This window comes from Stegostoma tigrinum, chromosome 1 (assembly GCF_030684315.1).
Source record: "Stegostoma tigrinum isolate sSteTig4 chromosome 1, sSteTig4.hap1, whole genome shotgun sequence".
NCBI lineage: Eukaryota > Metazoa > Chordata > Chondrichthyes > Orectolobiformes > Stegostomatidae > Stegostoma > Stegostoma tigrinum.
Genome location: NC_081354.1, coordinates 157,898,376 through 158,028,948, shown reverse-complemented (window position 1 = coordinate 158,028,948; position 130,573 = coordinate 157,898,376). Strand labels below are relative to the sequence as shown.

Sequence of the window (130,573 nt, the reverse complement as noted above, 5' to 3'; positions counted from 1 at the left end):
AACTGATCCAGTATTCACTGCCATTTGTGGAAGAGTGTTCCAAACATGTACCACCCTTTGTGTGTAGAAGTGCTTCCTATCATTTTTCCTGAATGGTCTGTTGCTAATTCTCAGACTGCCTCCTACTTCTTAAATCTCCAACTACTGGGAATAGTTTATCTTTATCCACCTGGTCTTTTCCTGGTAATAGCTTGAAAACTTTGATAAGGTCACCCCTTAACCTTCTAAATTCTAAAGAAAACATTTGTATCATCCCTGAAGTCTAGGCATCATTCTTCTAAGCCACCGATGCACTCTCTCTGACCATATATCCCTCCAAAGGTGCCCACATTTGCTTGTGGTACTCCAAATGGTGTCGGACCAGAGTTTTGTATAACTGCAACGTAATTTCTCCATCCTTGTACTCCGGTCCTCTCTGTATAAAGGCCAGCATTCCATTAGCTTTCTTGATTATTTTCTGCACCTCTTTGTGACATTTTACAGATCTATGCACCTGAGCCCCCAAGTCTTTGGACATCCACTGTGTTTAATTCCATGCCATCTAGAAATATCCTGATCAGTCCTTTCTCAGTCCAAAATGGATAACCTCATTTAACTCCATTTGCCACAGTTGTGCCCATTCACTTAGTCTAGCAATATCCCTTTATACTAATATGCTATCACCTATGCTGTCAGCAATGCTGCCTAACTTTGTCTTCAGTAAATTTGGATATATGAGTTTATATGCCATTATTGTAGCCATTAATAAATCATGAAAATAATTGAGACCCTATCTCAGATTCTTGAGGGACACTACTGGTCAGATCCTTCCAAATTGAGTACCTATTTATTGTCTACCTTCTACCTGCCATCAACCAATTTGTCAGCCATGTCAGTATTTTGCCATCAATTCCATGGGCTTCTATCTTAATAGTCTCTTAGGTGGGAATATATCAAATGCCTTCTGGAAGCCCATATAAACAACATCTGTACACATTTTCACAGGAGCTTAAGTGGGGAGCGATGGCTACAATGTGCTCCCCTACTTGCTTCAACACTTTCTGATGGAAATCTTCAGGTCCTGGGCAATTGGCACATTTTAATTCCATTTATTTCCTCATTAATGTTTTATTTGTGTTAATTTTAGTCAGTTCCTGTTCCCAATGCGTTCTTAATTTCCTCAGGACTTCTAGAAAACTGTCCATTTGTACAGTAAATACCGATGCAAAGTATTTATTCATGTATGCTATTTTCCTCATAGTCATGAACAGTATCCGCACACAGTCTTTAATGGGTCACCATTAGTCCCCACCACGCTCTTTCCCTTTCTGTAACTATAAAATTTCTTACTGATTTGATGTCCATGGTGAGCTTACTTTCAGAATCTCTTCTGATAGCTTTTATAAACTGTGGTCATTTGATCTCTCTGTATCCCCTTTAGCAGATACTGTAGAACGTCACAGTGCAGTACAGGCCCTTGATGTTGCGCCAAACCGTGAAACCAAACTGAAGCCCATCTAATCTACACTATTCCATTATCGCCCATACGTTTATCCAGTGACCAGTTAAATGCCCTTAAAGTTGGCGAGTTTACTACTGTTGCAGGCAGGACGTTCCATGCCCTTACTACTCTGAGTAAAGAACCTACCTCTGACTTCTGTCCTATATCTATCACCCATCAATTTAAAACTGTCCCCTCATTCTAGCCATCACCATCCGAGGGAAAAGGCTCTCACTGTCCACCCTATCTAATCCTCTGATCATCTTGTATGTCTCTATTAAGTCACCTCTTAACTTTCTTCTCTGTAACGAAAACAGCCTCAAGTCCCTCAGCCTTTTCTCATTAAGACCTTCCCTCCATACCAAGCAACATCCTGGCAAATGTCCTCTGCACCCTTTCCAATGCTTCCACATCCTTCCTCATAATGCAGCGACCAGAACTGTATGCAATACTTGTACAGCTGCAACATGACCTCATGGCTCCGAAACTCAATCCCTCTACCAGTTAAACTCTCAGATACTGAGTTTTTTTTTTGGCATTTTTGTAAGCCCTTTAAGTTTTGTGCTGTCCCTTGTATCTGTTCATTGTCTCTGTCTGGGCAGCAAGGAAATTTGGTGCTGAATGTTGAAATTCTCTCCACAAGCTAAGATCTCTGAGACAAATTTACTATTTTTAAGATTTAGAGTAATGCATTCTTTTTTACAGATTCATTGCACAGAGCAGTGGTACCACCTCTGTAATTATTAAAACTTCAGAGGTTTCATGCATTTCTAAAACAGAAAATCAATTCAGCTTTGCTCTGCCAGATGTAGTTGCCTTCCTTTCTCTCTTTGCTTTCCGCAGAAGAACATGGGGAAAGCAATGTAAGTAATATTTTTCCAAAGGTTTACTTTGAGCATTGTGAAACTTTTAATCTGGGTTATTCTAGCGATTTGAAATTATGTATGTTGTTAAGATTGTTCAGAAAGTTTTTATTGAAATGCACAAATGTGATTAATTTAATCATTACTGAGCTTAGACTTTTACTTTTCCTAATTCTTCTCCCCATGAAACTTCTGTTAAATGAGTAGGTATAGGTCTGAGATTAAACTCACTTATTGAACTATATAATACATCAGTTGCTGTATTTAATTGTGGCCCATCAAGATACTTTGGTATTCTGCAAACGTTTAATGTGCTATTTTAAAATAAATACACAAAGCTGCATAGATCATGTTTACATTTTATGTCCAGATTTAGAAAATTTGGCTATAATGATAGAAATTGTGGGAACCATTACCAGTATTCCTTCCTTCTCCTGCCATGGTTTCTTAAATTCTGACTAAAGCTGTAGTTTTTAATTTTTCTTTACAGATTTCTACTTTGCTTTAACCTGTTTTTCTCGTAGAATTCCATCACATTAACTCCCTTCTATGTGAACCAAAGCTTTGAGTGGCAAAGAGTTATTGCATAAGACCATAAGCTGCTGGAGCAGAATTCGGTCATTCAGCTCAAGTCTGCTCTGCCATTCAAGAGATCTGATAGTCTTCCACTCCACTTTCCTTCTTTTTCCCCATAACTCTTGATTCCCTCATTGATTAAAAATCTACCCATCTCTGCCTTGACAGTCCTCCCCACTAAAAACTGCACGCATTCGCTGCCTCCATGTGAGAAGAAATTCCTCTGCATCTGTAACTTAAATATAGCCCCTTATTCTGAGATTTTGCCGTCGGGTCCTAGTTACTCCACAGAAGGAGAAACAATCTTCCCATGTCTGCCCTGCCAAGTTCACTAATAATCATGTGTGCCTGAGTAAAGTTGCCTCTCGTTCTTCCTAAAGCTGGTGCATACAGGCCCAACACACACAACCTCCTCATAAGACAGTCCTTCCATTCCTGGCAACAGCCTGATGAACCTTTTCTGGACTGCCTTCAATGCCAGTAGACCTTTCCCTGTGATCTTCAGGCAAGAGGGACCCCCAAAAGAAGGGGCAGGCAATGGACTAGTGGTATTATTGCTCGACTATAAATCCAGAGATCCAAGTAACGTCCTTGGTAGATGGTGGGAATTTGAATTCAGTTAAAAAAGAACTATAATTAAGAATCCCATTATATAATATTGATCATGAAACGATTACGAATGGTTGGGAAAACTCATCTGGTTCACTAATGTCCTTTAGGGAATGAAATCTGTCGCTCTTATCTGGTCATTATGCACACAGCAATGTGATTGACTGTCACCTGCCTTCTGGGCAATTAGGGATGGGCAATAAATACTAATCTGGCCAGTGCTGTCCACATCCTGCAAATGACTTTTTTTTAAAAAAGCCCACAGTATTCCAACAGTGGTCTGACTAGTGCCTTGTATAACTTTAGCAAAACTTCCCTATTTTTATACTCTATTCCCTTTCAAAATAAACACCAGCACTCCATTTGTCTTCCCTATTACCCACTGAACTTAGATTCTAGCTTTATGTGAATCATGGATGAGGCCTTCGAAATCCTTCTGTTTTGTAACATGTTGCAGTCTTCCAGCATTCAAATGTTCTGCCCCTCAAAATGTTAACTTTTCAAACAAAAGCTGCAACTTTTGAGTAACAAATCATCACTATCCATTTAAATTACATACTTGTACTATGGCATATATTTGAACTCCTTCGAAGGCTGGTTGGCTCAGTAGAATGGATGGCAAGAGTGGATCAGATTCATGCTAACAGCATGAGGTTCAGCTCCCTTCCCAGCTGCCAGTGGATTCAAACCTTGTCGTCTTCGCCTATCTGTAGTAGACATGGATGTGGGTCAGACCTATTTTTGGGCAAAGAGCTTGAGGAAAAGAATGGGACGTCCTTATTTATTAGAAAAATAAATATGTCTTTCGAAGAGTTAGCTTTTTAGAAACAATTACTCAGAGGCACCATGGACATTTGTCCAACCAAATTAGTTCATTTGCAAATGAACCACACAATGGTCCTCGATTCTTGTGCAGTTTCTCGCACCAAGGTGGTACGTGCCACCTGTTAGAGCGCCTGGGCCTGTTTAACACTGCAGTTTTTACCAGAATGTCAGCTATCAAGTTTAATTGCATTTCTTCTGTGTATTTAGATTGAAAATTGTGCAAATACAGAAGAGGAGAATCAATCATGTGAACATATTAACAATGAAACTTTTTAAGCAAATAAAACCTTGTTGTTTTGGACCTGAGTTTCAGCTTTGATAATGGGATTGAAAGAATACGAACTGCTTTTGCAATTTTTTTTGATAGTACAAGTGATAGTTAAAAGGTACAGCATTCAAAGATACATTTGATTTGATATTTTATTGTCATGATGCATTGAGAATCAGAGGTGGATTTGAGATCCTCTCTGCCACTACCAACTGTTCATGATTGATCTGGATTTGTCGCAAGTTTTGTTTGTTATTGATTTCTCACTTCTTTATTTTTAAATATAATTTCACTGCATTCCACTTTTTCCCAAATGTTGCCTTATTCACGTTTAATATTAGGGATCCAGTTGCCTAATCCAGCCAGGCAGGATGTTGCTGACAATGATATCTCTGAACACATCTTCATCGGTGTTGGAAGGGCTTGTGCTTCTCTCTTCCCCGCACCCCCCCCCCCCCCAACTCCCATGTGTAATAGACGTCCGGTCTAGGAAAGTATTGATTCAAAAGAGGATGAGTGTGATAGAAATAAGAAGCAGTTAGCACTGCTGCGTCACAGCACCAGGGCCCTGGGTTTGATTCCACCTTTGGGCGTCTGTCTGTGTGGAGGTTGCGCATTCTCCACGTGTCTGGGTGGGTTTCCTCCGGGTGCTCTGGTTTTCTCCCACAGTCCAAAGATGTGCAGGTTAGGTGTTGCATGGGAAATGCAGAGTTACAGGGTTTAGGGTAAGGGAGTGGGTCTGGGTGGAATGCTCTTCAGAGGACTAGTGTGGACCCGATGGGCCAAATGACCTGCTTCCACACCAGGGATTCTATGATTATTAATTTCCATAGTATTCAGTGACCAGCTGGTCATTCCTGGGATCAATGACTCCAGTGATGGAATCCTTCCCACTGAGAACTGCTGGCCAATCAAACCAGGACTGAGGGACAATCAGAGTCATGTGGGAGGGGTTTTTATGGGGTGATGTTTGAGGTGGACAGTACAAACCAGAGGTTGGCTCAGTGAGTCATACCTCTCTCATCAAATGCCTCTTAATGAAGCAGAGATTCCCCCAGCCCCCTGCAGGCTGGGAGACTGCAGGCTAGCTGTACAGTTTTACCTGTGCATGCTGTGTCAGTCGACCCTCCTGTAACTGATTAATTGCCCACTTGAGACCCTTGATTAGCAGTAGGGAGTGAGGGCCAACCCCAGGCCTTCTCATCAATGACTTAAGTCTGACAGAGGCAAAGTTTTTTTTTAATTAATCATGAAATGTGAGTGTCACTGGTTGGCCAGCTGTGGTTGCCCATTCTGAAATGCCTGGGGACAGTTGAGAGTCAATGACGTTGCTCTTGTCTGGAGTTACATGTAGGTCAGTAAAGGTAAGGATCACTTCCCTAAGGGACGTTACTAAACCAGGGGATGGGTTTTTCCTGACCATTGACAGTGGTTTCATGGCTGTCATTAGCTTGTAATTTCAGATCTTTGTTTAATTCAAATTTCACCATCTGTGATGATGGGATTCAAACTCAGGTACCCAGAACCTTACCTGGGTCCTCACATGAATAGTCTAATGATAATACCATAACCTCCCCACAAGTGCTGGGGTTCAAGCCTGTCCATCATACCTAATTAAATGTCCTTTGTACCTCCAACTCTGCTGAGTATTTCAGTAGTTTTTATATTAAGATTTACTGGTATGTTCTTTTCCCTTTTCCCTCACTTCCAGTCCAGGTGGACTTCAAATAGGCAGAACTCCTCATTCACTCAACCATTTACGGCAAGTCCTGAACAACATCCAGCTTGGCCTGATAAATGGAAAGTAACATTTGCACCACAATACCAGAAAATGACCATCTCTAACGCAAAAGAAGCTAATAGTTCATGTTTCAATGGCTTTACCATTGCTGAAAATCTGAAACTGAACTGGACTTGCCATATACATTCTATATGGCTACAAGACCAAGACAGAGGACCAGAATTCTGGAGCGAGTAGTTGATGACTTCCCAATGTCTGTCGACCATCTACAAGACACAGGCCTGAAATGTGATGGAATGCTCTCCAATTGCTTGGAAGGGTGCAGTTTCAACCTCATTCTAGAATCTTGGCACATTCAGGTCAAAACTTGCCCATTGACACCCCATCACCCAACTTAAACGTTCACTCCTTTCACCACTGATGCACAGTGGCAACAATGTGTGCCATTGACAATACGTTCTAAATCTCGTTGACCTCTACCATCTCGAAGTACTTGACCAAAGAAAGTGACAAGTCCTGTTCAAGGTAACAATAACAAAATTGAATTTCAAGGAACTTTTATTTTGTAACAGCAGCCATTTCCGCCATCATGCTTTCCTCCATTTCTTGCTTTCCTCCGTTTCTTTTGTCTAAACTAACCAAATTTAACCTGTACATTTTTCCTCACTTCCTTATCAATGTGCAGCCTTCGTGTGAGAATTGGGACCAAAGAATTTCTAAGCATTACTGAAAACATGCTGCAAAGGTGTTCTTTTAAAAACCAATCTTGGCTGTGAATAAGGCTGTCTCCAGACAGTAAACATGTTGTGACAGCCTCTGGATCCTGATCATATATGTTTAAGTTAACTTGCTACAATGCAGGGTGAGTCAATATATATTTAATTCTATAATGCTTCCAAATTTGCCATCAACTATATTTGGTGATCCTGGCTTTCTGAAGACTGATTTTCTTTTTCTTAGCTATGTTTTTCTATTTCTAAATTGCAGAAAATAGAAAGCTGTTCTCCCAGTGCTGGCTTAATGTATTTATCAATAATGCATGCACATGTTAACTCATCAAAACAATCCCTTGCAGGTATATTTTAAATATCTTTGCTCATCTACCATTTGGTACTTTTATTTACATTTGCATATTAAATTTAATGAATGCAAATCCCTGGACCCAAGTAGTAGCTGCTTCATTTGCTCTGTTTGAGATGACTTAGGCCACCACTTAATCTGTAGATGGGACATTGCTCAATAATGTGCTGTACTGTTTGTGCCTCTCCTCACCTGCTGAAAGGATTACTCTGGCAGCATGGAGGTTTACTGTGTAGGTGTCCTATTTTGTTCTAAACCCGTTTGACTAGGACCATTTATACTGCAGCGATTCAGGGTCTACAATTCAACAAATGGAGGTTGGTGGGAAATGGATATAACAATAAACTTGCTAGTGGTTTCTGATTCCTTCATCCAAAGGATGGTATTGAAAATAGGTACAACAGCTTGCATTCGTAAAGCAGAAGTACAAAGGGATCTGGGAGTGTTGGTCTAGGATTCTCTAGAGGTTAACTTGAAGGTAGAGTCTGTGATTAAGAAAGTGAATGTAATGTTGTTTATCTCAAGAAGGTTGGAATATAAAAGCAGCAATGTGCTTCTTAGACTTTATAAAGCTCTAGTTAGGCCCCATTTAGAATACTGTGTCCAATTTTGGGCCCCATTCGTCAGGAAGGACATACTGGCGCTGGAGCGTGTCCAGTGGAGATTCAAACGGATGATCCCTGGAATGGTAGGTTTAACGTATGATGAACGGCTAAGGATGCTGGGATTGTATTCGTTAGAGTTTAGAAGGTTGAGGGGAGATCTAATAGAAACTTACAAGATAATGTATGGCTTAGAAGGGGTGGACGCTGGGAAGTCGTTTCCCTTAGGCGGAGAGACTAGGACACATGGGCATAGCTTTAAAATCAGAGGGGGTAAATTTAAAATGGAAATGAGACAACATTTCTTCAGCCAGAGAGTGGTGGGCTTGTAGAATTCATTGCCACGGGGTGCAGTGGAGGCCGGGACATTAGATGCCTTCAAGGCAGAGATCGACACATTCTTGATTTCACAAGGAATCAAGGGCTACGGGGAGAGTGCAGGGAAGTGGAGTTGAAATGACCATCAGCCATGATTTAAATGGCAGAGTGGACTTGATGGGCCAAATGGCCTTACTTCCACTCTTTTATGTCTTATGGTCTTATTTACAGCACGTAGTAATTTTAACTTAGCAAAACACGTGAGGATCAGCAGTAAACAAAAATTGAAGGTAAGCCGCATGATATTAGGGGAAGCAATGGCCTAGTGGTATTATCGCTCGATTGTTAATCCAGAGGCCAGATAATGTTCACGGGACCCGAATTTGAATCCTGCCTACAGCAAATGATGGAATTTTAATTTACAAGGAAAGAAATCTGGAATTAAGAGTCTGTCATTGTTGATCGTCAGAAAAACCCATCTGGTTCACTAATGTCCCTTAGATAAGGAAACTGCTATCTTTTCCTGGTCTGGCCGATGTGCAATTCCATGCACACCACAATGTGTTTGACTCTTGACTGCCGTCTTGCCAAGTAGGAATGGGCAATAGATGCTGCCTGACCAGCAACACCCATATCCCATGAACGAATAAAAACAAAATTGGGTAAGTTGGCCTGAATGGCCTGTTTCTCTGCTGTGACTCTGACATATTAGGACAGATGGTCAAAGTTTAGTCCGGAAAGTTTCAATGGGCATCCCCACTTTTGAGGGAAGGTCATTTTTGAGGGAAGGTCATTGATGAAGCTGCTAAAGATGATTGTGCCTAGGACACTACCCTGAGGAACTCCTCAGACGACAACAGTTCTGTTTTAACTAATTTGGCAGGGATATGGGAGCCAAATGATTATATCAGAAAGGAATATCAAAATGTAGTATGTGAGGTAGATAGCATGAAAATAAAGAATATTATTTAATATGCAAGGTTAGTGTAAAGGAGGAAATAACTGAGTCTAAATTAGAATTAGTGTTTGTATGTGAATGTTCAGTATGTGGTAAATAAGACTATTACATTAGAGATGTAAGTTGTCACATTGAAATATGATGCTGTGGCTATAAGTGAGAGTTACGTCTAAGGAGGGCAAGACTGGGTGTTTAATATTCCTGGATACAGATATTCCCGTTTTTGGGATAGAGTTGATGATATTGATTGAGAGGGTATTTCAGTGCTGTAAACAGGATGCCCCTGAAATGATTGAGGGCAGAAACTGTTTGGTTTGAACGAGTGAACAAGGATCATGCAATTATATTTTGCTTTTCCTGATGAGCGGAGGCAACAGCCTGGTGATATTATCACTGGACTGTTAATCCAGCGACCCAGGTAATGTTCTGGGAACCTGGGTTCAAATGCTGCCACAGCAGATGGTGGAATTTGAATTCAATAAAATATCTGGACATAAAAATCTAATGATGACCATGAATCCATTGCCAATTGTCAGAAAAACCCGACTGGTTCACGAATGTCCTTCAGGGAAGGAAACTGCCATCCTTACCTGGTCTGGCTTGCATGTGACTCCAGACCCACAGCAATGTGGTTGATGCCCTTTGGGCAATTAGGGATGGGCAATAAATATTGGCCTAGCTATAGACTCCCTCATCCCATGAATAAAAAAAAAATTCATGTTTCAGACCTTGACACAATGGGCATGATTTCAAAGTTTACAGATTACCGACAACATGACAGCATTGTAAATTATGATGAGGATAGTGTAACATTTCAAAATAATATTGACAAGTTTGTGGAATGTGCGAAAAGGTCCCAAATGAAGTTTAATCGAGAGAATTATGAGGTGACACGTTTCGGTAGGAATAACAACATTTCAGAATATTTTTTAGTAAAGGATAAATATATCTGGACAGGTACATGGATGGGCAGGAAGCAAAGGGATGCAGACCCTTAGAAAATTGATGACAGGTTTAGACAGAGGATCTCAATCACCGCTGGCTTGGAGGGCAGAAGGGCCTGTTCCTGTGCTATGATTATCAGTCTGCAAAGAACAGGGTCCTGCGTATGAATATATGTAGCTTCATGTTGGTGCAAATGCACAACACTGCAAGCCTGACTGACAATCTTAAACTGGTTGTCAGTGTAATTCCTTGCGCACACACAACTGTTTGACAAAGGTTATCCACTTACAAAATGCATCTAATGTTGGACACTTGCAAGTTTGGTGGCTGGTGAAAGGATACTTTCTTTCATGGGATAATCTAAAGTTTGGGGTCATAGTTTTTAAAAAAAGGGCACTCATTTAAGACAGAGGAAGAAAGGTTTTTTTCTCAGAATTCTTTAGAATTCCCTTCCACAAAAGGCATTGAATGCAGCACCTTTAAATATTTTTAAGGCAGAGATAGATTCTTGATTGCTAAGGCCATGAAAGATTGTTGGGGATATGCAGAAATGTAGAGGAGATAATGGGAACTGCAGATGCTGGACAATCCAAGATAACAAAGTGTGGAGCTGGATGAATGCAGCAGGCCAAGCAGCGTCTCAGGAGCGCAAAAGCTGATGTTTCGGGCCTAGACCCTTCATCAGAGAGCTCTCTGAAGGGTCTAGGCCTGAAACGTCAGCTTTTGTGCTCCTGAGATGCTACTTGGCCTGCTGTGTTCATCCAGCTCCACACTTTGTTATCTTAGAAATGTAGAGTTGTGGTTAAATTCAGATTAGCTATGCTTATTGATTGGCAGAGAAGGCTCAAGTGGCTGAATGGCCTACTGTTTCTTTTTCATATGCTTTCTGTACAATAAAGACACCTAAAGCGTCAACAAATCCAATCTAAGTTCTTTCACTGGTTACTGTAAGCTGTGACTTTTAACCAACAAGTTACAGTTCATAATTTTATTTATTGTCATGTGTATTAAATGCACATACAGTGGAAAGTGTTTAAGTGTCGTGCCACTCCGCCATCCAAAAATTAGAGGGACAGATAGGTTTTTTGGGAACGAAAGAGACTCACGGTTGGTGTGTTGCCTCCCAGGTGCCAGGTTCTGTGATGTCTCGGATCGTGTCTTTGGGGTCCTGAAGGGAGAGGGTGACCAGCCCCAAGTCGTGGTCCACATAAGTACCAATGACATAGGTAGAAAGAGGGATAGGAATGTAGCGCAGGATTTCAGGAAGCTAGGGTGGAAGCTGAGAGCTAGAACAAACAGAGTGGTTATCTCTGGTTTGTTACCTCATGATAGCAAGGCAAAGAAAAGGGAGAGATATCAGCTGAACTCGTGGCTGCAGGGATGGTGCTGGAGGGACGGTTTCCGGCATATGGATAATGGGGCTCATTTCTGGGGAAGGTGGAACTCTACAAACAGGACGGTCTCCACTTGAACCAGAAGGGTACTAATATCCTGGGTGGGAAGTTTGCCAGTGCTATTTGGGTGGATTTAAACGAGCTCAGCAGGGAAACTGTGGTGTAGTTCCAGTACACAGGAGGATGAGAGTAGGGAGGACATGGACAGGACCTCACTGTCACGGGAATGTGCTGGCAGACAGCAAGCTGGGTTGAACTGTGTCCTCTTCAATGCCAGGAGTATCCAGAATAACGTAGGTGAGCTTGCAGCATGGATAGGTACCTCTGACTTCGATGCTGTGGCCATTTTGAAGACATGGATGGAGCAGGGTCAGGAATGGATGTTGCAGGTTTCAGGGTTTAGATCTTTCAGAAAGATCATGGAAGGTAGTAAAAGAGGGGGAGGTGTGGTTTTGTTAGTCAAGGACATAATAACGGTGGCTGAAAGAACTTTTGATGAGGACTCGTCTACTGAGGGGGTATGGGCTGAGGTCAGAAACAGGAGAGGAGAGGTAACACTGCTGGGAGTTTTTTTATAGCCCTCCGCAAAGTTCCAGAGATGTGGAGGAGAGGATTGGCAAAACTATTCGGGGCAGGAGTGAAAGGAACAGGGTGGTCATTATGGGAGACTTTAACTTCCCCAACATTTACTGGAAATGCTGTAACTCTAGTATGTCAGATGGATCAGTTTTTGTACAATGTGTGCAGGAGGGTTTTCTGGCACAGTATGTCGAAGGGCCGACAAGAGTGGAGGCCACATGAGATCTGGTACTTAGTAATGAACCAGGCCAGGTGTTTGATTTAGTGGTAGGCGAGCACTTTGGAGAGAGTGACCATAATTCGGTTATGTTTACTTTAGCATTGGAAACGGATAGGAACATGCCACAGGGTAAGAGTTATAGATGGGGGGAAGGGCAACTATAATGTGATTAGGCAAGACTTAGGAGGCATAAAATGGGTTAGCAAAATGCAGGGGATGGGGACAATCGAAATGTGGAGCTGGTTTAAGGATCAGATATTGTGTGTCCTTGATAGGTATGTCCCTGTCAGGCAGGGAGGAAGTGATAAGGTAAGGGAACTGTGGTTTACTAAAGAAATTGTCTCTCTTGTTAAGCAGAAGAGGGAGGCTTATGTGACAATGAGACAAGATGGTTCAGATGAGGCGATGGAGAGTTACAGATTAGCTCGGAAGGATTTAAAGAGAGTTAAGAACAGCAAAGAGGGGACATGAGCAGACATTAGCAGGTAGAATAAAGGAGAACCTTAAAGCTTTCTATAGGTATGTGAGGAATAAGAGGATCACTAGGGTAGGAATAGGGCCAGTCAAAGAAGAAGTGGGAAGTTGTGTCTGGACCTCGTCGAGTTTGGAGAGGTGCTAAACAAATATTTCTCATCTGTTTTCACTCAGGAAAGGAGAACATTGAGATGAGGAGATGACTGAGTTGCGGGCTACTAGAATTGAAAGGATTGAGGTTAGTGAGGAGGCAGTGTTATCAATTCTAGAAGGTGTGAAGGTAGATAAATCCCCTGGGCCAGATGGGATTTTTCCGAGGATTCTTTGGGAAGCTAGGGAGGAGATGGCAGAGCCTTTGGCCTTGATCTTTGAGTCCTCATTGTCTACAAGTTTAGTACCAGAGGACTGGAGGATTGCAAATGTTGTGCCCTTGTTTAACAAGAGCAGTAGAGTTGATCCAGGTAATTATAGACCAGTGAGCCTTACGTCTGTTGTAGGAAATGTTTTGGAAAGGATTATGAGAGAGAGGATTTATAATCATCTAGCAAGCAACAATTTGATTGGAGATAGTCAGCATGGATTCGTCAAGGGCAGGTCGTGTCTCTCAAACCTCATTGAGTTTTTTGAGAAGGTGACCAAGCATGTGGATGAGGGTAGGACAATTGATGTGGTGTACATTGACTTCACTAAAACCTTTGATAAGGTTCCACATGGTAGGCTACTGGGGAAAATACAGAGGCACAGGATTGAGGGAGATTTAGCAGTTTGGATTAGAAAGTGGCTTCCTGTAAAAAGGTGACGAGTGGTGGATGATGGAAAATATTCAGCCTGGAGTCAGGTCACTAGTGGTGTGCCTCAAGGATTTGTTTTGGGACCACTGCTATTTGTCATTTTTATAAATGACTTGGACGCAGGCATAGGTGGATGGGTTAGTCAGTTTGCAGTTGACACTAAAGTTGCTGGAGTGGTGGACAGTGTGGAAGAATGTTGCAGGTTGCAGGGAGACTTGGACAAACTGCAGAATTGGGCTGAAAGGTAGCAAATGGAGTTCAATGCAGATAAATGTGAGGTGATTCACTTTGGGAAGAATAATAGGAAGGCAGAATACTGGGTCACTGGAAAGATTCTTGGCAGTGTGGATGTGCAGAGGGATCTTGATGTCCCTGTATATAGATCCCTGAAAGCTGCCACCCAGATTGATAGTGCTGTTAAGAAGCCTGAAAGTGTGTTAGGTTTTATTGGTAGAGGGATTGAATTCTGGAGCCGGGATGTCATGCTGCAACTGTACAAAATGCTAGTGCGACCTCACTTGGAATATTGCGTGCAGTTCTGGTCGCCCCATTACAGGAAGCACTGGAAAAGCTGCAAAGGAGATTTACCAGGATGTGGCCTTAGGTCTGTTCTCATTGGAGAGAAGAAGGCTAAGAGGGGATTTAATAGAGACATACAAGATGATCAGAGGATTAGACTTTTCTGGCTTTATGTCCTGCTTTGGTTTAGAACATAGAACAACACAGTGCAGAACAGGTCCTTCGGCCCTCGATGTTGCACTGACCTGTGAACTAATTGAAGCCCATCTTCCTACACTATCCCATCATCATCCATATGCTTATCCAAGGACTGTTTAAATGCCCCTAATGTGGTTGAGTTAACTACATTGGCAGGCAGTGCATTCCACACCCATACCACTCTCCGAGTAAAGAACCTGCCTCTGACATCTGTCTGAAATCTATCACCCCTCAATTTGTGGCTATGCCCCCTCGTACAAACCAACGTCATTCACCTAGGGAAAAGACTTTCACTGTCCACCCTATCTAATCCTCTGAACATCTTGTATGTCTCTATTAAATCCCCTCTTAGGTCTGTTCTCATTGGAGAGAAGAAGGCTAAGTCCCTCAGCCTTTCTTCATAAGACCTTCACTCCAGACCAGGCAACATCCTGGTAAATCTCCTTTGCACCTTTTCCATGCTTCCACATCCTTCCTGTAATGGGGCAACCAGAACTGCACGCAATATTCCAAGTGAGGCCGCACTAGCGTTTTGTACAGTTGCAGCATGACATCCCAGCTCCAGAACACACTCCCTCTACCAATAAAACCTAACACACTTTCAGACTTCTTAACGGCACTATCAATCTGGGTGGCAGCTTTCAGGGATCTATATACAGGGACACCAAGATCCCTCTGCACATCCACACTGCCAAGAATCTGTCCAGTGACCCAGTATTCTGCCTTCCTATTATTTTTCCCAAAGTGAATCACCTCACATTTATCCCCATTGAACTCCATTGATGAACTATCTTGTAGTGTTATGTCAATAAAGTTAGGCTCTGTTTGTTTATTTGTGAACCAGTTATTCTGTGCCTTCTGCAAGCCAGTGAAACCAAATGGAGAGTAGGGTTTGGGAAGCAGCAAGTTCTGGCAAGCCAGAATGATCATCCCAGCAATCTTTGCGGATAGGGACCATTGAGCTTTGTTCCTTCTTTTTTTCTTTTCTCTGTCTACTTGTTTTTCCTGTTTGTGTCTGTGTACATGCATGTAGGGGGACTTTCATGGGTGGCATAGAATTTTAATAAGTACAATTTTATGTCAACAATTCATAGATTCTGGTTACAGATAAGCAACTATCTATCTAATAATTACAGCAGACTAGAGTAATAATAGAATTTGTAGTATATAGTACAGAAACTTTGTCTGTGCTATGTGAATCTGGGTGCTAAAGTGAGGTAAATTGGAAATTGTTTCATTTGTGGGATGTGGGTATCACTGGCTGGCCAACATTTTAATGCCTGTCGCTAGTTGTCCTTGAGAAGGTGATGAGCTGCTTTCTCGAACTGCTGCAGTACATGTGCCGTGGGTTGACCCACAATATCATTGAGAATGGAATTCCAGGGTTTTGACCCAACCACTGTGACAGAACAGTGATATTTTTGCAAGTCAGGACGGTGAGTGACTTGGAGGGGAACGTGCAGGTGGTAGTCTTCCCATGTATCTGTTGTCCATGTCCTTTGAGATGAAAATGGTAATCGGCTTGGAAGATGTTGTTGAAGGATATTTAGTGAATTTGTGCAGTGCCTCTAGTAGATAGTACACACTGCTGCTACTGAGCGTCAGTGGTGGAGGGAGTGAATGCTGGTAGATGTAGTGCCAGTCAAGCCTCTTGAGTGTTGTTGGGGCTGCAGTCATCCAGGCAAGTGGGGAGTATTCCATCATGCTCCTGACTTGTGGTTTGCAGATGGTGGATAGGCTTTGGGGAGTCAGATGGTGAGTTTCTCATTGCAGTATTCCTTGCCTCTGACTTACTGTTGTAACCATTATATATTGTGGTGGATCCAGTTGAGTCCTGAACAATGATTAAAAATTAAATCCTCACATGCAGGCACAGCAAGTAATTAGAAAGGCGAATGGGCATGTTGGCCTTTATGGAAAAGAATTGGAGTACAGTAGTATAAATGTTTTTACTTCCATGAGACTGCATCCGTAATACTGTGTGCAGAGTTGGATTCTGTACTTAAGGAACATTATATTTACGTTGGAGCCAGTACAGCAAAGATTCACTGGATGGTAGCTGCATGTGAGTTTGAGTAAATTGAGCCATTGCTGCCTGGAGTTTAGAAGAATGAGATTACCTCAATTAAACGTACAAACTTCTGAAGGCACTTGACAGGGTAGATGCGAACAAGTTATTTCTGCTGACTGGGTTTGTGAATCTTTACAATTGTTTACCCCACCAGGATTGTTGATGATGTACCACGTTGGCTATAAGTTGAGGCTGAGTAGAAAGATATTTGATGTCTTAAGGAATCAAGGGTGTGGGAAGTGACCTAGAAAGAGGATTTGAAGCCAAAGATCAGCCATGATTGCATTGATGCCAGAGGAGGTCCCCTTGGATCTATGTTCTATTCTTCCAGTGATAATGGGAACTGCAGATGCTGGAGAATCCAAGATAATAAAATGTGAGGCAGGATGAACACAGCAGGCCCAGCAGCATCTCAGGAGCACAAAAGCTGACATTTCGGGCCTAGACCCTTCATCAGAGAGGGGGATGGGGTGAGGGTTCTGGAATAAATAGGGAGAGAGGGGGAGACGGACCGAAGATGGAGAGAAAAGAAGATAGGTGGAGAGGAGAGTATAGGTGGGGAGGTAGGAAGGGGATAGGTCAGTCCAGGGAAGACGGACAGGTCAAGGAGGTGGGATGAGGTTAGTAGGTAGGAGATGGAGGTGCAGCTTGGGGTGGGAGGAAGGGATGGGTGAGAGGAAGAACAGGTTAGGGAAGCAGAGACAGGTTGGACTGGTTTTGGGATGCAGTGGGTGGAGGGGAAGAGCTGGGCTGGTTGTGTGGTGCAGTGGGGGGAGGGGACGAACTGGGCTGGTTTTGGGATGCGGTGGGGGAAGGGGAGATTTTGAAGCTGGTGAAGACCACGTTGATGCCATTGGGCTGCAGGGTTCCCAAGCAGAATAGGAGTTGCTGTTCCTGCAACCTTTGGGTGGCATCATTGTGGCACTGCAGGAGGTCCATGATGGACATGTCATCTAAAGAATTGGAGGGGGAGTGGAAATGGTTTGCGACTGGGAGGTGCAGTTGCTTATTGCGAACCGAGCGGAGGTGTTCTGCAAAGCAGTCCCCGAGCCTCTGCTTGGTTTCCCCAATGTAGAGGAAGCCACACCGGGTACAACGGATGCAGTATACCACATTGGCAGATGTGCAGGTGAACCTCTGCTTAATATGGAAAGTCATCTTGGGGCCTGGGATAGGGGTGAGGGAGGAGGTGTAGGGGCAAGTGTAGCATTTCCTGTGGTTGCAGGGGTAGGTGCCGGGTGTGATGGGGTTGGAGGGGAGTGTGGAGCGAACAAGGGAGTCACGGAGAGAGTGGTCTCTCCGGAAAGCAGACAGGGGTGGGGATGTAAAAATGTCTTGGGTGGTGGGGTTGGATTGTAGATGGCGGAAGTGTCGGAGGGTGTTCATCCAGCCTCACGTTTTGTTATCTTCTATTCTTGTTCCTGTTGCTTATGAGTTCTTGCGATGGTTGCTACTTCATCATTTACCTATTGACCAAAATACTGTGGATGCTGAAGTCTTAAAAAAACAGAAAATGCTGGAGAAGCTCAACAGGTCTGGCAGCATCTGTGGTGCTGGAAAATAATTCACATTTCAAGTCCAATATGACTTCTTCAGAATTGAACTCTTAAATTCCCTCATTAAACCTCTCCATCTTGGGGGGGAAAAAAGAGAGTTGTTATTGTGCAGAAGGAGGCCATTTGGCTCATCGTGTCTGCATTACTTTGCCTTTTCGCAATATTCCTTGTTTCTATTTAAGTAATCTTCCAACAAGCTCTTGAACACCTCAGTTGAACCTGTCTCCATTACTCTTTCAGGCAACGCATTTTATACACTAACTACTGTTCTTTTTTCCTCTCAGTTTGCGTTTGTTTCTTTTGTAAAACACTTTAAACCTGTGCCGTTTTGGTTCTGAATCAGTTTATGAATCGAAACAAATTCTCCCTAACTATTCTGTCTAGACCCCTCATGATTTTGAAAATGTCTATCAAATATCTTGTTAGCCTTCTCCTTCTCAGCTCTGGAAATATACACTAACTCTCCCTCAGCCAATTTTGTTTGCACATTGCTAACTTCATTTTTATTCCATGACCTAAACTTTTCCCATAAGTCTGATATAGAACATAGAACATAGAACATTACAGCACAGTACAGGCCCTTCGGCCTTCGATGTTGTGCCAACCTGTCATACCAACCTGAAGCCCATCTAACCTACACTATTCCATGTACGACCATATGCTTGTCCAATGACAACTTAAATGAACTTAAAGTTGGCGAATCTACTACCGTTGCAGGCGAAGCGTTCCATTCCCTTACTACTCTGAGTAAAGAAACTACCTCTGACATCTGTCCTATATCTTTCACCCCTCAATTTAAAGCTGTGCCCCCTCGTGCTCGCCATCATAAACTTCCACTTAAGTACATGCATAGAAGAAAAAATATACATAGGAGACAATACATAATACAGACTGAACTTACCCTGTGAATGATACCAGCTGAATGAATATACTTAAGTCCTCTGATATGTAGCACTGTCATTGAAAACCTTTTGGAAGTCTATGTACTCCACATTATCAGCATTCCCATCATCAAGTCTCTCTAATACCTCTTCAAAACACTCCAAATTAGTTGGACATAGCTTACCCTTAACAGGTCCATGCTGACTGTTGTATTTCAATTTGTATTTGTCCAGACAACTATTAATTCTGACCCAAATTAACATTAACTAGATTGTGTTTCCCAATGTTTTTGTTAGTTGTCTTCCTCTGTGAAGGTAAAATTGATTTTAATTGGATTTATTTAATTGTAAATTAAAACAAACAACAATGGACGCTGGAAATCTGAAACCTAAACAGAAATTGCTGGAGAAACTCAGCAAGTCTGGCAGCATCTCTGGCGAGAAAGCAGAGTTAATGTTCCAATTCCAGTAACACTTAAGATCGAATATAATCACAAAAAAATTAACATACATGTTCACTAGCAAATAAGGAAGGCCAATGGAATGTAATATAAAATGAGGGAAGTTTTGCTGAATTGTCAGAACTGGCTGGAGTTCTGTGAACAGTTTTAGGCCAGTTATCTGAAGAAAGATGTACAAGCAGAAGGTTCACTAGGCCATACAAAGTACAGAAATACTGTCTAGATAATGACTATGTATCAAGAAAATTAAAGAACTCAATAACCCTGGGGAAATGCCATCACAAGCTTTTCTGTATCATGAAAGTTTGAAATTAACTTTCTCCAGTCTGAAAGATAGCCAGTAAATTGGAGTTTATCCTTTAAGAAGCTCTTTGAAAACTTCTGTTTGATCATTTTGCTTTAATGCAACCTTATGTGAATCAGTGCTATTTTGTTTTAGAATGCTCCTTTGAGTTGCTTTTGTTGTTTTATTACATTAAAGAGGCTTTGGAAATGTTTAAAGTTTGCTCATGGTCTATTCTATTATTTTTATAATGTGAAACAAAAATAGATGTCAGAAAAGCACGGTGGCTCAGAGGTTAGCACGGCTGCCTCTCAGTTCCAGGGACCCAGGTTCAGTACCAGCCTCAGGCATCTATCTGGGTGGAGTCTGCATGATTCTCTCCTCCTCCTCCCCCCGCCCCCCCCCCCCCCCCCCCCCCCCCCCCCCACCACCATATCTGTGTGTAGGTTTCCACTGGGTGCCCCGGTTTCCTCCTACAGTCCAACGATGTGCAGGTTAGGTAGATTGGTCAAGCTAAATTGCGCATTATGTCCAGGGATGTGCTTGGTATTTGGGATTAGCCATGGGAAATGCAGGTCTACAGGAATAGGGTAAGGGGGTGATTGTGGGTGGAATGCTCTTCGGAGAGTCAGTGTGGACATGTTGGACCAAAAGGCCAGTTTCCACACTGTAGGAATTCTATGCAAAAGGTATACTGTACTCTGTGTTAGCGCTCTCTCTGGCGCGCTCTCTCTCGACAGATGCTGGCGGACCTGCTGAGTTTCTCCAGTGCTTGGTGGATGCTGAAAATCTGAAATAAAAGCAGTATTTTGGTTATGTTCAATAATGTACTTGGTTTGTTGACATTTTTACCAGGATGCCAGGATAGTTTGATACATCTCCAATGTTCAAAGCATCTTTATAATGACCAAATGTTTTCACAAATGGTCTCTTCCTTGACACAACTTGTTATCTCAATGCTATTTATAAGCTCTGTTCTTATCTACAGATCTTTTCTGAAAAATAGATGAAGGCATTGAATTCCATTACATTATATAATCACAAGAATAAGTTTGTGCTGTGCCAACGTCTCAATAGAGTAAATGTTTTGCCTTGCAAAATAATATTCAACTGGGGAAGGGGGTGAAATGAGTAATCAAGCAAAAGGAAAATTACCGTCTTTAGCCCAGAGAATGTCAAGGAAGATAAAGTGTGGAGCTGGATGAACACAGCAGGCCAAGCAGCATCAGAGGAGCAGATAGGCTGACGTTTCAGGCTTAGACCCTTCTTCAGAAAATCCATTTTCTGAAGAAGGGTCTAGGCCCCAAATGTCAGCCATCCAGCTCTACACCTTGTTGTCTCGGATTCTCCAGCATCTGCAGTTCCTACTATCTCATAAATAGCAGCGGCAGATTACATATCTGTGATTGCTTTGCTTATCTTGTGCTGTACACACGTGTAACAACTCACTTATTTATTCGGTCAGGTCCTAGTTTAAGACTTGTGCATGTTCTTGAATAGTTCACTGCAAAGAATTTCCTAGGTGGGCAATCATACCCATTAGTAATTGATTCCTGACGTTGACTACAAAAGATATAAATACTGTGGAGAACTTGAAAAAAGGATTAATTGGATATAGATTTTGCTAGCTAGGTCAGCGTTTAGTACCCATCCCTAATTGCTCTTGAGAAGGTGGTGGTGAACTGAAGTTTGTGTGCTGTAGGTATAGCACAATGTCATTAAGGAAGGAAGTCCAGGATTTTGACCCAGTGACACTGAAGGAACGGCAATATATTTCCAAGTCAGGATAGTGAGTTGCTTGAAGGGTGTGGTGTTCCCATTGTATCTGCTGCCTTTGTCCTTTTAGGTGGAAGTGGTTGTGGGTTTGACCGTGCTGCCTGAGGATCTTTGGTGAATTTCTGCAGTGAATCTTGTAGATAGTGTACACTGCTGCTGATGAGTTAGGGAGTGGATGCTTACGAATGTAGTGCCAATCAAGCAGATGGCATTATCATGGATGGTGTTGAGCTCCTTGAGTAGTGTTGGGGGTTCACTCATTCAGGCAGGTGGGCAGTATTCCATCAGACTCTTGACTTGTGCGTTGTAGATGGTGGACAGGCTTTGGGGAGTCAGGACGTGAGTTACTCGCTGCAGTATTCCTAACTTCTGACCTGTTCTTGTAGCCACTGTTGTTTATGTGGTGAGTCCAGTTGACTTTCTGGTCAATGTAACACCCAGAATGTTGATAGTCGGCGATTGTGATCATTGAATGCCAAGGGCCGATGGTTATATTGTCTCTTATTCATGATGGTCATTGCCTGACATTTGTGTGACATGACTGTTACTTGCAACTTGTCAACCCACGCCTGGATATTGTCCAGATCTTGTTCCATTTGGACATAGTGCTTCAGTACCCGAGGAGGTGCTGAACGTTGTGCAATCATCGGTGAACGTTCCCACTTCTGACCTTACGATGGCGAGAATGTCATTGATGAAGCAGCTGCAGATTGTTGGGCTGAGGACACTACCCTGAGGAACTCCTGCTGAGATGTCCCGGAGCTGAGATGAGTAACCTCCAACAACCACAACCATCATCTTCTGTGTCAGATATGACTCCAAACACCGGACGGTTTGTCCCCGAGACCCATTGATTCCAGTTAATGCAGCTGGATTATGATGTCAAGGGCAGTCACTCTCACCTCATCTGCGTTTTTGCCCATGTTTGAAGCAAGGCTGTAACGAGGTCAGTGGCCCAGGTGGAACCCAAACTGGGTGTCACTGAGCAGGTTCTGCTTGATAGCACTGTTTATGATGCCTTCCGTCACTTTACTGATGATTGAGAGTAGACTGATGGGGTGGTAATTGGCTGGGTTGGATTTGTCCTGCTTTTTGTCTACAGGACATGCTTGGGCAATTTTCCACATTGTCGGGTAGATGCCAGTGTTGTAACTGTACTGGAGCAGCAAGTTCTGGAGCACAAGTCTTCAGTACTATTGCCAGAATGTTGTCAAGGCCTGTAGCCTCTGCAGTACCCAGTCTATCCAACCATTTCTTGATATCACGTGGAGTGAATTGAATTGGCTGAAGACTGGTGTCTGTAATGCTGGGGACTGCTGAAGGAGGCAGAAATGGATCATCCACTTGGCACTTCCGACAGAAGATTGCTGCAAATGCTTCAGCCTTGTCTTTTGCAGTGATATGCCGGGCTCTTCCATCTTGAAGGGTGGGGATATTTTGTGGAGCCTCCTCTCCCGGTGAATTGTTTAATCAGTCATGACTGGATGTGGCAGGACTGCAGAGCTTACATCTGATCGGTTGGTTGTGGGATCATTTAACTGTGTCTGTCACTTGCTGTTTATGCTGTTTGGTGTGCAAGTAGAACATTTTGATGGCTTCACCAAGTTGATACCTCCTCTTCAGGTATGCCTAATGCTGCTCCTGGAATACCTTTCTACACTCTCCATTGAACCAGGGTTGATACCTTGACTTGGCAATAGTGATTGATTAGGATGTATGCCAGGCCATGAGGTTACAGATTGTGCTCAAGATCAGTTCTGCTGCTGTTGATGGCCCACGGTGCCTCCTGGATGCCCAGTCTTGAGTTGGTGAATCTGTGCAAAGTCTGTCCTATTTAGCACGGAGATAGTGCCAGACAACACAATGGAGGTTATTCTCAATGTGAAGGCAGAACTTCAACGCGCCATGGAGTATGTAGTGGTCACTCTTACCGATACTGTCATGGACAGATGTGACTGCAGCTGGCAGATTGATAAGGATGAGGTCTGATACATTGTTTTCTCACCACTGCTGCAGATCCAGTCTAGCAGCAATGTCCTTTCTGACCTTATCAACTGGATCAGTAATACATTGAAATCTCCCACCCAGAGTACATTTTGCGCCCTTGCCATCTTTAGGGCTTCCTCCAAGTGTTGTTCAACATGGAGTACTGATTCATTAGCTGAGGGAGGGTGGTATGTGGTAATCAACAGGAAATTTCCTTGCCCATGTTTAAACTTGAAGCCATGAGACTTCATGGGGTCTGGAGTCAATGTTGACTCCTAGAGCAACTCTCTCCTGACTGTATACCACTGTGCTGCCACCTCTGCTGGGTCTGTCCTGCTGGTGAGACAGGTGCTAGGTGGCAAGGCGGCACAGTGGTCAGTATTGCTGCCTCACAGTGCCAGGGACCCGAGTTCGAATCCAGCCTCGGGCATCTGCCTGTGTGGAGTTTGTACATTCTCCCTGTGTCTGCATGGGTTTCCTCCAGTTTCCTCCCACAGCCCAGAGATGTGCAGGTTAGGTGGATTGGCTATGCTAAATTGCCTGTAGTGTTCAGGGAGGTGTAGATTAGATGGGTTATGGGGGATGGGTCTGGGTGGGATGCTCTGAGGTTCATTGTGGACTTGTTGGGCCGAAGGGCCTGTTTCTGCACTTACAGGGATTCTCTGATTCTATGACACATCCAGGGATGGTGATGGTGGTGTCTGGGACATAGTCATACTCAAGGAATCATACCTTACAGACAATGTCAGGCTGTTGCTTAACTAATTGTCTTAATTTTGGCACTACGTCCTAGATGTTAGCAATGAGGACTTTGCAGGATCAACAGTGCTATTTCTGCCGTTGTCTTTTTCAGTGCCTATTTCGATGCCTGGTGATCCATCCAGTTTCATTTATTTGAGATTTTGTAGTGATTGGTACAAATGAATGGCTTGCTGGGCTATTTCAGAGGTTAGTTGAGAGTTATCCACATTGCTGATAGTCTGGAGTCAATGTACGACTGAGCTGAATATGGCAGATTTCTTTCTGTGAAGGATGTTATTGAACCAGATGGGTTTTTCCTGACAAGTGATAATGATTTCATGGTGATCAGTACATTGAATTCAATTTTTAAAAATCTGTAATTAACAAATTCCACCATCCTGGGCCTCCTGCATTGCCACGACGATGCCACCTGAAGGTTGCAGAAACAGCAACTCATATTGTACTTGGGAACCCTGCAGCCCAATGGTACCAATGTGGATTTCCCAAGCTTCAAAATCTCCCCTCCCCCCACTGCATCCCAAACTCAGCCCAGCTCATCCCTGCCTCCCTCACCTATCCCCTGCTCCCACCTCAAGCTGCATCCCCATTTCCTACCGACTAACCTCACCTTTGACCTGTCCATCCTCCCCAGACTGATCTATCCCCTCCCCACCTACACTCACCTCTACAGGCTCCATCCCTGCCCCTTTAACTTGTCCGTCTCCTCTCCGCCTATCTTCTCCTCTGTCCATCTTTGATCCACCTTCCCCTCTCTACCTATTTATTTCAGAACCCTCTCCCCATCCCCCTTTTCTGATGAAGGATCTAGACCTGAAACGTCAGCTTTTGTGCTTGTACTGCCGTGTTCATCCAGCTCCACACTTTGTTGTCTCGGATTCTCCAGCATCTGGAGTGCCCATTATCTCCACAATCTGCCATGGTGGGATTCAAACCTTGGTCCCCAGAACATTAGATCTGAGGAAAGGTCACTGGACATGAAAGGTTAACTCTGTTTTCTCCTTCAGATGCTGCCAGACCTGCTGACATTTCCAGCAACTTTGTTTTTGTCTCCAGAACGTTAGCTCAGTTTTTGAACTAATATGGGAGGTACTGTCTATGCAGTCTTGGTGAACATGCAGTGCATCCTCGATATATTCTGCTGCAACTGAGCATCCGGTGGGTAAAAAGAGCGATGTTTGTGGCTGTGGTGCCAGTCAAGTGGGCTGCTTTGTTCTGGTTGGTGTTAAGTTTCCAGTGTTGTTGGAGCTGAACTCAAGCGATTGCCGTTATGCAGTACTGTAGTTTCTTTCTTGCATGCACCTCTGAAAAGATTAAGGGCAGAATCCTATTTACTCTCACGGTTTGTATGAAGTTAATTACCACTGCTTAATTAGGATCAAGAGCTGAAGAAGTTTGGAAAAACAAGTTTGTATACAGTGACGGCGTAGGATTTGTAATTTACTGCTTTAAATACAGACTGAAACGCAGGCACCGAAGATTATTTGAAAGCAGAAGTAAAATCCTGCAGATGCCAGCGAAATGAAATCAAAACAAAACAAAACAAATGAAAACAGCGAGCGATGAAGGAACTGGCCAGGGTCCGGTGAAAACCCACTGCTGGACACCACGGACCGCTTGCTGCGCTGTAAATTTTCACAGATGCTGAGGCTGTGTTGTGGTTGTGTCATATTGTAACGAATCAGTCGGGTGGACAAAATACAAGTGTGAGAAACGAGTAGGGCGAATTGATACAAGTCGCTCGTGCGGACGAAAGCATTTGCAAAAAGGTTTTGGGTGCCTAGACGTGGGTTTGCCGGAGCGGCTCGGGCTCTGACCGGAGATTGCCGAATCCGTTCAGAACCGTCCGCCGAGTTTGGGGGGAGTGAGGATACAGGGCGCATGCGTCCTGGGAGCCGCCATGTTGTGTCCTTAAAAAAAAACGGGGATCTGGGTGACGGGGGAATCCGGGAGGGTGAACGATTGAAGCAGCACGGCCACGTCCGGCAGCTCAGATGCGGCTCGGAGAGTCCAGGGGTCTGGGGTGATCAGAGCAGCTGAGAGCCATCTCCCGGACTCTCTGAGAAAGATCGACGCCAAGCTGTGGTAAGTGAGGCCCGATCCGGGGGCCGGAAAACTTTCTCTCCGGCTCCGGGGCAGAGAAGGCGGGGATCCCGAGGCCCAGGATAGGCCTAGAGTCGCTGAACAACAGTGTTCGAGTTGGCAAGCTTTTCTTCCACAGTAATGTCTCTGTGCGACCATTAACTGAAGGACAGTTACTATGATGTTTTATAAGAAGCATTTTACTTAGACTCAACGTGTTATTGGCTGCTCTAAAGGAGCATCTGGGTATTGTAAACATGCAGGGGGTGGGGGCGGCGGAAGAGGATCCTGATTTACACAAACGCGCAATTTTTCTTTTATATAGGGTTTTGAAAATCTGTATTTCATTTTGTTTTAATTCTTCCCCCGATTGAAGTATTTAACTGTGGTGCCGGGGTGTACTAAGGGTTTGCGTGTTGAATTAAAGCTTTCCAGTTAGTTGCAGAGAAGTCTTGTGATCGAGTAGTTGGTCTGATTTTTATGTTTTGACAGAGTTTTGTTCTCTCCCATCCTCCTCGGCCGGCGTTGAGTAGATGCTGTTTAGAAATATTACTATTTCTTTCAAAAATCTTTGAACCTAAAATATTAACAGATTTTTAGGTTACACAATCTTATCTGCCATTAAAATGATCCACATGAATAAGATCAGTCTTCTCCAGCGTGAGTGGATTTTTTGAAAGGTGGAAGATTTTTTGTTTTGACGAATAGCCAATTAACTTTCTGGTTATGGAAATAGTAAAACAGGATAAAAGATTGTACTGCAAACTATTAGTATCAGTCTGATGCCTTGTAATGAAAGCTAGACTTGACTTAAATTTTGTCTTATATTGTTATAGTGCGGCCGCTTTTAGCACGTAAATGCAAAATGTATCACTCGAGAGAAACTGGACTTAGAACTTAAATTCTGTGAAAAGAGATAATTTTACGGCCATGCATGTTTCCTGAATTTAATACAAATTTTTGTGAATATTCTATTAAATACTTCACATAGTGTGATAAAACATGCATTTTGCTTGGAACTTCAAAACACTAACATCCAAGTAACTAGTGAAGGCATCCCTGCCCTGCAGTCTATCAGTTGTGATATTGCTGATATTGAGACTGGAGGTTGTTGAATCCATTTGGAGTTGGCCCTGGAATTGTGCTTATCAGTCGTCTTCATAAGCTGTAAAGCTTGGGCTTCTATGTTTTGAGTTAGTCTGTTTACTCTCCAACCATTCTCCAGTTTTGAGCAGGTTGATCACAATTGAACTGGCGTAGCAAAATCTCTTGTACTCTGGTCAGTGTTTTTTTTTGCTTCAGAATTTTTGGTATATTTTTAGCAGCATTATTCCATAGATAGTATTAAGTCAGTCATTCACAGTTCTTAAATGATTTTCCTGCTGCCAGTTTAGTTTGTTTTATGCTGGTATCAGTCCAGTACGCAGAACTTTATTTGCTTATCCAAGTGTAGACCTTATTTAAATTCCATTATATTTTCTGATTTCTAAATAATCCTTTACTGTCTATGTTCTCACAATTTCACTGCAAGCTAATTTTACAGACTTAGAGTTTTGATAGAACTTTGGATGCTGCAGAGCTAAAATAAAATCAAAATACTGGAAGTACTGAAGACTGTAGATTTCATGTTTGTTATTCATGTTCATTGTTTGTAATCTTGGTCCAATCCTCGTGAAGTACCACTTGATACTGTTTTAATAATGTGTGGAGCAGGAAATGCTGCTTTGCCTGCTGTGTTCCTCCAGCTCCACACCTTATCTCGGATTCTCCAGCATCTGCAGTTCCTATTATCACTGTTCTAATAATGTTGTGGAAGTTAACTGATTCCCATCATTTAAATCCAATCTTCTATGCAGTCACACACCCTGCTGTGGATTTCTGTGGCTTCTTCGATTGGAAATTTGTCAGACATCATGTCCAAATACATGAACAAGAGCAAAGTACTGCAGATAATGGAAATCTGAAATTAAAACGCAAGTATTCGATAGATCTTTATATAGAATGAAAAAGTTAATATGTAAGATTCTTTACCAACTCCCACAGCTAACTAGAATACACCACTTCTCACCCACCTTCCTGCGAAAAGGCTATCCCCTAATCTCAATTCCTTCGCCTCTGCTACATCTACTCCCGAGAAGAGGCATTCCACTTCCGGACATCCTAGATGTCCTCATTTTTCAAGGACCACAACTTCTCTGCAGAGAATGAAAAGGCCCTCGACTGTGTGTCTCGCATTTCCTGCAACTCATCTCTCTCACCCCATCCCTGCAATAACAACCAAAACAGAATCCCCCTCGCCCTCACGTACCACCCCACCAAACTCCGGATCCAATCCATCATCCTCCCACACTTCTGGCATCTGCAATCTGACCCCACAACCAAAGACGTTTTTCCATCACCATCCTTATCTGCTTTCTGGAGGGACCACTCTCCCCCAACTCCCTAGTCCGCTCCATACTCTCCACCGGCCCCACCACACCCGGCACTTTTCCCTGCAACCGCAGCAGTGCTACATCTGCCCCTATACCTCCTCCCTGACCCCCGTCCCAGACCCTAAGAAGACCTTCCACGTCAAACAGATGTTCACCTGCACATCTGCTAATGTGGTATACTGTATCTGCTGTTCCCGTTGTGGCCCCCTCTACATCAGGGAAACCAAGCGGAGGCTTGGGGACCGCTTTACAGAACATCTATGCTTGGTTTGTAACAAACAGCTATACCTCCCAGTTGTGAACCATTTCAAACCACCCCCCACCCCCAACTCCTCGGACAACATGTCCATCGTGGGCCTCCTGTGTTGCCACAATGATGCCACCCTAAGGTTGCCAGAGCAGCATCTCATATTTCGCTTGGGAGCCCTGCAGCCCAAGGGCATCAGTGTGGACTTCATAAGCTTCAAAACCTGCCCTCCCCTGACTGCATCCCCAAACCAGCCCAGCTTGCCCCGCCTCCGTAACTATTCCTCCTACCCACTAACCTCATCCTGCTTCCTGGACCTGTCCGTCCTCCCTGGACCGACCTATCCCCTCCCTAACTCCCCATCTACACTTCCCTTTACTGGCTCCAGCACCACCTCTTTGACCTGTCTGTCTCCTCTTCACCTATCTTCTTTATCCATCTTCTTTCCGCCCCCGCCTCCCCCTCTCTCCCCATTTATTTCAGAACCCTCTTCCCCTCCCCCATTTCTGAAGGAGGGTCTCCAGCCTAAAAGTCAGCGTTCCTGCTCCTCTGCTGCTTGGCCTCCTGTGTTCCTCCAGTTCTGTACCTTGTTATATCTGATATTTAAGGTTGATTACCTTTCATCTGAATTCAAGTCTGTGTCTTTTGAAGTTCAGTAAATCTTCTAAATCTGTGCAGATGTGGAATTTCTAGGCAAGCACGTTTTTGAATTTACCTCAAAGCTGCAGTAATTTTGTATCACTAATGTTGAAACTCGAGGTTAAACTTTCTAGGATTTGTTTTGATTGATCAAGGAAAACTATCACAGCACAGGAATTGAAGAGCTGGTGTTTTGTTCAAATTGAGGTTTTGGTAAGGTTTAACTATGGGTGCTATGATAAGGCTTTTTGAGCAGTCCAGTCTAAAGATGAAGTAAACATGGATACATACTTGGAAAGGAATGAAATAAGGTGTGGCTTTGTAAGTATAAATGTGGTTTCTAAATCCCCCATTCAACATCAAGTATCGTTATCCTGATGTGCTTTAGGCTAATCTTGAGGGAGTGATTGGGGAGGGGGTTGGAATTGAGTTTGAGTCTATCTTTCAATGGATTTCCAATGGTTTTGCTGATTTTTAATTTGAAGAATGCTTTGCTCACATGTTTAAATTTTGGACAGCACAACAAATGATAAATGGGGGTTAAAATCGATTCAGAGATAGTAGGAACTGCTGATGCTGGAGAATGAGGTAAAAAAGGTGTAGAGCTGGAGGCTTGGAGACCGCTTTGTGGAACACCTATGCTCGGTTCGTGACTAATGACTGCATCTCCCAGTGCTGAACCACGTCACCTTCCCCTCCCACTCCTTGGACGACATGTCCATCCAGGGCTGCCTCAAGTGCTGCAGCTATACCACCCAAAGGTTGCAGGAACAGCACCTCCTGTTTCGCTTTGGTACCATTGGGCTGCAGGGTTCCTATGTGGACTTCACAAGCTTCAAAATCTCCCCTCCCCCAACTGCATCACAAAACCAGCCCAGCTTGTCCCTGCCTCCCTAACTTGTCCGTCCCTTCTCCCACACCTATCCCCACCCGTACCTCCTCCCTACCAGCCTCATCTATGCCTCCTTGACCTGTCCATCTTCCCTCGATTGACCAACTCCCATCCTTACCCCTCACCTACACTCCGCTTTACTGGCTCCATCCCCACCTCCTTGACTTGTCCGTCTCCTGTCCACCTGTCTGCTCCTTTATCCATCTCTCATCCACCTGCCCCCATTCTCTGTTTATTTCAGAGCCCCAGCCCCCGCCCCCCCTCCCCCTCCCCCATTTCTGAAGAAGGTCCAGCCCTGAAATGACAGCTTTCCGGCTCCTCTGATGCCGCTTGGCCGTCTGTGTTCATCCAGCTCTTTACCTTGTTATCTCAGATGAAAAATGGGGTGTTGTTTCGAGCTGTGTGGGAAGTACATAGGTTTAAATACATTCTGAATACTTTGTGTTTGAAAGTCACTGGGATTAAGTTAGAAGATGCAGCATGTGTATACAACAGGCCATGAAAATTCAACACTTATGTTCCTCTGGTTTTCTTCGCTGACTACTAATTTTGATGCTGGCAAAAATCTGGATTTTGGCAGTACTTCAAAAAATCACATGGCAGAGAGGTCAAGCCATGTATTAGTCTCAAGCTGAGATCGAAACTGGTGGTTTTAGTAACCATATGCAGGACTGTCGCTGGAAACGTGGAAAGTAGCAGTGTGTTTCACCTACTTTTTAAGTACTACAACAATAACCTGCTCCTATTTTGCAATTTTTGTTGGTGTTTTTGGACCAAAGACTTCCACATGAAACTGAGGCCACACTTTCACCCTCCCTGTGGATGTTAAAAACAAGGCACTCTTGGTGCTCTTCAGATAAAAGTAGGTTGTTCTCCTAGCCTCGTAGCCAATTCTTTGTCCCAACTAACATTATTTATAAACCAAATGGCTGTATGATTTTTATTTGCCTTATCAGCTTCTCCTGCCACCTTTTAAGGATTTGAACACCCAGATGTTTTTGCTCATTAGATATAGTAGGGCTGCAGATGCTGGAGAATCTGAGATAACAAGATAAAATTTTTCTGAAGAATGGTCTAGGCCCGAAACGGCAGCCTTCCTGCACCTCTGATGCTGCTTGGCCTGCTGTGTTCATCCAGCTGTACACCTTGTTATCTTTGCTCATTCACGTGTTTCAATTTTTATACATTCTCCTATTTGTTCTCCCAAAATATACCACTTCATACTTGTCTGCTTTGGATTCCATCTGTCTTATTTCTGCTTGTTTCTCACCCTGATGCTTTACAACTTGTCCTGGGAGACAGACGGTAGAGTGGGGAAGTGATTAAATATTTCAAGGTAAAGTCAAAAGTTTTATTGTGGGATGAAGTATTCGCTGAATTTTTTTCCGTAACCCTATTAATTGCATTCAGCAAATACCAGAGCAAGACCGTTTTTTTCTGTTTGTTTTTGTTTAAGGAAGGAAGCATTGACTTGACCTAAGCATCCAAGACTTGCTGTCATAAGGTGGGAATATGCAAAATATCAGAATAAAAAATGTTAAATGGCAAAATGTCTGTTTAGCACTTGCATCCAATTAAGTACTTTTCAGTGTGGTCGCTACTCATGTAGGAAGTGCAAGCGCTAATTTTCAGACAGTAAGCTTGTACAAATGGCTGTGATAATAACCAGATAATATTTGTATTTTTTAACTTTGATTAATGCACAAGTATTGCTGAAGAAACCAATAATAATACTTCTGCCTTCTTTGAAATAGTGCCATGGAGTGTTTCAATTTCAGGAAAGACTTGGGTATGAAGTGCACTCAGAAGGCCTTGCCTCCATTAACATTCATGTTTTGAAAAGGCAGCCTAGATTCTGTGCACAAGTGAGGAGGTAGTGGGTCTTGAATCGATAAGCTTTCTGACTCATGGGAGTGTGCTACTGACTGAATAGCATAGATCCGAATGATGCCTGACTGCATGTGCATTAAGTGTAAGGTTCTTGGCTTACCCTGCATGCTTGTGATGGAATCTGGTTGTTAGAAAATATTTAGATGATGAGCCTTACAGTTTAGTGAATCAAGCCGAAGCAAGACTTGATTACAATGTTCTGAACAAAATGGTTTAGACTTGTTGAGAATTTCAGGATATGCAATTTTGGAAGGTAACTGCATACAAATCATTAATTTCATGGATATTCTTTATCTGTAGCTAGGAAACGTCACAAGTTTGACCTGAAATTAATTAACATTTGGGTGGGCTGTTTTTTTTCCAAATTGTTAAGTGTTCTACTTTAGTTCCTTGTCTAATAATATCTTGATTATAAAATTTTCACCTTTGTACTTGAATCCCTTTAACTCCCTGTCCTATCTCTAATGTGTTTAACTTTTCCACTTCTGGGCTCTTATGTGCCACCAACATTGATTGATTTATCCTTGCCATATGCATTTTCAACAGTTTAAACCATAAGCTCTCGAATTCCAGCCACTGGATAGCACGGGTGTACACTGGTTAGCATTGCTGCCTCACAGTGCTGGGGACCTGGGTTCAGTTCTATCCTGTGGTGACTGTCGCTGTGAAGTTTCCATGTTCTTCTTGTGTCTGTATGGGTTTTCTCCCAGAGTCTAGGGATGTGTAAATTTAGTTGGATTAGCCATAGGAAATGCTGGGTTAAGGAATAGTGTGGGTCTGGTTAGGATGTTCCTCAGTAGACTGTCAATTCCAGATTGTCATTGAATTTAAATTCCACCATCAAGTCCCCAGAACATTATTTGCTTCTCTGGATTAACAGCCCAGTGGTATTACCTCCCCATGTTAAGATAACAGTTGTGAATGAAGATTTCTGCTGCTGTGAGGATGAGATAGGTAGTTTTATTGAAGGACAAATGACGGCATCTGGGTTGTGTGCAACAACACTGCATTTTTATTCTTGACTGAGTAACCAGAGGGGGAATAGAATTGGGGGATTTCAGAAGGCACTGGCTGGAGATGATTAAGCCATTGGATGAAATGTAATGGCCATGTTGGAATAAGTAGAATCATGAAGGAAGGTGTGAAGCACATTGTGTTATGGAGGTTTGTTTGGTCAGTCATATGGAAAACTGGGATAACATTTCAACTGCAATGACGGTTGCACAAGATATTAATGCTTGCTGTTAATGGTGATAAGAGCATAGTTTAGTGAACGGTTTTGTTTCAATTACATAAATCTTGCAGAGAAGAATGAAGTTTAGTTTCATTCTAAACTGTTGGTGGGATAGGAAATTAGCAAAATTAATGCAAACAGTTATAACTATACTGACTAGTGGATAGGCTGCTAATTGAGGATTCAGAACTCTTTCTTTAACAGCATTGTTAGTGTACATATGCCACATAGACTGTTACGGTTCAAGAAAGCAGCTGTGCATGGCTTTCTCAAAGGCACTTAGAGATGGTAAAACGATGTTGGGCTGGCTAACTGTGCCACATCCCATCAGTGATTTTTATTTTGTTTGAAGCAGTACAGTAATGGAGAACAGAGACTTTATTCATTTATGGGATGAGGCAGTTGAATTGCTGGCTAGGCAGCATTTAGTGCCCATTCCTAATTGCCCAGAGGGAAGTTAAGACTCAACCACATTGCTGTGGGTCTGGACCAGGTAAGGATGGTAGTTTCCTTCCCTGTAGGATATAAGCAAACCAAATGGATTTTTCCTGACAATCTGCAGTGGATTCATGGTCATCATTGGATTCTTAATTCCAGATATTTATTGAATTCAAATGCCACCATCTGTCATGGGTCCCCAGAACATTATGTGGGTTTCTGGATTAACAGTCCAGTAATAATACCACTGGGCCATGGCCTCCCTGACATTGAAGAATAACAGGCTCCCAGACCCAGTTATTTTCCCTCTGACAGTTTTAGAACGAATAGTTGGAAACAGGGCATGAGCACTTAATCAGAATAAGATTTCAAAGTTCTCTTCATCCAAAGCCTACTTGCAAGATTATGCATGATGTTGTGATATTTAAGTAAGGGGACCAAGGAAAACCAGTAAGTCAAGGACCTATTTGCCTAAGCTTTGTTGTCAGGAAATTATTGAGCCTACAATTAGGATAAGGAGACACTGAAAATGTTTAGCTGACCAGAGAGCCAGCATGAATTTGTAAAAACAAGCGATGCCGAATGCACATCATTTTAATTTTTGTGGGAAGTGATCAAAGCTGAGAGTGGAAGGAAGCTTTACGAATGTTACTTAGTGGAATTCTAGAAGATCTTTGAAATCTATTTTGTTGGATTGTTAGTCCAAAGAATTGAAAGCTTATTATTGACCTGTTTAGGCATTCTGCTTAAGTGGAAGGAGAGGAAAGGTAGGGAAAATGGGCAGGTACTGTTATTGGCAAGTTTCACTGGATTTATCAATTTTTCAATATAAAACTGCATATTCAAATTTTTTGGTGACATAAAGGCGAAGTTTCCGCAGGAATAAATTTTGGAATTTCAAAGAGGCTCTGAGGTCTAGAAACATATTTCAAATGTTACAATTCACAGAAAAGTAATGAAAACAAGATTAGCAAATGTTGTCCCCTTGTTCAAGAAGGGTAATAGAGACAATCCTGGTAATTACAGACCAGTGAGCTTTATTTTGGTTGTGGGTAAAGTGTTGGAAAGAATTATAAGAAATAGGATTAATAATCATCCAGCAAGGAATAATTTGATTAGGGATAGTCAACACGGTTTTGTGAAGGGTAGGTTGTGCCTCTCAATCCTTCGAGTTCTTTGAGAAGGTTACCAAACAGGTGGATGAGGGTAAAGCGGTTGATGTGGTGGATATGGATTTCAGTAGAGCGTTTGATAAGGTTCCCCACGGTAGGCTATTGCAGAAAATACTGAGGCATGGGATTGAGGGTGATTTAGCAGTTTGGATCAGAAATTGGCTAGCTGTAAGAAGACGGGGGTGGTGGTTGATGGGAAATGCTCATCCTGGAGTTCATTTACTAGTGGTGGTTGGCAAGGATCTGTTTTGGGGCCACTGCTGTTTGTCATTTTTATAAATGACCTTGCCGAGGGCATGGAAGGATGGGTTAGTAAATTTGCGGATGACACTAAAGTCGGTGGAGTTGTGGATAGTGCGGAAGGATGTTGCAGGTTACACAGGGACATAGATAAGCTGCAGAGTTGGGCTGAGAGATGGCAAATGGAGTTTACTGTGGAAAAGTGTGAGGTGATTCACTTTGGAAGGAGTAACAGGAATACAGAGTACTGGGCTAATGGTAAGATTCTTGTTAGTGTGGATGAGCAGAGAGATCTTGGTGCCCATGTGCATAGATCCCTGAAAGTTGCCACCTAGGTTGATAGGGTTGTTAAAAAAAGGTGTACAATGTTTTGGGTTTTATTGGTAGAGGGATTGAGCTTTGGAGCCATGAGGTCATGTTGCAGCTGTACAAAACTCTGCTGCGGCCGCACTTGAAGTATTGTGTGCAATTCTGGTCGCTGCATTATAGGATGGATGTGGAAGCATTGGAAAGGGTGCGGAGGAGATTTACCAGGATGTTGCCTGGAATGGAGGGAAGGTCTGATGAGGAAAGGCTGAGGGACTTGAGGTTGTTTTCGTTAGAGAGGAGGTGGTTAAGAGGTGACCTAATAGAGACATACAAGATGATCAGAGGGTTAGATAGGGTAGGAAGTGAGAGTCTTTTTCCTTATATAACTTTAAATTGATGGGTGATAGATATAAGCCAGATGTCAGAGGTAGGTTCTCTACTCAGAGAGTAGTAAGGGCGTGGATAGCCCTGTTTGCAACAATAGTAGACTCACCAAGTTTAAGGACATTTAAATGGTCATTGGATAAACATGTGGATGATAATGGAATAGTGTAGATTAGATGGGCTTCAGTTTGGTTTCACAGGTCGGCACAGCATTGAGGGCCAAAGGGCCTGTACTGTGCTGTAGTGTTCTATGTTCTAACAACCTTGGCCTTCAGTTGGGTTCTTGGTCTTTGTAACAAGAGCCTACTTCAGCCGCAGAATCACAAAGACGTGTATGACATATTAAGTGTGATATCTGGGAGTTGGGAGGGGGCAGAAATGAGGACTAATCAAAAAATTGTAATACAAGTTGAAACCACTTCATGCAAGTGGTGGGTGGAGTTTGGAAATCTCTTTTTCAGCAGTTGGTGTTTGATCAGTTTTTTTGTTTCTTTTTGGTTGCCAAATGTGGTATTGATATCAAGCGGAAATCACTTACCCCTTCCCTCTGGAGCACAGCTCTTGTTCATGTTTGACACTGCTGTGTTGAGGCCAGGAACTCAGTGGCTCTTGCAGAACTCAACTGAACATCAGTTGATGACTGATTACCCCTTAGGTTACTTTGGTGGTTGCAAGCAAACTGATGGAGTGGTAATTGTCTGGGTTGGATTTGGCTGCTTTTTGTGTGCAGGATGTACCTGGGCAATTTTCCAATTTGTTGGATTGATGCCGGTTTTGTAGTTGTACTGGTACAACTTGGCTGGAGATGTGGAAAGTTGTGGACAGAGCCTTTTAGCTTTTGCAAAATCTGGTTCTTTTAGCCAGTTCTCTCCTGTTTAAAATTATCATTCCCTGATGCTTGTGGTACCAATGTAATGGCTCCTTACCAGATCGAGCTTGGATGTTAGCCAAGTCTGTTACGTATGAACACAAGCTGCTGCACAAAATGAGTTGCCACAAATAGTGCTGAATATTGTGCAAACATCTGTACTTCTAATACTATGATGAAGGGAAGATTATTGAAGCTGATGGTGATGCGTTGATGTTCTGTGATTTAAATGATTAATCTCCAATGTCCTTACCACCTTCCTTCGTGTTAGTTGCGCTTCCAACCACTTGAACTCTCCCCCTCATTCCCATTGATTTGCACTTTTGCCAGGGCTCCTCGATTTATCACACCATGTCAAGTGCAACTGTAATGTCAGGGACAGTCAATCTCCTCAAACCTCTGGAATTTGGCTCTGTTGATATTGTTTGAATGAGGGTTGTAATGAGGTCAGGAGCTGAATAGCCTTGATGGAACTGAAACTGAGTTCAGTGAGCAAGTAATTGCTGAGCAAACACTTTTTAATAGCACTCTTAATGATGTCTAACACGACTTTGCTGGTTATCAAGTATAGATCTGTGGTAATTGACCAGGTTGTATTTGTCTTGCTTTTTGTGGATAGGCCATACCTAGGCAATTTCTTAGATTGCTGAGTAATTTGATTTGATTTATTGTTGCTACATGTAGCTTGGTATAGTGAGAAGGTTTTTGTTTTGGCTTCAATAAGTGCCACGTAGTGACTACTGGAATAGCTTGGTAGGGACTTGGCTCTTTCTGGTGCATGCATATTCAGTACTGTCACAGGAATAGTCCATAGTCTTTGCAGTATCCAGTGTCTTCAGCCATTTTTTGATAACATGTGGAGTGAGTAGAGTTTATTAAAGACTGGCACCTGTGATCAGATGGGAGACCTCGGGAAGAGGCTGAGGTGGGTCATCCGTTTGGAACTTCTGGCTGAAGGTGGATGTAAATGCATAATCTTTAACACCGGTATGCTGAGCACTCCTACCATTGAAGATGAGGTTATTTTATGGGGTCTCTACTTTGTTATTCATTTGTTATTGACCATCGACTGTGTCTGTAATGCCGAACTTTGTTTAATGTGATTTTTTTTGTGGGATTGCTGAGCGCTGTTAATTTCATATTATTTTGGGTGTTTGACGTATATGTTATCCTGTGTAGGCTTGCCAGGTTGACGCCTTGTTTTTAGTTGTGCTTAGGATGTCCTCCTGCATCCTCCATTGATGCAATGTTGATCTCCTGGCTTGATGATAGTGGTGGAGTGGGGGTATGCCTGGGCCATGTTTTTATAGCTGTTGCTGAATATAATGCTGATGATGGCCCACAGTTGGGGGCAAGATGGATGATGGGATAATTGACTAGTAACCAACAACACACCATCCAGGACAAAACAGCCTGCTTGATTAGCATCACATCAACAAAAATTCACTGCTCAGTAATGAGGGACTCGGGGCTTCGGTATTCATTACTTTGAGGTAGATGATTTAGCCACATAAGTAGATGCAAACAACAATGATATAGTTGGGATTACAGAACTATGGCTGCAAAGTGACCAGAGTTGGCCACCTAAAAACCGAGGGGATATCAGTTTTTAGGTATGGCACATAGGAAAGAAGAGGGGATGGGATAGCATTGCTGATTTTAAAAGTAAATTACTATGATAATGAGAAGTTATTTTCTCTGGTGAAGTCAAATCTGTATGGCTAGAGATTAGAAACATCAAAGAGCAGAAAACAATGGTGGGGGACGTGTATAGACCCCCAAACTGTCGTGGTATGGTTGGGGAAGGCATTAAAGTGGAAATTAGCGATGCAAGCAGCAAAGGTACATTTGGAAATATGAGATTTTAATCTGCAGGTAGGTTGGACAAATCAAATCAGTAACAATAAGAGGAATTTGTGGAGTGTATACTGCATGGCTTTTCATATCAATATTTTGAGGGAATGACTGGAGAACAGCCCGTCCCAGACTGGATTTAGTTGAATGAGAAAGGAATAATTGGCAGTCTAGTAGTGAAACGTTTTTGGGAAGAGTAAATATACTATAATAGAATTCTTCATTAAGTTCGAGAGAGTCATTGTTAATTCTGAGAATAGTATCCTGAATCTAAAGAAAGGAAACTCTGATACAAGGTGAGAGCTCGCTAATGATAAATTGAGGAACGTTAATTGAGGGGGTGATGTTTGATAGCCATTGTCACTTGGTCGTTTGAAGAGTGCATGGAGGAACTGCAGCAATTTTTCATTCCTATTTAGCACAATGAAGTGGGAAAGGGGCCTGGCCATAGCGAACAAGGGAAATTAGGCAGAGTGTTAGATCCAAGGAAGGGCATACAAATTAACCAAAAATAGCAGCATGCTTGAGGATAGGGAGCAGTTTAGATTTCAGTAGAGGACAAAGCGATTGAGTGAGAAGGAGATAAAATAGAATAAGATTGCAGGAACGTACAAACTGATTGCAAAAGATTTTTTTTGTGTGTGAAGAGAAACTGACTGGTTAAGATAAATCTAGCTCCCTTATAGTCAGAAACAGGGGTTGTTAAAATGAGGAACAATGACATGTCAGACCAATGAAATAGATAATAGAAACGAATGGCTGGAGAAACTGAGCAGTTTGCCATCATCTGTCAGGAAGAAGGGTTACTGGACTGAGCATTAACTCTGCATTTTTTCACAGATGCTGAGTTTCTGTCGCGATTCCTGTTTGTTTCAGATTTCCAGTATCGTGGTTCTTTCCTTTTATTTTACAATAAATATATACTTTTGATTTTGCCTTCACAAAGGACATGAATGACAATGCAAAACTGTTGGGGGACACAGAATTATATAGCCCTTTGGCCCACAGTCTCTGTGCCGACTGTGTTACCATTCTAAACTAATCCCATCTGCCAGCAAATAGTCCATATTCCTCTGCTGGAATAGTCCTCTATTCCCTGCCTGTTCATGTATGTCTGAATTTCTCTTAAACATTGCTTTCGTATCAGCTTCTACCACCCTCCCTGGCAGTGTGTTCCAGACATTGAACACCCTCTGTTTTTAAAAACCCTTCAACCTATAGAATCATAGAATTCCTACAGCATGGAAGAAGGCTATTCAGCCTATCAGGGACACACCAATACCCCACGCCTGAAGAGCATCATACCTCCTGCCCTGTCCCTGTAACCCTGCATTTCCCATGGCTAACCCAACTAGTCTGCACATCCTGGACACTATGAGCAATTTAGCATAGACAATCCACCTAACCTGCACATCTTTGGACTGTGGGAGGAAACTGGAGGAAACCCATACAGACACGGGAAGAATGTGCACACTCCGCACTGTCACTCAAGGGTGGATTTGTGAGGCAGCACTGCTAACCACTGAGCTACCGTGCCCAAATTTTTGATATTTCAACACTGGAAAAAAGCCCTATCTCCACTATGCCTTTCAATTTGCCATATTCTATCAGGTCGCCCCTCAGCTTCCACTGCTCTAGCATAAACAATCCAAGTTTGTCCAAGATAACAAAGTGTGGGGCTGGATGAACAGAGCAGGCCAAGCAGCATCTTAGGAGCACAAAAGCTGATGTTTTGGGCCTAGACCCTTCATCAGAAAAGGGGGATGGGGAGTGGGTTCTGAAATAAGTAGGGAGAGAGGGGGAGGTGGACTGAAGATGGATAGAGGAGAAGATAGGTGGAGAGGAGACAGACAAGGCAGAGGCGGGGATGGAGCCTGTAGAGGTGAGTGTAGGTGGGGAGGTAGGGAAGGGATAGGTCAGTCCAGGGAGGACAGACAGGTCAAGGGGGCGGGATGAGTTTAGTAGGTAGGAAATTGAGGTGGGAGGAGGGGATAGGTGAGAGGAAGAACAGGTTAGGGAGGTGGGGACGAGCTGTGCTGGTTTTGGGATGCAGTGGGGGGAGGGGAGATTTTGAAGCTGGTGAAATCCACATTGATACCATTGGGTTGCAGGGTTCCCAAGTGGAAAATGAGTTGCTGTTCCTGCATTTGATAATGTTCCCCATGGCAGGCTGATGGAGAAAGTGAAGTTGCATGGGGTCCAGGATGTGCTAGCTTGATGGATAAAAAAAGACTGGCTAGGCAACAGGAGACAGAGTAGTAGTGGAAGCGGGTTTCTCAAATTGAAGATCTGTGACCAGTGGTGTTCCACAGGGATCTGTGCTAGGACCACTGTTGTTTGTGATATACGTAAATGATTTGGAGGAAGGTATAGGTGGTCTGATTAGCAAGTTTGCAAATGACACGAAGATTGGTGGAGTAGCAGATAGTGAAGGCGACTGTCAGAGAATGCAGCAGAATATAGATAGATTGGAGAGTTACATAGAACATAGAACATAGAACATAGAACAGTACAGCACAGAACAGGCCCTTCAGCCCACAATGTTGTGCCGACCATTGATCCTCATGGATGCACCCTCAAATTTCTGTGACCATATGCATGTCCAGCAGTCTCTTAAATGACCCCAATGACCTTGCTTCCACAACTGCTGCTGGCAACGCATTCCATGCTCTCACAACTCTCTGCGTAAAGAACCTGCCTCTGACATCCCCTCTATACTTTCCACCAACCAGCTTAAAACTATGACCCCTCGTGCTAGCCATTTCTGCCCTGGGAAATAGTCTCTGGCTATCGACTCTATCTATGCCTCTCATTATCTTGTATACCTCAATTAGGTCCCCTCTCCTCCTCCTTTTCTCCAATGAAAAGAGACCGAGCTCAGTCAACCTCTCTTCATAAGATAAGCCCTCCAGTCCAGGCAGCATCCTGGTAAACCTCCTCTGAACCCTCTCCAAAGCATCCACATCTTTCCTATAATAGGGCGCCCAGAACTGGACGCAGTTGGGCAGATAAATGGCAGATGGAGTTGAATCTGGGCAAATGCGAGGTGATGCATTTTGGAAGATCTAATTTAAGAGCAAGCAATACAGTAAATGGAAAAGTCCTAGGGAAAATTGATGTTGAGAGAGATCTGGGTGTTCAGGTCCGTTGCTCCCTGAAGGTGGCAACGTAGGTCAGTAGAGTGGTCAAAAAGGCATATGGCGTGCTTTCCTTCATTGGACGGGGTATTGAGTACAAGAGGTGGCAAGTCATATTACAGCTGTATAAGACTTTGGTTCGGCCACATTTAGAATACTGCGTACAGTTCTGGTTGCCACATTACCAAAAGCATGTGGATGCTTTGGAGAGGGTGCAGAGGAGTTTCACCAGAATGTTGCCTGATATGGAGGGCGCTGCTATGAAGAAAGGTTGAGTCGATTAGGATTATGTTCATTAGAAAGACGGGGACCTCGTTGAGGTCTACAAAATCATAAGTGGTATAGACAAGGTTGATAGCAAGAAGCCTTTTCCCAGGTTGGGGGACTCAGTTACTAGGGTCATGAGTTCAAAGTGAGAGGAGGAAAGTTTTAAGGGAGATATGCATGGAAAATTCTTTACGCAGATGGTGGTGGGTGCCTGGAACGCGTTGCCAGCGGAGGTGGTAGACAGACATGATGGTGCCTTTTAAGATGTATCTAGACAGGTACACGGATGAGAATGGTGCATAGGGATCAGACATTTAGAAATTAGATGACAGGTTTAGACAGAGAATCTTAATCGGCGCAGGATTGGAGAGCTGAAGTGCCTCTTACTGTGTTGTAATTTTCTTTGTTCTTTGTTCTAACCCATCCTTCTGCACCCTCATCCAGGTCATTTATAAAAATGACAAACAGCAGTGGCCCCAAAACAGATTCTTGCCCAACACCACTAGTAACTGAACTCCAGGATGAGCATTTCCCATCAACCACCACTCCCGTCATCTTATAGCTAGCCAATTTCTGATCCAAACTGCTAAATCACCCTCAATCCCATGCTTCCGTATTTTCTGCAATAGCCTACTGTGGGGAACCTTATCAAACGCTCTACTGAAATCCATATCCACCACATCAACCGCTTTACCCTCATCCACCTGTTTGGTCACCTTCTCAAAGAACTCGAAGGATTGAGAGGCACAACCTACCCTTCACAAAACCGTGTTGACTATCCCTAATCAAATTATTCCTTGCTGGATGATTATTAATCCTATTTCTTATAATTCTTTCCAACACTTTACCCACAACCGAAATAAGGCTCACTGGTCTATAATTACCAGGGTTGTCTTTACTCCCCTTCTTGAACAGGGGACAATATTTGCTATCCTCCAGTCTTCTGGCTCTATTTCTGTAGACAGTGATGACATAAAGATCAAAACCAAAGGCTCTGCATTTTCCTTGCTAGCGTCCCAGAAAATCCTTGGATAAATCCCATCTGGCCCAGTAGACTTATCTATTTTCACACTTTCCAGAATTGCTAACACCACCTCCTTATGAACCTCAATCCTGTCAAGTCTAATAGCCTGTACCTCAGTATTCTCCTCAACAACATTGTATTTTTCCTGTGTGAATACTGACAAAAAGTATCAATTTAGCGCCTCTCATCTCTTCGGACTCCATGCACAGCTTCCCACTACTGCCCTTGACTGGCCCTGATCATATTCTAGTCATTCTTTTTATTCTCACATACCTATAGAAAGCTTTAGGGATTCCCTTGATCCTACCTGCCAAAGACTTCCCATGTCCCCTCCTGGCTCTTGTTAGCTCTCTCTTTAGGTCCTTCCTGACTAACTTGTAACACTCAAGTGCCCTAACTGAGCCTTCACACCGCATCTTTATATAAGCCGCCTCCTTCCTTTCGACAAGAGATTCAACTCGCTTGACCACTTCCTCCCTGCCGGACAGGTACATATTTATCAAGGGCACACAGTAACTGCTCCTTGAACAAGCTCCACATTTCAATTGTGCCCAGCCCCTGCATTTTCGTTCCCCATCCTATGCATCCTAAATCTTGCCTAATCGCTCCATAATTGCCTTTCCCCCAGCTGTAACTCTTGCCCTGCGGTATATACCTATCCACTTCCATCGCTAAAGTAAACGTAATCGAATTGTGGTCACTATCACCAAAGTGCTCACCTCCCTCCAAATCCAACACCTGGCCTGGTTCATTACCCAGTACCAAATCCAGTGTGGCCTCGCCTCTTGTTGGCCTATCTACATACTGTGTAAGGAAACCCTCCTGCATACATTGGACAAAAACTGACCCATCTGAAATACTCGAACTATAGTGTTTCCAGTCAATATTTGGAAAGTTAAAGTCCCCCCATAACAACTACCCTGTGGTACCCTTTGGCTCCTATCCAGAATCATCTTTGCAATCCTTTCCTCAATATCTCTGCAACTTTTCAGAGGCCTATAGAAAATTCCCAACAGAGCGACCTCTCCTGTCCTGTTTCGACCCTCAGCCCATACTACCTCAGTAGACGAGTCCTCATCCAACATCCTTTTTGCCATCGTATTACTGTCCTTGACTAACAATGCCACACCTCCCCCTCTTTTACCACCTTCCCTGATCTTACTGAAACATCTAAACCCTGGAACCTGCAACGACCATTGCTGTTCCTGCTCTATCCATGTCTCACTCGGGCTGTGTCTCACTCCAGATGTGATCTCTCTTCCTGACAGTGTGAAACTTACTGAGATAGTGAAGTTATTTTGTGAGGAAAGATATGGCAGGCTGTCCCTGTAGTAATTGGAGTCTAGAAAAATGAGGGATGATCTGATTGAGATATAAGATCCTAAGGGGACTTGATAGAAAGAATGCTGAAAATATGTTTCCCCTTGTGTAAGACACTAGAACTAGGATACATCTTTTAAATAAGCACTATTTAAAGCACTATTCCTATTTGAGATAGAACTGGGCAGATTTTTTTTTCCTGAGGGCTGTAAGTCTTTGAACTTGCTTAGAAAATGGTGGAAGCACAGGATATTGAGCAGTTTTAAGGCAGAATTAGTTGCATTCTTCACTAACAAAGGTGCTACAAAGGTGCTGAAAAGGTGTTGGGTAGCAAGAAAGTAGTGTTGAGACCACAATGAGATCTATTATGACTTTATTGCATGATATTAGCAGGCTTAGTGGGCTGTATGAGTTAATCCTGCTCTGAATTCACATGTATAACTTAGTTTTAGTTAGGATATAAGTTGTATACTATACATTATGATCTAGACATTGCACTCATTTCTACTCACTCATCTCAATCCACATGGACAAAGAGAACCACAACTTCGACTGAGACAAGACCAAGATCCTGGCACAGGCTAGGCAGAAACAAGCATGAGAATTCCTGGAAGCATGGCAACTCCACAAAGCAGGCTATTAATAAACACATTGAAATCGACCCCATATACATTCCACTACGGAGGAAACCTGGAAGTGAGGTAATCCATCGCAACAGACCCCAGAGTTCAAATGCCCGGCGGGAAAACACACCAACGCTTCATAGGCTGCACTGAGGATGAAGCACGGTAACGAAATGTCTGCAGAACAAACCAGCTTGGCGAGCTAACCAACCTCAACACCCACAACCCAAGCTACAAATCTACTCCAAAACCTTATGATCGAGACAAATTAGGAAATCCTGTCCTAGTTTTTTTTTCCTAATTACTGCTCATTTCATTTACGTTGGTTGTTGAACTGTGAACCTTGGGTGATCACAGAATTAACCTTCACAGTGAAAATGTTATGAAGTTGTGTAATATGTGGTTCCTTTAAGAGTCAGTGATTTTATATTTAAAAAAAAATCTGCATGTAGCTGAAGATAAACAGCCAGTTCTAAAATTGAAGCATATATGAATTGGCTGTGTGATTGAGAAACCTTAGGCTTGGTTTGATGATTTGGCAACTGGCTGGAATTAATCAATTAATTTAAACCACACACTTAGTGATTGAAAGCCAATTACATTTAAATCTGATGCTTTTGACAAGCTTGGACCAGTGCTATTGTAAGAATATCGATATGTCATCCAAGGTACAAAAGGAGAGGATTTTTAAAAAATCGATGAGAGAACAAACTGCCATCTGGGAAATAAATACCTAGCTTTCACAAGAAATCATTAAACTCTCTAAGAAAGCACCATCTTATCCATAAAAGGTACTGCAGCATTTCTAGCTAAGAGTCCTTAGAGAAGAATTCATCGAGAAAACATCCCTGACAGCTAGATCAATGGAAGAAAGGTGTTAATGACTTGAGAACAACAGAAAAAAGTTGTGTAGATTTTGAGAGACTGTTTTAATTTATCTTCTTACTACTTGGGTTTATATAAGTGGGACTTGTGTTTATTGGAGCAGCATGTCAGTAGAATTTAGTTAAGGGGGAGTTGTTTGGTTTGTTAGTAATTTTATTAATTTGTTTGCTGTTGGGGTTAAATGAATAAACAGTTACTCATTTCTTATAAATGAATATCAAGGATTTTCTTTCATTTAACCTGCCCTCCTTCATAACAATATTCAGTAATGAAGTAGTCTCTCTACCCTTGTGGCCTACTTGACAAATGGCTACTTAGTTGATTTGCTGGGACGTAGTGGAACTGCATTTCATAGAATTCTATCTTCGGTATTAAAAAATGATTAAATTTTGAGAAGTCATTGTCAGAATGTTCTCTGAAGGACACTTTCAGGTATCAGAGAACTCATTAAATCAAAATAATTGTGCACAATTGCATATTTGTAATTTTTCTTTTAAGGTAAGCGCGAATAATTGTGTATTACATGTTCTGTCTGTACTTTGTTTTTAAGGTTCTCTGAGGAACTATTCAAAACCACTACTTTGTTTCTGCTGAAGTTCTGACTACAGTTAAGACATCAGGTGTGCCTTTTAGTACACGGGAACACATAATTCAAGCCTTGCTGATTTGGAAGGAGCCTTTTATTTACTCTGCAAGGACCTGAAAGATTGTATATTGGAAGGGGAGAAACTGATATAAGATCAGCATCATGTCCATCACCAACACCCCAACTAGTAATGATGCATGCCTGAGCATCGTGCATAGCTTGATGTGTCATCGACAAGGCGGAGAAAGTGAAACTTTTGCAAAAAGAGCTATTGAGAGTTTGGTGAAAAAATTGAAGGAGAAAAAAGATGAACTTGACTCATTGATCACGGCCATAACAACGAATGGAGCTCATCCCAGCAAGTGTGTTACAATACAAAGAACATTAGATGGCAGACTCCAGGTAAATGTCAAGTGGGAAATTGATTTTGTAATAACTTTCCATTTACAGCACCTTTTGTAGAATGGAAAACAGACTGAATAAAAACATGACAAATAATTACATTTTTAATGTTTTTAAGTGTCTGAGTTAGCAGAAAAGTAGGGTAAGTACAGTTGGTTCTGCTATAATGCGTGCTCCTTCAACACAAATTAGCTTTAACGTGATTGAAGAATTTATACAGCTATTTGTAGAACGGCAATTTTGCTTACCTCTGGCTGCAATGCGATTCTGACCCCATTCGTTTAAATGACGTGCAATTGCATGATTTTCTTATAATGTGAGATTGCACAAGAATGCGACTATTGCGTTATATCAGAACCGATTGCAAAAATAAATTTTGCATTTGTTGCTTCCCCACCACCGTCACCACATTAAATGGTTCTCCTGAAGTCTGTTCTTTTGGACCTGATCCTTACCATAAAAGCTTACCTGGTATGAAATGTTAGACTCGGCCAAAAGTAGCTCTTCAAAATTGATTGTGATCCTTTTCAGTACAGTTATGACTCTGAAGTCAATACATGCCAAGTAGAAGTTCTCTCTTAACGTCATAAGAGATATATAAATGGGACACCTCACTTTTTCCACATCACCAGTATCCCACAATCCATTTTTAACAGTATTTTCCATTCATGTAGTCTGCTTTAGTCTTTGTAACCTCCTGTTTTCTTTTCTGTACTCTTTATCCATCTGTTTCTTTATCCAAGTCATTCATGTATGTGGTTAAAAACTGAGGCTCTATGCACATCCCTGGGAAAGGCACTTCTGGAGAGCAACACTTTGTATCCCACCAGTCAGAATGTGTTCCTTTTACCCAACTCTGCCCTTTACCTTCTTAGATTCATGGAATCCCTATAGCATGAAAGCAGGCCATTCTGCACCGCCCAGACCCAACCCCCATCCCTGTCTCTAACCCCACGTTTCCCATGAATAGTCTATCTAGCCTGCATGCCCCTGAACAGTATGGGAAATTTAGCACAGCCAGTCCACCAAACGTGCACATCTTAGGGCCGTGGGAGGAAACCAGAGCACCCGGAATAAACACGTGCAGATGCGGGGAGAATGTACGAATTCCACACAGATCATGACCCAAGGGTGGAATCGAATCCTGGTCCCTGTGCTGTGGGGCACTGCTAACCAGTGAGCCACCATGCCGCTTCCTTCTTGCTGATTGTCAGTCCATGTTACATGTTGCCTCAATTCCATGTGCTTACATTTTTGTTTATAACTTCCTGTGCAAAATCTCACTGCCTCTGAAATTAAATATAACCAAACTATTAAGCATTTAAATAGATTAACTGGACCTTATTTATCCTTTGTAAATCGATACCCACTCATACCTTTTCCAAGTGCTTAGTCACTCTATCTCCAATGATAGATTCCAGCAACTTCTCTGGATGTCTTGGATCCAAGACACAAATTATAGTGACTCTTAGAAAAATATATAATTCTATTAGGGTTTAGACATTTTATGAGTCTACTTCTTGTGTGATGTGGTAACTTGGTATTTGTTGGCCAAAATACAGATTGCAGGTTCTGTTGAATGGTGGCCAGATGAAATAATTTAGCGTTTTTAAGGTGTTGCCAAGTTTTAAAAGGAAATGGGATAACTCATTTTAAACTTAAAATACTGTTTTATACTTTGTAACTGATAATTATCTTTGAGGCAGAAATATAATATTACATGTGAAAGATGAGGATCAGACAGCTTTTTGAAGTTTGGGATCTAAACAGAATCTATTTACTTTTTGCTAGTTCTGCCTTATTAAGGCCACCCATAAATTCAAGTGTTCAAATATGTTTGTTATTAATCAACCTATGCAGATATCTTACGACACATTGCCATGCCCAGCACATTCTGAGATGGGGCTTGAATCCAAACCTTTCACCCAGATGTAGGAACATTACCAATGCATCATAAAAGAAGTAGACGCAATAACAACAACTGGAAGAGTGGTCCGTAAAGAGTGGCCTACTTTGGTCAATCTTCATGATTATTTGTATAAATTAATTCATGGGTAATTTCCTGAAGTGTAACAGTGTACACAATTTAACGTTTGAGATTTTAGTTAAATAGAAAACTGTTGGTAAAGGATTGAGAGAAATAATTGGAATATTTACTATTTTAAAGACATACTTTGATTTGTTTTACCAGAAGTAGAATATCTGTTGATAAATGGAGTTTTAATATAATTATAAAAACCAAACCAACTGCGGATGCTGTAAATCAGGAGCAAAAACAAAGTTGCTGGAAAAGCTCAGCAGGTCTGGCAGCATCTGTGAAGGAGAAAACAGTTAATGCTTCGGGCCTGGTGACCCTTCCTCAGAACTGATATTGTCTGGGAAAACGTCAGTTTATAACGCAGAAAGTAGGGAGATGGGTGGGGTAGGGAGTAAACGATAGGATAGAGCCCAAAGAGAGAGAAGGACAGACAAAGGAGTTGCTAACAATTAGGCTGCGAGAGTGAATAGTTGTTAATGGGGATTGTTAGTGACTAACAACAAGAGGTGTTTGATAACAAGGCCTAGTGTGTGGCGTGGGGGCTGGGACATGGGAGAGTTTAGGCCCTAAAATTATTGAATTGGGTATTGACTCCAGATGGCTGTAGGGTTCCCAAGCGGAAAATGAGGTGTAGTTCTTTCAGCTTGTGTTCGGCTTCATTGGCACACTACAGCAAGCCAGAGACTGATGTTGGCCAGAGAACAGGGTGGTGCAATGAAATGGCAGGCTACAGGTAGTTCACTGTCTTTTTTGCAAGCAGAATGTAGGTGTTCTGCGAAGTGGCCGCCAAGTCTACATTCATTTCCCTAGAGGAGACTACATTGTGAGCAGCGAATGCAGTAGATTAGGTTCTGGGAAGTGTTGCTTCACCTGGGAGGTATGTTTGGGCCCTTGGATACTGGGGAGGGAGGAAGTAAATGGGCAGGTGTTACACCTTCACCAGTTACATGGGAAGGTGCCATAGGGCCTTGGGGAGTTGTTGCGGGTGAAGGAAGTGTGGACTGGGGTGCCCTGGAGGGAAGGGTCCCTGCGGAAGGCAAACAAGGGAAGGGAGGGGAATATGTTTCGGGTGGTGGTGTCTTGCTGGAGGTGGCAGAAATGGTGTCAGATAATCTTCTGGATGTGGATGTGGATGTGGATGCTGATGGGATGGTAGGTGAGGATAAGGGGAACCCTATCGCTTTTGCGGGAGGGAAGAGCAGGGGTGAAGGTGGAAGTGCAGGAGATAGGCTGGACCTGGTTGAGGGCTCTGTTGACAGTGGAGCTGGGAAATCCTCTGTTGAGAAAGGTGGACATTTTGGAGGCTCCCTTGTCGAAGTTGGCCTCATTCTGAACATGTGAACAATATAATTATGTTGTACGTAGCAAATTCACATTGAATTAAATGCTTTAAAAACGTTCATTTTTAAAATTAATAATAGAATAAAGTTTGTATTTTATTCTCAATTCCAATATTGCTTGGTAAGAAATGGACAACTAATTTATCTTCCTAGAAAATTATTTAAGTACATTTTAGATTTTTAAAATTAAATTTTGAATAATGACGGGTCAGCTATGTACCATTGTCAGTGAGTAGTTTCAAAAAGATCTGAGCGCTGACCTGAGAGAAATTAGCATTGTGTATGATGTCACACTTAACTTTGTGTAAAATGTGCATCAGCTTTTCTGGTACCATTAGCTCTAAATCTGGACAGCATATTGATTATATTAGATATTATTGGGTGTTGGTTGTTGGATATTAAACAGAATTCTGTAGGTAAACAATGTAGAATTGAAAACTCCATTTGAAGGCATGCTGGTCTGGAAAGGTCGAGATAAGGGTAAATTAAAGACTGAAGGTAAAAGTGAAGACTGTAAAGTAAGGCAACAATTTGGGTTAAACCAAGCAGAATGTGTCCAGAAGGGCTAGAGTTTAGTATTGGTAGTTGAGAATTAGCAATTGAGGCCATATCAAGGGTTAGCAGTAAGTTTTTTTTAAAATTGAGGACATTATATCTGAACGCACGATGCATTCTTAAGAAGTATGAATTCATGGCATAAATAGAGATAAGTAGATTTGATCTTTTGACCATAAATTGAGACAAGATTGCTGAATAACCAGGATTGACAATTAAATATTCAAGAGCACTTGACTTTCAGAAATCCATAGGGTTAATGGGAATGATGTACGTAGTTTTCAGAATAATAAAAAGGATAAATACAGTGGAAAGAAAGCACCATTTCTCAGAAAATCAACATGTAGTGTTCAGCATTAGTAGAGCTATGAAATAATAAAAAGTAGACCAAGTTATTAATACAAGTCAGTCAGTCTAACCTCAGTGGTCGGGAAACTGTTGGGAATAATTCTGAGGGACAAAATCATTCTGCACATGGAGAGTTGGGGATTAATCAAGAACAGTAAGCATGGTTTTGTTGAAGGGATGTTCTGTCTGATCAACTTGATTTGAATTTTTTGAAGGGGTAACCACATGTAGATGAGGGGCGGTGTGTTCTAGTTTACTTGGTTTTTACTAAGATCCTTCCTGCAAGACTGATAATGAAAGCAAGAGCCCATGGGCATCAAGGAAATTTGACAAATTGTATACAGAATTGGTCACGTTGTGGGAAACAGAATAACCACTCCACCCTTGTCTGACTTCTGTAGAGACCACACTCTCCATGACTCCCTTGTCCGCTCCACACTCCCCTCCAACCCCACCACACCCGGCACTTGCCCCTGCAACAGCAGGAAGTGCTACACCTGCCCCCACACCACCTCCCTCACCGCCATCCCAGGCCTCGGGATGACTTGCCACATCAAGCAGATGTTCACCTGCACAGCGGCCATTGTGGTATACTGCATCCGCTTTGCACGGTGTGGCTGCCTCTACATTGGGGAAACCAAGCGGAGGTTTGGGGACCGCTTTGCGGAACACCTACGCTTGGTTCGCTATAAACAACTGCACCTCCCAGTCGTGAACCATTTCAACATGCCCTCCCATTCCTTAGATGACATGTCCATCCTGGGCCTCCTGCAGTGCCATAATGATGCCACCTGTAGGTTGCAGGAACAGCAACTCATATCCCACTTGGGAACCCTGCAGCCCAATGGTATCAATGTGGATTTCACCAGCTTCAAAATCTCCCCTCCCCACACTGCATCCCAAAACCAGCGCAGCTCGTCCCTGCCTGCCTAACCTGTTCTTCCTCTCACCTATCCCGTCCTCCCACCTCAAGCCGCACCTCCATTTCCTACCTACTAAACTCATCCCGCCCCGTTGACTTGTCCGTCAACCTCAGACCGACCTATGCCCTCCCTGCCTCCCCACCCATACTCTCCTCTCCACCTATCTTCTCCTCTATCCATCTTCAGTTCGCCTCCCCCTCCCTCCCTATTTATTTCAGAATCCTCTCCCCATCCCCCTTTTCTGATGAACGGTCTAGGCCTGAAACGTCAGCTTTTGTGCTCCTGAAATGCTGTTTGGCCTGCTGTGTTCATTCAGCTCCACGCTTTGTTATCTTGGGTAACAGTCTTGACTGGAAGCTTATGTTCTTGTAGGTTCGACAGGGGCCCTCACTGTTTGTGGTGTATATAAATGATTTAGACTTGAATGTTGAAGGGTTCATCAAAAAATCTGTGCATCATATGACAATTGGTGCATGGTAAATAGTGAAGAGGATAGCTTTAGATTACAAGAGGATATAGATTCATCGGTCTGTTGGGCTAATCAGTGACAAAGAGAATTCAACCTGAGTAAGTGTAGTGGACAGTGAAGATGTTTATCTCAGAGTACCACAGGATCTTGATCAGATGGACTAATGGACCAAGAAATGGCAGATGGAGTTTAGGCCATTCAGCCCATTAGGTATGCTCTGCCATTTGATCATTTCTCAATCCCATCCTCCTGCTTTCTCTCCATAACCCTTGATCCCCTTAACGCTCGATCCCTATGACAATCAAGAACCTATCTATCGCTGTCTTATATGTACACATTGACCTGGCCTCCACAGCCTTCTGCAGCAGCGAATTCCATTGATCCACCACTCTCTGGCTGAAGAAGTTTCTCCTTATCGCCAGCCTAAAGGGCCTTCCCTTTACTCTTAGGCTGTGCCGTCAGGTCCTAGTCTCGCTCACTAATGGAAGCATCTTCCCAACACCCACTTTGTCCAGGCCAATCAGTATTCTGTAAGTTTCAATTAAATCCCCCTCATCCATCTAAACTCCAATGACTGCAGACCCAGAGTCCTCGAATGTTCCTCATATGTTAAGCTTTTTATTCCTGAGATCATTCTCATCCACCTCTTCTGAACCTGCTCCAGGGCCAATACTTCTTTCCACAAATATGGGGTCCAAAACTGCACACGATACACCAAAGTGGCCTGACCAAAGACTCTGAAGTACATCCCTGCTTTCATATTCAAGGCCTCTCAAAATAAATGCATTTGCCTTCCTAACTACTGGCTCAACCTGCAAGTTTACCTTCAGAGAATCCTGAACTAAACTCTCAAGTCTCTTTGCACTTCAGACTTTTAATTTTTTCCACATTTAGAAAATAGCCCATACCTCTTCTTGCCAAAGTGTATGACCTCACATTTTCCCCTTTGTACTCCATCTGCCACTCTCTTAACCTGTCCAAATCCTTCTGCAACATCCCCGCATCCTCATTGCTACTTGTCCCTTAACCTATCTTTGTGTGTTCTGCAAACTTAGCCAGAATTCTCTCAGTTCCTTCATCTAGTTCATTCATTTATAATGTGAAAAGTTGTGGTCCCAATACTGACCTTAGTGGAACACCACTTGTCACCGGCTGCCTTGCTGAGAAAGACCCTTTTAGACCCAGCCTCTGCTTTCTGCGAGACAGCCAATCTTCTATCAATGCTAGTACCTTGCCTGTAACACCATGGGCCCTTATCTTATTCTGCAGACGCTGTGTGGCACATTGTCAGGTGTCTTCTTGAAATCCACATGGATAACATCTATTAGCTCTCAGTGGTCTAATCTGCTTGTTACCTCCTCAAAAAATTCTTAACTGATTTGTCAAGCATGTCCTCCCCTTGATGAGCTGCGCTGACTTTGCCCTATTTTACCATGCGCTTCCAAGTATTCAAAAATCTCATCCTTCACACTGGACTCTAAAATCTTATCCACAACCAAGGTTAGGCTAATTGGCCTATAATTTTCAGTCTTTTGCCTTACTCCCTTTTTAAACAGGGGTGTTAACGTTTGTGATTTTCCAGTCCACTGGGATGATTCCTGAAAGATCATCACTAATGTCTCCACTATCTCTCCAGCTGTCTCCTGAAGAAGTCTGGTGTGCAGTCTGTCTGGTCCGGGGTTATTTATCCACCCTTGGGTCGCTCAGTTTTTCTAGCTTCTTCGCCTTGGTGATGGCCACTATACTCAGCTCTGCCCCCTGACTCTCTCAAACTACTGGGGTATTACTCAAGTCTTACACTGTGAACACTGATGCAAAGTAGTTATTCAGTTCCTCAGGCATTTCCTTGTTCCCCACTACTATCTCTCCAGCATCATTTTCCAGTGGCCCAACATCCACTTTTGCATCTCTCTTGGCCTTTATGTATCTAAAGAGACTTGAACAGTCTTCATTTATTTTACTGGCTAGCTTACCCTCATTTAATCTTCTCCTTCCTTGTTTGTTTTTGTGGCCCTCTGTTGGCCTTTGTAAACTTCCCAGTCCTCTGGTTTCTCATCGCTCTTCACCATATTATATGCTTTCTCTTTTGATTTTATGCTATCCCTGACCTCTCTAGTCAACCATGGTTGCCTCATCGTCCCTGTACCACGCTTCTTTATCCTAGGGATGAATTTTTGCTGTGTCTTCTGAATTACTTCTAGAAACTCCTGCCATGACTGTGTTCCACTGTCTTTCCTGCCAGGATCCTCTCCCAGTCAATTCTGCCCAGCTCCTCCATCATGCCTCTGTGTCTTTATTCAGCTGTAGTACCATTACCTCTGATTCTATCTTCTCCCCTCAAATTGCAGAGTAAATTTGATCATATTATGATCACTGCCTCCTAAGGATTCCTTCACCTTAAACCTCCTTATCAAATTTGCCTCAGTGCAAAACGCTAAATCCGGTGTTGCCTGGTGGGCTCTACCACAAGCTGCTCCAAAAAGCCATCTCGTTTCGACATTCTGCAGCTTCCTTTTCCTGCAAACCACTAATGACTTTCCCAGCCCACCTGCATATTGAAATCTCCCATGATCGCTGTAACTTTGCCTTTCTTACACCAGTTTAATTTAGATAAATGAGATGCTGCATTTTGGAAACTGAAATCAGGGCAGGACTTATACGCTTAATGGTAAGGCCCTGGGGAGTATTACTGAACAAAGAGACCTTGCAGTGCAAGTTCATATTTCCTTGAAAGTGGAGTCGCAGGTGGACAGGATAGTGAAGAAGGGGCGTGATATGCTTGCCTTATTGGTCAGTGCATTGAATTAGAGAATTGGAAGGTCATGTTGATGCTCTACAGGATGTTGGTTACGCCACTTCTGGAATACTGCGTGTTATTCTGGTCTCCGTGCCATAGGAAGGATGTTGTGAAACTTGAAAGGGTTCAGAAAAGATTTACAAGGAATTTACTAGGGCTGGAGGGTTTGAGCTATAGGGAGATTGAGCCACGGGGTTGGTGCTGGAACCTTTGTTGTTTACGTAAATAATATGGATGTGAATGTACAAGGCATGATTAGCAAGTTTGCGAATGATACAAAATTAGGAGGTATCGTTGATGGTGAGGAAGGTTATCAAAAATTAGAGGGACCTTGATCAGATGGAGAAGTGGCTGAGGATTGGCAGCCATGATTCAATACAGTTAAGTGTGAGGTGTTGTACAGTGCAAAGTCAGACTAAGATAGGACTAACACAGTGAATGGTAAGGTCTTGAGGAGTGTTGTGGACCTGAGGGACCAAGGAGTACAACTACATAGTTTGTTGAAAGCGGCATTGCAAGTAAATGGTGTTGAAGAAGGCATTTAGCATGCTGCCCTTCATCGGTCGAGGCATTGAGTGTAGGAGTTGGGGCATTGTTACAGTTGTATAAGTTGTTGGTGAGGCAGCAGTTGGAATATCATGTACAGTTTTGGTAATCCTGTTATACGAAAGACATAGTTAAACTGGAAAATGTGCAAAGATGATTTATGAGGATGTTGCCAGGACTAGTAGGCCTGAGTTATAGGGAGATGTTGGCTACGATTGAATTTTATTCCTTGCAACATGGAAGAATAAGGGGTGATCTTATTGAGATGTATACATTCATGAGGGGCATAGATAGGATGAGTGCATATAGTCTTTTTCTCAGGGATCGGGAATTGAAAACTTCAGGGGAAAGGCTTATGGTGAGAGGGGAAAGAATTAAGGAGGTCCTGGGGGGCAGCCTCCTCATGCAGAGAGTAGTGCTTGTATGGAATGGGCTGCCAGAGAAAGTGGTTGAGGCAGGTACAATAGCTACATTTAAAAAACATTTGGATAAGTACAGGGATGGGAAGGGTTTAGAGGGATATGGACCAAATGTGGGCAGTTGGAACTAGCTGAATGGGTACAGTGGTCACGTGGACCAGTTTGGGCGAAGGGCCTGTTTCCATGATGTATAACTCTATGACTGAGAGCCTGAATAGGGTAGGGCTACTTTCCCTGCGATAGAGTTGGGGTTAGTGCCGGAGGCGGGTTGGGGGTGACCTTATAGAAGTTTATAAAATCATGAGGGACATGGATAGGTTAAATATCCAAGGTATTTTCCCTGGCAAGGGGGAGTCCAAAATAGAGGTTTAAGATGAGAGGGGAAAGATTTAAGTGACCTAAGTGGCATTTTTTTTCATGCGGAGGGTTTTTTCAGAATGAGCTGCCTGAGAAAGTTGTGGAGGCTTGTACAATTGCAATATGTAAAAGACATCTGAATGGTTCTATGATTTGTAAGGGTTTAAAGAGATATGGGCCAATTGCTTTCAAATGGAACTAGAGTTATCTAGCATGTTTCGCCTGCATGGATGAGTTGGACCAAAGGGTCTGTTTCTGTGCTGGACATCTGTATGACTCTGATCCTAAGTGTGAGGTGATGCACTTGGGCAGGACAAACAAGGCAAGAGAACACATGATGAAGGTTGGCTCCTTGGAAGCACTGAGGGTCAGGGGAAGTGATGTGCATATCTACTGGTCCCTTAAAGTAACAGGACAGGAAGATAAAATGGTTAAGGCGGCACATGGAATACTGCCTTTATTAGCTGAGGCACAGAATTGGAATTGTATAAAACAAAGAAACCTACAGCACAGGAACAGGCCCTTCGGCCCTCCAAGCCTGTGCCGATCAAGATCCACTGTCTAATCTGTCATCTATTTTCTAACGGCCTGTGTCCATTTGCTCCCTGCCCATCCATGTACCCGTCCAAATATATCTTAAAAGACGCTAACGTGTTTGCGTCTACCACCTCTGCTGGCAGCGCATTCCAGGCACCCACCACCCTCTGTGTAAAGAACTTTCCACGCATATCTCCTTTAAACTTTCCTCCTCTCACTTTGAACCTGTGACCCCCTAGTAATTGAGTTCCCCACTCTGGGGGGGAAAAATGCTTTTTGCTATCCACTCTGTCTATACCCCTCATGATTTTGTAGACCTCAATCAGGTCCCCCCTCAATCTCTGTCTTTCTAATGAAAATAATCCTAATCTACTCAACCTCTCTTCATAGCTAGCATCCTTCATACCAGGCAACATCCTGGTGAACCTCCTCTGCACCCTCTCCAAAGCATCCACATCCTTTTGAGGGTCATTGAGAAACATTAGTTAAGCTAGAGTATTGTGTGCAGTTCTGGAATCTGCATTATAGAAGGGGTGTGGTTACAATGCTGAGGGTGCAGAGGAGATTTTCCAGAATGTTGTCTGGGTTGGAAATTTTTAGTTATGAAGTGAGAATGGATAAATTGGTGTTTTCTTTGGAGCACAGGAGACTGAGGCATGACATGAATGAGATATGTAAAATTATGATTGGCATAGAAAGGAATAAACTTTTACCCTTGATAAAGGGACAGCATAGCTTTAGAGATGTAGGAGCAGGATGTTTAGAGGGGATGTGAAGAATTTTCTTTTCACCCAGAGGCCGGTGGCAATCTGGAACTCGATGTCTGTTAAAAGTGGTAGAGGCAGAAACCTCCCAAAATATCCAAGTAGTATTTAAATGTACCCTTGTAATTCTAAGGCATACAAGGCTATGGGTCAAGTGCAGGAAAATGGGATTAGAACAGACAGGTTGTTGGGCTTTGCGACTGTGATAAAACTTAAGGAGAGCATGCTGTTGAACATAGTGCTGGTAGTTTGGTAAGTAAAAGCATAGAAACTAGGAGTAGGCCATTTGGCTCTTTGAGCCTGCTGTGTCATTCACTATGATCATTACTGATACTGTATCTCAATGTCATATTCCTGCTTCCCATCTCCTTTGCCATTAATTTCTGAAAAATGTATCAGCTTCTGTCTTTGATCTTACTCAGTGAAAGGGCCTTTCTAGCACGGTTGGTAAATTCACAAGCCTACTACCCTTTGAGTGAGGAATTTTTTTCTTCTCTCAGTACTAAATGGCCTACCTGTATCTTGAGACTGTGCACCCCTTCAAGACTTCCTAACCAAGAGAGTCATTCTCACTGGGTCTGTTTCTGTTCTGAATGACTCTTCGGTCTAACTTGCCCATGCCAGCCAAGTTTCCCCAACTAAACCAGTTCCACTTGCCTGTGTTTGGTCAGTATCTCTCTAAACCTTTCTTATTCTTGTACCTATCCAGATATCTTGTAGATGTTATAACTGTTTTCAAACATCTCTATTTATTTCCCTGAGTTCCCTAGCCTACATTTCATTCACTACAGTAAAATCTGACACAAAATATTTGTTTGATATCCCTCCTAACTCATGTGGCCCCATACATAGACAACCTTGTTGATCTTTAAGGGGCCCTATTCTCTTTACTTGTTGCCCACTTGCTCTTTAATGTACTTGTAGAATCTCTTTATCTTAGTTTTATCTGTTATCGCTCATCCTTGATTTTCCTCCTAAGAATGTCCCTACGCTTTAGGAGATTCACTTGATCTCAGTTGTCTGTACCCACTATGTGATTCCTTCTTATTCTTGACCAGAGCCGCAATAATTTTATGCGTCCATTGTTCCTTACTCCTGTCAGCCTTGCCCTTCACTCTAATAGGAGCACAATGCCTCTGAACTCTTTATCTCACTGTTGAAAACCTCCCAGTTGCCACTCATCTCTTGGAAACAGTCTACTCCGTTCAACTCCTTGAAAGTTCTTGTCTCATACCATCAAAATTTGCCCTACTGCAATTAAGAACTTTAACTTTTGTACCCCTATTCCATAACTATCTTAAGATTAATAGAATTATGATCACTGGTCCCAGAGTGCTCCCCCACTAATACTTCAGTCACTTGCCCTGCCTTATTTCCCAAGAGGAGGTTGATTTTTGCTCTCTCTGGTAGGTACATCTACCAGATAATTTAAATTTTCTTGAACATATTTAACAAATTTCTCACCATCCAAGCCCCTAATAATGCACCAGTCTCAATCAATGTTTAGAAAGTTTAAAACTCCCCTTGTTACGGAGGATAGGTAAACACCTCTTCGATAATTAAAACAGAAACACTCGGAGAAGCTTGCCTCACCGTGTAATCTATTAAAAGAGGTGTGAAAAGTGGTATTATCTTATTATCTGCCCCTCATCCCCAGTCTATCAAAAAGGAGTGATTAAATGAAAGAAATCCCTGATACACTCTTTATAAGCAACAAGTACGAATTTATTATCAAACTCTAACACTGAACAAATTAACAATTACTAACAATCCAAACAATTCCCCCGTTAACTAATAACTATTCCTGAATAAAACAAAATTCTAATGGTATGCTGTTCCAATAAGCCCCACTTGTGTAAAGCAAAATAATACGAAAAAAATAAATTAAATCTTTAGTGTCTCAAAATTACAGCCAGTGTAAATCTCCTGGAATATTCTTTGCCTTCCCTGCTGTTTTCCATTCAGGAACACCTTTCTCTATCAAATTCCTGTGTTAGGAATATTAGCTAAGAGTGCCATAGTTCCTGTATTTAGATTGCGTTAACAATATTAGCTTTCTTTTGCAATGTTTCAATTTCAAGAACACTTTGCATCTGGTACTGTCTGCAGACATTTTTTTCTCCAAGAAGGGACCTCACCCTGCCCCCATATCATTTTCCAAACAAATTCTATGCTGCCTTCCAATACACACATACTATACCCAACATTGCAACACCCTACTATTACAGCCCGGTTATTCTTAGATATATCTGAGAGATCTCTACATATTTGCTCCTCAATTTCCCTCTGTCAGGGGGAGGGGGAGCAATTGTACAGTCCCACCAAGGTAATCATCCCCTTCCTATTTCAGAGTTCCACCCAGAAAATTTCACTGGATGATCCCTCAGAAATAACCTCTTTCAGTATATTACGTTAATGTTTTCCTTGAACAAAAACACCACTCTGCCTCCTGTCTTGCTTCTCTTTCTACCCTTTCTATCATTCCTCTAGAATCTAAAACCCAGAACATTGAGCTGCCAGTCCTATTCCTCCCTCAGCAAAGCTTTTGTAATAGCTACAAAGTCCCGGTTCCATGTTGTCATACAGGCCTTGAGTTCAACAGCCTTAGTTGTAAGACCCTTTGCATTGAAATAAATGCAGTTTAATTCTTCAGATTTACTTTGTTCTCTGCCTGCCTTTTGTAATTAACTTGATTTATTGTAATTCAGAACCATCCTCATCTATCGACTTTCACTGCTACTTAGAATCCCTTGCCCCCCCCCCCCCCCAAATCCCTCCCCACTTCTAGTTTAAAGGCTCCTGAATAGCACTAGCAAATCTCTCTGCCAGGATGTTGCTTCCCTTCCAGTTCAAGTGAAACCTGTCCCTTTTCTGCTCCAGAAGAGATCCCAAAGATCCTTGCCCACTGCACCAACTCCTCAGCTATTGATTTATTCCTACGCTGTCTAGAAGTTGGCACCATGAATAATCCAGAGATTGTTTCTTGACCCTGGTGCCAGGGAGGCAACATTCCATCCTGAATTCATGCTCAAGGCTAGAGAATCACCTGTTGTATCCTGACAGGAGAGTTGGTTTATATTCTGGCTATGCATTGTAATATTTGATATATCGCATCTAATTCAGTGTGTTTGTTGATGGAATTCATGAATGAATGCCAAGCCTCCAAGAATTTCCTGGCTGTCCTCTGTTTGGCTTGCCCAACGATTATAGTGTTGTCCCAGTTGAAAGTTGGCTTTTTTTTTGTCTGTGTGTACTGAAACCAAGGACATCTAGTTGCTATCAGAGATAATGGGACTGCAGATGCTGGAGAATCCAAGATAACAAAGTGTGGAGCTGAATGAACACAGCAGGCCAAGCAGCATCTCAGGAGCACAAAAGCTGACGTTTCGGGCCTAGACCCTTCATCAGAGCTGATGAAGGGTCTCGGCCTGAAACGTCAGCTTTTGTGCTCCTAAGATTCTGCTTGGCCTGCTGTGTTCATCCAGCTCCACACTTTGACATCTAGTTGCTAGCTGGTGTTCTACAATGCGGTTGCTAGTTGTCTGCCTGTTTGTTCCACATAGTATTTTTTGCAGTCTCCGGAAGGTATTTTATAAACTACATTTGTCCTGTCTTTTGGGATCATTGTCCTTCTGGTAGTGTGACAACCAGAACTGCAAGCAATGATTCAAATGTGGCTGAACTTAAATTTTGTACAGCTGCCACGTAACATGCCAACTGTTATGTTTCAAGCTCCAGCTGATGAAGGCAAGCGTACTGTATACCTTCTTTAACACCTTAGCCACCTGCATTGCCACTTTCTGATATCTGTAGACCCAATCCCTCAGTATATCCTGTCTATTGGGTCTTTAACCCTGATCAGTTGCTGTCTGAGTGTGGCTGGCGGTTTATGTGCTGTCATGATTCTTGAGTAGTCTGGCTGTCAGTTGTCTGGGTTTTTTTTAATATATGGTGTGGTTATTGTTTCAAGTTTTGATGTGTCCTGGTTATGTCTGTTGCTAGGCAACTCTGGATGAAGCTGCAGAGGTATCCATTCCTGCAATTGTCCAACTTATTGGATGAGAGTGAGGATAAGAGGGCAGGGTGAATGAGCTAACTGACAAAGGTACCATGGCACAGGAAGCCAGTCAAGTCAGGGCAGCAAAAAGAAATGGACCGATAGAAAGACAGTGTAATGTCAGTAGTTACCACTGTTCTTTGCAGCCAAGAATGAGAGTACTGAAGGCTGTGGTGCCTACCTAGTGCCAGAATTTGGGATTTCTGTTCAAAGCTGGAGAGGAGCATAAGGTAGAACTGAAAAATCCAGTCGCCATGGTCTGTGACCAGCCAAGGGAAAGAAGCTTTATCTGGTTAGAATGAGGAGCTAGACATTAACAGACAGAATCTCAGAAGTAAGAGTATCTGGATTTCAGTATTGCTGAGAAAAGGTACATTTTTGTCGGGTTTTTTTGTCTTGCGCTTAAATGGAGATTTGACAAGAATAAAAATTCAAGGCAAAAAACATTTGTACTGTGTGAGAGGGGAGTACATTATGTACAACAATATAATATAATTCATTACAGTGCAGAAACAAGCCCTGTGGACCAACAAGCCAGTGCTGATTCTCGTCCTTATTTAGATCAGCTACTTACTGCCCATGCATAGTTTCTAACCATTTCTGTGCCTCCTGTTTGTGTGTCTGTCAAAATGCACCTTAAACATTGCTAACGTGCCTACTTCAACCATCTCCACAAGCATTGTATTCCAGGCACCCACCACCCTTTGTGTGAGAAGTGTTCTTTGCATGTTTCCTCTAAACTTTCCACCTCTCACCCTGTCCTCTTGTAGTTGACTTTTTCACCCTGGGAAAAGGCTTCTGACTGTTCACCCTCACTAAGTCTGTCATAATTTTGTAGACCTATCAGGTCACCCTTTCCAGTGAAAACCGTTCTCATACGTAAAAACCCTCCAGGTCAGGCAACATCCTGGCAAATCCTCTCCAAAGCATCCATGTCCTTCTGGTAGTGTGGCGACCAGAACTGCAAGCCATGTTTCAAATGTAGCTGAATTTAAATTTTGTACAGCTGTAACCTGACATGCCAACTGTTATGTTTCAAGCTCCAGCTGATGAAGGCAAGCGTACTGTATACCTTCTTCAACACCTTAACCACCTGCATTGCCACCTTCTGATATCTGTAGACCCAATCCCTCAGTATGCCAGTGCTGCTAAGGATTCTGTCATATATTGTATAATTTGCACCTAAATTTGATCTTCAAAAATGAATCACCTTGCATCTGTCTGGATTAAATGCCATCTGCTGCTTCTCTGCTCAAATCCACAATCTCTCCATATTCTGCTGTGTCCTTTGAGAATTCTGCTCACTTTTTAAAATTCCGCCAATTTTGGTGTAATCCACAAATTTAGCAATTAGACCACCTACATTTTCCTCCAGATCATTTTATGACGAATAACAAAAGTTCCAATGCTGATCCCTGTGGACTACCACTAACTCCTAATCTCCATTCCAAAAAGCACTCTCCCACTGCTAGCTACCCTTTGTCTTCTGTGACCAAACCAGTTTTGCACCCACCTAGCTAGCCCACTCCTGATCCCATGATCCCGTTTGTACCAGCCTGCCGTGAGGTACCTTATCACATGCCTTACTAATGCCATGTAGACAGCATCCGCTGTCCTTCCCTCATTCATCATTCTTATCTCCTCAAAAAGACTCAATCAAGTGGTGAGATATGACCTTCCCCACACAAGCCCATGCTGCCTATCACTAACCAGCCTATTTGCTCCCAAATGTGAATAAATTCTGTGCCTCATGTTCTTCAGTTTCCCCACTACTGTTGTCAGGATCATCGACCTGTAATTACCTACATTATGTCTGTTTCCTTTCTTAAACAAAGGAACAATATCGGCCATTCTCCTGCCCTCTGCAGCCTTGTCTGACACTAGGGACGTGTTTCAAGACACCTAACACTTTCCCCTTTATTACATTGACCTGCCTAAGAGTATTCATGCACTTTTCCCTAACCTCACATCCCTATCTTTGGTTTATACTGATGTAAAATATTCACTAAGGATCTCAGCCATTTCCTTTAGCTCCACCCATAACTTGCCTCCTATACCCTTGAGTGGGTCTCCTTTCCTTAGCAATGCGAGTGCTCCTAATATAAGTGTAAAATCCCTTGAGATTCTCCTTGACCCTGCTGGCCAGTGACATTTCATAATCCCTTTTAGCCCTCCTAACCTGCTGTTTGTGCTCCTTCCTACTTTGTCTATATTCTTCAAGGGCAATTTGCATCCTTAAAACCTTGGTATCTTCGAAAGAATATCTTCCTATTTTGTTTAAGCAAAATTAGGATATTTCTTTGTCCTACTGATTTACCTTTCCAGTGTTTTTGAAGGTTGTGTCCATTTTAGTATCTCTTCAATTTTTAATTCTATACCAATCTAGAAGGAGAAAATTAATTTAATGAGTTTTAACACTTCAATTATAATGTCATCAGCTTTAAAGTTAAAGAGCAGAAAGGAAAGATAGTTTGACAGTTAAGAATTGTAAATTTTGGGCAACAGTGAATTGGAATTGCAGACTATAAAGTCTTGGTGTTAACACCTTCAAGAAGTTTCTTCTTTAGTATATTGATATGTTTCTTTTATATGTACATTTTTGTAACACCTTTTTGCAAAATTCTCATGCTTACGTTTACATAGATTTTATAAGACCATTGTGCACATGAATGTTCTTAAAAAAATTCATTCTTCCCAGGTGGCTGGACGCAAAGGTTTTCCACATGTGATTTATGCTCGGCTCTGGAGATGGCCTGACCTTCACAAAAATGAACTCAAACACGTAAAATATTGTCAATATGCATTTGATCTGAAATGTGACAGCGTCTGTGTTAACCCTTATCACTATGAGCGTGTGGTTTCACCTGGCATTGGTAAGGGTTCTTTAACTGTTCTTGTTAAGACCACTCTCTGAAATTTTGCCTAATTGCCTATTTGTAGCTAGATGCTTCCAGTGGCACTTCATTTTAACTGATGAGAAATCGAGGTGAAGAACAAAGTTTTAGTACAAGATATTACCAACCTTTGACAAAATAGAAAAGATCAGATGTATTGAACCATTGTTAGTTGATGACAGCCTTTGGTTTTAAAACTTTGCAAACTGATGGATGAAGAGAGGAATTAAGGAATAAAGATGTCAAAAATTCTGAGGCTCTAAAATCGAAATTAGAGCAAAACCCAATTCTGAAGCTTGACTTCCAACACACTGAGAATATGTGCAAGAGAGAGATTAGGTAGCCAATGGCCAGCTGGGGCTTGAGATAAATCATTGGAAAACCCAGAGGGATGACTGAACTACTCGTAAAATGGAGAAAATCAAGAAGATTGAAGGTTATGGAGAAGGCTCATAGTTGAAAGAGGTAGAAAGGAATGCTGTTTAGTTATTTTGTTCTTTTTTTAAAATTTATGGAAGAAAGATTGCCAACAAAGAGAGTCAGGATAATGTTGATTGTCTTACTAAATTCAGCAATGCTCAACTGCTGCTGAATTTTGCAGTTGCACTATGTCATACTTTGGATTGTTTTTTCCACAATTTGTTGGTACAAGTTCAAAACAGTCTTGGATTGAGTTTGTGCCTGGTATACAACAGAGAATGAATACCAGAGTTTTGTGCTATGAGGATACAAACTGCTCATTGCTGAAATAGTTTTACGTTGCAAAATAGTACCATGAAAGAAAAAGACTGCTCCAGTGAAAGACATAGGAACATTTTCTAGCTACTTGAACATTCATATAGAACATAGCACAATACAGTGCAGAACAGGCCCTTCGGCCCTCGATGTTGCGCCAGCCTGTAAACTAATCTAAGCCCATCCGCCGACACTATCCCATCATCATCCATATGCTTATCCAAGGATTGTTTAAATGCCCCTAATGTGGCTGAGTTCGCTAAATTGGCAGGCAGGGCATTCCATGCCCTTACCACTCTCCGAGTAAAGAACCTGCCTCTGACATCTGTCTTAAATCTATCACCTCTCAATTTGTAGCTGTGCCCCCTCGTACAAGCTGACGTCATCATCCTTGGAAAAAGACTCTCACTGTCCACCCTATCTAATCCTCTGATCATCTTGAATGTCTCTATTAAGTCCCCTCTTAGCCGCCTTCTCTCTAATGACAACAGACCCAAGTCCCTCAGCCTTTCTTCATAAGGCCTTCGCTCCAGACCAGGCAATATCCTGGTAAATCTCCTCTGCACCTTTCCAGTGCTTCCACATCCTTCCTTTTAATGGGGCAACCAGAACTGCACACAATATTCCAAGTGAGGCCACACTAGCGTTTTGTACAATTGCATCATGACATCACGGCTCCGGAACACACTCCCTCTACCGATAAAACCTAACACACCGTATGCTTTTTTAACGGCACTATCAACCTGGGTGGCAGCTTTCAGGGATCTACGTACATGGACACCAAGATCCCTCTGCACATCCACACTACCAAGAATCTTTCCAGTGACCCAGTATTCTGCCTTCCTATTATTCTTCCCAAAGTGAATCACCTCACATTTATCCACATTGAACTCCATTTGCCACCTTTCAGCCCAATTCTGCACTGTATCCAAGTCTCCCTGCAACATTCTTCCACACTGTCCACCACTCCACCAACTTTAGTGTCATCTGCAAACTTACTAACCCATCCACCTATGCCTGTGTCCAAGTCATTTATAAAAATGACAAACAGCAGTGGTCCCAAAACAGATCCTTGAGGCACACCACTCGTAACCAGACTCCAGGCTGAATATTTTCCATCAGCCACCACTCGTTGCCTTACAGAAAGGCACTTTCTAATCCAAACTGCTAAATCTCCCTCAATCCCATGCCTCCGTATCTTCTCCAATAGCCTACCATGTGGAACCTCATCAATGGCTTTACTGAAGTCCATATATGTATACGACAGTGGGAAGATGCAAGTCCCTCTTTACTACTTAAGAAAAGTAGGACTTAAGTTTGATGCCAAAGGCAAAAGGTTCCCTTTCTAAATGTAAACAACTGTGCTGTGTGCATGTGCTTTTTTTGTAGTCAGATTATCTTAATGAGCCTAGAATGGAAAAATAACTCCATGTTAATGTTTTGCATATTGTATGCTCTGTATTTCCTGAATAAAACTTGCATTCAAAATTTAACAATTTGTGCATCACAACTTCTCAAAATTAGGTAATAAGCAAAGGGTTAAAACTTTGACCCTGATTGTATTATGTTATGCGTAAGGAAATATGAAAACAATAACCACATTTTCTGAAAGCTTGGTAGGAAAAAGGATTACTGCTTCAAGCAATTTAGTTCCATGTAATGAAATTATTAAAAAGACTACTGAAGAGGGCAGTAAAATGAACAGTAAAGCTTGTTGAGACTGATATTGTTTTTAAAAATAAGTAAAATTTATTGAAAACAGTGCAGGCCCCTTGACCCACCAAGATGGAGCTGACACAATGCCTTTCTGAACTAAAAAGCTTTTGCCTCTATACAGTCCATTTCTCTCCCTTGCCTGCCTGTCCGTATATCTGTCAAGATGCCTCTAAGACATTGCTTTTGTATCTCTCTTTACCACATATGGCAGCGTATTCCAGGTACGTACCACCTGTCGTGTTTTTTTTTTAAAAAAACAACTTGCTTCTCTCATCTCCTTTAAATTCCACCCCAACCCTCCCTTTCACCTTAAACCTATGTCCCCTAGTAATTGACGTTTCTACCCTTGGCAAAATATTTTCGACTATCCATTTTGTCCACGCCCCTCATTATTTTGTAAAAGTCTATCAGGCCATCCCTCATCCTTTGTTCGAGTGAAAACACACCAAGTTTATTTAATCTCCCCTTACAGCTAATACCCTCCAAACCAGCCTGCATCCTGATAAGTCTTTTCTGTACCCTCTGGGACATGTTTTTCCTGTACACAATATTCCAAGTATGGCCGAAGTAAAGTTCTATATGGCTGCAACATGACTTGCCAGCCTTCATACTGTGTGCTCTGACCAATGAATGCAAGCATGCAACATGCCTTTTTAATCATCTTATCCACTTGTATTGCCACTTACAGGGAACTGTGAACCTGTACACCTAAATTCCCTTCTATGTTGTTGATACTAAATGTTCTGCTACTTACTTTATGTTTCCGTCTTGCATCTTGTAACTTTTACTTGGATGAGGGATGACCTGATAGATTTTTACAGAATAATGAGAGGTATAGAAAAAATGGATAGTTGAAGCTGTTTTTCGAGGGTAGGAATGTAACTTACTAGGGGGCATAGATTTAAGGTAAAAAGGAGGGGTTGGGGTTGAGTTTAAAGGTGATGTGAGAAGCAAGTGTTTTTTTTTTAAAACCCAATAAGTGGTACGTACCTGAATCACCTTGCATTGGTCTGGATTAAACTCAGTCTGCCATTTCTCTGTCTAAACCCTGCGGTATCCTTTGGCAATCCTCCTCACTATTTGCAGCTTCTCAGTCTTTGTGTCATCCTCAAACTTTACTAACCAGGCACCTGCATTTACATGTGATTTGGAGGAGAATGTATCCTATACAACAGGGATCCCAGTGCTGACCTTTGCAGAACACTACTGGTTATGGATTTCCAGTCAGGAAAACACCCTTCCGCAGCTACTCTGTTTTCTATGACTAAACCCGTTCTGTATCCATCTTACCAACGAGCTTCTCATCACTGTTTACTTAAACAAATTGGAGAATATTATAATGCTGTGAATGTTACTCTCCCACTACTTGAAAGTACAGAGCTACAAACTACAATTGCTGTGGCAGTTGTTTAATGTAATACAGCAATGTTCAGCCTGCAACACTTGAGTAACATAGAATTAGCCCCTGAAGCCAAGCTAAATTGCTCCTGTTTGCACTTGTACTTTTAGCTTTTTGGCTCACCTGGGCTTGAGCTTATCTCTTTGGCAGCTATAACTGGATTCGGAATAGTAAGGTCTGTCAGCATCAATAATTTGAGGCGTCAAAGTATGTAGAGATAATAGGAACTGCAGATGCTGGAGAATCCAAGATAACAAAGTGTGGAGCTGGATGAACACAGCAGGCCAAACAGCATCTCAGGAGCACAAAAGCTGACGTTTCAGGCCTAGACCCTTCATCAGAGAGCTCTCTGATGAAGGGTCTAGGCCTGAAACATCAGCTTTTGTGTTCCTGAGATGCTGCTTGGCCTGCTGTGTTCATCCAGCTCCACACTTTTTAAACGTAGGTTACGTACTTTGACGATAACACTTTATGTGCAGTTCTCAAAACTCCATGGTCTACATCTAAGCCGTTGAAAATGACTAATGGTGAAAACTAGTTTGTCAACTAAATAATTCACAGTAAATAGATTTTTCACAATTTGAGTCAAAGTGCAATTGCATTGCAGTTGTATGTTTGTTATGGCATCACTGATCTCCACATCATTCTGGGTACCTGTCTCTTTATTTTGCCACAGACCCCATAGGGTGAGTGGATTTCAGTGCATTTTTGGTAACAGTCAGTATTGAGATTTGAATCACTTTGTGTCTGTTTTAATTTTATTTTGTTGTTTCCAGAAACATGTAATTGCAGTACTGAAACATTCAGACTTGGCATGTTAAATATTGCAAAATTTGGATAAAATATAACTAACAACTTACTTTTTATTTTAAAATAAAGATCTATCAGGATTGACCCTGCAAAGTTCAGGTAAGAAGTTTATCACCAATCTCCTTATTGGTTCATCTAGCTGTGTGTGCAATGACCACAATTTGCTGTGTCCTCTGGATTTTGTGACTTTGCTGGGTTTTTCTTTGATATTTCTTGACTGCGTGAATTCAAGTAGAGTTTAGACTATTGGGTTTTCAGTATAAATTGTTTCTGCTAGGACGTACTGACACGTTATACATGTAGTGTTGGATTTGTTTGCAGTGTACTGCTGAGTTCGCTCACAATTTTGAATCTGCATTAAAATGATATTTGTGCTGTTCTTAATGTTAATGTGTATGAATAAATGTATCACATTTTAAGCGTTGAACAGCTCATTTGGGATGAATTAAACTTTCTCCCTGAAGTGTGTTTTGTAGAAATTCCCCAAAAGATCAAAATGTAAATACATTTATGGACGTTGTTGAGAATCTGAGGTGATACTCTTGACCAAAAAGAGCCCATTAAATAAGTATTCCCAGTTAATTCCCCACCTACCTAGAAGCGCTTTAAAGGCATATGAGATCAGAACTTTTGGTTTCATGAATCACTATCAAATTGGAACATTTTAATTTTAGGTAGTTTATTGATAATACTGTAATAAGTTAGTGAAACACAAACGTGTTAAGACTACATTAGAACTTCCCAAATTGCAACTATTACCTTGGAGTGGAGAGCCATAGTTGCTGCTGTGAAGCTTCAACTGATTTCTGACAGCTGTGAGATGCCCTTTAAGTTCCCAGCTTCTTTTTGCCAGTGGAAGAGGCGTAATGGGCCAATGGCTGCTGCAAAATGCTTATGAATAGGTAGCTTTTCTTTTGTGTTCGCCTTGCCTTTTCATCAACTCTCTCCACAATAAAGAGGGATGAAGGATGAAAACATGAGGCATGCTGAATTCTTCCCATTCTCCTAACTCCAAATGTTTTTGCTGCAAGGTCACGTGAAATCTTGAGCCATTGTGCTGGGAAGCACTTATCTGCAGAGAGCAATCTGTAAGTGCAGAGCAGATATTGAGCATGGCAGGAGGAAACAACTGTATGCAAGAAAGCTAACCACATTTTTAATTAAGTTTTAAATCTGGTTAGAATGATTTTGGGGGAGAGCTGAAAGTAGGTTTATACGCCTGTGATAATGGGAACTGCAGATGCTGGAGAATCCAAGATAATAAAGTGTGAAGCCGGATGAACACAGCAGGCCAAGCAGCATCTCAGGAGCACAGAAGCTGACGTTTCGGGCCTAGACCCTTCATCAGAGTGGGGGATGGGGTGAGGGTTCTGGAATAAATAGAGAGAGAGGGGGAGGCGAACTGAAGATGGAGAGAAAAGAAGATAGGTGGAGAGGAGAGTATAGGTGGGGAGGTAGGGAGGGGATAGGTCAGTCCAGGGAAGACGGACAGGTCAAGGAGGTGGGATGAGGTTAGTAGGTAGGAAATGGAGGTGCGGCTTGGGGTGGGAGGAAGGGATGGGTGAGAGGAAGAACAGGTTAGGGAGGCAGAGACAGGCTGGGCTGGTTTTGGGATGCAGTGGGTGGAGGGGAAGAGCTGGGCTGGTTGTGTGGTGCAGTGGGGGGAGGGGACGAACTGGGCTGGTTTTGGGATGCGGTGGGGGAAGGGGAGATTTTGAAGCTGGTGAAGTCCACATTGATACCATTGGGCTGCCCCTGTCTGTTTTCTCACTGCTATATTACTGCGTAGTGAATGACATGAAAGATGTTTTTGAAAAATTGGGAATAGTTGAATGTACTGAACAGTCATCTTTCATTAATGCTGATTGACATGTTTTTCAAATTAGTTCCAGCTCCTTCAAACCTTCTAGTAAAAGATGAATTTGTGAATGAATATGGGCAAGTTGAAGGACAACAGTCTCTGTTGAACACCGAAGGGCATTCTTTACAGACAATCCAACATCCGCCTAGCACCAGGCAACCAGCTGAAACCTACAGTGGACCAGCATTGTTAACACCAGCAGAGCCCAGTACTCCCAGCACCACCAATTTTCCCAGCATTCCTGTTGCTACCACAAGTAAGTGGAATTATCATTTGGGGTTAATGAAAATATGGTTTACGTAAATTGTGAAAAAATGAAGTGTCTCTTGCATTAGTGGCTGCTACCATGTAAATTTTCTGTCATGAATTACGGCTGTGAATCCTATGTGAAATTTTAGTGCTGAGAAACTTGGGCAGAACTTGTTTAAATGGTGATTTATCTCTGAAACTGTCTAATTTGTGCAAGTCCAATGGCAGCTCTGATTCAAAAGCTTTCATTTTGTGGAAGTAGAATGGATCTGAACTCGTGTTGCTTTTATCAAGGGTATTGGAGCAAAACCTAGATTTTAAACAATTCGTACATGTTTAGTTCAGTTGTTGGCACGGTTTTGTATGAAATAATGCAAGGCATAATTGGTTTCATATCCACAAATTGACTACAAAATTGAGTTAATTCTGAAACTGCATTCTGGAGAAATATAAGCTATTGTTAATGCACTAATGTGAACGTTTTGCCCATAGCTTATTCAGCATGAGAGTACTTTATCTACACTGGTGTATGCAATAGTTTGTTACATTTGCTGAGATCACTGAAAAGGTAGGTGAAACTTCTGTTTAGCATTTCATCTAAAAGACAGAACTTACCCAGTGCAGTCAACCTACATTGGAACATTGTTCTGCATTATCTGCTCAACTGCTGAAATGAAGTATGATCATGATGACCCAAGGCAAGAGAACTTCTGGAAATCTAATTTAGACCGTTTTGGCTTATTTGACTAATTTATTGATTGGGTAAACTAACTGGCCCATTAAGGGGTAGTAGGAACTGCCGATGCTGGAAATATGAAACAACAACGTGTGGAGCTGGATGAACACAGCAGGCCAAGCAGCATCAGAGGAGCAGGAAAGCTGATGTTTCGGGCCTAGATCCTCCTCCAGAAATGGGGGAGGGGAAGGGGGTTCTGAAACAAATAGGGAGAGAGGAGGAGGCGGAAAGAAGCTGGATAGAGAAGAAGATAAGTGGAGAGCAGACAGACTGGCCAAAGAGGCGGGGATGGAGCCAGGAAAGGTGAGTGTAGGTAGGGAGGAGATAGGCCAGTCCAGGGAGGACGGACAGGTTAAGGAGGTGGGATGAGGTTAGTAGATAGGAGATGGGGGTGGGACTTGATGTCAGAGGGGGAGATAGTTGGGAAGAAGGACAGGTTAGGGAGGCAGGGTCAAGCTGGGCTGGTTTTGGGATGTAGCCGGGGTAGGGGAGATTTTGAAGCTTGTAAAGACCACATTGATACCATTGGGCTGCAGGGTTCCCAAGCGAAATATGGGGTGCTGTTCCCGCAAAATTGGGCGACATTGTGGAGGAGGCCCAGGATGGACATGTCATCTAAGGAATATGCAGGTGAATATCTGCTTGATGTGGAAAGTCGTCTTGGGGCCTGGGTGAGGTACAGGGGCAGGTGTAGTATTTGCTGCAGTTGCAGGGAAAAGTGCCAGGTATGGTGGGGCTGGAGGGGATTATGGAGCGGACAAGGGAGTCACGGAGAGAGTGCTCCCTCCGGAAAGCAGTTAAGGGTGGGAAGGGAAAAATGTATTTGGTGGTGGGGTTGGATCGCAGATGGTGGAAGTGTCGGAGGATCATGTGTTGAATCACAGGATGTTAGCATGCAGATTTAGCAAGTGATTAAGGCAGTGAGTTGAATGATTCTGTTCGTTGCAAGGAAAATAGGAATAGGGAATTAAAACATCATACTGGAGAAACTAGGTCTGTCAGCATCTGTGGAAAGCTAAACAGTTAATGTTTGAAGTTTAATATGAATTCTTCATGATTGAATGGAACTGAAAAAATACTTAGGAGGATGCTTTGATGAAAAGTAGGGAAGAGGAAATAGAATGGATGGTGAGGATACCCAGAGCAAAATATCAAGTGCGGGTGCTCGTGGTAATTGAGGAGTGATCAAGATTCAGAATGGGTGTTATCTGTGAGTTTAAATAGTAGAAAATTTGTCAGCTCTGTTGAAAGCAGGTGTATTTGGATACATGTCTTTTTATGCAGTTTTCAAGATGTTAGTAATGTGAATTATTGAGGCTATAACAGACATCTTTGTGGGGCACCACTGGTCACATTCTGCCAGTTTGACTACCCACCTATTATTACTAGTTTCTGTTGCCTGCCATTCAACCAGTTTTCTAGCCATGTTAGCAATTTACTTTCAATTCCATTTGCTTTTACCTAAGTTAAGTGTCTTATTGGTCCTGGGTGCTTTATGTCACTATAAAATATCTTGTTGATTTTCATGTCCCTGGCAAGTTTCCGTTTATCACCTTTTTTAGTAGCCCTAGTAAACTGCTTTGTGGCCCTTTACTGGTCTTTGTACTTGTCCCATGCGGCAGGATCTGTGCTGTGTTTTTGCATTTTAGTGAGCTCTTTCATTGCTGTCACATCTCTTTTATTATCTGTGGATTTTTCTTTCTGTGAAATGAAGCTTCTTGGGGCTGTAAACTAGTTTAGTAATGTGTTAACCCCTTCTTTAGACATCCCTCCACAGTTCCTCGGTTGTTTTACCCATTCGCGTATTTTCCCAGTTTTCTGTGAACAGTCTGTCTCATCCTGTGAAAAGTTGGCCTTAACTAAATGTAAAACTCTAGTTAGTAGCTGATTCAAGGTTTTCACTTCCAGATGTTACATTGAACTCATCATGTTATGATCTCTCATCAGGCAAGTGTTTCATGTAAAGTACAAAGATGGGGACTGTTGTGCTCAGAGGTAGGACTTGAAATTTCTGGTCAAGTGCACTATTTCATCACAGCAGAGAGTCTTTCTTAAACAAATAGATAATTGCAGATGCTGCAGATATGAAACAAAAACAAATTGTTGGAGAAACTCAGCGGGTGTGGCAGAATCTATAGAGAGAAAACAGTTATTGTTTGAAGTCTAGTGACGTCAATGTCGCCCTTGTCACGACAGGGCCCGGGTGTTAGAATGGGTAAAGGACATTAAACCAGGTGTTCAGGTTCTAAAATTATTAAGTTCAGTATTGAGTCCTGCACAGTGCAGGGTCCCCAGGCAGAAAATGAGATGCTGATCTTCAAACTTGCACTTGAGCCTCAGTGGAATGCTGCAGCAGGCCCAAGGCAGAAATGTTGGCCTGGAAACAGTGTGTTGAACCGGCTGGCAACTGGAAGCTCAAGGTCATCTTTAGGGACAAAAATGTCGGTGTTTTGCAAAGTGGTCCTCAGTTTGGGAGCCTTTCATCTTTTCTCACACTGTCCTCATATCTGGGTTCAAAAGCTATGGTGTGAGAGAGTTGCTTTGACGTGAATGGTTGTCCATGATCATGTTGGATGGTGGAATGGACTTAATGGGAAGAAGCACCTTCTCCTCCTCCTGTCTTCCTAATTGGAGAATATTCCTTCATATTTCTTCTTTATGCCCTGTACTAGATAGATAGGCTTTTGGGGAGACAGGAATTAAGTCACACCACAGGATATCCAAATGCCAGTTGTCACATCTCCAAAATTTATGGTTCAGTCCATTACTTTAATGGTAGATGATGACCTCCTATCCTTTTGGTGGTGGCATTTGGTGACTCATTGTCAAACAAGAATGGTTTCACTCTTGAGGTAGATATCATTGGTTGACAGTTGGAAGACACAAGCATTACTTGTTCTTTATCGATAGAAATCTGACCTTTCTTGAAATCATGCTGCATTTTGAAAAGAACTGTTTCAATATTTGAGAAATTATGAATGAAACTGACCTCTGCAATCCTTGGTAAGCATCGCCACTTCTGATGAATCAGTGACTTTCCCCTTACTGTGAAACATCCGAGTTGGTTGACCATGGGGCTTTGCCCTGAGGAACTCCTGCATTGATGTCCAATGAGCTTCCAATTACCCTATGGTCTGTATGTCTTTGCTTACTATAATCTGCTTATACTGCCTGCAAACAAACCTTTTTGCTGTACTTAGTTATATGTGACTACAATAAATCAAATCAAATCAAATCAACCGCAACTGTTATCCTGTGTGTTAGATCAGAGTGCAGCAAGTCGAGTGTTTTCCCCTGGCTTCCCAATGACTCTACTATTACAAGGATTCTTTGATATGATACTTGGTCAAATGGTGTTTTGACATCAGAGGAGGTCACTATTCTCGATCTGTAGGACTTCAGCTTTTTTTTATTCCTGTGCTTGGGAGAAATCTGCAGTGAGGCCTGGAGATGGGTGACTGACTGAACCCGAACAGAGCACGTTGTTATTTTTCTTAATTGTTTCATGTAGTATAAACAGCACTGGCAAGGCCAATGTTTGAGGCCCATTCCTAGTTGACATTGAAGATCTTGGTGAGCCTCCTGCTTGAACACTGAAGTACACTTGATGTATGTATACCTACAGTCTGCATGTTGTTCTATAATGCTTATTAATGCAGTGTGTAGGGATATGGGGAAAAGTCAGGAAATTAGCTCTAAATAAAGAATGGCCTCCTGTGTTGCAGCCATTCTTTCCTTGGTTTTAAGAGCTACGATGGGCTAACGCATTATGCATTTTGATGGTACACAGTTATTATGCTGTTAATGGATGTAGCAACTCATGGATGCTTTGTTTTGAAGTGTAGCATTGGTTGTGAATCACTTCCATTTAACTTGATGGTGCACACAAGATAGTGTGTTCTCATGGTTTCTGCAAGGATTGTTTAGTGATGTTTTTTAGAAACGCTATCTGACTGCAACAGATTGGTGAGGAACAGCCTATTCAGATTTTTTCTTTTATGTTCTCACCACGTCATACAGGCCTCGTCAGTAGCTATTTCCTTTAGAGCTTGGCCTGTATTTCTGTAATGGGATCATTCTTGATGATTGGCATTGAAGCACCCCGTTTTAAGCCATCGCTACTCTTGGTTTGTCCTATTTGTATTCAACGTGATCTGTTACTGATCCATCAATTGATGGAGCAGTTGGTGATAATACTTTTTTTGCCATCTTTGACTCCGGACCCAATTACAACATGGCATCAGATCACTGCTGGTGATTCCCAGGACCAGTCCCTCCTGACTATCGCTGCTATTTCTGGTATGTCTGATCTGCCAATGGGGTAGGCCATTTCCAGGGATTGTGATTTAGGAGACTGCGATGTTGGCCGAAATGCATAATTCCTTGCTTAGTTTAGCTGACAATTAGGGAGAAAATGATTTCCCTTGAGAAAGATGTGAAATTTTCCAAACACAAATCAATTTCAGTGATATATCCCTATACATCTCTTGATCTGATTTTCAGCAGGATAAAAAAAATCAGGCCTGAACAATTTGGATTATATAAGGGGGTCTGGGTGAGCCTTCAGGTTCAGTTGCATGGAATATGTCCTTTTATATTGCTTCAAATGTCTGCCTTGCATAGAATCATAGAATCTCTACTGTGTGGAAGCAACCCATTCAGCCCATCGAATCCACACTGAGCCTCAGAACAGCAGCTCACCCAGGCCCATTCCTCTACCCTATCTGTGTAACCCTGCATTTCCCATGGTTAATCCAACTAACCTGCACATCCCTGGACGGTGGACGCTATGGGCAATCCAATTAACCTGCACATCTTTGTCCCTGTGCAGGAGTTTCCTCCCGGTGCTCCGGTTCCTCCAGTCCACTGTGCAGACCCTATGCAGACAGTCATCTGAGGCTGGAATCAAATCGGATCCCTTGTGCTGTGAGGCAGCGGTGCTAACCACTGAGCCACTGTGCCATTTTTGTTTATTGTATGGGACAGAGTGCGTTCTGCATTGACATAGATCCCCTGACAACTGAGGTCACCAACCCCTTGGGGCTGACGGAAGGATTTTTTTAAAACTTGATGTAAGATTACAGCTGTGCATAATCTGCAAAATGTATATCATAAAGACGTGTAACTAGTGTTGCAATGGTCCGTCCTGGCTCTTAATTCTACCTTCGGCTTTTGTCTAGCAGTTAAGTGAGTCTGATGATAATACCTGTTGTCTGTGAGTCATGTAAATAATTGTGCGCAGAACTGGCAGGGTTTGGACGGAGAGAAACTATTGGAAAAATGGTAATTTGAGTTGTATCTGATCTGAAATAATCAATTAAGTAGATACAGGACTTGGGCTTCACCTGAAGTTGCATTGCTAATTTTTATCTGTTGTTCTCAGTCAGTGTTTCAGATTTGTTGAGCTAAATCCTTCAGAACGAATTTTGTCTTGCATTTTATTTTTCTCAGGTCAGCCAAGCAACATGTTGCTCGTGAATCACAGTGACGGATTAGTACAGATTGCATCTGGGCCTCAGCAAGCAACACAACAGAATGGCTTTCCAGCACAACCAGCAACCTACCACCACAGTAAGGAAATAGTGTTTAAGTTTTATTTGAGTATCATTATTCTGAGTGTTTATGTACCTCTATTAAGTTGTTGGTCATACATCCCACAATTTATAATTTACTTGATGCTGAATGTTTGTTTGACTGATCCAGTCCAAACTGTGCATATTAGGATGCATTCCACCACATAGGAATCATGTTGACCAGGTTGCAGACCACATGTATTACATGTGTCTGTGTGCATACACGTGCCCTGTTTATAATTTTAGGTTGTTGGTAGTTAACTAGACATTACCACAATTATCAGAGATAATGGGAACTGCAGATGCTGGAGAATTCCAAGATAATAAAATGTGAGGCTGGATGAACACAGCAGGCCAAGCAGCATCTCAGGAGCACAAAAGCTGACGTTTCGGGCCTAGACCCTTCATCAGACGTCAGCTTTTGTGCTCCTGAGATGCTGCTTGGCCTGCTGTGTTCATCCAGCCTCACATTTTATTACCACAATTATTTTCACTGTTGGACCTGTTTATTTATTTAGACTTAATTTCAAAATTTCTTGTTACAAAGATTCACGTATTATTTTAGATTCAAAGCGACTTATTTTAAAAGCAGTACACTTTGAATCCTATTTGTAAATTGAAATGTGTTCATAATTGGGTGCATTAGTGTACAATAGCCATTTGACAATCAGACATAGAATTTAGGAGTGATTTAACTAAATAGAGTGTAGTAAGCGTGTGGGCCTTGCTACCACATTGGATAGGTTGAAGCAGATAGTATTTGCTTGATTAAGAGGAGGCTTGATGTATGAATTAGGGAAAAGAAATACATGCAAGTGAGAAGTAATAAGAGGTGGAATAGAAACATGTCAGCTGAATAACCTGTTTCTATGCTTTTGATTCTGTGTAATAGCTCGTAGCTTGAATTTACCTTTCCAATATTAACAGCTAACCCTAGTACTGTTTAAGTTGCTTTATAACCAAGAAACTTGTATTGTTCTGAATCTTAATAGATAAGCATCAGACTTTTTTGTGTGAATTTCCAGTCATTTTGGTTTGGAACAAGAGAAGTACAGAGACGAAAGAATATTGTGATTTTTGTTAGTAATAAAATATTCAAAGTGTGGAATGGATGTAAAGGAGCGAGCAAAGCTGTTACAAACACTGAGTATATTTGGCTTTTTCTGTACAACAGAGAATGTGGCCCAATTCCATTCATTATGTTGCACCTCCCATTGCATTAAGTTGCAGTTGTGATTTGGGGCATTCTGGAATTTCTTTACACAAGTTGCACCAAATTTGTGATTTTCACAGGAAATGCGACTGGCTGATTCGAAATGCATGGTTACAATGCGCTGCTTCAGTTTGTTTACACTTTGCGACTGAGAAAATTGCACATATTTAACGGCACAGGAAACTTCCAGTAAATGCAGCAAAACAAAACTTCAGAGAAGACAAGTTGGGTGGCCTGATTGTAGAAGTGCAGCACCATGAGGAGGAGCTTTACGGGAAGGAGAAAACCAAATACTATCCCCTAGGTGGCAAATATCAAAATTATGGTGGTCAATTTTTGGAGAAAATGAATGCACTCTTCTCTTTACCCAAGATATATCTGAGAGGAAATAACGGTGGCTCAACCTGCATTCAATCTGTTGTTCTACAAGGATGTAGTTGGAGAAGGGATATGGAGGAAGCAGGGTTCATTCTCGAGATCCTGAGTCTCCTAAAGCTTTTAGCAAGAAGCACCGCTGATGTGTCTGCACATCATACCTGTGTCAGTCGTCCCGTTCAGATTGATTTAGCTTTTAAATCCATGAAAATCACTGTCTCTTTTGTTATTGGTGCTACTTCCACCTTCCTTTAAACTTTACAAATCAGGAATTGGGCCCATTTCCTTTAAGTTTACTTCAAGTTAATCAATATGTACTTGCAGACTGCAACCAGCTCTCACAACGAAAAGTCTCAGCTTTAAGGCACATTTAGCTTGTGGTTACTTTAGCTTTCAGCAACACCTGATTTTCTTCTACCAATTCTGTCAAAGCATTTCACCCAAAGCTCCATGATTTTAACATGATACCTCATTTTTTCCCATCCCCATCCCATCACATCTCACCCAGAACAGGTTTTGCCCCAGTATTAACAGGATGAGCTTCCTTTGCCTCTTCCATTTGGCCTGGAACCATCCTTGTTACACTTCTTACAATCCTTCAGTGTGAATGTACTTGTCCTCCTGGATAATCAATATATGCTGAGATTCCCCCTTCACCTGTTTTTCTCATAGATACCATGGCGGAGTCGAACCTTGTGACCATTGAAGATGATGATGAGGATGATGATTATGGGGAACCCCAGGAAATTATTCATCCAGGTTTTCCAGGGGATGATCCAGATAACGGGCCAAATAGATGGAGATCTTCAACTTGGGTCCCTGAAGAAACCTTGTTTAAAATCGAGGAATGTCACAATGCCATGTTGATCGATGGTTTCCAAAGGATTGAAGAGGGAATTCACGGACTTCGCCAAGACATGAATGAGCACATGGAGAACTTGTGTGGCTCCATTGACTCTCTCCGTACTCCCCTGCAACTGATAGGACAGACCCTTCAGGGCCTTCTCTTACATTTACGGGCTAACCAGATGGAGTCAGGAACTTCACAGGGTGAAGAGACTGTGGAGCCTGGTCCCTCCAACAAATCTTCAGAAATAGAACTTGACCACAGTGAGACAAAATCCTTCAAAAAACAAAAAATTAATTGAACAAAATGAAATGGTATGAGTCACCTAGAGACAATTTTTATCTTCCATCTGTAATAATTTTTTGTTGGAAGAAGGGTTCTTACATGCAGAATGTGACATCACATCTGCAGGGTGAGCTTACAGAAAAAAGGACAAAATGGTTCCCTTTCTTGATTTTTAACAAAAAGTTGTCTTTGTCTTTCTGTATGTTGCTGCACTTGCAAATCCCCTAATACATCCAAAAATTGTTAATTAATTAAAATGTCTGAACGCATTCCGTCATTGTTGCACTGCGAAAGCATCTATCCCACTTTAACTTGCCACAACTTGAAAGTTTGGCTCTGTTGTCTTGACAACAGGAAAATATTTTAAAAGACTCTTAAGTTCTGAAAGTGTATTAACAAGTGTCTATGCAAATAAAATTCATTATTGCAGGACACCGGATATACGTATGAGTAACTCATGTAGAGTAATTGGTTATGCTTGAATGTCTCTGAAAAATTGAAGAACTTTGCACTGCTGATTCAAGACCATGCATCTGGGAGGGGTGGGGGTGGGTGGGGGGAGAGGGGGAAGCAAAGGCAAAGAAAAGGTGGAGTTCAAGACGTGCTTGGATTGCCTGTGCTAGGGATTCCTGACTTCTACATATCAAAACTTTTGTGAGCCAGCATTTTATAATCTTGGATTAAACTAGCCTCATTGGAGGCAGAAGAACTGCTAGAGCTATAATTTGTACAGATCTTAGAAATATCTCCAGAGTATTCAACAAAGAAATTGCTAATTTTGCGCTTATTGTGTTAAAACTTGCATGGCTAATGAGCTGAGAGTATGTTTAGTTTTCTGCAGATTGTTGGGGTAATACACAGCTGCCATGTTCTCGGTAGCCTTTTGCTCCTGGAGCTTTGGATTGACAAGAGCACAGAACAACTGTACATTGCTGTGTTGTGCCTGATCTAAGAGAATGCTAATTGATTGACTGGCATCTTTGTTTAGGTGCTGTAATCTGGTTGCTAAGTATTGACATGGATGATTGATATTGAGATTATTTATTTGGAAAATGCTTAATCCAGACCTGGGACCTTGTTGCTGTGGTCACTTTGACTGCACAGCTAATGTGACTTGGCTGTAGGAATCTCCAGATCTTTACCACCCACACATTCTCCACACCCATTAATTGGAAAACACCCATTTGGGAAGGAAGAAGCACAAGCCGGTCTGTCTTCCACATAGTTTTATCCACAATACCCACAGCACCATAATGGCAGGGCACTTTTCCTACCCCCAGGTCATCCCCTCCTATGTGGAAAGGGGTTCTTAAATATATCCTAATCTTTCTCTAGTTAGTTTCAACTGTTTTTAATCATAACTAGAGCATGCACATACACTTATTCAGTTGATATGAGGGCTGTTATGGCACAGTGATTGCATCCCCAGCTTTGAGCTCGGAGGCCTGATTTCAAGTCCCAGCTGCCACAGAGTAGAAGACAGGTTAATTTAAAAGAATCTCAGTTGACATGGCATTTGCAATAATAGCAACACAGACTTGTATTTTACTAATTTGGAAATTCACCCATTCTCTCCATCTCTTGCCTGATAGGAAATTTTTCTTGCAAGTTCTAACGTTTACTTACGCTTGTACATTTTTGTAACCTGACTGGAGTGTTTTGAAGCAAGATTTGAGTGACACTGTGGCACAGTGGTTAGCACTGCTGCCTCAGCTCCAGGGACCTGGGCTTGATTCACCCTCTGACAAATGTCTGTGTGGAGTTTGCACATTCTCCCTGTGTCTGTGGGTTTCCTCCGGGTGCTCCAGTTTCTTCCCGTAGTCCAAAGATGTGCAGGCTAGGTGGATTGGCCATGCTAAATTGCCCAAAGTGTTCAGGGATGTGTAGATTAAGTGGGTTTGGGGAATGGGTCTGAATGGGATGCTCTGACGGTCATTGTGGACTCGTTGGGCTGAAGAGCCTGTTTCCACACTCTGCGGATTCTTTGAAAAGCTTTGCAGTGTAAACAGTGTATGCAAGTGAGGGAAAATGTAATGTTCAGTTTAATCATGACATCTTATGCTACTTATTACTCAAAGCCTTAGCCATTTGGGCAGATTCCATATGTGGAAATAATTAGTTACTATTTCTTTTTGCTTTTGAGATGTTCACCACTAAAATACTGTTATGGATACTTTTTGAAGAGTTGCAATTCCATCTCAAAATTGGGTCCACAAAATAAAACAATCAAAGTAATTCTTCACTCTATACCTCTTAAAATAGACCGTTACACTTTATAATAAACATTTTTTAAAATGTAAAGTTATTGCGGAGGATTCCATTTTATGAAACAGATTTTACTGCATCTGATGGCATGTTATTTTCTTCCTTTTCAATTTACACTTTTTGTTCTACAAGTTTTGAATGATACTTGTACAAGTATAAAAACAATTCATTAGAAATTTACAGTTTTAAAAGTGTGCGTTTGAAATAGTTGACCTTTAGCCTGATAATTTCCTATACAGTTTGTATACTGACTAAATGCAAAGTGCAGTTACACATCTTTTAGCTCTGGTATTTCTAATATTATTATTAAAATTAAAATAATTTTATTAGTTATATTTGAAAAACAGGTGACAGTAAAAGTTTCTGTTTTGATGGTTTGACATTTTCTGACCACTTATTGTACTGTTGCATTGATTTCAGTGTCCAATAAATTTAGCTAATAACAATCACCTTTTGGTATTTGAATCTTACTGCATGATAAACATTTGGTGTAACAATGTGAAACTGACGTCTTAAATAGACAGTGAAACAAGGTTGAGAAACTTGAATAGTGAGTTATTTCAGTAAATGTTGAAATTGGCCTTTGATAAGCTTTGTTTTAAATTGACTAACTGTATCTGTTGACTTTTAAAACAAAGTTCTCCTCTGACATCTTGTGCATCTGTGGATTCCATGGAGGAAGCTCTTTGAATAGAGGGTTGTCTGTTTGCGTTATTGCGTAACTGTTGATATTTTCGTCCTTAGGAATTTTGCTGAAGGATAACTAGTTTGAACCATTCGGACTAAATGGCCTGATGCTATGAAATGCCATAATAGTAAAAATAATGTCAGTTTGTGACCAGCTTCTGGTTGTCACTTCGGTGTTCTGTTGAAAATGTGCAAAAAGGTTTTTTGAGTTATTGATGTAGGCTTATCGTGATGTGACAGGAGGGGTTGGCAACTTTACATTTGAAAATGCTTATGTTTGTATTTGCTACGAACAGGTAAAGCTGTAATTCAGCTTTTTAGGTCTGTGTTTAGGATTCTTGGTATGTGATTTCAAAAATTGCAAGACATTGATCATTTAAAGTTAGGCTTCTTCAAGCATTTAACTGCTTAGGCATTGTGATAGTACGTTGCTTTTTTCCATTATTTGCAGTTTTGGAGATGAGATTAATTAATTATTTTTATTTGTTAAAGATATCTGATTTACTTGTTATAAAAATTGACATATACAACCATATGTTCCCAATTTGTAACCTAACAGATAGCACTACAACTTGGACTGGAAGCAGAACAGCAGCATTTACCCCTAACATGCCTCACCACCAGAATGGACATCTTCAGCACCACACCCCTATACATCATGCTGGCCACTACTGTAAGTCTTGATGCAGGACTTGTATCACCCAAGCAATTGTGCTTAGTTTTGCATCTCCCTGTAGATGTTACGTGATTGAGAGTTTTTAAAAGAAATTACACTATAATCTATTCAGAATATCATGTAATATCTGTCACCACAGCTTTGAATTTGAGTTCAATTTTATGAACAATGGCTATAAGGAATGATCTATACATAATGTTGGCTTTAATAATGCGCTGAATGCATCTCAATTCTTCATTTCAACTTCTCAAAAACTGTCTTGATCAAATATTTTGGGCTTTTATATCCATTTGTGTTAGTTGTAACATTTCTACTATTAACAAATTCTTTGAATTTGTTACACTTTCTTTTGTCTAAATTTTCAATTTTGCCTTAAACCACTTCATTGCAGTAAGTGTAAAGTTGTGAAAATAATTTAACAATTTCAGAAAGATAATCAATGAGCATAGAGTTGCTTTTGAAATGCCTTCTAGCCTTCACAGATGGTGTTTACGTACAGACGTGATCCAATGAGCACTCCAGATGCTGAAAAATTTCATGTACAAAGGGTGACAAAGTTTACCATTTTGATAGATGGTTATTTCTTTGAAGCTTTAAAGGGGACGGGTAACGTGCACAGCATGAGGCGTATAGATATATATGAGCTATATATATGTATAATCTCTTGCTTTATCCCATAGCCGCAATAAGAATGAGTGTCTTGTGTCAAAACAAGTTGCAGTTTTTTTTTGAGAATTTCCAAGTTTGTATTATGTGCGGGAAACTGACAGAAGGCTGTTCAAACAAATTCCACCTAGGACCAGGTTCACCCCAGATTTTGGAAAAAATCGTTCATAGGTTGTAGCCATCAATGGATAGGCCAATCATATATTACACCAAGGGTAGTTAAGAATCATTTACGTGTTAAGCAGATTCTTAAGAGTCAAATACATATAGGAGGAATTGTGAGTGGTGAGGAGGAAGAGGCTTCAAGGTGATTTAATCGGGTTGAATTAGTGATTAAATTCATGGCAGGTGCCGCAGCGTGTAGATAAAAAATGAAGCTGTCCACTTGAGCAGGTGAAATAGCTTGGCAGAGTGTTACTTAAATTTTGTTAGCTAGAAAATGTTGATGCACAAAGCGATCAGAGTGTCTTTGTACAATGATCATTGAAAGCAAGCAAGGAAAGGTTCAACAAACATTTGAGGAAAGCAAATGATATGCTGACCCTCATTGCAAAGGCATGAGAATACTGGAGCGAGGATGACTTGTTGCAGATATACAGAGCCTAGGTATAACCACACCTGAAGGAGTGTGTAGTATTCAATCGAAGAAAAGATGCACTTCCCATAGAAGATGTCCAGCTTTGGTTCACCGAATTGATGTCTGGGATGGTAGGTTTGTCGCGTGGAGTGTTGACACTACCCATATTCACCGACCTTCAGAAGATTAGGAGAGAACATATTGAAACCTGTATGATTATGACAGGTCTAGACCGATTTGATGTAAGAATGACATCCCTTCTGGCTTGGAAGGTGGGGCTTTGAGAACAAAGGCTTACAGATGCATGATACAAGGTAGACTTGACCAGACAGACAGGCTGAGACGAGAAGTCCACCACATACCAAATTCCTGAATTTATTTTAAAAAGAAATAGATTTCTAGAGGCTGAAGCTGTCATGGGATATTGAGAGAGCAAACAATATGGTGTTTGGGTGGAGATTTGGTGATAACCATCTTCAGTGGTGCAGCAGGCTCTGCAGCCTTCTGTTTTCAATAGCTTCTATCTTCTGTGTTTGTTTTTTACCCAAATGTGAGAAGTATAGTGTGCCACCCAATCTCCTAGGACGATTTATTTTGTTTAACTGATAGGTGGAGTTACACACCCATAATCACTCAAGTATAGACAAAAGCAAATCGGGAGAACAGTTAACAGTTCCTTTTGCACATGGTTTAAAGTTATGTGGCAGGATAAATGGCTGTGCATTCTTCTTTTGTAAGCGCTGCAATTTCAGTTACTGAAAAGTAGTAGTTCAGATTAGATTCACCACAAAATATTGTATAAGAATGTAGACTAGGACTACTTCAGGTCCACTCTCTTCACTGCTAGCTCAAATGTTTTCAAAATATGGCAGTAGGAAGAGGGATAACAATTGATTTTGTCGAGGCGGACCAGGGAATATCCCACTGATTCCAGCTGGTAATTAGCACTAGGCCAGTTTCAAGTGTCGATTGTGATTGCTTCTGACTTTCTCCGTTGTTGAATGATCAGTTGATGGTAACCCCTAATTGGGATTTGGAGGTGTATATTTGAGTGTCAGTACTGTCCCTTGCAATTTACTTATTTTGTTAGGAATGATCATCCATAATGGTGTAAGAAATGGGAGAGGCAGAGGCAATAATGTTTGTCAAATATTTGAGAATGCTCAGCGGGGGAAAAAATTGCACGAAAGATTATGACACTTGCATAGCATGCTCTATTCCTGCATTTGCTTATCGTCCTTTGTTAAATTTCATGCATGTCATATGTTCATGGTATATGCTGAAAAGTTGAGTAAAAGATCAATCAATTACAGCATATAAGAATTTAAATGTGATGGCATGATAGTATGTTTCACTTGCCTACTACTCTACTTTCTGGAATGGCAAAACGTGTTTATTTCAAAGGGAATGGAGTATAAATATAGTGAGGTTTTGTTTAAACTTTACAAGGCGCTAGTGAGGCCACAGCTGGAATATTGTAACCACTTTCAGGCCCCTTATACGAGGAACGATATACAGGCATTGGCTAAGACCAGGTGTGGCGGGACTGTTTGTGAAGAGAGATTGAGTGCGTAGGTTAGGCCTGTAGCCACTGTCATTCAGAAGAGTGAGAAATGATCATATTGAAACACACAAGATGCTTAGAAAACTTGACAGGATTGATGTGGAAGGATTGTTTCACCTTGTGGGTTAGTCTGGACCAGAGTGCATATCTCAGAATTAAGAGATTGCTCACCTAAAACAGAGATTAGGAGAAATTTCTTCTTAAAGTTGTGAGTCTATGGTATTCTTTACTGTTGAGAGCTATTGAGGCTGTGTCGCTAAGTATATTCAAAGATAAGGTAAACATTTTTAATCAGTAAGGGAAGCAAGGATTATAGGGAAAAGGCAGGAAAGTGGAGATGAAGGTTAACAGAATAGCATGGTTTTGTTCAATGTTGGAGCAGACCTGATGGGCTGAATGGTCTATTTCTGATCCTATGTCTTATGGTTTATATCTTGTACAGCTAGCGTGCAATAACTAAATAGAAAATGATTGCATTTCCCATTCTGTGGCAAAACTTGAAAGTTCACTTTTAAGACAAAATTTAAAGAAATTGTGATATTGAATTTGGGGGAAAAAACATCTTCAAATGTTGGAAGAAACAAAGCATGAGAGATATTGCAGCACTGTGCTTTAAGAGGAAACTGGAAAGAAGAATATTTCAGCATCAGCTGAGTGCTGAAGGGCTTGAATTATTTTCCTTATCTGTCTGACCATTCCAGCTTGCTGCTTCTAGTCATTATCATGTGAATTGTATCGCACCCAGTCAGGGTTGCTTTTAAAATGTTTAATTTATTGGTTGGAATTATTTTCATCTGTAGAAATTATGGGAACATCTACAAGTAATGCCAAATGAAGAAGACAACTTATTTAACAGACTTTAACTAGAAATGACTTCTGCTCACTAAGTAAGTTGTATATTTCTGAGGTATAAAATTATGTATAAACTTTTTTCCCTAGGGACAGTGCATAATGAACTTGCCTACCAGCCTCCTATATCCAATCATCCAGGTCAGTAAAAAAATGAAATGTATCAATTGCATAAACGCACTTGTTAATTTTGGGGACTTTACTATATGATTCCCAAGAAGGAGTCAGAAATAATCCTAAATTTATAACACCTTGCATTAAGGCAGTGTTTAAGTTATGTATTTAGCAGTAGTTTTCCATCTGGGGATCTATGCAGAGATGAGCAAGAAAACTTTGCTTTTACTTGATAGGGACAATAGCAATTTGAGCTTGATAATTACACATGTATCAGATTGAAACACTTAAGTTATGTCAGTTTATCCACTCTGAACTCGGTTGTACAAATTCTGAATTTACTCAATATTAATCTTAAAAACTACAATTCAGAGAAATTTAGATTTTTTTCAGATAATGTATTAGGTTGCTGACTAAATTTGTGACGCCATCAGTGGCCCTAATAAAAATAAGCTATTACCAGAAAGCTGTCTTGAGATTTATTGTGAATAAATAGTGTGAGGAAGTTGCATTACCAGGTTAAAACTAAACACAACTTTGATACAAATTAATGTAATGGGCTCCTTTTAATGATGAACAGTTCCCTTGCGCTGGAAAAACAAACCACTGCTTAATAAGAAGTTTTAGGTTTTTAATTTTGCTTTAAGTTAAGGATTTTTTCTATTGTCATGGAATGTAGACATCACTGGTGCTACAACTGACTGCATTGCTTAGGCCATACCAGAGGATATTTCAGAAATAGGCACCTTACAATGTGTCAAGAATAGCATGTATACCAGATTTGATTGGATGGCAGAATTCCTCCCTAAATCAGCTTTCTATTTCTTTTCCCTCCATGATGGATCACATAATCGCTGTTCTTTTTGGAGACAGAGTGATTGCAGTTGTTAATATTTTTAAATGTGTGTTGACTGTTCTTCTCTGTTTAGTTACATTTACTTATCAATATCAATATTAATAACAGTTTTATCTCAGACTCTTTGACTTGGTTTGCTATAAATGAGTACTTCTGAGAATCTGGATGATTGCACAAATGATTGCATGTATAATCTTAAAATGTAACAGAGGGAAAACTTGTCTTTTCAATTGCTTTTCCATAGTTCCATCATATGCATTACCAGATGCACTTAGATATTAAAGTTTAACAAGAGATATGCAGATAGTGCGACAAAAGATCAGATCAGCTATGATCTAGCTGAATAGTGGAGCAGGTTTAGGACAACAAATGGCCTATTCACACTCTGACTTCCTATGTTCCTCTTTCTCAGAATCATATTTGCTACAGGAGACTTACTTTTAGTGCAGAAACCTTTGAACTTGTATTCAATTTACTTGGATATAAGACAAAAACAAGTCAAATGGAAGCAAAAGTAAGCTGTTTGACCTTCTAGCTTAATAAAAACCCAAACAACGGCAGATGCTTTGAATCAGGAACAAAAACAAATTTGCTGGAAAAACCTGGCAGGCCTGTGAAGGACAAAACAGAGTTAACGTTTCGGGTCCGGTGACCCTACCTCAACCTCGGAGTTCTGAGGAAGGGTCACCGGACCGGAACGTTAATTCTGTTTTTTCCCTTCGTAGATGTTGCCAGGCCTGCTAAGCTTTTCCAGCAACTTTGTTTTTGTGACCTTCTAGCCCATCCGATTCTACAGTAAGATTGTGGTCGATCACCGTCCTCCTCTATAATTCTGGTACAATTCCTACATATCTTAGTATCCAAAATATTGTTTGATCTGAGTTTAATATATTCATTGATTGAAACTGTCTGCCCCAAAGAGCTATTGATATTCTAAGCTTCACAACCCTTTTTAATTTTTTGGGATGTGGGTGTTACTGACTAGGTCGTCATTTATCGCCCATCCATAATTGCCCAAAAGAGTTAAGAGACAACCCTATTGTTTTGGGTAAGGAGTCACAAGTAGACCAGACCATGTAAGGATGGAAGATTTCCTTCCCAAAAGGACTTTGGTAAGCCAGATGGAATCTTATAATGGTTGTTAGGCTCACTTTTTGTTCCAGGCTTTAATGCAATTCAGATTTTATAATTTGCTAGGGTGGAATTTGAACCTATGTCCCTGGAACATTAGCCTAGAGTTTTGGATTACAGGTCCATTGATGTTACTACTATCCCACCCACTGCTCCTCCATTTGAGAGAGGAAATCCCTGTTTTCCTCCACCAAAATAGAAAGATATAGATTAAACACTAGCTGGGTTATGGAACAGATCTGCTAAAAATCACAAAGAAATAGTATAGCCATTTATTGTAGCTCACAGCAAATATATATTCTGGCCCAAATTTATGGGCCCTAATCCTAAACTAAGATAGCTAACTTGAATCAGTTTTTCTCTGCACAGATGCTGCCTAACCTGATTATTTTCTGGCACTTTCTGTTTCTCTTCCAAATTTCAAATATTTGCAGTCAAAACTGCTTTGCTGTTGACATAATATATAGCAGACCCAAACGCATTAATATTGGATCAGCAATACATCTCTTAATTTTACGTTTGTTTGTTATTAGATGATGCATTTGGGGATGGCAGCCAAGGCCATGGAAGGCACAATAAATGTGAGTTTGCCAGGTAGTGTGGAGGGATCTTGAACTGCATATTCACAGATCATTCAAGTTAGTAGGAAAAGTGGATAAGGTGGCCAACAGGAAAAATTAGTTTTAATATCTGTCTATATTAGCCAAAACATTTTTTAAAAATTTATGCAAGAACAGTTTAAATGCTTTTTGGGTCCCAGCCAGAATTCCACACAAGGTTGTGGTCATCACATTACAGATAAGATGTGATCTCACTAGAAAAGGAACAGAGTAAATTTGCAAACATGTTGCCAGCAATGAAGAATTTTAACTTGGAGGAATGATTGTATCAGCTGGTTTGTTTATTTTATGGCTGAGGGAAGGTGTAGTTTGAGTCCATAAAATTATAAAAGACTGGTTAGCATAGGTATGAAGTATCAATTTCTTTTAGCAGAGAGGTGAGTAACCAGAGGCACTGATTTAAAATAAAGATTTATGGATGTTAAAGGATCAAAGATGAGTTAAGGAGAAGGGCCGTCTGGGCTAAGGACACTCTGAAAGATTGGTAAAGGTAAAAACCCTTCACAAATTTAAAAAATATATTCATATGCAATTAAAAGTGCCATAATCCTCTGGGATACAAACTGGGAGCTGAAAAGTAAACTGCATGGCGCTTTGTTGTCATGGGCATAATTTCATTCTATGGCATAAGTTTTCATGGTTTCCATAACCCCTCTTCAGGTGTCCAGCACCCACAAATTTTTACTCAAATTTGCTATTGCCAGATTACTACCAGTTAGAAAATCAACATAAAACAATGAGAGTTTTGAAAAAAAATGTATGACTGAGAGAGTGATTTGTGGGGTACTAGCACCAGCTCTTCGTAAATTGTGATCTGTACTGTTGGAATGGTCTGCATTGGAGCCATGTGGGGCAACTATTTTTGAAAAGTAGCATATTTCAGGAAGTAGAGAGGGCTTTAAACTTGAGACTGATGTTAGGGATTAAGCTTTGCTTAATGTAACAAATCAAGGTGCAGAAGCAAGAACAGAAAGTTGTTAAATGAAAAATGCTGGTCAGAGAATGGCAGGAAGGGACAAAGAATTGGAAAAACCATAAGAAATTGATGCAATCTTTAATTTTCCACTGATTTTATCACTGTTTTTTCATAGACCTTTCACTCTGTGTTTATTTATTAAATTTTCCTTTTACACATGACCAATCCATAATAGCTTGAGCCCTGGTTTGACCCACAATAAATTATTTTCGGGAACTACTGCAAATTTACACTTATTAATTCTTCCATGTGGCTACTGCCAATCCAAATGAAGATTAAAGTCACCGTGATTAATGACCTGCCTGTTTTTACATGCCCTCATGATCTCCTGATTTAGTCTCTGTCCAGTAATATAGCTGCTGTTGAGGGTGTACAGATTAGTCCTTCAAGTGTTGCCATCCCTGTATAATTTCCGACCTCCACCCCTATGGATTCTACATCTTCTGATGAAGGTGTAAGATTTTTTCTTGCTATCATATTTATCACATCCTGTATTAATAAAGCTATTCCACCAGCCTTTTCTAAAGAACAGGCAAGAAGTAAAAGCAGGTATTCTTGTTTACTTAGTTTCTTGCTTTGTTCTCATGACCATACACATTAACCTCTCTTTGATGTAAGTTCAGTTGTTTTGATCCAAATACCACATGCATTCAAGTAAAAAGTTACTAATTTCACCTTTCTAAGAAATAATACTCCCCCTTTTGACCCTATTTAGAACAAAGAATAATACAGCACAGGAACAGGACCTTCGACCCACCAAGCCTGTGCCGATCCCCAGCCCTTATTTAGATCTGCTACTTATTGCCCACTTGCAGTTTCTATTCCTCTGTTCATCTCCTGTTTATATGTCTATCAAGATTCGCCAACCTGATTTGCCGATGTGCCTGCATCCACCATTTCCTTTGGTAGTACTTCCCAGGCACCCAACATCCTCTGTGAGAAAACGTTTCCCCTAAATTCTCCTCCCCTCACCTTGAACCTGTGCTTTCTTGTAAATGACTTTTTACACCCTGGGTAAAAGCCTCTTGACTCTATCTGACATTGAATCATAGAATCCCTACAGTGTGGAAATAGGCCATTTGGCTCATCGAATCTACACAAACCCTCCGGGGAGCATCCCACCCAGACCACCACCACAAACACCCATCCCTGTAACACTGCATTTCCTGTGCACCTAACCTACACATCCTTAGACACTATGGCCAATTTATTATGTCCAGTCCTAACCTGCACATACTGTCATAGTTTTCTACACCTCTATCAGGTCTCCCCTCAGCTGCTGTTTTTCAGTGAAAACGATCGGAGTTTAACCAACGTGTCCTCATACCCAAAATCCTCTAGATCAGGTAACCTCCTGGTAAACCTTCTCTGCACCTTCTCCAAAGCATCCACATTCTTCGAATAGAGTGGCGACCAGAACTGCATGCACTATTCCGAATTTGGCCATCTAAAGTTTCATACGGCTGTAACATAACTTGCCAACTTTTATATTTGATGCCCCAGCCAATGAAAGCAATCATGCTTATATGCCATCTTGACTGCTTTATCCACCTGTGTTGCCACTTTCAGGGGCCTGTGGACCTGTATGCCCAGATCCCTTGATGTCAGTGTTCATAAAGATTCTGTGGTTTATTGTATAACTTGCACCTGAATTTGAACTTCCGAAATGCATCACCTTGCTTTGTCCTGTTTAAACTCCATCTGCCATTTCTCTGTCCAAATCTGCAGTTTGTTTCGATCCCACTGTACCCTTGGACAATCCTCCTCACTGTCTGCAACTCTGCCAATTTTCCTGTCATTTGATGTGTATAATTTTTGTTGGTTTATCTCCTGGTTGAAAAGGTGCCAGTTAAAACAAAGTATGCCATAGCTGTCCTGAAATGGTGCCATATCCTTTTGTTTTGTATATCCCCACCCTGTTAATGCCCACCCCCACCCAATAGTTTGAAGCCCTCGTTTATATGATTTCACCAAAAGACTGGCCCCAGCATGGTTCAGCTGAACTATGTGCAACCAGAGCAGCTCCTTTCTACCCCAATAATAGTGCCAGAATTCCATCAACTGATACCCATTACACTCTCAAACTTTTGAGACATACATTTAACTTCTTGAATTTATTTACCCAATGCTAGTTTGCAGCTCACTCTCCCCTTCCCTGAAGTGGCTCAATGTCTGCAACTCTGACTCCAGCTCTTCAACGCTGATCCAAAGTCCCTCAGGCTGCAGTACTTGCTACAAATGGACCACGTGCTGCAGCAACAACATGCAACCAATCCTATCATCACTACTGTGTTGAGCAATTTATAAGTTAAATACTCTAAATTGCTTGGTCTTTACACTTTATTGTAATAATAGTTAGTATAAAAGAAACTCACCAGTGTTAATCTTGTATTTGACCAGCCATTTTTAAGAGAGCAAAAAAGCACTGGAGGTTAAAGACATTCACTTTAAAGATTAAAAATGTTCACTAAAATAACTCCACAATCAGCTGCTTTACCTGCATTTGCATCACACTAAGGTTTGCATTTGACTGGTCTCATTGCAGGTAGATTTCATGAGCTACACCTTTTTTTATCCTCTCTTGTTTAGCTGTCGTACTGGGATGTTTCGTCTTTGGAGTGAACCTTTTCGTTCAAGCACCTTTGTCACCGTTAGCATCAAATCCCCACTGGAACCAAATTTCCAATTCATTTACTTGACCTTTGTTTCACTCAGCTGCAGTTGGCTTCGTGCTCAGTGCACCTTGCTAAAAAAAAAATCCAAAGTGCTTAGAGATGTGGAGAGGATGATCCAGTCAGCCTGCAGAGAGAAATTAACTGAGTAGACAAAAACTTAAGATATGGAACATGTGGGAAAATGAGATATCATGCACTTTGGCAGGAATAATGGGCAGTTCTGGTGATCTCATCTGAGGAAGTGTGTAAATGCTTTGGAGACAGTTCAGAGGGTGTTTACTTTATCGATACCTATAAGAAGTTGGTTATTTTATGAGAAAAAGTTGAACAGTCTGGAATTCAGTGGAGCCAGTAGTGGTATGATTGAGCTGTATAAAATCTTGAAAGTTTTCACAAGATGGATGTCATAAAGACATTCCCTCCTGTGAGGGAGCCCAAAACTGAGGGATATTGTCCTAAAAGGATCCTTAATTTTAAACCAGAGGTGAAAATTTTTTTCTGAAGGTTGTTAATTTGGAACACTCCCTCAGAAAGCAGTGAAAAGTGGTGCCTTTTAATATTTTTAAGGTGGAGAGAGGCAGAATCTTGTTAAGCGAGGGAATCAAAGACGATTGGGATAGTTTGGAATGTGGAAGTTGAAACACTCACAGTTCAGCCATGTTATTCAATGGCCAAGCAGACCACAGCCATTATTGCTATGTGTGTCCTGCTCAGTTTTATGTAATAAACAGTTTATCTTCATTCACTTGAATTGCCACTGGAATCCTGCCACTTTCTTCCTTGCCCTTGGTTCTTTTGCATATCATGTTCTTCAAGTGATTATGGTTCATCAAGCCAGATCATAAATAAAGATCTGGGTTGTCCAGTATTCTCAGAATCTGTGATCATAAAACTGTTGTAGGTAGCACTGACATGGTCTTATCTGGAGATAACAAAGATATAGATTACCGTGTCAGCAACATGTATAAGCTAAAATATGGTGGAGTCAGTCAGTGTGTGAGGTTGAAACAGTTGGTTTGACATGCATATCTAGGCTGAGGCTCCACTTCTAGTCAAATACAGTGTCAAGATTACGATTAGTCCAGTTCACCTTTTGTACCGTTGCCAGAGAAGAGATGGAGTAGTTGGCTAAGGATTAAAGTTGTGACTGGGCTAAGGAAATGGCTGTGCTCTTTGTAATATTTAGTTAGACTTTCTGTTGATCGGAATGTTAGACAAGCAGTGTGCTAGGTTGAAACAGTGATGTGTATGGGAGACTTGGTGTGCATGTAGATATTTACGAGTCTTCAGGTGATGTAAAAGCACATGGGATCCAGGGTAACTTGGCGAGTTTGATCAAAACTTGGCTCAGTGGTATAATACGTACTAATGATATAGATGAGAATGTAGAGAGTTTGGACAAGTCAGTTTGTAGATGACAACATAAGACCATAAAAGAAACAGGAAAAGGCCATTTGGGCCTTCAATCTTGCTTCACGATTCAATAAGATCATGGCTGATCTGACATTCCTCACCCCCAATTTCCTTCCTTAGCCCAGAAAACATTGACTCCCCTACTGATGAAGAACCTATCTCTGTCGCCTACAGCACTTTGTGGCATCAAGTTTCAAAGGCACTCAAACCTTTGAGAAGAAATTCCTCTTCATCTCAGTCCTAAATTGACCCCCTTTATTCTGAGGCGATGATCTCTGGTCCTAGACACACACATGAGAGGAAATATCCTCTCAGCAAACTCCCTTAAGATTCCTCAATGTTTCAATGAGATCCAGTCTCCTCCTTCTAAACTCGAGTGAGTAGAGCTCCAACCTGTTTAATCTTCATAAGATGATCCCTCCTATACCAAGGATCACTGTAGTGAATGTTTTCTGAATTGACTCATATGAGATGATCTCTTTCCCTAAATAAGGGAACCAAAGCTGCTGTCAGCACTCTGACCAGCAACTATGCAATTGCAGTCAGATGGCTCCACTCCCATACTCCATCCCCTTTGAAATATGGGCCAGCATTCCATTAGCCTTCCTGATTACCTGCTGCATCTTTGTGCGAGCTTTGTGTTTCACGCACAGATATCCCCAGGTCCCAGCTTTCTGCAGTTTTTCTTCATTTAAATAATAATCTTGTTTGTTCTCCCTTACGAAATGAACAGCTTTGTGTTTTCCCACATTATACTCCATTTGCCTATTTCTTGTACACTTAACCTATTAATAATTATCTGTAAACTGTTTGTATCCTTCTTGCAACCTGCCTTTCCAATTTTTTTTTGTGTCATTTGCAAATTTGGCAACAGTGCATTCACTTCCTTCCTCCAGCTTGTTAATACATATTGATTGCCAACCTGAAAAAGACCCCCTTAGCCCCCTCTTGCTGAAGAGAGGCTGGGCATGCTTGGTGCTTTCTTTAAAGCAGAGAAGGCAGAAGTGGGACCTAATTGAGCTGTACAAGATTGTGTGGAGTATGGACAGTGTGGGTAGAAAGCGGTTGTTCCCTTTGATGGGTCAGTAGCAAGTGGGCATAGTTTTATGGTGATAGGAAGAGGTTTAGAGGAGATTTGAGTATAACATTTTTTTTCTCCCTGAGGGTACTGGGAGTCTGGAATGCCCTGCTTGGAATGCTAGTTGAGATGGTAACCTCACAGCCTTTAAGAAGTATGTGAATTAGCACTTGAAATGTTATAACTTTCAAGGCTATGGGCCAAGTACAGAAGAGTATGATTAGTGTAGATTGCCAGCATGGACTCCCCAAAGGTCATCTTCAATATCACAGACTTTTGTAGACATAGGTGGAGGAAACCTCTCAACTTTTTAAAAAATGCTCGAATAGGGTCTTAAAGTATGGTAGATTCAAGGTTATGGGCTGCTGGAAAATACTAGAGTAGTTTTTGGCAGTGCAGGCTTGATGGCTGGACACTGGGCATGTATTTTCTGGACACGGCCAATTAAGAAGATACCTCTGTGATCGCCATCGAATTAGGTGAGCTGAGGAGACAGAAGAACCAATAAAATTAAGATGAGGCCTGCTTGCACCTTTCTTTCTGGCAGCAGTGGGTGAGTGCAGTTCTAGTTATGAGGACATAGGGTAAATGATGTTGACTGTTACAGAAGGCTTTTATTTGACCCGATCTCTCTCAGTAACAGCATTTCACTTGACACACCACCAATGCATAGCGTGATTGGGTGGTGAGAAGGGCACTGCTCATCCAAGCTTTCATGCATGCCTGAATTCTCTGCACCACCTAACACAGCCCTTGGGGTAACTGCAGTGATGAAGAGAGCATTGTGTTTTTCCATTTGGAATGTGCCTTTGCAGAGAAGTTCTAGGAAGAGAAGCAGTGGGTTTTGTTGTGATTTGTATCAAGCAGCTCTGACAGACCTCTCCACTGTACGGGCAGCTCCCAGGAATGCATGCTGAGACATCATCAGCTATACCTGGAGGGCATTGACTTTATGAACAATCCTGTTTGGTCAACCCGAAGCACATTGATCTTCCAGTGCAAAGAATTTTCTTGATTCGCACATTCCAAGATCCAGGACTTTGTGCTGAGGGATGCACCGTAGCATGGGACAAATTCCGCTGAGGTGCAGTGGAAGAAGACACGTATGCCCTGATATCTCCAGGGTCTGTTAACTTTCAGACACCTTGTGGCTTCTATTCACATATAAATGGTTTATGGTCATATTTAGCAAACTATTCCAATTTGACAAAGGAACCTAATAATTCAATGAGAAATGTGATTTTTTGTTTGTATTTTCAATAATCTCTGACTTGAACTATCTTGTAAATATTTGACTTAAACTGTTTTGTAATGTACTTATGCTGTATTCAGAAATTATTTATATTTGTGAGAAAATTCCTGTTTCAGACTACTGCATTATCAGCCACAAGCCTGAGAATTATCTTTATTTTCAACAATTAAGGTTAGATTAATGCAAATGTCACATGACAAGGACCTCCAACTATCCTCCCCACCTGTGAACTGCTAGTGCTGGTCAACTCTGAACAGATTAGAAAGTATGGGGAAACTATCTATTTATTTATTAATTACTTCCTTACTACCTTAATTGGATTCCTGCCATGGGAGTGGACTTGTCTTCACCATTTTGAAGTTGTATATAATAAATGTTTGAGGAGGAAGCACTGTTTCCTGGAGTAGTTTGTGTCTGTCTATCAAGTATTGGACAACTAATTTGGATAACCAGTATATGCGTTGCAATGGCTCATTTAGAAAATCAAGATATAAATTGCAAAAACCAATTATGATACGAACCCAAATGACTTTTGCAGTGAGTAGGTATTTAATATAAATTACAAAAGCAAAGTATGGTGGATGTCCAAGTTCTGAAACTAAAACAAAAAATGCTGGAACTGCAGCATGTGGTGTGAGAACGAGTTGATGATTGAAATTTAATATGATGACATGCATCTCACCCATCAATTGCAGTAATTAGAGGAATCCAGTGTCACTTGTCCTTCGGAGGCCTGTGCAGTTTCCAGAGAATCAGACACTTTGCATTGACTGCCCTTCAATCAAGCTCTGAGCAACCAATTAGAGACCATAGCTCTGTTAGTGACTCTGCCACTTCTATTGGGACCTGCTTTGAGGATATGCCTATGGACTCTCAGATAGAGGCGTGTGTAAATTAGCTGTAGGTCAAGCGAAGGGGGTCAGTGGCAGGAGTAGAGAGGAAGGGTATTAATAGAAGAATGGGAATTGTTAAGTTTCCTGTGAGGACTACCCTTCTGATGTCAGGTCCCTCATACGAGCAGAGTGTGTCTTTAACCAACGAAGATTCTTCCTGCCCCAAAGGCAGGCTTCAGGAAGGACCACTGAGTGGCCACTCCGTATGGCATGTTCTCTGTCCGCTATTGATAAATACTGTTGGCGGGATGAAGACCTTAAGTGGCTACTGAAGGGTCTCAATTTGCTTTCCAGGCGGAAATCTCTTGGGCAGCCCTGCAGTTCTGGACTTGATTGATGGGAGGGAAATGAGATCTCCATTCACCCCATCTCTCAAACCCCGCTGCTTCATCCCAACTGTCTTTGGAGTTGCTTTCAGAGTTCGATTATGGTTGAGTGTGTATTGTATTCTGCCCATAATTTCAAGTCTATAACATTTCCTCATAAGTGAATATTACTGGCATTTTCTGTTTACATTTACCATTTAAAATGCAGTTTTTCCTCAATCAAACATCCTGGCTCTGGTATGAATGATATGCTTTTGTCCCAGATTGGATTCTTTCTTTAAGCAAAGCTAATTTTAATCATAACAAAAAGATGGCATAAAATTTCTCTAAACAAAATCTTTCATTTCACTTCAGAACAGAAATAAACCTTTTGGGTCATGATCTACTCATTTAGGCATGGTGAATTTTAATTCTACTCCATTCATGTGCTGTTGTCCAATATCGTTTAATACCCTTGCCTAACCAAAATCAACAATATTAAAAGCACAAAGTTAGCTATATTAGCAGGTCAGGCAGCATTTATGGCAAGAGCAAACAGTTAATAGCCCAGATTTTCTGGTGGCTTGATTGCCTTTATTCAGGTATAATTCAGAATTGTGTGTGGGGTCCCTGCAAAATCCTATTGTCTGCCACAAGCTCTAAAAGAATTGTCCTGAAAATTGGAGGTTTGCTTAGTAATTCCCCTGTTCCTGAAACATTCTGAAAGTCTCCATTTAAACCTGAAGGTGCAGATAAAATTAAGTAAATAATTGCTCAGTTGAAGGTGCATCAGGGCCAGAGTAGGTGAAATTGTGGTGGGGCAAGTACGCTTGGGTTTGGAGTAGCGGAAGGGAGATGACGTCCGGCACAGCAGGAACTGAGGTGAGGTTTAGGCGAAGGTAGGTTATACGATTAAATGCCTGCTCAAACCCAGCTCTTCAACTGAAACTGCCATTTAGTTCACAGATCTGCACCTACATCTCCCATGGACCACAACCTCCCAGACTGTTACCTTCCTTCACACCCCGGATCCCAACCTTCTCATCATACCCATGGGAGCTGACGCCTGCTCTGTATCTGATCTGTCTCCACTGTCCCCCCACCCCGGTGGCACCCAACACTCACTGCCTCACCGGACCTGACACCCATCCTACCCTGTACCCCAACTGATCTGATTTCTGCAACCCACCCTGAATAGGCATTTACAATTACAATACCCACTTATTACCTTGCACTTTGGCACACTACCTTCCCAGTACTTTCACTTCTCAGTTACTTTATATATTTATCTTTTGACAGCAGTTGTCAAAGTGATTCTTTAAATTTCAGAACAGCTGACTACTGTGAAGAAGAGACTTGGTCTATGCTATATGACAACTGCCTGAATAGAAATATGGGTCCACAGTTCTCAAGGAAATCTGATTGGAATCTCCTTTTAGAAATGTAGAGCATTCTGTCATGAAAAGAAAGAGTGGAGCCACTTTGAAGAATAGGTGTCTTCATGTTTCAGATTGATGACCCTTCATTAGAGCTAGAGTTCTATAGAAATGTCATTGTCTTTGGTCAGAGATGATCAGAAGAAAAATGTCTGTGTTTTGGTGTAGGGCAGAAGTGAGTAAATGTCAATGGGCTGATGATGGAAAACACAGTAGATCAAGTAAAGTCTCGAGAGGAACTATAACTGGCAGTAGAAGAACCAATATCAGTGCCTATCTTAAAACAAAATAGTTGTTCTATTTGAAATTATTAAACCCAATGCTGACAGAATTTATAAGGTGCCTAACTGAGGACTTGCAGTCTCTTGAGATGAGCCATTTTTTTTATTTTTGTTTAAATATTCATTTACTGGTTGTGGGTGTCACTGTTGAGAGAAGCTTTTATTGCCTGATCTCTGGCTCAGTGAGACCGCCACATGCTATGGGTCTGGATTCATGTGTAGGCTACAGCAGGTAAGAAAGGCAAATTTCCTTCCCTAAAGAACATTAGACAATCAGAGATTTTTTTCATGGCAATTGACAGTGGTTATGAGGTTGCCATTTGGCTAGCTTTTTATTTCAGATTTTATTTTAATGAATCCAAATTTAACTGTCAGCATGGTGCAATTTGAACCCTTGTCCCCAGAACATTAACCTGGAGTTCTGAATTACTGGTCCAGTGACATTAACAATCTGCCATCTCCTCCCTGTGTTGAGCACTGGAGCAGTCTTGGGGGGGCTGAATAATCTACTTATGCTCCTATTTCGTATGTTTGAGATTCCAATGGGTTTTACAGGAAAAAGTGTGCATGTACGTATCTGCCCTTAAAATTCATGGGTTATAAACCCAAATTTCATAAACACAAAGTGGTTATAAATGAAATGAGCACCCTGCAAGCTGTAGGCTGTCTGGATTCTCCCCTTTTGTTGTTTGAGTTCCACCAGCAGGTGAAAGAATAGAGAATTAGTAATAACTTTTGCATTACTTAAGTGTGCCTTTTCTATCGTTTCTTTGCACATGATCAAGGAAGAAGTATTGACCATTCAGAACCTTGAACCTGCTCTGCCTTTTAATGATTTTTAACCACATTTTTGCACAACCAAAGTTCAGTGTTTCAAGTAGGTGATTGCGCTGTCGATCAATCAATCATAAGGTCCTTGGCCCTGTGATTTTTTTTTCTTATCATTTCAAATGTGTTCAGTCATAGGTTTTCTAATTGTCAGTTGGGATATGAAATAAATCAACTTTTTCTTGCTGAAACATTCATGTTTTCAATAGTATTAAATACAAGTATCTTGATTTGTAGACAGACTTTATGGTTTGATGTATAATCTATAATCCAATTTCTAGTTCCTGAATACTGGTGTTCAATTGCTTACTTCGAGATGGATGTCCAGGTTGGAGAAACATTCAAAGTGCCATCTAGCTGTCCTGTGGTTACTGTTGATGGATATGTGGATCCTTCTGGGGGTGACCGCTTTTGTCTTGGCCAACTTTCCAATGTTCACAGAACAGAAGCTATTGAAAGAGCCAGGTAAAATGAAATGTTTGGGGAAGCAATGGAAGAATGTCTTGAATGCGATTTATTGGACTTGAGTATTATATTTCAATAAAATATTGTGGTGTAATGCTGTTGAAACCTCGTGTCATAGTATAGAATCATAGAGCAGAGAAACAGACCCTTCACTGCCCCTCCACCCACCCTGTCCATGCCAAATGAAACAGTCTCAGTAGCTCGTAAATGGCCCATTTCCCTCTAAACCTTTCCTAACCATGTACCTGTCCAAATGTCTTGTAAATGTTGTAATTGTACTCCCCTCTACCACTTCATCGGACAGCTTCTTTATAAACTGTACGCTCTGTGCTAAGAAGTTCCCCCTCAGGTCCCTTTAAGTCCTTCCCTTCTCACCTTAAACCTATATCCTCTAGTTTTTGATTCCCTACCTTGACTGTTCATCTTAACTATGCTCCTCATAATTTTATAAACCTCGATAACGTCACCCCCTCAGCCTTCTAGGTCCATATTCTAATATCCTTTAATTTAGGAAAATTTCAGCAACACTAAAGGACATTTTGCTTGTTGTCCAGTATTATATATCTTAGATAAAAACCAAAAGAACTGCAGATGCTGTAAATCAGGAACAAAATCAAAGTTGCTGGAGAAGCTCAGCAGGTCTGGCAGCATCTGTGGAGGAGAAAATAGTTAATGTTTCGGGTCTGGTGACCCTTCCTCAGAACTACTGTGAGGAAGGGTTACCAGACCCGAAACATTAACTCTGTTTTCTCTTCTGCTGATACTGCCAGACCTGCTGAGCTTTTCCAGCAACTTTGATTTTGTTCATTATGTATCTTGGTTCCTGCTACTTTTAGTGGGAAGGAAGAGTGAAACTACAATATTGAAATGTCTCTAAACACACATGATTTGTAGCCTTATGAGAGGAATTCCTAGAAATTTGAATCACCAGCTGTGCAACTGATCTATGTTAATGAGGCCTCCAAATCTGGACTGATCAACTGCATGTAATTTTGACAGGTTTCTTTATTAAACAGCAACATGTTTGAATAACTTCATGACCTTGGCCTTCCCATTTTCTTTTGCCTTTAGTTCTACAATGTCATCTGCCTCCAATGCACTTCTTACTAAGATTTCTTTTGGACATTTCCCCATCCATTACCTACTAATAATAGCCTCATCCTCACATGCCTATAGCACTTGAATTTCTTGTCTTAAACCCTTCCACTTTACTCTCAACAAGATGGTCCTTAGAACAAAGAAAATTACAGCACAAGAAAGTTCCTTCGACCCTCCAAGCCTGCGCCGATCGAGATCCTCTGTCTAACCTGTCATCTATTTTCTAACGGTCTGTGTCCATTTGCTCCCTGCCCGTCCATGTACCTGTCCAGATATATCTTAAAAGACGCTAACGTGTCTACGTCGACCACCTCTGCTGGCAACGCGTTCCAGACACCCACTACTCTGTGTAAAGAACTTTCCACGCATATCTCCCTTAAACTTTCCTCCTCTCACTTTGAGCTCATGACCCCTAGTAATTGAGTCCCCCACTTGGTGGGGAGGGGGGGGAGAAAAACTTTTTGCTATCCACCCTGTCTATACCCCTCATGATGTTGTAGACCTCAATCAAGTCCCCCCTCAATCTCCGTCTTTCTAATGAAAATAATCCTAATCTACTCAACCTCTCTTCATAGTTAGCACCCTCCATACCAGGCAACATCCTGGTGAACCTCCTCTGCACCCTCTCCAAAGCGTCCACATCCTTTTGGTAATGTGGCGACCAGAACTGTACACAATACTCTAAATGTGGATCCATGTATTTGACTATTTTGCTCACACCAGATAATACAGCAGATATGTGAAACATCTACTTAGTCATTTGCATTACATAATTTTTCTGGGCACAAAACTTAAGTTGCGCGATTTTGTTTATTGTAAATGGATGTATTAGACTTCTGGTTAGTGTTCAATCAGATTATGAGCCCTGAAACAACGAAGTGTCCTAGAATTTAATGAGGCTGACACCAGTTGCCTGATTGAAGCAGTGAAACTAATGTGATTTAGCCAGATTGCATGTCCCAGTGGGATGTGCAAAATAAACCTGCTGGAAGTAGGATGTGCGTTCTCTGACTGTTGGCAGTACACTTGGTTTCTTCACTTCCAACCAGCATTGTTTTGACTATTTTTCTTAACTTGAGGTTTCCCATTTGTGGTTGGTTCACAGCCAGTACTTTTGTAATGTCATGGGAAACCAGTTCATTTTCAACTCATTTAACAAACTATATCACAGTTGTAAAGTTTCCATTTTTTTGACTGCATTATGTTTTTAATAAATAGGAAGATGTTTAAAGCTACACAGCAATGTAGAAAAGAATGGTTGATCAACAGTGCTGGATTTCTATTGTTTTTAAAATTTGTGCAAATGTTTAATTTTAGTGTCTGAGAAAGGTAGTTGTGCATGAAATGTATGGAAGTTGGTTGCGGATATTCTGAAATCTTTTAAGACTGATCATGTTTCAACGTGAGATTTTAATTCAATCTTTTCATTGCTGTTTTTCCTTTGCTGTCAGGTTGCATATTGGAAAAGGTGTGCAGCTAGAGTGCAAAGGGGAAGGTGACGTCTGGGTACGGTGTTTGAGTGATCATGCCGTCTTTGTGCAGAGCTACTATTTGGATCGAGAAGCTGGACGTGCTCCTGGCGACGCAGTTCACAAGATTTATCCAAGTGCATACATTAAGGTTTGTTAAATCATCTTTTGCATTCTCGTATGCTTGGATATATTTTAAAACTGCTTTTAAGTACTTAATACAGATACACTCTGCCTAAAACATTATTCATAGTTTTGTTCTTCCTTCTGTTTTTCTTGCCTGTGTAAAGACCACATCTTCTTATTGTTCTGCATTTTGGATTGTGGACTGAAATGGGGAAAGGACTACTCGAAATCAAGGACTGTGCAGGAACTGCTGTACTTCTGAAAATAAGTTACTGGAACGCATTGAATATTGTGTTTAAATTGCTGCTTTCCAGGCAATAGGGGATAAGATGCCACCTTGGTGTGTACACATTGAGATCCGGCCAGCATCTGGTAGTTGGTTAACTTTTGCTATTATGAACAGTTGTGAATGCTATAGACCATCAGCCTGAGAACAATTCTCTGTTTTGTCCTTGGGCAGCTGAACAGCTATGTGTGAATGATACACTGGGAGAAGGCTTTGGACTGTTAGAAGAGCAGGTTCTGTGTCTCTATGTAAAAGAATTTGAAGAAAATTACTCTCTCCCTGTCCCCACGTACACGCACACACACACAAAACAGTTGCTGTAGGCAGCAACTAAGAGACTTTGTACTGAGTGTACCAGTTGTCGTATGCTTCCTGCAAAAAGGTGTTTGAAGAAAACAGTCTTGGGAAGCAAAAGGAACATTTCATTGAACCCAGTGGACTGGTGCTATTGAAATGTATTTGCCGTCCATTTTTCTTCTTTACCTGTAATACCAGTATTTTTATCTGTTTGTCTGTGCCTGCCTGCCTGTATATGTGTGCAGGGGTTTAAAATAGCATTAGAGTTTTAACTAGTAAGGTTATATGCTGGTACTCCCTAGTTATGTATCTGTGCTTAGAATTTACTTGTTTGTAATAAATAGTTGAATGCAAAAACCTGGTCAGCATTTTCTGTTGACCTGAGTCCAGCAGGCAGGTAAATTATGGAACTTTGAATCTTTAATTTTGTGATGACTCTGGGATTGGTAGACTGGGGAATCAGTGCATTTTCCCAAGTAGTTGTAATATCTGCCTTCAACTTTGCCTTCCCTGTTTACAGAGTAACAATGTCTATCACATTATCATCTCTGTTTTCTGCCTGCTGCAGTGAAGATTAGCGCAAGCTGAACGCAAATAAACTCAAGGATCTGTCAGGAACTTCATAACCTTCTAGACTTAACTTTTTTTTAGATTAGATTCCCTACAGTGTGGAAACAGGCCCTTCGGCCCAACAAGTCCACACCGCCCCTTGAAGCATCCCACCCAGACCCATCCCCCTATAACACACACACCCCTGAACACTACGGGCAATTTAGCATGGCCGATCTATCTAGTCTGCACATCTTTAGACTGTGGGAGGAAACTGGAGCACCCGGAGGAAACCCACGCAGACACGGGGAGAATGTGCAAATTCCACACAGACAGTCGCCCAAGACAGGAATTGAACCCGGGTCTCTGGTGCTGTGAGGCTGCAGTGCTAACCACCGTGCTGCCATTGGGTTCAACAATTTCAGACCATTATCTATGACCCCTTTTTGTTTCTTTTTCTTTGTAATTTTTTGATTTAGTCCACTTCTGGGTGGAGCTGTTGGCTATTTTTTTTGTTCATAGTTCTTCTGGGCACACATTTTGTTTCTTGTTGCCTTAGCACTGTACCATCACTCTTTCTGTTCGCAGTCTCAACCTATCTCTCATGTTACATTTTTTTTGTTCTTTTTCCCCTCCCTCCCTCCCTTTCATTTGACTAAAATGTATTACATTTTTAGTTATACTTAGTTCCAGTGAAAATTAATCAAACTGAAAGTTTACCTCTGTTTGCCTCATCACAACTGCTGTATAACCTGCTGAATATCTCTAGCATTTTCTCATTTTACTTTGCATTTTGAGCACCTGCAATATTTTATGTCAGTTTTGTAGCTTAACTTTGCATACTTGTATGAGATTAGATGGCTCTTTCCAAGTCGGTAAGTTATGTCCCATCCATCCTTCCGTATAAATGGCACTGGGAAGTAGCTGCTTAGTTTTCTTCTATATAGCATGAAGGGTTGTAGTTCCCTTATTTCTTGCTGACCAGAACTGGTGACAGGGCAGTAACAGTCTTCAGGGGGATGTAGGCTAGAGAAGTGGGCAGACATATGGCTGACGCAACTTAACATGCATATAAATGAGAGATGAGTGTTTTAGTAGGGATAACGTGAAACTGAATTGTTATGCTTTGTTGTTAACTGAATCACATTATATTTATATATAAGATTGAACGATTATGGATAAAAAGAACTTCAAGTTTGAGGAAGGAAGATAATTTTTTAACAGGTACATAGGAACAGGAGAAGGCCATTCAGCCCTTGAGCCTGAGTCTGATCTGTGGCTTAACTCGGTGTACTTACCGTTTTCCGATGTCCCTTATTTCTTTTGATTAACAAAACCTTATCTATCTCAGAAGTAAAATTAACAACTGATCCTGCACCCACTGCGGTTTGTGGAAGAGAGTTCCAAACATTTACCACTCTTTGCCCAAAGTGCTTCTTAACATCTCTCCTGAAGAGTACAAAGGGAGCTAATCAATGGACGCCCTGGTGGAATATATAATTTGCAGGACACATCTTAAGAAAACAATTAAGAGCAAAGAGGGGACATGAGAAAACACTGAGGTAAAATTAGAGAAAATCCCAAGGTATTATACAAGTGTAAGGGAAAATGGATAACTGGGGAAAGAGCAGGGCTGTTCAGGGATCTAGGTGGGAGGCAGTCTTTGTGTGGAACTGGAGAACATTGGTACAGTATTAAGCAAGTATTTCACGTCTGACTTTACTCGGAAGGAGGATGGAGGTACAGAATTCAGGAAGGGAGTGATGAGGTTCTTGAGCAGATTAACATGGGAGTGAGGAGGTATTGGAAGTTTTTGTGGGCTTGAAAATGTACAAACCACAGCTCTGGATGAATTGCAATCCAAGCTGCCGTGGGAGCTGAGGAAGATAATTATAAGGTTCAAACCTAAATGTTTGGCTCCGAACTGGAGACAGCCATTGTAGTTCCAGTTTTCAAAAAGGTGGTAGAGAAAACTAGGGAATTCCGGATCAATGAGTCTCAGGTCGATGGTAGGGAAACTAAAAATTCTGAAGTAGAGAATTAATGTATAATCGAAGTGGCAGTGTTTGATCAGGGATATAGTCAGGATGGTTTTTTTCAGAAGGAAGTCATACCTAACAAATTAATTTGATTTTTTTTAATTGAAGTGGTGATTAGGTGTATCAGTGAAGGTAGTGCTGTTGATGTAGTTTATATGGATTTTAGCAAAGCTTTTAATGACCTCCCACACGGGAGATTGATAAAGAAGGTAAAGGCACATGAAATACAAAGTCATGTCAAAATTGGCTTCATGTTTGGAGTGTGCTTTTGTGACTGGAGGCCAGAGTCCAGTGGCATTCCACAGGGAGCAGTGCTGTGTCTCTTATTGTTCATGATATATATAAACATTATAGATGTGAATGTGGGACTGTGGTGATAAGTAAGTTTGTAGATGAGACAAATTGGCCAGGTGGTTGACAGTGTTGAACAATGTCTTGGGTTGCAGAAGAATATAGATGGATTAGTCAGATAGGCAGATCAGGGGCAGATGGAATTTAACCCTGAAAAGTGTGACGTAATGCCTTTTGGAAGAAATAACAAGACAAGGGAAGACTGAATGAATGGCAGGACACAGAAGTTCAGAGGGACCTTGGGGTGATTGTAGACAGATTCTTGAAGACGTGGTGTGGTTAAGAATACATTTGGAGCTCTTCCTTTTGTCAGTGGTGGCTAAGTTTATAACAGCAGGGATGTTATATTGGGGTTGCGTAAAAAAACTTTAGTAGACTTCAGCTAGAATACTCTGCAGTTCTGGTCATCATATTTTAGGAAGGAGATGATTGCACTTGAGGCCATGCAAAGAGGAGTCACCAGGATGTTGTCTGGGTCAGAGCATTTTAGCAATGAAGAAATAAGCTCGGGTTGTTTTCTCTAAAGCAGAGAAGGCTGATTGGCAACCTGATATAGGATTATGACGGCCCTGGATAAGGTGGATAGAAGGTAGCTGTTACTCTTAGTTGAATTGTCAGTAATGAGAGGCAAGAGGTTGAGGGAATTTGAGGAAAATCATTTTCATGTAGAGGGTGATGAAAAGCTGGATTGTACTGCTTGGGAGAGTGGTTGAAATGGGCATCTTCACTGCCTTTAAAAAATATGTGGGTGAGCACTTAAAAATTGATAGCATTCAAAGCCACGGATCAAGTGCTGTAAAGTGGGATTAGTGCAGACTTGATGACCCCAAGGGCCTGTAAGCTGTCTGACTGACTTTTGTATACATAGCTGGAGTGGTTTCTTTAAAAATATTTCCTGAAACTTGCTGGATCCTGAAGCACTTTGAGAGAGGGGATATAGAGAGGATGCTTCCTCTTCGGGGAGAATCGAAACCTAGGCTCATTGTTTAAAAATTCAAGGTTGCCTATTTGCAATACATTGGGCGAAATATTTCTGAGGATTATGAGTCTTTGAAATTCTCCTGCAAAGGTGGTAGAAGTAGTGTGCTTGAAAAATTTTTAAGGCAGGAATAAATAGATTTTTGTTGAGCATGCTGTTGAAATTTCATTGGGGTAGCCAGGAATGTGGGTTTAAGACTACCAGCTGGCATGATCTTATTGAATGACAGAGTAGCTTGGGGTCTGATGACCTACTCCTGCTTCTGGCTCATTATACAAATGTAAAGAGAAAAGCCTGCTGAGAACAAGCTGTACATGAATTCAGAGTGAAACCTATGTGTTCTTTTGAAAGAGCATTTCAACATTGTATTTCTTGAGCAAGCAGTGTCCTCAAAATGACAGAGACAACTGGCTCCCCTTCTTTATTCACCAACCTTCTGTCAATTGGTTAATTTGAAAAGAATCCCTTACCTTTCTCCCAAATGAACTTGTGTTTTAATAGGTGCCAATTTAAATGGGGACTTTCTTGAATTAAACAGGAAATTAAGGAAATCAGTTTACATTGTTGAAGAACAAAAAGTCTCACTTTAAGGAAGGAGCAGGGTAATAAGACCTTTGGAATTGATGGAGGCCATTGGACTGAATGGCCACCTTCAGTATTGCTGTACAAGCATAGTCTGAAGAAAAGGGATGACAAATGGCAATAAATTACCTCAGAATGATCAAGGGGAAAACCACCAGCCTGGCAGCTTTCATCCGGCTGAAGAAAGAAAAATATCCTTTTCCATCAACAGCTTTGCACAGCTGCTTGACTAGGTTTTAATAGGTTAACTTGGCACCAGCAACTTAACTGTAGATGTGAGCTAAATAATAGATATTGTACCCCTCACATCCAACCTTCAACTCCATTAGTGCAGTAGTTAGTTTGCAGATTGGCTTTTAAATGTTTACTACCAGCCCTAGTATTCTTCCAAAATTTGGACAACGCTGTTTGACCCTCACGTGCAATATCTGTTAATCTGTATCAATTGGTAATCAATAATAGATTATAAAAAGTCATTATGTATCAGTGGTTAGTGCCAGTGCTTTGCCTAAAGAACTGACCAACCAGTTGTTACTGCATGCTCTGCTTGTTTAGCACCAGAATAGAGTTGTGGATGAACACAGCTACAACTTTGCAGAGAAGAGGTGATACTGATTCACCTAACAGACTGCTACTGCTAGCTGTGGTCAATTTTACACCGAACCCAGTGCCTGAACTTCTAGTGTATGACTGTTGATGGGTGTAAAGACGGTATCTTTTTACTTTTCTGTATTTATGATAATGGAGACTGGAATTGGTAAGAACGTGGATGAAGAAAGTGAATACACTGTAGCCAAGTTTTGAGGCTGACACACGCATTTAGACAATTGCTGAGGATGACAGAGTTTGCAGAGGGATATAGACAGGCTACGCGAATGGGCAAAAGCATGGCATATGGAATATAATGAGATTATGTACCTAATCATCTTTTCTCTTCTTCCTGTTGTTATTTAAATGAGGAAAGACTGTAGAAACCTATAGTGCAGTAGACAGTTTTTACAAATAAATCACAAAAAAATGCTTCAGTTAGTGTAATGTTGGATTTTATTTTGAAGGGAATGGAGTAAAAACTAGTGAGGTTTCGCTAAAACTATGTATGACACTAGTCCGATCACAGCTGGAATACTATGAACAATTTTATGCCTCTTCAGTAAGGAAAGGTGTACTGCCATTGCCAGCACTCCAGAGAAGGTTCAGTAGATAGTTTCCCAGGTATGAAAAGACTGCCTTATGAGGTGAGGTTGTTTCAGTTGGGCACAGAATCATTGGAGTTTAGGAGAATGAGAGTTGACCTTTTTGAAACATCCAAGCTTCTTAGGGGACTTAACAGGGTAGATATGGAAAAGTTGGTTCCACTTGTGGAAGAATCTAGGATGAGAGCATCACCTTAAAACAGATGTGAAGGAATTACTATTCTCAGCGCAATGATTCTGTGGAGTTTTTAACCCAGAAGGTTGTAGAGTCTTGGTCATTGAGAATAATCAAGGCTGAAAGAATTTTAATTAGCAACAGATTCAGGGATTATGAGGAGAAGGTAGGAAAGTGAGTTGAGGATTTTCCGATCAGCCGTGGTCTCATTGAGTGGCAGAGCAGGCTTGATAAGTTACTGACCAATTTCTGCTGTATCTTATGGGGAAAGGACCGATGTAGAAACCAAGGATTGTATAGGGGATTACTTTAAAAACAAGTTACCACTGTGTATTGTAAGTGTTGTTTATGCTTGTTTGCTCAACTCACAGCGTAAGATTGGTTACAAGTAAACTCTAATCGGGGGTATGGGAACAGTGGCTGGCAGCAAGTAATCCATTGATCTGTGGAATGGTGGCTAGTTGTCGATGACCAAGGCTTTCTTCCTACCAAAAACACTGGCTCCCAGAAAATTGGACAGCTCATGAGCGGGAACCGTATTGCCTGGAAATTTTCAGACCTCAAGAAGTGGAATGGTTTCCTTTCTCTTTTATAAAAACACCAAAGCTGTACAAAAACCAGTTTGTTCTGTCATCACTTGCTTTAAGCTGGGGTTTTTAACCAGTAAGCCAGAGACCTTTCATAGTTCGTGAATTAACGACTCCTGCAAAAATGTGAAACCACTTGAAGAAGCAAGAGGTTGATGAACCATAAGTCCTGACAAGCAAAAGGATCATCTTAGTGAACCTTGTGTACAGGGGCCATTTAGCTGCCTTTTCGGGTTTGCCTTTCACCCATAACAATGTTTTTGTGTCTATCTGTAATGTGTTTGTTGCAGAGTTCGTAAGGGGTTTGAGTTTTAACCAGTTATTACATTGACAGTTCATACTTATTTTCCTGTAACTAGAATCTATTTATATGTAATAAATTTTGTCAAGTACAGAAATCTGTCCTGTGCTTTTTGTCAACCTCAGTCTAAAAAGGCAGGCAAGTCGAGGAATTTTGTGTACTTCGGTGATGATCCTGGGGTTAGTGGGGCCTCGATTTCCAGCATGCTACCCTAGCAAGGCATAACAATCATGCAAAATTGCAATCTAATGGAAGATTCTTTGAAAATTATCTTTTAATATTGTATCCTGTAGTAAATGGATTTCTCAATTTTATTGATTTGAAAAATGTGGCATTCTGCCACTTAGCTGGTGTCACCTTACCAGACATTTGGCACCAAAACATAACATTGTCGGTTTATTTGCAAGTCACCCGGCCTTCCCTCTCACAAAAAAAACACACTGACACTTTGTCCCAAGCCTCAGAACTGCCTAAGTAAAAAATCTAAAGAAATGTACGTTATAGAACTGAGCTGAGGTACATGGTTTACTCACTTGGTTGACAGTGCGTATATTCTGGGTGAACACCGAGTTTTTCCACCGGCTCAGGGGCATTGAGTGGTGGTGTTGCTTTATTTTTCTAATTTGCAACTGTGCTGTTAGATTCATGAGCACATTTATAGAGGTCTTGGATGATGTTTGATGGCAGGTACTGATAATTTGGATTTGTGAGCTTTTTCTCTAAATAAATGTTGACCTGTTTAGAATCTGTTATTTTTGTTTATATTTCAGGTGTTTGATTTGCGCCAGTGTCACCGTCAAATGCAACAACAAGCTGCAACTGCTCAGGCTGCAGCTGCTGCTCAAGCAGCAGCTGTTGCTGGAAATATCCCTGGACCGGGTTCAGTTGGAGGTATCGCTCCAGCTATTAGTAAGTTACCATGCCATTCGCATTCACTATTTTGCATGAGATATAAAGTTGACATATTTTACCCACCAAACCCTATTCCTTTGATTCCCTAACTTTATCATTCTGGACCAACATCCTCAGCATGACTGCTCGAGTTCAACTACTTTAATCAATGTTTTGGGAAGGATCTATATGGATTTTTTTCGTTCAGTTATTATTTAACGTGTGTTGTTTTAGCCCATGAAGTACTGCTATTTGGTCTGTGCACACATTGACGTGCAACTGAGTTTATTTGTTTACAGGTTGGGACAATATTCTTTGCTCCCAAGCATGTTTGAGATGAGTATAGTTGAGTGTTTAAACTGTCGAGTGTTTTCTTTATCACCTAATGAAGTTCTTAGATGTTGCTTTATGTTTTAGTTTCATTCTTCCGTTCCTTGTTACTCTAGCATGGATGACTTGCCATCACCAATCATTCTGAAAGAGTTTATATCTCCTTGGTACCACCTTTTGCATGCCGGATGATTCTAGTTTGCACGTGAAATTTTGTGTTCTTGGCTTCTGAAAATCTCACTCTTAAGGGATCAAAGCCTAAGGTTGTTGAGCCTTTTACTGATTTTCATTGTGACTCTTGTGAGTGTTTGTGATCTTTCCAGACACCCACTTGTTGGGTTTTTTCTACCGTGCACGTTCTGCAATCTCTAGGCAAGCTGCCAGATTTAGCATTTGACATAAACCAGGCCTTATTTAAATATTAAACCAGACAGGTTGACAGTGGTCGAGGTGTTGCACTGAGATGTGAACCAGTGAATTGCCATAACCCATTCTGTTGAGTTGAAACGGGCCCAGTGAATGTTTACTGAGTAGGTGGTGGCCTAGCGATGTTCTTGCTAGATTATTAATCTAGAGACCTAGGTAGTGTTCTGGGGACTGGGATTCAAATTCTGCCACAGCAGATTGAATTCAAATTCTACAGTCAGAATCTGGAATTAAGAGTTTAATCATGACTATGAAACCATTACTGATTGTCAGGAAAAATACATCAGTTTCAGTAGTATCCTTAGAAGGTAATCTGTCACCCTTGACTGGTTTGGCCTGGATGTGACTCCAGATCCTCAGCAATTTGATTCTTAACTATTCTCTGAGCAATAAATGCTGGCCAAGCTGGTGACACCAAAATCCCGTCTGCAAATACTTCTGGTGTATTAATGTATGTAACTTCCAATACATACCATTGTAATACACTGTTTGCCTGACTAACAATCGTGAATTAGTTGTCAGTGTAATTCCTGGCACACTTGGGGTTATCAAACATTTTCATAAAAACATCTGATGTTAGACACTAACAAGTTTTGCATGTAAGCTTTGGTTGAGTACGGTTAGTACATTGTTTGTTGGGAACAACCAAAGGAAAATATTAAAAACATTATGTAGTTGATGTTGGAGATATGAAACAAAAGCAAAATTCTAGAGAAACTCAGCTTTCGTAGCATGTCTGGGGAAATATTTAAAATTTCATGTCTAATATGACCAGAGTTCCAAGAAGAACCAAATTTATTTCTGTGCTGCAGTCCTCTGGTAATAAAAATCAACATACCATTTGCCTTTCTACTTGTCTGCTGCACCTGCATTCTAACATGCAAAGACTTCACGAATGAGGCCACCCAGGGCTTTTATACGTCAGGACTTCCTAATGGCTCACCATTTAAGAAATGCACCACGTCTTTTCCTCCTCCTGAGGTGGAAAAGCTCACGTTATATTCCATCTGCCATATTCTTACCCACTCAGCATGCCAAAATGGTTTTTGAAACTTCTTTGCATCAACTTCCCAGCATTTAGTTTTGTGCCATCTCAAACTTTGTAATATTGCATTTGCTTCCCGGATCCAAATTATCCAACTAAGATTATAAATAGCTGGTTCATTTTACCGTATCTGCTAGTAACCTGAAAAAGGAATGAACAAGTTTACTAGACAGGATTTCCCCTTCATATATCTGTGTTGACTTCAGCAAACAGATCATTATTTACTATCAGATCAATTTTTGTTTCCATTATACTTTTTTATAGTATACACCATAGGTCAGTCTAGTGTTTTTCCCACAATTGATGTCAGGATAATAGGCTTCATGATCTCTGTATTCTCCCTCCCCACCTCCCTAAGTAGTGGGGTTACATTGCCTCCTTGCAATTTGTAGGCACCCATATGAGCAGGTGTGTGCATGATGGGCTGAATGACCTCCTCCTGTGCTGTAACACTTAAGTGAATCTGTGATTCATTCCAAAATCTAGAGAATTCTGAAGATGACCACCAGTGTATCCACTATCTCTACAGCCACTTTGTTTATCTTCCTCCACGGAGATACAGTAGATACAAAGCAATTATTTAACTTCTTTGCTAAGTCCCTATTTCCAATATAAAATCTCCTGTTTCTGTTTGTCATAGACCTGCATTTGTCTTTGGTAATATTCTTTTTATCTACCTATAGAGGCATTTACAACTTAGCTAAAGTTATGTGGCGAAGCTGCCAGTGCAGATGAGCATGCAATGCATTTCCTCCCATTGTAAAAAAAAAAATTCAGTTGACAGAGAAGGCTACAACTTAGATCAAATTTTCAGTCTGGATGAGACAGATTTATCCTGGAAGTGAATGCTATCAAGGATCTACATTTCTACGAATGAAGCACATGCTCCAGGTTTTAAGGTTGCCAATGATCGTATGACTGTGCTGCTGGGTGGGTCAGTGCCAGTGGAGGCTTAAAGCTTAAGGCTGTGGTGGTGTAAGCACTCTGCCAAACCATGAGCCTTACAACGTTACCTTAGGTTGACTCTAGGTGTTCATTTTAAGTCAAGCAAAAGAGGTTGGCTGACGGCTCAAAGTTTTTCTGACCTTATTATTAATGTTCTGGAAGATGTTTTTAGAAAGTACTGGAAGAAAAAAAAGTTTGGATTTCAAGATTTTCCTTATCCTAGATAATGTGCCAAGCCATCCTCCCTCCATTGGTGAACTTCCTGAAAACATCAAGTGCTATTTCCACCCCCCAAACACAACTTCTCTTCTTATTCCCCTGGTGGCTGATTATAGCCAGTGAGGGAATAAGAAGCGTTCTTCAGTTTGGAAGAGCTTCAACATCAAGAGTGTAATTGACATTATTGTAGAGGCCTGGGGTGATTTCAGTAAGGACTGGTGGAAGCAGTTTGGCTCTAACCCCACTTTTCTCATAGACCCTGTTATTTCCTTAATGTAATTTTCTATAATGCAGTGTTGTGCAGGATCACAACTATCACGTTATAGCAGAACTCCTTTAAATATGAAGCAGTTATTTAACTTGCTTGCTACTTCCCTATTTCCCATCATAAAATCTCCTGTTTCGGTCAGTCATAGATCCATATTTGTCTTTGATCATGTACTTTTTACACATCTGCAGAGGCATTTATAGTTCATTTTTATGTTTTGTGTTAGTTTACAATCATTTTCTGTCTATCATTTTCTTGCCCCTTTTTACTGAATTGTAAAATGCACAACAATTCTCAGGCTTATTACTTTTTTCATAGGAACCTCACAAGCCTTCTCCTTTGATCTAATACACAGTCTTTAACTTTGTTAGGTATTTTTTCTTACATGCTGAGCCTCAGACTAAGTTGGTGGGAGCGGTAGCAGCAAGGGTTCAGGAGGGGTGGTTGAAGGTGGGCGGGAAGAAGTGGAGTAGTCAAGGGGTATGTTCAGAGAGAGAAATCAAAAGTGCGAGGCAGCAGAGAAGGGAAGTGGCAAGTGAGGGAAGGGAGCAGTCTGATGAAAGATTTAGTATGCGTAGTTATTATCACAATTCCATATGCATGTAGAGGGTTGGCAATGCAGAGTGACAGTGACAGCGTGAGTTCAATTCCAGCACTAGTTATGAAACACTTTTTAAAAATAATCTTTCGATTGAGGTGTGATGATCCCCTTGATTTAACCATCAGTTATTTCTTTCTATGGCAAATTTTTTAATGTACATGTACACTAAATTGAAATAGAGGCAGCTGTATTTGACGACTTTGCTGATTTACAAACCATATTAAAATACAAATGAGATCTTGCTGGCAGAATAAATTTTAAATAGGTGATACCTTACTTACTTGCTCACAAAGCATCAGGTTGTAACCTTGCACTGTGGCCCATTACAGAGTAGTATCCTGGAGTCAGTTTAAATTTCTGACCAGCAGTTGAGAATCAGATGGGATTTTATACAACAGTCAGCAATCAACTTGGGCCCTGTTATTTTAATCACGTCCCCAGATTGTTAACCTGGCGTTCTGGATTGCCAGCCGAGCGACATTACCATTATGCGACCACTTCCCCTACATTGCTTGTTTGTTCAGTCTTAAACTAATCCTTCATTAAAGGTTTATCAGTCAACATATTTGATTTCTGAGTGTTCTCAGTCACTGTAATGGTATTCGTATGATGAGGATCTTTGTCATCTCTTGTCAGTTGGATGGTTCCCATATTCTTCCTCCCATGTTCCCATTCTTCTGAAGAGGGCTGGAGTACAAAAGCAGAGATGCTGAATCTGTATAAGGCTCTGGTCAGACCACATTTGGAAGATTGTGGGAATTTTGAAGAGGAAAGATGTGCTGGTATTGGAGGTGGTGAGAGGAGGTTTACAAACATGACCCTGGCAATGTAGGGCTTGACATATAAGGAATGGTTGAGGACTCTGGGTCTGTACTTGAAGTTTAGAAGAGTGAGGGGGGGAATCTCATTGAAATTTACAGAATATTGAGAAGCCGAGATAGAATAGAAGCGCAGGAAATATTTCTAAAAGTAGGACAGCCTCAGAGTAAAGAGGTGACCCTTTAGAACTGAGATGAGGAATTTCTTCAGCCAGAGGGTGGTGAATCTTTGGAATTCATTGCTGCAGAAGGTTGAGGAGGCTGAGTCACTGAGTATATTTAAGACAGATATAGAAGGTTCCTTGATTAGTGAGGGGATTGAGTTACAGGAACAAGGCAGGAGAATGGGTTTGAGAAATGTATCAGCCATGATTGAGTGGCAGAGCAGACTCAGTGGGCTGAATGACTTAATTCTGCTTCTAAATCTTACAGAATCATGGTCTTATTTTAATGCCTTCCTGTGATATTGCCATGTTTCTTTCCAGATCTCCTTTCATGGATTAAATTATTGCTTATACCTCTTTCTCTGTGCTAAGTACTCCTCTGTTGATTAGTAGTCTGTGTGTCATCTCCATGTCCCCTTCTAGGTATATCCTAATTTCAAAGTGTGCCTTCCTGGCTTTTATACTTAGTTACAGTGGTATATTTTAAGTCTTTAAATAGTTTTATTATTTGTGTATCCCACCTAATTAGTTGTACTTTTGGAGTCATACAGCCTAAAAACAGACCCTTTGGCTCTCAACGTCTATGCCAAACAACAAACACAAAACTACACCAACCCCATTTGCCTGTACTTGGTCTGTAGCCTACGAAATGCTGGCATTTGAAGCGCTCATCCAGATGCTTAAACGTTGCCTCCACCATCCTCTCAGGCAGCATTTCTACCACTCTTGAGGCGAAAACAATTTTCCTTATTCCCTCTAAACCACTTGCTCCTCACCTTAAACATCTGCCCTCTAGTCTTAGGTGCATCTGCCATTGGGAAAGATTCTCATGATCTAACCTGTTTCTGCGCCTCAATTTTTTATACCTCAGTAGATTGCCCTCTCAGCGCCCCCTGCTCTGGAGAAGACAAACCCAGCCTATCCAGTCTGTCCTCAACTGACACTTTTCATCCCATGTAATATCCTGGTGAATCTCCTGTACACCGTTTCCCATGCAATCATGTCCTTCTGATAGTGTGGTGACCAGAACTGTACACTGTATTCCACCTGTGATCTAGTCACTGTTTTATGAAGTTGTAATAAGACTTGCTTGCTCCCATACTCTACACTGTAGCTAATGAAGACAAGCATACCACCACCCTGTCTGCCTATGCTGACACCCTCTGGGATCTATATACTTGTACACCAAGGTCACTTTGTTCCTCAGAACTCCCTAGGGACCTACCATTCATTGTGTATGTCCTTCCCTTATTAGAGCTCCAAAGTGCGCCATCTCACATTCGTTGGGATTAAATTCCATCTGCCATTGCTTTGCCCAATTTACCAGCTGATCAGTATCAGTCTGTAGCCTGAGACTATCTTCGTCACTATCAACAACGCCATCTGTTTTCATGTCATCTGCCAATGTAGATTTATGTTCAAGTTGTTAAGATACATAGCAAACAGCAAGGGTACTGGCATTGACCCCTGTGGTACACCACCTGTCACAGTGTTCCAACCACAAAAGCAGCCTTTCACCTTTTGCCTCCGATTGGCAAGCCAGTTTTGGATCCAATTTGCCAACTTGTCTTGGATCCCATAGGCTGTTATGTTTTGTACTAGCCTTCCATGTGGAACCTTGTCAAAGGCCTTGCTGAAGTCCATGTAAATCACATTGACTGCATACCCTCATCAATATGTTTAGTCACCTTTCCAAAAATCTCATGTAAATTAGGCAAACAGCATCTTCCTGTAAAACAAAAAATCCACGCTGACTATTTTTGATTACCCCCTGTGTTGATCAGTTGCATATATCAGACCGCTTTCCAATAAAACCCCCAACACTGATATCGGATCTAACTGATCTGTAATTACTTGGCCTATCCTTTCTCCCCTTTTGAACAAAGTATCACCTGACACTTCACCTGTGACTAGCAAAGTTTTAAATATCCCTACCAGGGTCCTAGCAATCTCCTCCATTGCCTCTCACAACCTGGATACACCTCATCAGGCTGTAGGGATTTCTGCGTCTTTATGCCTACTAAAACATCTAATACCTTATCCTTATTAATCTTAACATGCTGTCACACCTCACCATCCCAACTGAAGTCTGCAACTACAATACCTTTCTCCTTTGACTACAAATGAGAAATATTCATTTAAGACCTCAACCGTATCCTCTGGCTGTATGAATAGATGACCCCTTTGTCTCATATTAAACCACAGCTATATTTCTAACCAATTGTTCTATTGTTCCTCAACTTACCCATATCCCTTTATACTTGTGCTCTTTTCACAACTTGTGTATCTGTGTTATCAGCAAATTTGACAACTATACTTTCATCTGTGCCATTTTCATAAATTGTAAACAGTTGAAGGTCCAGCACCAATCCTGTAGGACATCACTTGTTACATCTTGGCAATCTGAAAAAGAGCCATTTATGTCTACTAACCAGCTGATATGTTTTCCATGCCAACATGATTCCTGCAACAATAAGTTTTAATCTGCTGCAGTGGCCTTTAATGTAGCACTTTATCAACGAAGTACAGTAGAACTCCCTTTATCCACATTAAATGTTATAGAGTTATACAGCGTGGAAACAGACCCTTCAGTCTAACTCATCTGAGGCCAGCAGATTTAAACTAGTCTAGTCCCATTTGCCAGCATTTGGCCCATATCCCCCTCAATCTTTCCCATTCACACACCCTTCCAGATACCTTTTAAATGTTGTGTTTGCAACCACTTTCACCACCAGCTCTGGCAGCTCATTCCATAGATGCACCACCCTCTGCGTGAACATGTTGCCCTCAAGTGTCTCTCAAATCATTTCCAGCTCACCTTAAACCTATGCCCTTTGTTACCTCAAAGATCTCCATGGATTGGTGAAACACATTTCCCGTTCATAAATCCAAATTAATTCTGCCTGATTGCCTTGAACTAATCCATGTGTCTGGCTATAATTTCTTTAACAAAGCCTTGTAACATTTTTTTCTACGACGCATGTTAAGGTAACTCTCAAGTTATATTCACTGAAAGCCAATCTCATAGGCCTGTCCCTGAACCAAGGGTGTTTTGGAAAATTAAAACCAATGCATTAACTATCTCACTAGCCACTTCTTTCAAGACCCTAGGACATCAGGGACAAGGTACTTATTAAATTGCAGCTCCAAAGTTTACTTCTCCCATCGACTTTGTTTTTGGTTTCCTCATTTCGTTCCATTTCCCAATTTATAGCTGTTTCTGGGGTGTTGCTTCTATCCTCAATGGTGGAGAATGGTTTAAAAAAAACTCTTCAGTTCATTTCCTGCCATCTTGTTTTCCATATCAATTCTCTCGACTCACTTTCAATAGGATCGGCATCACTTCAGCTCTTTTATTTTCAAATCCTTATAGAAACTACTGTTCTCTGTTTTTATATTTCTACGTCACTTTTTAGTCAGTCTAATTGATTTTTTCACCCAGAGAGTGAAGGCCTTTAAAAATAAAGGTACTGTTAGTTTAGCGGTCTCCAAAACAGTTAAAGCAGAAGGGGAGAAGTCCTGGATATTAAAATGTGAGGCTGGATGAACACAGCAGGCCAAGCAGCATCTCAGGAGCACAAAAGCTCCTGAAGTCCTGCATTGCTGAAAAGAAAAAGCCAGAAGCCAAAGTCTTTTGTGTCAAAGGGGAAGGCATCAGCCACGAAGGCGTATTAAATAATAAGTGAGCTGAATGGCCTACTTCTCTTACACGTTATGGTTTGCAGCATAATTAAGGATCTTAGTTCGAGACATTAACTAAAGAAAATTGCGTGACATGAATGTTGAAACCTTATTGAAAAAGAAACTGATCACAGCCATGTCAGCTGAACTGGAAGCTGTTGTGTGGATATGGATGAACCTTCACTCACGTTTAAGTTTCGGTAAAGATTTCCAACTAGTTCTTGGATTATATTTTCTGTATGTAATAAACTTTGTTCTTTTCTCAACTGTACATTGGCAACCTGTCATGAATATTTTCAGTGTCTGAAAACTGGTAGAGAAGAGGCATCACCCTAGGATCTGACTTGCCATATTATCATCAGTTTGGTTCAGAACAGAAGGAAAAATTAAGAGGATATTTCATAGAGGTTTTCAAACTTTATGGTTCTGGATGGAGCAAAAGTGGAGAAACTGTTTGTTTTGGGTAGGGTGTGTCTTGCAGGGGAACTATAGGAAAGAGGTAGGACTAGGTAGGAATGTTACTCTTCTGGCAGCAACATGATTAGCTAAATGACCTCCTTTACTGCTGTAACCATTCTAATTTTGGACACAAAACATGTTTTCTTTTCATGTGTTGCCCAACATGATTTCATTCAAGTTCTGTGTTTTTATTTCCAAGAATCTTAATCCTAATGAATTAAATTTTGTGAAGCCTTTAGTTAAAGCAGTTGCATTAATCTTTGTTTCATCTTCAGGTTTGTCTGCTGCAGCAGGAATTGGAGTTGATGACCTGCGCCGGCTTTGTATTCTCAGGATGAGTTTTGTTAAAGGCTGGGGACCTGACTACCCAAGGCAGAGCATCAAAGAAACCCCATGCTGGATTGAAATTCACTTACATCGTGCCCTTCAGCTGTTGGATGAAGTACTTCACACCATGCCAATTGCAGAACCACAGCCCCTGGACTGAGTTGTTCTGCAACGACCATTGTCTTATTTTGGTGGGGTTGGGAGAAGACAAGAATTCACCCTTGTTAATAAACTGATGTATTTTACCATTGTTCAGCATATTCTTTGAGAACAAAAACTTTTTGGTAGATATGGGAGGGAAAAAAAGCAAACAGCAAAACTACTGTTTATTTTCTCTTGACAAAAAAAACTCAGTATTCAAGCTTGTGTCTTTGTTTATCACTTTGATACTCCACAGTATGATTCACAGCCTGTATTACATAATCCAGACTGTAGTAGTTACCAATAATGGTTATTCTGCATTCAAATGCTGTGAAATTGCTTAATTTGGTGCTGCGCAGAGCTATTTAGGTGATTAGCTTAGCCACCTTTCTCCTAGCCCAAAACTGAACTGAAGGGCTGGGTTAAAATGTGGGCAGTTTGAGGGTATCATTGTTTTACGTTCTGATCAAGTTACTTGTAATGCATTGAAGACCTTAATAACTAATACCTCCATGCCAGAAAAAAACAGAACTAAGTGGGGGAACATACTTGTTTTGATTTAGAAAATAAACTTTTCTGGTTTACTTTTTTGAAATTTCCAGCTGTCAAACACAGGTTGTAAAATAGATGGGTGGCAACCTCATTTTGAAAAATGTACATGCATTACAGCTATGTGGCCTCTCTTTAGCCACTCTTTACAGATCCAGGCTTTCTTTATTTGAAAGAACACCTGTATTTGCACTTTATTCAAAAAAAAGACTTTCTTTTTATAGTGCACCCTTAAGATAGAGCTCCTTTACAGAGAGATGTTTGTATTGTACAGTTTGTTCGTCACCTTCAATAATGTACTTCGCTTCTTTATTTTTCTTCAAATTTCTTTTTTTGCATGTGGGTCTAGCCATTGTTTACTAACATCGGCTGCTTTGGCCAAAGTTTTCAAATTACGCACAGCTTATGACCAGAGATGGGAGGTTTAAAAAATGCTTGTTTCTGATCTGGAAGAAACATTTTAAAAGCCGTATATTTTTTTACAGAATTCCAGATCTTATTCATAACACTAAAAGCGTGGAACATTTTCTTATGCTATTCTGGTGCATCTGATGCTGAAACGTCTGTTCGTTTCTCTTGGTGTCATTTCTTCCACCCTCTTTCCCCCCCCCCCAGAAAACATTTTGTGTATACTGTGTTAGGGATAATAAAAGGTTTTTTTTGTCATGATATTTCCTGTGAGGAATGCATTTTTTTGGCATTAGATGACTGCATTTTATTAAGATCAACATCAGTGTTTTGTAGCTAGATCAAATTTTATCTTTACCCTATGTGTTTTTAACACATTCTTAAATTGTAGAAATGGTAGATTGAGTTTTTTAAAAGACCATCTGCATTGTACTACTTGGTTTATTTAACATATTGAGTACCAAAATGCTTCTAGTGTGTCATTATCTGAAATTACTTCCACTATTATTACCATCAGTGTTGCAGAATGCAAATATCTAAGCGCATGGAGCCTAAATTAGAATGGTTAAAAATTTGTGATTGTCTTGTTAAATCTTTTCACAGTACAGGTGGACATTTTACAATGGTTTCATATGCTTACCATTATTTGCTGAGATCAGAGTTGGACAAGAGGGAAGATGCACCAAAACTGTGTGCCTGTGAACATTTCAGATTAATGAAATCCTAGAGACAACTTCTGAGTATTCATTTAGGAGTACTATTGTATTTGCTGCTGTTCAACATATCTGCTGATTGGTTTCTGTGAAATGTATTAATGTCCCAATTCTTGTTGAAACCAAATGTAAATCAAATTGCAACTTTTATGAAACATGTATTCGTAATTTTTACAGGAGTTAAAAATGCAGATCAGGAGCTACCAGTTCTGATTTTTTAAAAATCTGAATAACAAAACCAATTGCTATGCCTTTGAAATGCTTGTCTGCCAGATGGAAGGTCTGTAGTGTTGGAACTTTAGGAGTCTAGGAATGTAGTGAATCATAACAACAGTACAGATTTTCTTTCTTTCTTGCTTGCTCCTCTTCATCTAAGTTGAGTCTGAATTAACTTCTGCTTTCTGGTTACTAGCTATTGCTGCAAGTGACATGCTATTGTAAAGCTTTTAAGGTGGCTTGCTAAGGTGGCTGGGAGAGGCAGGGAAATTGCTGATAAACTTTTTTTTAAGCTCTCCCTTTTGATGTATGTGTGTGCACATTTTGCAAATCTTTATACTATATGCTTCGGCACCATTTGTAGAGACTACTAGGAACGAAGTATTATTAGGATAGTTAAAAACAAAAAGTATATAATAAAAATCTGAAATGCCTATCTAGGAATAGTAAAGACAGCCCTTTTTCTTACAGTAGAGTTGCATTCGATATGCTATTTATTAAAACTAATGTGCAAGAGATCATGCATTGACTTTGCAGGGGTTAGGATAAAATAATAATGTTGAGGTTAAAATAATTGAGTGCCTATCTCGTGCTACTAAGAAATAGTTTAATTCTTTGAATTGGGGGGAAAAAACATACTGATTTGTAAAAATTGTATTATGCATTGTGGATGTTTTGAGAGTTATAAATGTCTTAATCTACATTTAAATTCAAGGATATGTTTTTACTTTAAAAGTTAAAAGCATCCGACTTGAAAACCTGATTTAAAAACAAACTTCCAGTTTGACACATGACACATCTCAGTTTTTACTTCGATCCTGTCAGATTTTTGAGACCTTGTTTGATATTGTCTGAACAAAATAACAAAGTAGATTTGGAAAACTGACCTTTTAAATTTAAACAATGGACAATATATAGCATCTGCAATATAATCCTTTGGAAATGAAAGATGAATTGCTCAGGAGAGCTATGAGTGACAGCACTTCACTTAAGATCAAAGGGGAAAGATGTGAAAATAGTTACTACATGTAGATGTGAAAAATTTCATCTGTATTAATCAATTAAATGCTATCCAAACAAAGACCAACTAATTGTTTAAATTCATGCTATTGAAGTAGCAAGATGTTGACATGAGACACATTGTGAGTCAGGCATTCTGACATGTTTTTAGCCCCTGTTTGATTGATGATGGGAATAGCATTGACTGTGTGTGACAGCAGTGGAAATCTGTTTGGAGTAGAACACTTTTGACAAAATGTCACCAGTTCTGAATGGAGCAAGTAATGTATGCCTTTTATCTTATAAGCAATTAGTACAAATAAAATGTTCGCAAAGTATACTATTTCCTCCTTTATTTTATAGCCTAGCATAGTTTTAACAAGTGTTGTAGTATCTGAAGTCAATGATTCTGTTTAAGTTGAAACGTTATAAATTTTTCACATGAAAAGAACTGATGCAATTATGTTGTTCAGTTGTAGACTGCAATAAATGCTTTGCAGCTGCATTTTAACTCGATTTACTTGATTTGTTTTGGCTGCATTAATAGATTAAAGTTGCAAGTATTGCTGCTTCATTTTTTGAGTTTAAATGTGGACCAAATACATACGCTGTTTAAAAGTGTGCGGAATAGATTCTGTATACTTGAACTGAAATGTGATTAAGATAATTATCTCATTCAGGTACAGTACTAGAGAAATGTTTTGTGAGCAGCAAGTACAGATGGTATACTTTCTGATATACTTCGGAAATGGTGTAAAAAAAGTTCAGTAATTGGAATTCTTAATAGGGTTTAAAGCATCATTCAGCAGATGATGGGGACAAGAAAACCATTTTTAAAAATTTGGCTGTGACAATTTATATTTCAGTGCCTCAGTCATGAGATGTGAACATGTGTTTGCATGCTTCATTTCGTGAGTTAGGATCTCCACTGAGGAAGGGGGTTGACTAAAGGCTAGGTGCATATTTTAGGCCATGCTTTTATGACTAATAATCAATTATAGAATGTTATATGGGAAAGATTGTGAATTGAGTCCTTCTGCTCAATGGAGGATCGCATGTGAGACATAGATTGATACACCCCATCTCTATACAGCTGGAATTTGGGAGGATATTAGTATGGTGCATAAACACTGACATGTATTAGTTGGGCCAAAAGATGTTTCTCTGCTGCAAATACTCTGCAAGGGTGTGGGAAACTGATTACTTAGACCTTGCATCTTGAGTGTTTAAGTTCAATTTGACCACTTGTTCTTGTGGAACCAGCCATATGAATACACTGGCTAAAGAGCAGGTCAGAATCTAGGATTACTGCAGCAAGTAACCCCCTAGCTCACTTCCTAGTTGCCTGGATGAATGCAGCTTTAACAGCACTCTAGATGTTTAACAATCTCCAGGACACACTGGTCTGCTTTGTTGACACCACATTTGCAAATGTCCACTAATTTCACTGATATTCAATAGCAGCAGTATGCACCATCTACTGGATACAGTACATAAATTCGAGGCTCCTTTGGTAGCTCCTTACAAACCCACAACTACTGACATCTAAAAGGATAAGTGTATCAGATACATAAAAAAATCTCCACCTGAAAGTTACCCTTCAAGCACCTCACAATCGTAACTTGGGAAGAATATTATAAACATTGTTTCAGTGTCTGGGTCAAAATCTTGGAATTCCTTCCCTAACAGCATTGTATGTGGCCCTGCACCAAAATGGGTTGCAACTACTTGAGAAGACAGTTAGGGTTGGGCAATGAATATGTGTCTACACCAATTAAACGGATTCTTAAAAACTCCGTAACCCTGCAAAAAGTTCATAGATACAAGTCTAATTTAATCACAGCCTTATACTATAATGCCCTTGTGGGGTAGGTATTAGCTTAACATTTACCTCAGACTATATTCCTGTGCAGTCCATTGATATTATGATTATCTAGAAATCTATTCATTTTTGTGTTGAACATATTTAATCACATAACTTCCACAGTCCACTAGGGTAGAGAATTTGAAAGAGCATCGATCCTATGGATGAAGAAATTACTCTTCAGCTTGTTCCTAATTGACTTGTCCCTTATTCTGAATCACCTTTTCCAGACTCCTAACAATGTCATGGCAAACAGCCCTTCTACATCTATCCTGTCTAAATTTTAAGAATGTTTTGTAAGTGAGATCTCTGTTTCTTCTAAAGTCTGCAGATCTAGACTTTTGCTAAATATCTCTTCATATGAGTATACTGCCTCCTCAGGAACTAGTCTAGTGAACTTCTGCTGCTGTCCCTGTATGTGAAGTATGCCTTTTTTCAGGTAAGATGACCAAAACTCTGTACACTAGTCACATGTGGTCTCTGTGTCACAATACAATTGAAGCAAGACGTAATAAAGTGTGAAGCTGGATGAACACGGCAGGCCAAGCAGCATCTCAGGAGCACAAAAGCTGACGTTTCGGGCCTAGACCCTTCATCAGAGAGGGAGATGGGTTGAGGGAACTGGAATAAATAGGGAGAGAGGGGGAAGCAGACCAAAGATGGAGAGAAAAGAAGATAGGTGGAGAGGAAAGTATAGGTGGGGAGGTAGGGAGGGGATAGGTCAGTCCTGGGAAGATGGACAGGTCAAGGAGGTGGGATGAGGTTAGTAGGTAGGAAATTGAGGTGCGGCTTGGGGTGGGAGGAAGAACAGGTTAGGGAGGCAAAGAAAGGCTGGGCTGGTTTTGGGATGCAGTGGGGGGAGGGGACGAACTGGGCTGGTTGTGTAGTGCAGTGGGGGGAGGGGTCGAACTGGGCTAGCTTTGGGATGCGGTGGGGGAAGGGGAGATTTTGAAGCTGGTGAAGTCCACATTGATACCATTGGGCTGCAGGGTTCCCATGCGGAATATGAGTTGCTGTTCCTGCAACCTTCGGGTGGCATCATTGTGGCACTGCAGGAGGCCCATGATGGACATGTCATCTGAAGAATGGGAGCGGGAGTGGAAATGGTTCGCAACTGGGAGGTGCAGTTGTCTATTGCGAACCGAGCGGAGGTGTTCTGCAAAGCGGTCCCCAAGCCTCCGCTTGGTTTCCCCAATGTAGAGGAAGCTACACCGGGTGCAATGGATACAGTATACCACATTGGCAGATGTGCAGGTGAACCTCTGCTTAATATGGAAAGTCATCTTGGGGCCTCTCCTCTCCACCTATCTTCTTTTCTCTCCATCTTCGGTCCGCCTCCCCCCCTCTCCCTATTTATTCCAGAACCCTCACCCCATTCCCCTCTCTGATGAAGGGTCTTGGCCTGAAACATCAGCTTTTGTGTTCCTGAGATGCTGCTTGGTCTGCTGTGTTCATCCAGCTTCACACTTTATTATCTTGGATTCTCCAGCATCTGCAGTTCCCATTATCACTGAAGCAAGACATCCTTACTTCGTGCTCATACTCTTGCGATGAAGGCCAACATGCTATTTTCCTAGATAAGTGCTGCACCAGCATTAGCTTTGAGAGAGTAACACTTCCAAATCTCTTGTTGTTTAAGAAATACTGTGCTCCTCTGGTCCTCCTCCTAATGTGAATAACCTTGTTTAAGAGCTGCACTCTCCTCCATCCACAATGTTCTACACGCTCAGCTTGTCCAAGCCTCCTTGACATCTGTCTCATAACTGACATTCCCATTTAGTTTTGTTTTATCTGCAAAGGTGGAATTTGGTTGTAAATATCTGTCTTTGTCTCCCCCACTCTAAAAACATTTTTATTTTGGCAACCTTCCAGTCTGTAGGCATCATTCTGGAACCTAGAGAGTTTAGAAAGATGATTACCAATGCATCTTTCAAGTCAACATTGGAATGTAGATCATCAGGTCCTGAAGGTTTGATAGTTTTCAACGCTATTAACTTCTTCAAAGCCACTTTCTTTTTATTAAAGCTAATTTCTTTCACTTCCTCATTTGTCAATAGTCTATTGAATCTATTACTTTTGGGATGTGATGGTATCTTCCTCTGAAGACATGCAAAAAGCAATTACTTCTCTGTCATATCAACCAGAGGTTCTCCCATCTTTGTAACGGGGCTGCATTTGTCTTTCTGTTTTTAAATATGTTCCAAATCCTTTCATGGATTCCCTACAGAGTGAAAGCAGGCCATTTGGCCCATCAAGTCCACACCAACCCTCCAAAGTGCATCCAACATAGACTCGCCCACACCCCACTCCCGTAACCCTGCATTTCCCATGGCTAATCCAACTATCATGCACATCCCTGAACACAGCAGTTTAGCATGGCCAATCCACCTAACCTACACATCTTTGAACTGTGGGAGAAAATCGGAGCACCCAGAGTAAACCCACACAGATATGGGGAGAATGTGCAAGGTTCACACAATGATGGGATTGAACTCAGGTCCCCAGTGCTGTAAGGCAGCAGAGCCAATCACTGAGCCAACATGCTGCCCAAATTAGACTATATTTTTGTTGTTTTGCTAGTCACACTCACATTATGCTTTTTTTCAGTTTCTTCTTTGAACATTGAATTCTAAAATGTTTCTGGTCCTTTAGCTTACTACCTTTGTTTTGGCAACTTATAAACTGTCTCCTATTTGATCTAAGACAATCTTTAATTTTCTTTGTTACTTATGGTTGCTCACTCTACCTGTTAGGTGTTTATTGCCTTCAGTCAATTTATTGTAAATCACTTAGTTCTTTAATTACTGACAATTGCTTATTATAATGTCTTTCAATTATGTTTTCCTAACCCAGAGAGCCACCCTGTACCTCATAATTTCCTTTATTTTT

At 41.3% G+C, this 130,573-nt stretch overlaps 1 protein-coding gene across 2 annotated transcripts; it reads left to right on the top strand.

The window, feature by feature from the left end:
• Positions 1-26,080: 26,080 nt before the first annotated feature.
• LOC125451037 (mothers against decapentaplegic homolog 4) lies at positions 26,081-126,158 on the top strand. 2 transcript variants are annotated; one of them, XM_048527713.2, is made up of 12 exons: positions 26,081-26,298; positions 46,701-47,138; positions 64,987-65,161; positions 69,912-69,941; positions 71,729-71,959; positions 78,140-78,259; positions 84,493-84,606; positions 88,356-88,406; positions 102,405-102,588; positions 105,138-105,306; positions 113,391-113,529; positions 122,743-126,158. In XM_048527713.2, the coding sequence occupies exons 2-12, from the start codon at positions 46,899-46,901 to the stop codon at positions 122,952-122,954; spliced, it is 1,665 nt and encodes a 554-aa protein (XP_048383670.1). In that variant the 5' UTR covers positions 26,081-26,298; positions 46,701-46,898; the 3' UTR covers positions 122,955-126,158. The 2 variants fall into 2 exon arrangements, with proteins under 2 accessions (XP_048383670.1, XP_048383679.1); XM_048527722.2 differs by lacking the exon at positions 26,081-26,298 and adding an exon at positions 31,991-32,009.
• Positions 126,159-130,573: the final 4,415 nt, after the last annotated feature.

What these genes read in the sequence shown, in the direction of transcription:
- LOC125451037 (XM_048527713.2), top strand. Translation starts at nt 46,899, where the DNA reads ATGTCCATCACCAACACCCCAACTAGTAATGATGCATGCCTGAGCATC. An exon ending in TGTGGTTTCACCTGGCATTG is followed by an intron (nt 65,162 to 69,911) that starts GTAAGGGTTCTT and finishes TTTAAAATAAAG; the next exon opens with ATCTATCAGGATTGACCCTG. An exon ending in ACATCATGCTGGCCACTACT is followed by an intron (nt 84,607 to 88,355) that starts GTAAGTCTTGAT and finishes TTTTTTCCCTAG; the next exon opens with GGACAGTGCATAATGAACTT.